This window comes from Medicago sativa, chromosome 5, assembly GCF_051527215.1.
Source record: "Medicago sativa cultivar Bolivia chromosome 5, Bolivia_mono, whole genome shotgun sequence".
Taxonomy (NCBI): domain Eukaryota; kingdom Viridiplantae; phylum Streptophyta; class Magnoliopsida; order Fabales; family Fabaceae; genus Medicago; species Medicago sativa.
The window spans coordinates 30,957,719-31,101,897 of NC_140753.1; the positions used below are offsets into that span (position 1 = coordinate 30,957,719).

The window sequence follows — 144,179 nt, forward strand, 5'->3', positions numbered from 1 at the left end:
AAGTTAGTTCAGAAGCAGTAGTCCATCAGAAGCTCTTTATTGAGGTTCTGAGGAAAACTCGCTTCTGATGATGACGTCAGCATCTGAAGTCCAGAAGCTGGATTTGTTGCTTCTGAATAGTTGAATTAGTGGAAACGTTGGAAGTTACCTTTTAAAAAGTAACTTCTGACCCACTAACTTGGTAGTTACTCTGTGAACTTCTTACGTGGCCTGTATGTGTTGGTGTATAACTAAAAGGGCAATGATGATTTAATAGCTTTGAAAGTACTTTTCACGCGCCCCCAATTTTGTCATTAATGTTATGTTTGTTTGTCTCTTTTGAATTGCAATCGTTTTACTTTTAACACTTTGTCAATTCACACACTACTCACTCACAACAAACACATTTGCTCTCAAACCTCTTGCGAAGTAAGCGCATTCTCTCAACCTTAGAACCCTAAAATCTTCATCTTCTTCAAATCTTCGTCAATCATCAAATGGCATCATCAAGCTCAAAAGTTTCAGAATCTACATCAAACAAGCAAAGCGTATCAGAATCTGGGTCCATCTACAAAGAGAAGACTATGGATATTCCATGGGAATCCTTAATAGTTCAAGTAGAGTCACCGGTGGATTTTGCTTCACTCAAGAAGTATGAAGTAAACATGGAAGGTTTGATAGAAACTCAGATGATGTCTGAGTATTTCAAGATGCTAAATGGGCCAACATATGTGAACTTGGTCAAGGACTTTTGGTTAAAAGCTGAAGTGTACAATGAAAAGTCTGCAAAAGTCGTAAGAAAACAAGCGGGGTCAAAGAAAGGGAAAATGGTCATGGATATGAATCCTACATCATTTGATAGCTTAGAAATAAGGTCTGAAGTGATGGGCATTCCTATAACCATCACTGAGGACGTTATAGCTAAAGCTTGTAGGATGCATGCAGAGGGAAGATTCCAAGAAATAGTCAGGAAGGAAGATGTCCTGCTAAAAGGTTACTACAACTCTCTTCTGGGTGGGAAGAAAGATGCCAAGCCTTCAGAGATGGAGATTCACAACAGAATGTTGGTGAAATTCAGTAATGATTGCTTCTTTCAAAGAGCAGGAGGGTCTGACCAACCCAACAACCAACAGAAGCTAGCAATTTATTTCATGACCAATCTTGAAAAGATAAACTTCCCCAGATATGTAATGGATCATCTCTGCTGGGCCATAAACGAAAGCACTACAAGAGGAAGAAAACAAGTACCCTATGGAAGATTGCTGTCTGAAATCTTTCATCAAGGAAGGGTGCTGGAGTTCTTAAAAAGGACAAGGAGTGCTTCTGATAAATGTTTCGAAGTCTCTACTGCTGAAAGGACTATCAGTAGCAGGAGCTTATGCTCTATGAAGTTCATCAAAGAAGCCCCTAAAGATGAAAAGTGGTTAGAGATGACAACTGCTGAAACTGAGATAATCAGGGACTTTCCTCCCATCTTTAAGGAAAGTGACTCTGATTTCCTAGTTCAATCAGTAGCTGAGTACGTCTTGGAGGAAGATGCGAGGTCTCAGGAGGAAGCTGCTCTTGCTAAAGGGAAAGGCAAGAAGGCCAAGGCAGTTGCTGTGTCAGAAGCTGCTGTTTCTGATGCACCTGAAGGGAAAAGGGCCAGAACTAGTTCTGAATCAGAAGCTGCTCCTACTAAAGGAAAGAAGGCCAGAACTAGTACTGAGTCAGAAGCTGCTAAACCTGTTTCTATCAAGGAAAAAGGAAAGATGCAGAAGGTTGGTGCTGCTTCTATTCCACAGAAGAGGAGAAAAGGTAAGGCAGACTTGGTAATCACTCAAGAGCAGCTGGATGAAGCTCTTGAAGAAATAGAGAAAGAGGAGGTTGATCCCAAGCTGAAGAAGAATAAGGCTCCCCTTCAACTTGTGAGTCCTATGGTTGAGATGACACGAATAAGGAAAAGGATGGCAGATGAACGTGCTTCTGAACTTATTTCAGACAACAAGTATCTAAAAGCACAATACACTCATCAAAGAGATGAAAAGCTCAAGGCCTTGGGTATGGAAGATTGTGATAGGTACTTCAAAGAGAAATTGGCTGAAGTAAGAGCCATTGCTGGTAAGCCTTCTGAAGACAATGAGGAAGACGATATGATGCTCATTTTTGAAAATGCTCCAGAAGAGGGAACTTCAGAAGCAGTTCCTTAATCTGCTGGTCCACAGAAGATCTCTTCTGAAGCTGGCCCTGCAGATCAGGCAATCCAGATTCCAGTCACCTCTATCCCCATTTCACCCTCTTCACCATCAGCACCTGAATCATTAGAAGACACTTCTGTCTTAGACAATCTTGCTCTCCACTACTCAGGTGAGTTACCCATAGACAAATCTACCTCAGAAAAGGCCTCTGAAGCAACTCCAGAAGCAGCTGCTTCTGAAAACGTTGTTTCAGAAAACCCCCATCAACAAACACCTGAACCACATAAACCCACAACACCCCCTCAATCACCAATAGCCACCATTGACCCCCAACTCAACACTCAAACATCAGCTTCACCACAATAACCACCAACTGAAACTGAGTTTCAACCTTTACCTGAACACTCTCCAGAACCAACTCCCATGGATGTTGACATCTCTCTAGTCAATGTTCAAGCCTCAACCTCCACCACACACTTTGCCTCTGACTAGCCTTCATCTTCAAACACACAAACACACTTTACCATTCCAGTTCCTAACCCTGTTCAAGATTTGGAAATCAATGATTCTGATCTTGAAATCCTTGAACAACAACCCACAGACATCCTGGAATCTGGATATATTAATTCTGAGCTTCTGACAATTGAGAGTCAATTGCATAATCTGGTGGATCAAAGAGGGACAATTGATCTCACAGGTGCATATGAAGACTCCTGGGCATCTCTTCAGAACCGGGCAACTGAGCTAATTGAAAGCATAAGGGCTAAGTGCATCAGAAGCAAGGAAGCTACTGTCAGGAAGTTAATGGAGCATCTGAATCAGAGTCTCAGAGTAAGAAGTTCTACACTGCTCCTGGCAAACCAGCCTTTCTTCTTTGAAACGGATTACTTGACCAGAGAAGCAAGGTTGTGTAAGCTTCTGAAGAAACAGATGGCACAGCAGCAGCAAGAAGCTAGAGAAAGGGAACAAGCTCTTCTTCAGAGGCAACAACAACTTGAAGAACTGTTGAAGAAGAAGATTGAAGAAATGGAAGAGATGAAGAAACAACAACAAACCAACCCTTAGTTGCACACCCTTGTGTTTTTCTTTGTTTGTTGTCTGTTTTAAAATTTCTTAGTCCTTGCTTCTGAAACCATCTTGTCTTATTTCTCTTGCTTCTGAATGCTTACTGATTCTGACTGTTTAGCTGCTTCTGACAATTGAATATACATGTTCATATATTTTGCTCTGATTTATTTAGTTCATTGCTTAGTATACTCTCTCATGTTTGAGTTTTTCTCATATCTCTTCGTCTTTTATGCCTATATATTTCAATTTTTTTTTTGATAATGACAAAAGGGGGAGTATATGTGACAAGTATTTAAAGGCTCTGAGCCCCATTAATGGCATTTGAAATTTTTGAAAACCTTCTATCATTTTTTTTACCTTACTGGTATAAGCTATGAACGAACGAAGGAGTATCAAAATTCAAGTAAAATTAATTGAACCATTCTTCTTATCTATAAGTTAATTCTTTCAATGATTCAATTTTGTTTTTAAGCTCTGATAATATTATTGCGCGAAAAATGAATTTAATTAACCTGGATAGAACTTAGGGGGAGCTTACAAACCTCACCTTAAAGACTATCAGACTCAGGGGGAGTTTGAGCTTACAAACCTCAGATTCTGAGCTTACAAACCTCAGAACCCCAAAGTCAACTTGTTAATTAGATTAACAACAATTGATCAATTTTAAATACTTTTGTTTGTCATCATCAAAAAGGGGGAGATTGTTGGAACAAAATGTGTTTAACAATGAACCTTAAAGGGTTTTGATGATAACAAGGTATTAAAAATTGTAAATTGGACTAGCTAATATTTGTTCAAGTGTACAGGACCATAATTATAAAGTTACATCATCATTGGTTCTGAATGAGCAAATAAAGAGCTATGGAAACAACAAAAATTTGAAGCTTGGACGCTCCTGAAGGCAACTTGCTACTGAAGAGAAAAAGCGCTCCTGAAGTCAAGCTGCTCCTGAAGAAATAGCGCTCCTGAAGTAAGCTGCTCCTGAAGAATAGTGCTTCTGAAGACAAGAGGTCCAGAAGCCACATCATCAGAAGCTGCGTCATCAGAAGCTGCAGAAGTCATATCATCAGAAGCTGCATCATCAGAAGCTGCCTCATCAGAAGCCATTTCACCAGAAGCTGAATATCAACTGGATTTGCAAAGAATCAAGAATTGAAGAATTATCAATGCAAAAGCTGTCTATTGGATTCGAAAACACAAACAAAGGATTAGTGGAGTTTGCAACGGTCATTTCAAAGGTGTTTGAAGGCGTGTGTTTGCAATTTGGACGAAAGCGTTGACATTGTACTTTGTACGAATTGTACAACCACGTTCTCCACTACTCTGTTTTGTGTCCGCGCTACAGGACAAGAAAACAGCTCCAGAATACGGTTTCGCCTGCATGGATGTTCCTTTGGATAAGGAATGGATTTCAAACTTGTTCTTCATAGGACAACAGCCAAATCAGGCAAAAGATTATTGGTGAAAGATCAAGCTTCAACAACGACTCTTTGGTGTGCTGGCAATTTCACAACGTCTCTTTCACACCACTATATAAAGGAGTGAAGGCCTAGAGAATTGGTAATGCATGAACTCTGAACGAAAGACTCACAAAGATTTTCACAAGTACCAAACCTCTGCTGAAATTGTTCTGCATTCACTTAGAATTTCTGTGTCTCAAAATCATATCTTAGAAATTCTTAAGTCCATTGAGTCTGTATCTGATTTGTATTGTGAGCACCTCTGATTGTATATCAAGTGTTCAACCTTAAACAATTTTCTGTGTAATTTTGTTTAGTTAGGAAGTCTCTTGCAGTTGTGCTTGAGCAGGAAGTCTCTTGATTGTGTTCTTGAGCAAAGGAAGTCTCTTGCTTGTGTGCTTGAGCATTGGAAGTCTCTTGCTTGTGTGCTTGAGCATTGGAAGTCTCTTGCTTGTGTGCTTGAGCATTTGTAATCAGATATTACTCATAGTGAAATCTCCTTGGAAGTGCAAGGGGGACTGGACTACTTCCGGATTGTGGAAGGAACCAGTATAATTGCTTTGTGTCGTTCTTCTTCTCTCTCTCTCTCTGTTTTATTCCGCTGCATTTAGATTCTGATTATCACTTCAGAAGCTGTCTCGCTTAGCTTCTGATCAGTGTGTTCAGTTTTTAGGAGAAACGAAGAATTTTTCTAAAACACAATTCAACCCCCCTTCTTGTGTTTTTCTCACCTTCACTATGCTCTTAAAACCATTCTTGATTCCAAAGGGACAATATACCGAAAAGGGAGTACATGGTCTTAAGAACACTCTTAATTCCGAAGGGACAGAAAGGAGTAGAAAAAGGAGAAGGACTTGTTAACACAAGTCGAAGGAGGGAGAAGAGAGGAAAGACACAGGAAGCATCAATTGTGAATTTAGGTGTGTAGAATGCACTGTGTGAGCTCTCTATTTATAGAGAAAATTCACAACTAATAAGTGAGAAACTTTGGAAACAAGTAATACATTAATTTGTGATTAAGTACGTGACATATTAGATCTACTACAAAAATATCTCAATTGAGTACCAAAATATATTATATTGAGTACAAAAATATATTATATTATGTACCAAAATATATTTCAGATCAAGTACTAAAATATATTAGATTGTCTACCCAAATATTTCAGATTGTGTTCCAAAATATTCTAGATTGCGTTCCAAAATATTTTAGCAAAACTTGGGGACTAAGAAAGCACTTTCTAATAATGATTAAATTAATTATTTAATTTATCATTTCCAAATAATAATAATATATATATATATATATATATATATATATATATATATATATCAATATATATTTTTTCTCTAGTGCTTACTTCGTTCACATAATTATGTACCCCTATTAAAGGTACACCCCCACTATATAAACACTACTAATGTGTGTGTTCCATCTGATGTGGGATTTCCACTTTTTTCAATTCACACAACACTAGTTCTACTCAACATGGGAATTTATGTTTAGTCTTTTTACTCAATTTCCACACATGTTCCAACAATCTCCCACTTGAATTTAAAAAATGGTTTCAAAAATAACGTAAAAAAACTTCTCCATAAAATTTGCTAGTAAACAAAGGTGTCGCCTACAACTTGAACCTTTGCATAGCGGATAATATTCCGATTTAACAAGAGTTGCTTACAGCATTGAACTCTATCTCAGACATAGAATCCGCACACAAACCTTTTCTACAGTGTATTCTAAAAGCCCGTGCGTTTATGGCCATGCACGTCTATCCCAGTTTTAACGAACGCTCTAGGTATTCTGCAATCTGCCCCGAATTCCATAGGAACCGCCCTTAGTTCCACATTCGTATAGGTGAGTCTATCAAGAGTACTCCTGTAGCTATGTACTCCACTCCACATAGAGTATAGATCTCATTAAGAGTTTCTATTATCTCATCCTTCTGTCACTGCAGGAATCATGCTTTCTTACTTTTCTCATAGCATGTTCTATCACTCATGACTTGTTATTACCCACTGAACCTATTTCTTGGGATCTCCAGTCAGTTAGGTCGGGTTACCATCACTTGTGACCTTTGGGCAGTAGTCCCATCCTATTGGATGTGTTTAGGAATTTCTTTCTAGTAATTCCTTTCGTCAAAGGATTGACTATTCTTTATCTGTACGTACATGATATACTTTAACTGTTCCTTTTGAGAGTAGCTAGCTCTCTAATCCTTTATGTGTTCATGCCTTAATAATCGTCTCTTGCCATTGTAGTAATGATTCTCAATTTTTATAATAGTTGCAGTACTATCACAATGAATTAACACTTCTGGAAACAGTTCTACCCACTAAGGGTTCTCAACTAGCAAGCATCTTATCAACTTGCTTCTTCACTAGTTTTCTCTAGTGTTCTCATCTCAGATTCATTCCATAGTGGACTGAGTCAATATCATTTGTTTCAACAAATAACTCCTCTAGTGATGCTCAATATGCAGTCACTGATCGCTTTAAGACTCATCTGAAGAATGTTCAATTTTGTATCTTGTACCATTTATGTACAATATGATATTTCTCATTTGTATCTTTTACCATTCAAGTACAATATGATACTTCTCATAATTTAATTCTAGAGTCATAATCTTCTTAAGGCACCTCATGAGTCTTTCAATAGCATGGCAATGCTTCTTATCCGTCTTATCCATCTACTAATAAACTTGAACAAAAGTCTCACGACGTGGCCGACGTCAAGTCTAATACATTCAATGGCATATCTAAAGACTGTCAATGATGCTCGCATATTCTATTTGTCTAACACCATCTCAAGTGTTCTTGAAAAGTTTTACACTTGGATCATAAGGTGTGTTTGCAAGTTTACAGTCAAATAATTACATTTCCTTAAGATATTCTCAACTTTGTGAAATTCATCGAAAAAATTCTCTTTTCTGATTTAGTAATCTTGAAACCAAAAATTACTTCAACTTTGTCTAGGTCTTTCTTATCAATGTTGTTGATTAACAATGATTTCACATAATTCATAACATGAATCTTTAAACCAAAAATGAGCAAGTCTTCTTCATATAGAGACATATGATCGTACAAATATTATTTACATATTTGTTGTAAATATATTTGTCACTTTCATTCACTTTATACTCATTCGATAACATTAGAATGTCAAATTTTCCATATGACCTCACAAAGAATTATCTAACTTACAGACCTTGTTTTCTTGTCCATGAATCGCAAAAATTTCAGGCTGTTTCAAATAGATTTCTTCTTCTAGTTCACCATAAAAAAGAAACTTTCACATTCATTTGAAGTACTATCGAATTATAAACAACGACTAAAGGGACTAGTACTCTTATGATTCTAGTGACTATGGTGAATGAATGTCGAAGAAGTTTATTTTTTCTTTGTCTAAAACCTTTGATTACAAGGAGGGCCTTGTATTCATAAACCGTACCATCAGGTTTTAGTTCTTTTTCCCAAAATCCAACTCCAACCGATTACTTTGCAATCATGAGGCAAGTCAACTAAGTGTCATGTTTCATTAGACTTTAGAGAATCCATTTCATCGTTTATTGTTTCTTGCCAAAATTCAACATCCAATGAGGATATATCTTATTTAAGGCTTAATGGATCTTCTTCCAAAGTATAAACCAAGTTCATAATTTATAGCAATTCTAGCTTTCTTACCTCTTCGAGGTTCTATAACATCCCGTACGATGTTCTCATAACTATTTCTGATTACTGAAATATGATCAAATATAGTGCCCCCACTAGTTCTTAATATACAAGGATAATTTAGTTTACCCCACTATTCTTTAATTTACAGGGGTACTTACTTCATAGAAATCGACATCTTGTAATTTTATGACCACTTTAACATTTAGGTCGTAAAACCTATACGCTTCCCTAATTATAGCATACCCAATGAATACATATTCATAGGCTCTACTAGTGAGTTTAACTCTCTTGGGTTTGAAATTCGAATTTATGTCAGATAATCCCAAGTTTAAAATAGGACAAGTTGGATTGTCTTTTCTTCAAAATTTCTTAATTAGAATTTTTGTTCATAGACTTGGGTACTCTAGCATTCAATTTTCTTTAAAGAAATTGAACATATCAAGCATATCAATTTTATTTTTCAAAATTCACAGTCATAAATATGATAAAATATCATTTTATCATTTTAGGTTATGTGTCATCAAGTTCGCACATATCATAATTTATTAAGTTTAGAGATTCAAATTCACTAAACACTGATTTATATGAACTTTTGGTTCATTTATCTTAACTGCAAAAAATAAAATTGTCTAATCATATAACTTTGGAATTAAGTCCAAGTTACTCAAGTTTAAAATTAAACGCTTGTTCACATAATAAGTTTTGATATGTCAAATATTAAAATCACAAAACTTATTAAATATAAGGAGAATTTAATTTTGAACAAATCATCAAAGGCGCAATCTTTTCTCACAAGAATGCATGATACACAAGTCTCTCTTTTAAGTCTGATTCAACTCAGTCTTATTCAGTAGAAATCTGAAATTCAAATTCTTTCTTACTTCATATCTCCAATGCCAACAACTTTAATGGTGTTATAATATTATAACAACACTTTCTTATTTTCAGCAGTAGCATATGTTTTGAACATAGCATAATCATAGCAAATATTGCGTGATGCGCTAATGTTTATCCATCATTCACATAATTCACCAACTGGAATGATTTAACTAGTCATATCAGTGAATTTCTCTTTAGTTATGTTAGGCTACAAAGCAGCACTTGACATGTTCATATAATTGCGGGACATATGACATGGTTTCTCACAATTGCATTAAAAATAAATTGTGAACCAATGTCAATTCTTGATGGTGGCTGCTGATTTTCACTTAGGACCTTTTTGGGGTTCCTATTCTCTTGGCAATTAGAGTTATTTATTCATAATGCGGTTCTGATTTTTAAAAAAAAAAATAAAAAATTCAAACAGATTCAAAGTAGCATAAGTGAATTTTGTTAGTGTTGTTGTTATAACAACAAGCATTTCATCGTTTCAATCGAAAAGATGTATAAGTAATTTCTTCGGTAGACATAGCAGTCGAAACGCCGATCAAGGCCATCCCTGTCCGTTCAGAGAAAGGAGACTTCCTCCAGCTTCCGAGGGTGTGGTCCGAGTCGGAGCTGTGTGACCCTCAGTCGACCCTTTTCTTGGATGATCCTGAGCTGCGAAGATCATCCAGGATCTGGGTCCAGCTGGCCGGAGTAAGGTGATAACTGATGGGGTTATTGCCACTATGAAGACTTTGGAGGTCACTGCTGCCCTGAACAATGCTCCGCTGGAGGGCGAAGTTCGGGTTGATACTCTGGTGCGGGAGAGGGATGCTTTGACCGCCAAGGTTGCCGCTCTTGAGGAGGATCAAAGGAGCAAGAGGTCTGTCGCTGAAGAGCGTGACCACCAACTGGCTTCCTTGAAGGAGCAGTTGTCTGGGGCTCAGACTGCTCTTGAACAAGCAACCGACTCCTCCCGGAAGCTGGCTGAGGAGAAGGCGTCTCTGGAGGAGGCTCTGAAGAAGGCGGACCTTCCTGGGGAGGATGAGGCGGAAGACCTTGCTGTCCTGCGGCGCGCTGGCCTTGTGGACAGGATTGGTAAGCTGGAAGGAAGCTTGGTGGACGTCGTCAAGCTTGGTTTTGAGCTGGCGGTGGCTCAGCTGAAGGTGGTGAACCCGGGTATCGAGCTGAACGTCGAAGGAATTCATCCTCTCAGTGAGGTGGAAGATGGAGTGATCACTCCTCCCCCCGATCCCGCGGAAGCGATGGGCGTGTTGATGAAGCCCAGGCCTGATGAGGCCTTGTAATTAATCTCTTTTTCAACAACCAAATTTGTAATGACATTGTGCGCCCCTAGTGGTTTTAGCACCTTTATAATATAATTGCATTATTCTCAATTACACTTGTATGATTTCCTTTCAAGTATAATGTTTTGAATTTTGAATGCTCGTCGTGCGAGGCTTTTTTATACTGTGTGAAGTATTTGTTGAGAGCTAATTATCTATCTTGTGTGTTTGACAGACTGCAATAATTCGTATGCCCTTAACTGTTCAACTTGCGATGTTGTTTGCTTTTGAATTGCGAAGCTTTTAAGCTGAAGCGTGTTTTGTTGTGGTGGGATGGACTACCCCCCGCAGTCATTATTTCGACGAAGTGACTTAATGACTGGAGAATTTAGCATGCCCGCTTAACTTCTTGCTATTTTGACTTGATGAAATCAAAGCTTTGCTCTTGTCTTCCTAGGTAGTCAGTTACTTTGTTTGGAAAGTTTTACCTTTGCGCAGTTTTGCAAGGAAGAGCTCGGCAGGAAGTTTCTAACTGTTTACGCGGAGTGTTAGTTAGAAGTATCGCACATTCAAGAGATTGTTTATCTGAATGTGTGTCCAAAGTTATGGACGTGTAACAGTGGATGAACGAGAGGATTTTTCTAAGTTCAACTCACTAAGGCGTGAATCACCCATCGCGAGCTGGGGTTCTACCTAACATGTCGGGCAGTGATGTCGCAGCGGTAAGCATACATACTGAGGAGTGAAAGGACTTGTTGTGTAAATTCCTCTCATCCTTTTTCTTTTTGGATTCGGAGTGGCACGACTTTCCTCCTCCGTTTATTTGCTCGTTTTGAGAGCGAAGAGTTCGTTGCATCGAATTGAGTATGTACACTAGAGTGAATTGGCGTTGTTTGCCATCTAAGTGTAATACTTTTTGAGTTTTTCTGCATTCCAAGTCCTTGGAATAGTGTTTTGATGGAGGTCTTCGAGTCCGTAAGCCCCCGTCCCGGTCTTCATCCGGATTCTGAAGGGGTCGTCCCAGTTGGCGGCGAGTTTCCCTTCTTCGGAATCCTTCTGGTTTCGCCGGAGAATGAGGTCGCCTACTTCGAATTCCCTTTTTATGACTTTCTTGCTGTGACGAGCGGCTATTTTTTGTTTTAGCGCTGCTTCTTGCAAGGTCGCTCTGATTCTGACTTCGTCAACGAATTCGAGCTCTTCACGTAGATTCGCCGTGTTGGCTGGGAAGTCAGAGCTGGCATCAGTTCGCCATGTGAGTTCAGTTAGCTCAATGGGTAAAACCGCTTATGTTCCGTACGTGAGTCGAAAAGGTGACTCGCCAGTCGTGGAATGGGGAGTAGTTCTGTAGGCCCAGAGGACCGCGTGTAACTCCTTAGCCCACTGAGTTTTGGCCGTGTCTAGCCTTCTTCGTATCCCCCGTAAAATGACCCTGTTTGCAGCTTCGGCGAGGCCGTTGGCTTGAGGGTGTTCCACGGAGGTGAAGCTTTATTTGATGCCAATATTCCTTAGGTAGTCCTGGAACCTTTGGTTCGTGAACTGTGTACCATTGTCGGATATCACTAATGTTGGTACTCCAAACCTTGCTAGGATGTTCCGTTTGAAGAAGCAGAGTACGTTTTTAGATGTGATCTTGGCCAATGGTTCGGCTTCGATCCATTTGGTTGAATAATCGATTGCGACCACTAGGTACTTTAGTTGTCCATCGGCTTTGGGGAATGGCCCCAAAAGGTCGATGCCCCACCATGCGAAAGGCCAAGGGGAAACCAAGGATGTTAGCTCAGCAGGGGGTTCTAGGTGCATGTCCCCGTGTTGCTGGCACTTATCGCAGAGGTTTACGTAATCTTGGGCGTCTTTTAACATGGTGGGCCTTCAGTGCCTTCAGTGCCTTTCTAGATTCATAATGAATGTCGAACTCGGATAGTTCGAGTGACCATTTCATCATCCGACCGGCTACATCTGGGCGACCCAAGATTTGTCTGATGGGTTGGTCCGTCCGGACTATCGTTGTATGTGCTAGGAAGTACTGCCTCAATCTTCTGGCTGCGGTGAGGAGCGCGAGAGCCACCTTTTCAATTCTCTGGTACCTTGTTTCAGGTCCCAACAATGCTTTGCTGGTGAAGTATACCGGTTTCTGCCCTTCCGTTGTTTCTCAGATGAGGACGGCGCTTACCGCGTCAGAAGAAACAGAGAGGTATAGGTATAGTATTTCACCTTGATCAGGTTGTGACAGCACTGGTGGAGCAGAGAGTCTTTCTCTGAGTTGCTTCAAGGCGGTTTCGCACTCGTCCGTCCATTCGAACTTCGTTTCTTTCCTCAAGAGCTTAAAGAAAGGAACTGCGTGTTGAGCGGATTTGGCCACGAACCTAGAGAGCGCAGTCAGCATTCCGTTGAGCGTTTGGATGCATTTTTTGGAATGGGGTGTTGGAAGCTCAGTAAATGCGCGGCATTTATCTAGGTTCGCTTCAATTCCTCTTTCTGTCAGATAGAAACCAAGGAACTTACCCGCTTGGACCCCAAAGGTGCATTTTTCTGGGTTGAGTCGCATGTTGTACTTCCGAGTTTGTTCGAACACTCTTCTGAGATGGGCGGCATGATCCACCTCTTGTTGGGATTTTACGATCATGTCGTCCATGTAAACTTCGAGAATGTCGCCCAGAAGTGTCTTGTCATAGACTCTGTTCATCATACGTTGATAAGTAGCCCCCGCGTTTCGTAGACCGAAGGGCATTACATTGTAGTAATAGTTCCCTGATTCGGTCATTAAGGCTGTTTCCATTTTATCTTCTTCAGCCATGGATATTTGATTGTACCGAGAATAGTCGTCCATGAAGGATAAAAGTTTATAGCCGGAGGAATTATCTATGAGTTTATCGACGTTAGGAAGAGGATATGCGTCTTTAGGGCAGGCCCTATTGAGATCGGTATAGTCAACACACATACGCCATTTTCCGTTAGATTTCTTGACAAGTACAACATTGGAGAGCGAGGTAGTATATTTGGCCTCGGAAATAAAATTTGCCTCAAGGAGGTCTTTTACATCTTTTTCTGCAGCCTCTGACTTTTCGGGAGACTGCTTCCTACGTCGCTGGGTTACAACTCTAACTCCGAGATCTACTGTCAGCTGGTGACGGGCGACGCTAGGGTCGATTCCGGGCATATCAGTCGCGCTCCATGCGAATAGGTCGGCGTTCTCCCTATGGAAGACGATCAGCTGGCTCTTGACAAGTTCAGGGAGATCCTTGCCAATTTTAAAGTTCTTCGAGGGGTCGCTTCCAAAGGGGACCAGCTCGAATTCACCATCAGGAACACGTCTAAGAAGTTTCGCGTTGAGCGAATCCTTCTTTTCTCGCTTTTGTTCCTTCAGGTCCTCCTTGGTGAACCTGGGGTCAAGCTCGACCAAGTTGGCGTCCAGAGTACTCGCAGCGGCTTTCCCTTTGTCCTCAGCAGGTTTGTTGGAATGGGAAACCGAGTTCTGAGATCTGCTGGCTTGGAGGAAACATCTTCTTGCAGCTTCGATGTCTCCGTTAAGGGAGACGATGATGCCATCTTTCGCATGGTATTTCAACTTCAGATGAGCGGTTGAACATGCGGCCCCCAGCTGGGCAAGCCCAGTTCTCCCTATGATGCAATTGTAGAGAGAAGGGCAGTCAATCACCAAGAATGGGATCTTTATCGTTTTCTTGGCTTCTCCCTCGCCGAAGCTGACCAGTAGCTCTACGCACCCCCATGGTTGAGTAGATGAGCCGTTGAAGCCGTAGAGTTCGTCCCCAACGTAGGGAGAAAGGTTTTTCTCCGTTAGTTGGAGAGTTTTGAACAGCCTGGTGTACATGATGTCGCAGGAGGCCCCTGTGTCTATCAGGACTCGTCGGACATCTGCGTTGGCCATCGATGCCCGTACGAGGGGGCCATTGCATTGACGCTCATGAGCTCTTCAAATTTGTTCTTCATGCTGCCCAAGGAGATGTTCAGTGTTCCTCCGGTGATGATGTTGGCAGTAGGGAACTGCTCCCAGGTGCATGAATAAGGGGTGATTTCCACGTCGTCAGGGAAATCACCGAGGTGTTCCACGGACATTGCGATGGTCCTTCCGTGCTCAGAGCCGTCACCGATGAGCTCGACGGCTCTCTTTTCTGTTTCCAGATTTTTCACGTACTGCTTGAGCCGACCCCTCTGGATGAGGAGTTCATTGGCATCCTTCAGGTGGACGCAGTCATCAGTGGTGTGTCTGTGGCATTTGTGGAACCGACAATATTTTGTTTTGTCGATCCCCTTCCTCTCTTGAGATGGAGCTTTTGGCGGTTTGATGTCGACTTCTGCTAGATCGGCTACAGCGATCTCAGCGAGGATTTTCTCACTTGACATGGCCAATGGAGTGTACTCAGAGAAGTGGCCGCTGGGCCTCTTGCTTTCCCGAGCAGCTGTGCCTTTCTTCCTTTTCTCGTGGAAGGGCTTTTTGGAGGATTCATCCACAGGTTCCTCCTTCCTAACCTTTTTGAGGTTTTCCGCGTACAAGGCCTCCTTATAGGCAATGTAGATCTCGGCAATCGCTAGGAACTCGTTGAGAGTCCTTGGGCGATCTAAGAGGACGGCTTTCTTCACGTCTGTCTCTTCCCGCAGGCCTTTGGCGATGAGGTACAACTTCATTGTCTCGTTGGCACCTCTGACCTGGACAAATTCTTTGTTGAACCTCTCGATGTAGTCTCAGAGGGGTTCGTTCCTTCCTTGGACGATGGCTTCGAGGGAAGCCACCGTTTTTGGCTGCGTCCGTGATACAGTGAATTGGGTTGTGAACTCGTTGCAGAGGTCGTTTCATCAGTCGATGGAGTTTCTCCTCAAGTTCTTGAACCATGTGACCGCTCCTCGTCTCAGCGTGGGGACGAAGAGCTTACATTTGACGGCGCCTCGCACCGACCTGTAAGTGAAAACTGCTTCAATGTTCTCGATGTGCTTATCTGGATCGGTCGTCCCGTCGTATGAGTCCATTTGCGGAGGTTTCTCCAGTCCTCGAGGAATAGGAGCTTCTCGGATGCGTCGCGTGAACGGACCGTAAGCGTTACGATCGTAGCAGGTATCACGAGTGTCCTCAAAATCGGAAGGAGACCAAGAGCCTCGGCCTCGCCTAGGCGGGCATCTTCGCGGGGGAGATCTCCTTGGGGGAGATCGTCTTGGTGGTGATCGCCTTGGAGGAGATCGTCTTGGTGATCTCCTTGATGACCTCCTGGTGTAGCTCGGAGATCTGATGCTTACGAAGCGTCGATGGGATCTAGAGCGGGGCCTGTGAGGGCTCGTTCCCCTTCTGCTAGGTGTTAGGGAAGGAGTTCGCCTGGTGGGCACGATGTGTCGCGCCTGCTCTAGATCCATCAGGCGTCGGTTCTGTTCCTCGATTAACGACGTTTGTCGTTGAACCGTGCGGATCAGGTTGCCGACGAGGATGCTGGTTGGCGTGGCGTCCTCGGGTGTCTCCGTAGGTCACAGGGGACCTTGTAAAGGCCTTTGCTGGAGAGGAATAACATGGGTTGGTTCCTCCCTGTTTGTTTCCACAGGTGAAGGTGAAGACGTCATGCCGTCCTGTGGAAGGACGTGCACTTCACTTCGCAACTGGGAATGAGCACCATTGGTAGTCATGGTAGTTTTTTTATGGAAAGCTTTGGTTTTGAAGGATATAAAAACGGGGAAGCTTATAGATTTCCCACAGACGGCGCCACTGATCGTACCTGACCAGAAGATGACTGTCGGTGCTCTGGGTACGGTGGTAGAATGTACTGGAATGCTTGTTGGAGAGGATGGGGGTGTGTACCTGCAGGCACTCCGACGCTCAAGTCAGTAGAGATTCAGAGAGTGAGGGTTTAAGAGGAAGAAAGAGTTCTACCTTGGGGACTGCATTGAGTCCCCTATTTATAGAGGTGGAGGACTGCAGAGCCGTTGTGGTGGCACACTTGGTCCTGGTGGTTACGAAATCGTGGGAAGTGTAACCGCCAGGGAGTTTATTGCGGGAACGTGCAGAATGTGCAAAGAGACGTTGGAGTTCTTTGAACCGGTCTCGTTTGCTTCGTGCACCCCCTCGCGGTGAGGAGGTATGTTGCGAGCAATGTTTGCCAAACGTAGAGTTTAGGCTTTTGGAGACATTGGACCTAAGTTAATGGGCCAAAAATCTTTTGGGCCGGTCCAGAACACTCTTCAATCTTGTTTAATGATTCTACGTAATTTTATCTTAAGTATGTAAATGTAAACTCAGTTTCAGTAGGTTATGTAAACTAAGTTTACATGAACCTATTTAAACTGAATTTAAGTTAACCTCAACAATGTAAATTAACGTTTAACGCAACCATCAAATAATTATGTCGTTGTACGGTGCATAAAATACCAAACATGAACCTTCCATCAAATCACTTACTTATATGCAATCGAGTATGGATGAAATATGTTTTGATTTACTCTTCAATCTTCTATAAAGATTGATTGAACATCCATGGTTGTTTGTGGGTGAAAGAGGGTGAAAATTTAGAGTGACAATGAATTTTTTTTTTTTTGAAAGGAAAGTGACCATGAATGAAATTAAGGTTTTAAGAATTTTTTATAAAAGGAAAATTTTGGTATTATTGTAAACTTTTAAATAAATTTGGGTGTAACCATAAATGCTTGGGGTGTGAATAGAAAAGCTCATACTATTATTATATAAAATAATTAGTAAATTGTTTTTTTAAATCACTTTCATACAGATATTCTTTTTATTTCCTCTAAAAAAACGAAAATATTCGAAATGCGTTGATTTTCAAAAAATGAGATAATTTTGACTCATATTATCTTTTTTTCCTAGACTTAGGCCTATTTAAAATGGATGAATGATAATTCAAACAAACACATAAATTGGGGAAATACTTAGTTCGCACAACCCTAAATCAAAAATATTTGGATGTGCACACTCAAATGAAAAAATAAAATGTTTTTGCTTGACTTACCCCTATTTAAAATGGATTGAATGATGATCCAAACATACTCATCAATTGGGGAAATAGTTAGTTGGCACAACCCTAAATCAAAAAAAAAAAAAAAATTGGCTTTCGTACCAGTTTCTGACCCACCAAAGGTGAGCGACTAATCCGGCTCGTGCGTAGAGGCATGTGCACTGGCCAAGCGTTGTTTCCCCCAGGAATCGAACCCGGTATTCCCCAGGTACGTCCTTGGAATGAGCTCCTTGCCACTGGAGCCCAAACAATTTGGTTAAATCAAAAATATTTGAATGTGCAAACACAAATGAAAAAATTAAATGCTTTTGCTTGACTTACCCCTATTTATATTGGATAAAATGGATTGAAAGATAATCCAAACAAACTCATCAATCGGGGGAATACTTAGTTGGCAGAACCCAAAATAAAAAATATTTGGATGTGCACACACAAATAAAAAAATTAAAAGAAAATAACTTTTTTTTTCAAATTGCTTAGTGGTTAGAGTCACACACTTCAACCCGTTAAAAAAAATCACACACTTTAAATATGGAGAAGTGATAAATTCAAGATTTCAACTTAAATTCTGCACATAATGTTATTGATAGCTACCAATTGAGATACACTTATGGGAAAGAGAAAAATAATTTATTCACATAATTTAAAATCATTTTTCTTTTAATTTTTTCATTTGTATGTGTGCCCACCCATGCAAGAGTTGCTCCATCAATTCATAAGGATCAAAATCATCTTCTTTTTTTCCTACCTTATTAATGAACCAAGATCATGACATCCTCTTATATGAAACATATTTCGTTTCGATCAAATGCACCACAAATAGATATCCAAATTATATGAAACACATTCCTATCATTCTTCTCTTTGCATACCCTATCAAAGAGTAAAAAATTATCAACCAATTCGCCTCCCCGTTATGTTGTGATCTAACCCATCCAATTAAAAATGTGCTCTCAAATTATTCTTGACTTTAAAGAGCTTGCAAATAAGTGACATGGAGTTTTGATTCCTTTAACACACAAGTTCAAAGTGTCCTCAATAAGCTCACAACACAAAAGGCGCCATCCTCGAGAATGAACACTGAAACAAGTACATGACACCTTCGAGGCAGTAATGACTTAGGGGCAACTGTTCCAAACCGGCATAAAGTCCAATAAAGCCACACAACACTCCTCACACGTAAAAGCACTGCTAAGGTGCATACTAAGCCATGTGCATGTCATTGCACAAGAGGACGTCATAACTAATTTTGAACATTCATATCATCTCTAATGGACATCAGGATTCGCACCGCAAAACTCGAAGATCGTTAACGCTCTCCACGGCTATATAAACGTGACCTAGTGTCATGCCCAAATACCCTTTTTCATTCTCACATTTTCGCACACTTTTTCAACCTCTTTCACATACTGACTTGAGCGTTGGAGTGTCGTTAATGTGTCTGCAGACATCATTCTTTTCCAGTGATCGAAGATTGTTTCACCTTCACCAAAACACCGTGAGCAACCGCAACAACAACCACCGGTCTCGAGCTTCACCACAACATACCATCTAATCTTATAAAGTGTAATTATATATAAAATGTAATTAGGGATATATTGGTAAGAAATAATTAAAATAGTCGAAAATTTGGAAGAATCTTATAGATAGAGACAAAAAATTAAAAATATCTTATACTTTTTTTTTTAAAGAATAAAATATCTTATACTTTTTTTTAACTAAAAAAATATTTTATACTTATGAATGAAGGTAGACGTTAATTACATACAAACCAATAACTTTTATATTAAAAAAAAATGTAAGGCTATTATAAATAGGTACAAAAACAACCTACATGGGATGGGATGATTATATATGTCAAACAAAAAACATGTCAGAGAGCTCTATCTGTCTTAAATTATAAGTCGTTTTACAATACTAATTAAATATTAATGTTAACTTTTCTTATTATAATATTAACTACTTGTTAGTCTCTTCTTTTTAAATATGTTGCTGGTAATTTAAGAAACGATTAGTCACAAAAAGAAAGAAGAGAGAAGACTCGGAAGTGGACCCCTTGAGGGAAACAATTTATAAACAGCACGAAATTTGAAAGATAGAAACTCACACCAACTAATTTTAATTGAAATTTTTTCATGCACATGATTTTTCTTTTATTGTTTAATTATTTCGTAAGTTGCTAAACTACTTGGGAATTTTTAAAAAGATCTCTAACTTAAAAAATTATAATTAGATCCCAAAACTAAAACATTTTTTATAATTAGGAAATTTTATTACATTATTGCTAATCAATCGTTAGTTAAATAACAACGGAATAATTACAAAAAATTGATAAGATGAGAGACTTGATTACAACATTTATAATTTAACCCTTCAAAAAAAAAAAACATTTTGTAGTGAAACTATTAGAATAAGAATAAGAATAAAGAGAGTAGAGAAGGAGAGAGAAAACGAGAGAAGAAAGATGGTTCTATTATTCACTTTTGGTGCACAATATGTTACATGTGGTCTCTATTTATAGAGAAATACAATGATATGATTGAGTTAAGTACTTAAGGGATAAGTACAAATAGGTGTGACTTAAAGGATGGTTTGAACCCCGGACTTTGCATATATTATGCATTGTCCATACCAACTGAGTTAAGCTCACGAGTACCCAAAAATGTGAAATATTACATTAAAAATCTACTCCACATACTTACGACTAAATTATCATTCCTACTATTTTTCTTTCAAAAAAATCATTTTTTTTTTTACTATTTTAGAACCTATATCAACTAAAGGTTAATTTTAGAAATTTATTTATAAACAAACATTTTACATGTGTTTATTACATGTGTTTTTAAAAAATAGAAATTCAAAAAATCGGTCTTTTTCTAGGGAGTTTGGTTGTCCAGTTGAAGCTTGTATTATTTTTTGCAACAAATGAAGCTTGCCTGATTAAAAAGAAGGGAAAAAAAAAGGGCATGAAGCACTCACATTCATATTAAATAGATATAACCATTTAAATCAACGTTCAAATTGAAAAAGCCATGAAGCAGACACCTTCCAATTAAATAAATATACATAACTTTTTTCAAATTAAAAACAAAAACCTTGCCTCCCCTAAAAAAAAACCTTGCCTAACGTGTGAACAGTTTTAAATTTTTATTAATATTTTCTTTAAAGGATATTTGAGAGTTTTATACTCTAGAGTTATATATTTTGTAATAATTAGAATCAACTTTTTGTAAAATCATTAGCTACAAATATTAAAAAGAATATTGAAAATTTATATTAAAAATGTAAATTTCGTATATATCCACTCATTTAAGTAGTTGTTTTAAAAAAATAAAAGATTTGGGCTATTGGTTAAAAGTAACTAAAAGTAACATTTCTAACTCACGGGTTCATATGTGGAAGAATTATCATATATACTATCATGTAAAGAATCCTAAAAATTGTGTCTTCTAATTATTAGAGATTTTTGAAATTTTAATTCAGGTAAGAGAAATGAGAAATCCAATTGAGTTGGTTTAGTGGTTCACTTGGGATCGTAGAGTGTACTCATCTTAAGGTTAGGTTCGATTTTCTCTTGGTACCATTTTCAGTGGACAAGTCCATACAAAACTTTGTTCTAACTTTAAAATGGATGATCCATTTTTTCAAAAAAAAAGGTAAGAGAAATGATAGAAACACTTTATTTCTAACACTCATTTTTTATTGGGTGAAGTTCATGTGGATCTTACCACTTTATATATGATCCATTTTTAAAGTGTGTGACTCACATCGTTTCATCCAATAAGAAAATTTGTCTTAGAAAGTTTGGTTGGATATCTATGAAGTTTGGTTGGTGATCTATCCAGGGACAAAATTAGGATTGACGTGATCTCGATGCCCGTGCTGATGACGATTTGGTACAGTGAATATGGAAGAGCTTTGGTATGCTGGAGGTTATTCGCCAACAATGGGAAGGAACCTGCAAAACAGGTAACTACTCAAACGCCTAAGTCAATAACTGAACTCTCAAGAGAAAAACGTGTAAAAATGCGTGTAAATGTCATCGTGTATAATTGTGGCAGTGGAGCCACGCTTACATAAACGAGTTCAACGTAACTGCTTTCATGAAATCTGACAAAGAACGCATGAGTCAATTAGAGACCGGTTCAACTATTTGGATTAGCCCGATGCGGTGCTCCTTGCAATAGGGCACACATGTAACAAGTTGTTGGATATATACCTCACATCCAACAATGTCATATTTTTGTATTCAAATATAATTAAAAAAAATTGTCTATGAAAAATTGGTATCCAACCAAAATCTATGAATATAACTTATTGAAAATGAAAATTAACATCGTACTCGTGAACTTGAAACGTGTGTATAGGTCAGCAAATGCACATTAGGTGGCACACCTACCTGTTTTTTCTTTTAAAAAAGTATATAGGTGGCATGGCAATTTCACCCATCGATGATTGAACCACAAAGCTTTTTCCCCACTTTTATATAAATCTCACAAATCACCAACTCATATTCCCTCTCACACCCAAAACTCCACTACCCAAAAATCAACACAAACCTTTTTTTCTCTTACAATGGCTGCCACACAAAAAGAACCAGAAGAAGAAACACACATTGAAATCGATGTTTTAGAAGCCATATTCTCCCTCGTACCACTCATCGAACTAGTTCCTGCTTGTCATGTCTCAAAGGTTTGGAACCGTGCTGTTTTCTCCTCACTCACACACCTCAAACAAATCAAACCATATGGCTCATAATTCTCACACAAACCACACGCGCTTCACGCGTGGTTACCGAACATGCTTACGATCCTCGCTCTCATGCATGGCTTCAGATTAAGCACCAACCGTTGATCACCAAATCTGGTGAATTCCCCACCGTTAGATCATCTCATTCGACTTTACTCTACACGTTAACCCCATCGGAGTTCACTTTTTCCATTGATGCACTTCATCTTGAGTGGCACCATGCACCTTCACCGTGCGTGTGGCGCACGGACCCTATAGTAGCGCGCGTTGGAAATCATGTGGTTGTAGCTGGTGGCGCGTGTGAGTTCGAGGATGATCCTCTTGCTGTAGAGATGTATGACATGGAGAGTCGTGATTGGGTCAGATGTCAATCAATGCCGGAAAAGATGAAGAATACTTCAGCATCCACGTGGCAATCGGTTTCAGTCGTCGGAGAAACTATGCTTGTGACGGAGAAAGATTCCGGCGTCACATACTCTTTCAATACTATTGCAATGAAATGGGAAGGACCTTACTATCTTCGTCCTGAACAAAGTGTATTCTACTGTGTCACCGGAACTTTATCGGAGAAGTTGCTGGTGGTTGGATTGGTGGGTGAAGCTGGGAATGTCAGAGAGGTGAAGCTGTGGGAGGTTAAGGATGGATTAGTTTCGGGAATGAAAGAAATCGGTTCGATGCCGAAGGAGATGGTGGAGAAGTTGAAAGGTGATTCAGAGTTTGGTTCAGTTGAAGTGATTTGGGTTGGGGATTTTGTTTACTTGCGGAACACGTTAGTACTAGAGGAGCTTGCTGTATGTGAGGTTATGAATGGAAGTTTGTGTGAGTGGAGGAGTGTGAGAAACGTGGCGGTGGACGGCGGAACGAGGATGGTATTTTACGGCGGTGATGTGTGCATGGAAGATTTGCAGAAAGCTGTGTTGTCGGAGAAACGTAAATTTTGCATGAAATAAGTGTGAATGAATAGGTTGCAATAAATTGAATTTTAGATTATCAGTCATGCAAATAATATTGTTTCATGAACATGTTAATTTTTTGTTATTAATGTAATTAATTGCTTCTTTCTAATTTTATTATCTAATTGATAAGGAAAACTTGTGCATCACTTTTTCAAGTTATTATTTTTTATCTTGCGTTCATATGATCATGGGAATACAGTTAATCAGGATAAATAAGCAAAATCACCACTTATAATTGATAGCTCTATTGACGATGATATATAGAAGTTGGGGTTTGAATTTCAAATTTTGGAATTCTTCATACTTATACCGTGTGAACCTAGCCACATCACACTACTTGATAAAACAAATAATCAATTAATTCCCTCTACTTAACAGAATTAGTTCACATTTGCTTATATATAAATCAAACAAATGTATGCTCTTTTCTTCTTATATTCACATAAAATATACTAATCTAAACCATACTTATGATTTTATTTGTGAAGAGAAAAGAAAGGAAAATTTATTGATAGTAAAGAGAAGTACAAGTCCGAATATACTTATGCTAATATGTCACTTCTTGAAAATTTGAGTTTTTGTATGAGAATTCTTTTGAATTTAGTTTATTTATTTCAAAATAGATTATAAACATAAAAGAAAATTACATTTGAGTGAAAGACAAGAGTAACAAGTTGAATAGCTTCCGAAAAAACAATTTAGGCTTGTTACAAGAAATAATTTAGGCTTGTTTATCTTAAAAAAAAAAAAATTAGGCTTGTTTACAAATCTCATGTTAATATATTCTCAAATGGTTGTTATGAACATGTGACTTTGACGGTACTCATGAATGAAGGTAATCGTTTAAAATAACCATGTATATTAGCACTACTAACATGCCAAAATAATCAAATATTGATTGAATTGAGTTGAAAATTCCACCTATTGATGTTTTTTAAATAAAGGGTAAAATTGGAATAAAAAATTAATAACTCATTCCGTTCCGTTGATTTTCCAAACAATGGAATGGGAAATTAACTCGATTCCGTCGTAAAATATCCAAACAGTGGAATAGAATCTTTATTCCGTTTCGTTTCATTCCGCTCCGTTAGTTTTAAGTTATACAAACAGAGCCTTAGGGTTCATTTTGGTAATTACACTTTCAAAAGTATAATTACATGAATTGACAAATTAAACATAAAACAAACCATTTTTCTATCCGGTTCAATTCTCGTCAGAGCCGAGCCGAAACAAGCACAACACTATTAAATTTTTTTTTTTGACATACGCACAACACTATTAAATTGACTATGATACTAAAGATAACAACGATACATGGGAAAACAACTAGCAAGCAGTGAGTGAATATTGTAAAGATGAAACTAACGTGAATGAATATTGTAATTCAATTTTGAATCTAGTTTTCTTCACAATTCACATGTCAAGTAGCACCAAAAGATGCTTAGTACTATTAGAGAAATGCAAATCCATGAAACACCTCAAACAAGCACATGCACAAGTCTTCACAACAGGTCTTGAAAACAATACCTTTGCTTTAAGCAGAGTTTTAGCTTTCTGTTCATCACACAAACATCATGATGAAAGTCTCACCTATGCATGCAGAGTCTTTGAACAAATTCAGAATCCCACAGTTTGTATATACAACACAATAATCAAAGCTTTTCTACTTAATAATAAGTTCAAAAGTGCACTTCAAGTGTTTGTTAAAATGCTTCAAAGTGAATTGAAACCTGATAACTATACTATACCTTATGTATTGAAGGCTTGTGGAACATTTCATGATTGTTCTTTAGGGAAAATGATTCATGGGTATAGTTCAAAATTGGGTCTTGTGTTTGATATCTATGCGGGTAATAGTTTGATGGCAATGTACTGTGTTTTTGGCGATGTGGTAGCTGCACGGTACGTGTTTGATGAAATTCCTAGCTTAAACGTGGTTTCTTGGAGTGTGATGATTTCGGGTTATGCGAAAGTGGGTGATGTTGATTCGGCTAGATTGTTCTTTGACGAAGCGCCTGAGAAGGATAAGGGGATATGGGGTGCAATGATTTCTGGTTATGTGCAAAATAGTTGCTTTAAGGAAAGTCTTTATTTGTTTCGTTTGATGCAGTTGACTGATATAGTACCGGATGAGTCTATATTTGTGAGCATTCTTTCTGCTTGTGCTCATCTAGGTGCTTTGGATATTGGTGTCTGGATTCATCGATATTTGAATCGATCGAGGCTAGTACCATTGAGTGTTCGTTTGAGTACTAGTTTATTAGATATGTATGCGAAATGTGGAAATTTGGAATTAGCAAAAAGATTATTCGATTCAATGAAAGTGAGAGATGTTGTATGTTGGAATGCCATGATTTCTGGTATGGCAATGCATGGAGATGGGAAAGGTGCATTGAAGCTGTTTTACGATATGGAAAAAGTTGGGGTAAAACCTGATGATATAACATTCATTGCAGTTTTTACTGCTTGTAGTTACTCGGGAATGGCATATGAAGGTCTGAAGTTGTTGGATAAAATGTGTAGCGTTTACAACATTGTGCCAAAAAGCGAACATTATGGTTGTTTGGTTGATTTACTAAGCAGAGCAGGGCTTTTTGAAGAAGCTATGGTAATGATAAGAAAAATAACCAATTCATGGAATGGCTCTGAAGAGACATCGGCTTGGAGAGCATTTCTGAGTGCATGCTGTAATCATGGAGAAACTCAACTAGCTGAACTTGCTGCTGAAAAAGTGTTGCAGTTAGATAATCACATTCACAGTGGAGTATATGTTTTGCTTTCTAATTTGTATGCAGCATCTGGGAAACATAGTGATGCTAGAAGGGTAAGGGATATGATGAAAATCAAAGGGGCAAACAAGGCACCAGGTTGTAGCTCAGTAGAGATTGATGGAGTTGTCAGTGAGTTCATTGCCGGTGAGAAAACTCATCCACAAATGGAGGGGATACACTCAGTTTTGAAGAAAATGCATATGCAGTTAGACTATAATCAATAGATATTTAGGGTTTATCACATGTATTCCAAAAGGAGAGATAACAATAGTGCTTTTTATTTTCCTTGAAACTGTTGAAGCTTAAGTACCTGCATAAGGATATCATATCTCAATTGTTAATAAAATGCAAAAATAGGGAAAGAAAGACTAACAACAAGCCAAAAATTACCAAAGGTTAAGGTTACATACAGATGCGTCAAACTTTTAAGCTCGAATTGCATAATTCAAATAGGTAAGAAAATGAACTGCAAGGAAACAACAGGTAAAAAAATGAACTGCATAATTCAAATAGTATAACCAAGCGATTAATGACATTTAATGTAGAATAATAGAAGTAGTAGAAAAAGCATAATAAAACAAAGCTTAATAACAAAATTATTTATTTCCCCTCAATAATCAAAATTAACTATTTAAGGGCAACCCAATGCACTAGAGCTCCCACATATGCAGGGTCCGGGAAGGGGTCCCACCATTTGATGTATTGTACACAACTTTACCCTGTTTTACACAAGAGGTTGTTTCCAGAACTTGAACCGTGACCTTTCAGTCATATGACAACAACTTTACCAGTTGCGCCAAGGTTACCCCTCAATCAAAGTTAACTATTTATTCATACAAAAATTATACTACTATTGGAAGGGGCCGCGCGAACGCAGGCCCCCGCTGCAACAAATTATGATGTAGACTCCACCACTTGGATAGACCTTAGGCTAACACCCCTCCTAAGTGCAATGGAGGTCACTTGCCTAGGCCATGGGCCTTCATGATCACCCATCGACCCCATCCAGGTAAGTATGTAATTCAATGTCATACCGTTTTATTTTATAGTCTCTTTCCCTCGCTGTTTCAGCAATTCTCTCCGATGTGGGACTTCTAGTATGAAACCTATATACTACACGCATAAAGTCTGCACTCTGCACAAACCATGTGCTACGTTATGTATGGAATCAGAGAGGGCCACCATGGAAGAACAAGTGAAATTATTTGCAACAATTTAAACTCCTGAATCGCATAACAGACACCATTAAACATGTTAACCTTCAAATTTCCAACGAAAATCCTATGAGCATGTTGTGAGAACCCAACATCACTATCATAAGGATGGAAAGCTCTCCATATCAACAATTTCACCCCTTCCTACCTGTCATGCATGTGCCTGTTCTCAGCTTTTCACGCCTTGTGGCTTGAAACTTTGATGTTAGAAATAACGATAAGAAGTGAAGAGTCTACGATGCCCTATTGCTCGTGTCAGGAGAAATCATAATTAGACAAGATTTCATTTTCTCAGAGTATGAATAAACCTTAAACACAATTTTATGTTTGGACCTTATTTATACTCGTTTAAGTTTAGTTAGTTATTTAGTGGTTAAATGTTAGTTTAGTTAGTATGAAATTCCTAGCTTAAGTGCAGTTTCTTGGAGTGTGATGATTTCTGGACATACGAAAGTGGATGATGATGATTCGGCTAGATTGTTCTTCGATGAAGCGCCTGAGAAGGATAAAGGAATATGGGGTTCAATGGTTTCTGGTTATGTGCAAAATAGTTGCTTTAAGGAAAGTCTTTATTTGTTTCATTTGATGCAGTTGACTGATATAGTACCTGATGAGTCTATATTTGTGAGTATTCTTTCTGCTTTATACATCATGATTTTTTTGTATTAGTATTATTACTGAATCACACCTTGTCTATTAGTGTATCTAGTTCTGATTTTTCTTATGAGTATTAACAAGAGGGTATATTCGAAAAAAATAACAAATATATTTAGTAACTTGAAATATGATTAAAAATTACAAGAGTTGTCTCCAAATGGTGCTATATTTAAGGACATAGGTGGTATCATACTTCCTCTATTTTTGAAGTTGAAATCGAGAGTACATAACTATATCTATAATACAATGAACTTCCTCCATACGTGAAAAGCTCATAATAAATAATAAACTTAAAGAACTATTGTTTATTGATGGTGACAAGATAGCTTTGGCAAAAAATGAAACACCTATTTTGGCTATTTCACTGACATAATAACATGAACTATTAGACTTTCTGGAAGGAAAAAAAAAAATTAAGATTGAGTTTCATTAAACAAGGAATTCTGAATCAGAAACTTCAAGCACTTTGTGCAAACCAATTGGATTGACACCAGGCCGGAATGCGTTTCCCTCGATGTACCTGCCAAGACCATATGATATGATTATTCAGTTCAACGAACACAAGATAAATGGTTGATTTACTCGATGGTAGGAGACTCACATTTCTTTCAAAAATGGATGCTTGTAAAAGGGTTCAGGAATTCTCCCGGAAAATTGATTGTGATCCAAGTACCTGAAATAAATATTAGAAATGTTTTATATTGAGAATGCTTCACTAAGATGCCAAACACATTTCTTGCAGGTATTAATATATGTTGGTCTATCTGGCAGAAAGCAAAGAAATCATGGCAAATTTCCATCTCCGTTTTTCACATGATTATGAATAAAAAAATTTAGCTCAAATAATCAGGCATTGAAGCTTATAACATCAAATTAAGACCATTATTTGTCAGTGGGAAATTGATAACAGGTAGTTAAGCATGAGTTTCTAGTTCATATATTGCATTAGAGGATTGAATGCCTGAAAGTTTACAAGTTTTGACAAAAAAGAGGAACCAAAAAATTGCATCGAGTTTTCAGAAATAATACAAATTTTAAAATATATCTGTTACCAAGATATTTTTAAGTAAACATACAAGAAATGCATAAACATCAGGAAGCAAATGTAAAATAATTCAAAACAAGTGTATTCTAGCAAAATACCAAATTTACTCCAATGAAAAAATTAATCAAGAGTTCCTATTTGACGAACAATGTTTTTTATATACATATTTCAATGATCAAACCAACTATTTTATATTCTACCCTAAATATATGCTTCATAACTAGTCCAGCGAACTATCAAATACATAATAGTAATGTTGAACTGCAAACTTACAAGTATGTCAATTTAGGAATATGAGCAACGCTAGATGGTATGACTCCTGACATTTTGTTGTAGGACAGATACCTGTCTCCAACAAACAAACAGCATGTTATGGGAGTTTTCCAGCTCGATAGATCTTGACACAGTAAAATTATGTTTAACAGCACCATTGAAACACACATTAAGACGCGGTAAAGGAGAAATACTCACAAGATTTCAAGACTGGATAAGTTAGCAAGTTGTGCAGGTATTCCTCCAGTAAAATAATTATTGTTTAGATATCTGGTTAGCAGAACAAAATATGTTAATGTTGAGAGAAAACTGCAATGTAGATATTTAAGACCAAATGGAAACTTCTCAAGATAAATAATTGACAAACAAGAACTTACAAATTCCGTAGTGATGGAAAGCAACCTTCAATACGAATGAGTTCCCTTATGGTACCAACTAAATGATTGTTACCAGCATCCCTATAAACATGACAGTAAGATAATGAGACATAATTGGTATGAGAATGAGATATAAATATTCTCTGAAGTAGAAGATTGTGCTAATAGGATTTGAAAATTACAAGTGCCGAAGGTTTTGTAGAGTGCCCAATTCTGGTGGTATTCTTCCGGTCAAACGGTTTTCATGAAGATAAAGGTAACGTAGGTCAGGTAGATCTGCTAGCTCCCTGGGGATTTCACCCTTGAAACTGTTGAAGCTTAAGTACCTGCATAAGGATATCATATCTTAATTGTTAATAAAATGCAAAAATCGGGAAGGAAAGACTAACAAGCCAAAAGTTACCAAGAAGGTTAAGGCTACATACAGATGCGTCAAACTTTTAAGCTCCCCAATTTCTGGAGGAATTGCATCCTGCAGTTTGTTCCACCTCAAATTTCTGCAAGGAAACAACAGGTAAAATAATGAACTGCATAATTCAAATAGTAGAGCCAAGCGATTAATGACAGTTAACATAGAAGTAGTGGAAAAAGCATAATCTTCAAAAATCAACAACTGTTATTAGCATAAAAATCTTGCCAATGGCATTGTACAGCATCACAATGATCACATCAAAATTGAGTATCTGAACCATATACAAAGAAATCAGAATCTAAGAGGGAGTAGAAAATCCGTACAGTATTTTAAGACGCTTCAACCGACCAATTTGAGGAGGAATAGGCCCTGTCAATTTGTTATTATGGAGATCCCTGCCAAAAGTGGACAATACTTCAATTACTAAGAGCTTGGAAGAAAGCGGCAAACTTGAAGTCTTTGAATGTAAAAAAAAAAACAAGATCAAAGGTAGACAAGCAGTAAGCAAGCAGTGTGTCGTCATAACATGTGTCCCTGAATGTTCCATTTATTACTTATAATTGGCAATACAATGCAAAAACAAATCACAGTTATTCACCTTCTTGGATACATTATTTAGTCATTTTAGCTAACACATATCTTCTACCCATGCACAAATGCTATATTGATCTCTACGTTAAATATTTCAAATTTGGGTATGCACATGAAAAGTCATAAGAGTAAACAAAGTTGATAGAACACATAGGTATATTCTAGATGCAAGTGGGCCATGGGGGAGGGAATGGAAGTTAGTTAGTTAGTTAGTGACGTGGAGCTAGATTCGTAGAGGATGAGAATATATTGTAAGTAGAGAGTGGGGAAGGGGTATTAGGAAATATTGTTAAAGTTGGTCTATGCGAGGTTTCTCTCTGGTTAGGAGATTATTCCCTGGAGTAGGAGCTTTGGCTTGGCTCTGGTCTATTTTCATTTTTTTCTGCTGCAAGAGCATCCTTGTTGCGTGTCAGGATCGCCGCAACTAACTGAATATAGAAAAAGGGATTGAAATGCACAAAACTGGAAGTACGGTGTATTATTTCTCAAAGTGTAAGATAACTGCAAAAGGATGAATATCCTAATGCCCATAGGGCAAAGCTCCTACAGGGAACATTCTCTGTCCATACCTAACCAAATGGTTTTCCCAAAAGATACCTTTTCCTTATCCTTCAGTCTCTATATAACAAACTCAACTCGCTCTCTCTATCCTCCCGTAACAAACTATCCCTTCTCTAATTATCCTCTTTGGATGACTGCAAGTATAATTTTCATTCAATAAACATAATAGTCATTGCAATATAATTTGTCGGCTCTGTCAAAAGTTGTTAAATTTCAATCATACATTATACCACTAAATTCACAGTCCACCACAAAACTCTTCAAATATACCCTTGTACACTAGGAACCCAACTTTTCACCACCAATAAGGTACTATAACCAAACCAATTAAAACCCTATAATTTAGCAAAACTACATGAGAAACATACACACACAAACCCTTTCCCCAATTGCCATCCAACGCCAGCACAACCATTAGTATCAAGTATGGTTTTGAAAATAAAAATCTTCGTAAATATTACTCTATATGTGTTGTGTTTATGTTGTCCACTACATATAAGAACTACACACAAGGTTATCCCTTTAAAACGGTGACATGTCAGCATGGTTTTTTATGTCTACATGATCTCAAAAGCGGACGTGATTGAGGCTAAATCAGTCGTCTTTTACCGCAATTCTTCATAATATAAAGGATCGCGATGCAACCAGAATTGCGAATTAAAACTTCCGTATCAAGCAACAATGTGTAATCTTCAAGCAATTACAAGGATCAAAAGATAAGCCAACACAAATTAAGTAAGTAACTTACAGGCGTGTAAGATCCAACAAGCTTGTAGCAGCAGTAGGAAAAGGTCCAACAATCGAAACCGCATACACCTCACTACAAATAACAACAAAACCAATCTCAATTACACTAATATCACACCACAAATATAAAACCAATTTTTTTCTTCCATAAAATAAACAAATACTTACAGTTCAGTTACAACACGATAATCACCGACAGTGGAACAAGTAACACCAGACCAAGGAGGAAGATCACCATCACCGCAAGGATCATCACCAACCCAAGCATAAACTACTCTCCAACCAAGTGAAGCTTTGATCTCATTCAAAGCCTTAACTGCAAATCAAAAACCCATCAAATCAAATCAAAAACCCAATTAACGGAATCAGAGAAAGATTGAAAAAGGGTGTTTGTTTGTTTACCGTCACGTTTAAGGGTCTTGCAGTGTGCAAAGTTGAGAATTGAAAGAGCGAGAATGAAGGTGAAGGAAAGTGAAGTAAAGGGTATTCGCCACATTTTGATTTTGTTTTGTGGTTGTTTTGTGGTGTGTGAATGGGAAAGTGTTGTCGTAGATCTGAAAAAAGTGTTGTTGTTGATGATGTTTTGTTTTTGTTTAGATTTGAGTGAAAGAGGAAGAGAGTGGTTTTTTTTGGTGATTTGATTAAAGAAATGGAAGTTGAGGAGAATGAGCTAACGCGGAAGGAATGAACAAGTTGGAAATCTCACTGCTCACACTAGTCGGTCGGCACTGCTATTTTCAGAGTACTCTTTTAATCATTTACTCCCTCGGGTCCTATTTACAAGAGAAAGTTGACTTTTTAGATACATTGAATAATGTATGTATCTAATCAAAAACCTAAACCAAATACATAAATTATTTAATGTATATAAAAAGTAAATTGTTTCTTGTAAATAGGACGGGAGGGAGTATTATTTTAATAATTAATTTTTAAGAAATTATGAGATTAATTAATCATAAGAAAGTCATAAAATTTAGAATTTAAATGCTTTTGCTCACAATCACTCCGAAATGCAAAAATAAAAATAAATATATATATCTTTAACAAATTCTAATTAACGAATGCTTGGGATTAGGAGTTATGTCCCATTCGATCAAGATCGGGACTTACGAACCAATCGGATTTTAACATGTATTTGAGACAACTCATTTGTACTACATTTTTTCATCATAAGTGACTTATATATTCCGTCTATTTCTCCAAAAGTTCTGTTTTTTTTTTGTTGCAAAAGTGTGTTACAAATCATCAATTAAGGATTGCTAAAGAGTTTCTACACTCTTGTGACGTCAAGGAACAAGTATTGATTCTTTTAACTCGTTTACATTGTTGGTTTTTGTCAACAAGCAATAGAAAGGTCTATAGGGAAATCCGGTCATGGTTAATTTGGCCTCGTCAACAAGCAACAAACGTCTATGGGGAAATCTGATCATGGTGGTGAAAGAAGGTTTCCAATGTTAGTCTTGGGTTGTAAAAAGGGTGGTGTGTGTAGAGGAAACAATAAAAAATTGAAACGAAAAGACACGAGGTCAAGGAAATGTGCATGTCTATTTAAGTTGTGTGGTTATTTGTCAATTTAATGAATGGTCATTGAGTATTATTATTAGGGTGCACAACCATTCGATGGAATCAAAGTTAGAAGATCACCTTTTTGTTGGTAGATTAATTGAGAAAGAGAAGGGGGTTGTTATTGACTAGACAAGGAATATGATGGAACTTGAGATATCCTGATGAATTTGAAAGATAAAAGAAGAGACAATTTGATGAATATAAATCAAGTTTATAATGCATGTCAAAGATAGAAAAAGTCCATCAAATTTGAGAGGTCAGAAATGCAATAATTGTTTAAATGTTTGAAGAATTACAAATATGTTTACAAGTTTAGAATTGTTTGTGAGTCTACAACTCTTCATGATATATTTTGGGCTTATCTTGAATCTGTTAAGGTGTTTAACACTTTTTCTATTGTTTTGTTAATGAATTACAAATATAAAACTAATCAGTATAAGATACAATTGTTTGAGATAATTAAGGTCACTTCATCGAAGTTGACATATTCTAATGGTTTTGCTTTTCTGACTTCTGATTTACTTGGATTCTACAAATGTGTATTATTCTTTTTAAGTTTAAAGACAATATCCTAAAGGGGATTGCAACTGAGAGAGATACTGCATTAAACATTGTTGCCACAAAATAAAGAGTTAAATTATCGTAAAAGTGATTATATGCCAATATTTGGCTTTAAGGCACGTTTTAAATATATCAAAGATGGTTTATACCACACAATAATAGTGGAATCACACTAAAAGAGAAGTGATTAACATTACCAAATATAGGGCACATTATTACAACTTGCTATAATAAAGTTGTAGTTAAGTTGACAAAACTTGAAAATGGTATTTCAGAAACTTTCTTCTCGATTAGAGTTCATCCACCACATAACTCAAATTCGCACAATATGTACATTGGATCAATTCTCGATCATTTAGTTCATGTATTTCTCAAGGATGTGTGTCCATTACTTCGCTCATGTGCAAAAGTGGAAACAATACAATAATGATGAAGCCAAGTCATGGGAAGATTCTTTTGTGGAGAGACGGTTTTTGTTTCAAGAACACGTGTATATTTTAAGAGGAAAGAAAGAAACCACCAAAAAAATAAATAAAGGTAATTCGATTATGGTTGATAATGAATATGAAGAAGCAGTTTCATTTGATAGAATGTCACATGCATAAGATATAATATTATAGTACATCAAAGATTTTTTTTGGGTTTATATATATTTTTTTTTTGGTCGACAATGCACCCATATTTTTTTGTGGTCAATTTCCTAACAATATATAAATGAAAAATGCTGCTTGTCCCGATAAAATGATTCCCGAAATTGTCCCGACCGTTTAAAACACAAATGAACTTATTGCAAATATATGTCTTTTAAGTTTTATATGCCGCACAATTCACCGATAATTTATGTGGATAATATTGCACTACATTTTATATAAATGTGTGCTCTAGTGATTCTACATTTCATTTTATTCTTTCTATCATTTTATTTTTTTTCTTCCCGGGTCTTTTCTCTTGTGCTTACATCATTCCGGTAAGTCATGTCTCAAGTGGAAGCTCATGTTATATGCAAAAATTATGTTAGATATTAATGTTGAAATTCATAAAATTTATGTTTGGTTCTGCCAAATGTGTTTCGAAAACGAATCAAGTCCTAACTCCCGATCAGGCAATAAATAGGGATTAGGACAGATCAGATTTTATCTTCAGATCTTAGACGATCAGGAATTAAGATCCGATGAGAGTTTTTTAGGTCATGTTAACTTGTGTCCCAAGGACACATGTTTAACAACACAAAAATAGAAATATTCTATTAATACTTGTGCATTCAATCAATCAAAAGTTAAAAATTAAATTCAATGCACGTATTACAATAAAAAAATTCTACTTTTCCTTTTAAATATTTATGCATGTGAGAATTTCAACGTCTAAAAGACAACTTTCAATGTCATATCATGGCCTTGTACGCTTCACTAAAAACCTTCCACATCACCCCCACCATCACATACTTCTCATCCATGAATTTTGGCCAAATATCGTCATTGTGAATTATTTCTTACAATGATCCACCGTCATTGTTAGATCGATCCTCCATATTTCATGGATAATATTCATATTCGATCACGATATACTTTCTATCTCCAAACTATGGTTCGCATGGTTTTGAACCAAACTATTATTCACAAATCACTCTATACCCATCATGTTGTTGAACCAACTATATCCCTTGCGTGATGTCACATAATTCAACATTCAAATTAGTAGTGCTTGTGCAACCACAACTTGAATAAACAAACTCTATCCCAATGAAGCTTCAAATCAAATCACCATAACAATTACACATTGGGTTGTCAAAGGAATTACCATCCTCATTTAGCTTAAGACAATTAACCGGGGATAGGTGAACAAAGCTAACTATTTCCTTGTGATGACAACTCTCACAACAGACCTTTCCAAAAATATGCCTTCATGGGATAATTTTCAGCTAGAATATACAAAGAGCAATGTCGTGTTAACAATTTTTTAGGTGTCCAAAAAAATGTTATGCCTTCATCTTTTAATTAGTTGTTTCTTTCCCTCTTTCATAACCACATTATTAATAATATAATAGGTATAAATTGTACATTTTTATACGGTTGTTAAAATAGTTTTTCATTTTTAGATGTTCAAATAATGTTGTTTATATAAAAAACAGTTCGTAGTTAACACTTTAACCAAAAACTGATTTGGTTGACAATTTACTAGAGCATGGTGGACTCGTGTAATGCACCAGTACATAATCATGAAGATTAATGGTGAACTTTCATATAAAAATAGCCGAAAATAGACAAATTGTCAAAAGAAAAGTGGAAGTTGTGTTTGTTTTTTACTCCATTCGTCTCAAATTATAAATTGCTTTGGTCATTTTACATATATTGAAAAAATATAATTATTGAAAAAATATAATTAATTTTGTCAGCGAAGGATAAATTATGAGATATTTTATAAAATTATTTTTAAATAATGGTATGAGAATGATTAATTTGAAAAAAAAAAGTGAGAATAATAAATAGATAAGGGTATAAATTAATGTTTCATTGATCCCCTAAAAAAAACTAATGTTAAGTGACTTTTCTTTTTCTTTTTCTTTCAATAATTTGGGACATAGGAAGAACTTATAATTTCAAAAGTAGTTTATAAGTTCATATGAATAGAAAATACATGTTTGGCAACAATCATTTTTTCAGGAGTTTGTATCGTATTTCGACAATTCTACTAGTTAGCTTGTAGCTTTTTTTTACAGGAAGTTTATAGCGTTTCATGATAAATCATTAACTATATTATTTTTTCTCTCAATTTTTTTTTTGTCAAGTAGCCTAGTGTCATACCCCAATTTTTGACCTAAGAATCCTACATTCACACACCGACACGTGTCTTTTGACCTGATTAACTCTTTGACTTTTTCAGTGAAAATTTGGCAGAGAGGTATTTTAAAATACCTCGTGTCTGATTTCGAGTCGGACCCTTTTCTCTCATTATTTTTATTTTTAATTTCCATCTTTTATTTAAGTTTTAATTAACTTTAATTTTGTCTAATCTTAACTTTTCAATTTTTTCCTTTAAATTAGTCCTCATCATTATTTTCATTTTTTTTTTAATTGTTGTAGGCGTAGTTTGTTTATTCACTTTAAGTTTTTATTTTTCTATTTTTATCTCATTGTTAATTTAATAAAAATCCCAAAAAAATATGCATAGTTATCTTATTACTACTATTATTATTATTATTTAAATTTCTTGTTACTAATTTTAATTCATTTTAGGTTTTAATTAATTTTAATCTTTTTCCTTTATGTTAATCCTTTTCCTTTATGTTAATCTTTATCTCTTTTTAGTCTTATATTTTTTTGTCTAAAGTCCAAAAACCTGTCCAAGTTCAAAGCAAGCTGTCACACGCCTATCTGCACATAACAAACACCTGCAATCCTCCTCCCCAAGCCACAGATTTCTCTACTCTTCTTTAACAAACCTTAGTCTCAATCTGACACTATAAATCCAGCCAGCAAAGTCACAAACGAGGGGGGCAAAAATTTTCAACGACAAATTCATTAGCCGCAATCTTCACAACACAACTTCCGAACCAAAATTCACAGAAGGCCAAAAATTCACAAAACAAAACAGCCGGCAGCAATCAACACTCAATTCATTAACTTGCAAAAACCCAACAACAATTTTTACACAACCCATTTCACGTATCAAACAACACACGGCAAGAACCAAATTTCCATAATACAACTCGGTCTCAAGCCCCAACATTCAACGAACCCTGCATCGTATAACAATAGACCCCAGTCACGGTGCACAACCATTCAACAATTCCAACCAGAATCCAATCCGAAACCTACACGATTTGAAACCGTCGCCATCTCGAATCGTCGTCGTCGAACACCGAACCGAGAAGGAGACAGGAAGAAGAAGTGAAGCCGTTTCTACAATCTGAAGAAAGCGGCGGCCGAAGTTCGCACCACCGCAAACAACCAGCCGTCACCACCAGCTTCAAACTCGAACCAGACTCACAAAAAGGTAGTTTCTTTCGTAAAATTTAAAACTTGTAGATCTAGAGGTTTAGGATTTGTGTCTAGGAATTACGGAACAAGAATTAGGAGAGGAGGTAGTAACCAAAATAATAAAAAAAAATTAAAAAAGAAGGATTAAAAGAGAAGGAGGGGATGAACCGAAAAAAAAGAAGAAGAAACTGTAAAAGAAGAATAGTGAACGAGAGGAAGGAAACAAGGGAAGAGAGAGAAAACATGTTGACAAATGATAAAAAAACCAGCCTCACCTCGTTTTATACTAACCGAACCGGTCCGGTTCTCTTGAACCGAACCGGTCTGAACCCGGTTCATTTCCCTTAAGCCCAACTCACTTTTTTTTTATTCCTGCACCCCATGACTACTGACTGCACCCCCCCCTTTCCTGCATTTTTTTTTTTTTTTTACTCACGTTTTCATGCATATTTAGTCCTATCTTTTTTTAATTATTCCTTTCACATTTTAGTTTAGCTAGGTCTCTTATATTATTTTGCATTGTTCTTTATTCTTATGTAATTTTTTTTTTAGTAAGACTTTAGAGTGTATAATTAGGCTTTAATGTAAAATTGTTCATGCATTTTTTTTTTTTAGCTTAGGTTTATTTTCATGCATATTTACATGCTCATTTTTTTATGTCATTTATTTCTATTGCACATAACTTAGAATGTAAAGTAGGTCTTAATGTAATTTATTTATTTTTTATCGCAGACCGTAGAATGTATTAATAGGTTTTATGTAATAGCTTTAGGTGCATGTGTGCGTGTGTGTGTGTATGCCTTTATCTCGCTTTCTAGTTTAGGTTAAAGGTCCTTGTGGTGGTCCAACGCCACCATAGGGTACCTACGCTTTACTTTTTATGCTCCGTTAGTTCTAGTTCAATTATTTTCAAAACAACAAAAACATGCAAATATCCAAAAAATCACAAAAATATTTTCTTAAATAAACCTTGATCCTAAATCAAGTGACGTCTTTTTTTATTTTCTTTTCTTAATCAAATATCAATCAATTTAAACTTATTTTGAGTCTATTTTCTTTCAAATTAAAAAATACAAACAAATTCATTTTGCCACTTGCCTTTTCATTTTAAAACTTTTTTTCAAACTAATAAAAAACACACAACCAATCAAACGTCTGTTTTTACCCCGAACTACGAGGTTTTGATCCCTCACGGGTACGTAGGCAGAGGACATTCGTCCTTCCAAATCAATAAAATGTAGATAATTAGGTCCTCCTTTTTTTTAATCACTTAAAATTCTTTTTTTTCAAAATAAGCAAGTTATAGCACATTATTTAAATAAAACTAAAAGGTTCCCGTAGTACTCTACGGACATAAAGGGTGCTAACACCTTCCCTTTATGTAACCAACCCCCGGACCCCCAATTTAAATTTTTTTCAAAGTCGTGAAATAAAAGTGAGTCAAAAAGCTAATCAAATAGCCTTGATCTCCGAAAAATGACGCGACAGAAATGGCGACTTCACTGGGGACCCCCCTAAGAGGGTTGAGCCTAACTTGGTTTTACCTAAATTTTTGTGCTATTACTTGCTAAAAAATAAAAATAAAAGATGGAAATACGTGTATGTATATTCTCTCCTTTCTCTTTCTTCCTTCTTCTAACGTGAGTGGTGAGATAAGTCCTACACCCGGACTTGAGAGAAATTTAAGATAGGACGGTGGTATAATCATAGTGCCCTGCCAAGAGTGAATTTTGGTTTGTGACACATGTGATAACCCCACTCAACTGAGGGATCTTGGAAGTATACTATGTTGGCATGAGTATTCGTGTTTGGCATGTTATTTTCAAGTGACTGTCGAAAGTTGAGGACCTTTAGTTACCTTTAACCCCTCTTGGCCTTTCAGGACGTGGTGCGGTGGCTAATCATGAGTAATCTTGGTTTAGTTGACACGCGATACCACACTCAGACGAGACTTTCTTACGAACCTTATTGGAACGGAAGTATTTCCGTAACCTGATAGTGTTCAAAAGTGGTTGATAACTCTGGGAACTTGGTAGAACCCGTGATACAGGTACATTTGAAAACCATAGTCCTTACGAATGACGTTTCTACCCTTGACTCCATCATTATGGGCCTAACCTCACCATGTTTTCACCGTTTGTGTTAGCATAATCATGCATACATGCATTCATTCATAAAAAAGAAAAAACTTTTTTCTCATTAAACATTGAAAGACTTAGATATGTTCTTGTAAACATCTGAGGGACACCAAGAAATACATTTTCAAAAGTTTTAACTAAACCTTAGCTTTTGTTAGGGGCTATTGTCCTTGACTTTGCTTTTGCTCTTAACGAAACTGTTTGTAATATCCCAAATTATCAAATGAAGCAATGTTCCTTATGATGTTTACAATTACTTTAACGAGTCCTTCGATAAAAAAAATGTGTGTCTATTTTTGCATAAGCATCATGCATCATTTTGCATTTCATAGTCTCAATTCCAAGTCTCACAAATTTTTCTTTTCCATAAAAGGGTCAACTCGTTTCACAAAGTTGTCCGACTGTTCTCTTCCAAAGTCGACTCGCACCTACAACACTCGTGCAAACAAAAAAGAGAAGTGTGGACAAGAGATCACAACGCTCCAGGCCGAGTCAAAGCAGCCGCAGTTCCTGATGAGTCATAGATAGTATTAATTATTACCTTATTTAGTTTAGTTTTATTTTAGATTTGATTTAGTTTTATTGCATTTTATTTTATATTAGAATATTTTACTTCAAATTATGTTTTATTTTATTTTAGGAATAAATATATGGTGGAAGGTGCCTTGGAGCAAAAGAAAGAGGACTGGAGCAAATACAGCGCAAGAATACGAAGATACGGGACAAAAATAAGTTCCCCCAAACTCAGAAGCTTGGCACGGCCCGTGCCAACATGTGGCACGGCCGTGCCCGTCCCCAGGATACTCTTTTGCTGCTTTTCTTCAAGCCCAAGTTACCCTGTTGCAGCTTTACCGTTTTATCCTTCTAGTTGCTTAGTTTCTAAGTCAGATGTAAAGCTATAAATAGAGTAGCTCTCCACCATAAACAATCATCCTTTACTTTGTTTATTTCAATTGCAATTTTAATAAAAGTCTTTTATTTCTCTTTTACTTTCTTTGCAATTTATTTTACCGTATTTCTCTCTTCTTCCTCCATGTCTACGATGAACATGAGTGAGTAGACTTCTTAGTCTTAGGATTATTGGGGAGTCTAATGACTCAATCCTAAACAAAACATGTCTAAACCCTAATTTCTATGTAACCCTAATTTCTAATCTAGATTCACCGTCTTAACGTGGATTAACAATTATCAAACTGTGGAAGCGAAAGCGGAGGGTTTGATAATCGTTAATCCATCATCCCAAACATCAATTCATAAAGCGAGAGCGGAGCTTTGATGTTGGAACAAGTGAATCTAGACAATAGTTGCAAAACAGTGAAATAGTCTTTGCAACTATTGAGACAAAGAGTAGTTTCAATCCTCTATGCATCTTCTAGTAATCATGTCAGTGAAATAGGCTTGGTTGCTAGAAGTAAACTCTCACCGGACTTTCATCGGAAAGGTGAGGGGCTAAGGGAAACCGGTCTTTAGAAATTAGTGTGTAAATCATGAAATTAGATGTTTAGGTTTTGTCTAGTGAAGGATTAGTTATTAAGATGAACCAATGATCCTAAGGCCTCTTTATTATTATTGTTTTTACCTTCAGCAATCAAACCCTTTCTAATCAACTTTCTCTCCTCTAATCATTCATTAAAAGTTAATTAAATTGACCAACTCCCTAGCGGAACGATACTCTACTTACTACTATTACTTCGATAGGCCGTGCGCTTGCGGTTTGGCTCTATCAAGTTTTTGGCGCCGCTGCCGGGGAGTTAACTAATTTAATTAGCTTTTTCTTAGTGATTAGAATTCTCTCTTCTTCTTTCTCTTTTCTTTTTATTTTTATTTTTACCTTTTTACTTTTCTGTTATCGTTAACTTCTTGGGTTCTCAACCTTGTATGCGAAGAACTAGAAATCAAGCGGTATTCATACCCGAGATCGAAAGGTTCTTACATAGGAGGAGGAGAGCAGCACAAAATAACACCGCCATGGCCAATCGCACTCTCAAAGAGTATGCAACGCCGTCTACGGCTGAGCCACAAGCTGTTATTGTGTACCCAACGGTTGAGGATGACAACTTTGAGATCAAGCCTGCCCTACTTAACTTGGTGCAGCAAAACCAATTCTCGGGATCCCCCACTGAGGATCCCAATCTTCACATCTCTGTTTTCCTACGAATTAGTGGAACCATGAAGGAGAACCAAGAAGCCGTAAGACTTCATCTCTTTCCCTTTTCCTTAAGGGATAGAGCTAGCGCTTGGTTCCATTCCCTCGAAGTCGGTTCCATTACTTCATGGGATCAGATGAGGCAAGCATTCCTTGCCCGTTTCTTTCCGCCATCTAAAACCGCTAAACTTAGAGACCAAATCACACGGTTCAATCAAAAAGATGGGGAATCTCTCTATGAGGCGTGGGAGCGTTTCAAAGAAATGCTAAGACTTTGTCCCCACCATGGCCTAGAGAAGTGGCTTATAGTCCACACTTTTTATAATGGCTTGTCTTATACCACTAAGATGTCTGTTGATGCAGCTGCAGGTGGAGCGCTTATGAACAAAAACTACACGGAGGCGTATGCCCTAATTGAAGACATGGCTCAAAATCATTACAAATGGACCGACGAGAGAGCCATCTCTAGTTCTTCACCCTCCAAAAAGGAGGCAGGTATACACGAAGTCTCTAACTATGATCACCTTGCTTCTAAAATTGATACACTAACTGAAAAACTTGAAAAATTCAATGTTAGTGCTATCAATTCCGCTTCTACTCCTTCTTGTGAAATATGTGGTATAACTGGTCATGCTGGTGTTGATTGCCAACTAGGTAGTGCTACTAACGGTGTTGAGCAAATGAACTATGCTCAATACAACCAAGGGATGAGACAAAATCAAAATTTTTATAAAAATCAAAATCCCTATGGACAACAAGTAGCACCACCCGGTTATGCAAACAACCAAAGATTCACTCAAAAATCCAATTTGGAAATTTTGTTGGAAAACTCTATTGCCAACCAAAACAAACAACTTCAAGAACTCAAAAACCAAACTGGATTTCTGAATGATTCTCTTTCCAAGCTCAATACCAAGGTTGATTCTATTGCTACTCACTCTAAAATGCTTGAAACACAAATCGCCCAAATAGCCCAACAAGTGGCTACATCTTCCCAAACACCGGGAGTCTTTCCTGGTCAAACCGAAGCCAACCCCAAAGCCCAAGTTAATGTCATATCTTTTAGGGGTAGTAAGTTAGGTGAAACTTCTGCTAAGGTTAAAAACATTGGGAAAGAGAATGTCAAGCCCTTAGGTGATAAAGTTGTGATAGAAGAAGCTAAACCACTTGAAGAAAACAAAACTCCATCCCCCTTAAATCCCGAAAAGCTTAATTTAGAGGGTAAGTTTGAAAAATTTGTTAACATACTTAGGAAGATTTGCATTAAACTTCCCTTTGCTGAAGCTTTGTCTAGGATGCCACTATATGCCAAGTTTTTAAAGGAAATTTTTTCAAAGAAAAGGGCTATAGAGCATAATGAGACAATAGCCTTGGCTAAGGAAACTAATGCAATCGTCCAAGAAGCAACCCCTAAGCTTAGAGATCCAGGTAGCTTTGCCATACCATGTGAAATCGGGAATGAATCCATAAACAAAGCCTTATGTGACTTAGGAGCTAGTGTTAGTTTGCTGCCTTTGTCTCTTCTTAAAAGGATAGGGATAGGAGAGTTGAAACCTACCGAGATGGAATTAAAAATAGCTGATCGTTCTACCATGAAACTTGTAGGATTTGTCGAGGACATACCTGTTAAGATAGAGGGGATATACATCCCCACTGATTTTGTAGTCGTTGACATTGAAGAGGACGATGACGTCCCTATAATCCTAGGTAGACCGTTCCTCGCAACTGCAGGAGCTCTCATTGATGTTAAACTTGGTAGGATCGTCTTTCAAGTGAGTGATAAGATGGTAGGATTTGAGTTGGAAAACGTTATGAAGGGTCCCGCTCTTTACTCTTGTTGCATGCTTAATGATCATGTTGTAAAAGAACGTTTTATAGCGTCATCTACACAATATGATATCTTTGATCCATTCTAAGGACTCTCTCTAACCGTCAAGCTAATGACATTAAAAGAGCGCTTCGTGGGAGGCAACCCACGCATTTAATTGCTTTTGTTTTGTTTTTCTTTGTTTTAAGTTGTTTTGTAGGTAATTGTCCAAGTGTGATTCGAAAAAAATCAAGAAATTGAAAAATTCTGAAGCCCCCAGGTCCAGAAAGGTGGCACGGCCCGTGCTAGGTATGGCACGGCCGTGCCAAGTTTTTAAGTAAAAAAAGGCCATTGAAGTCAGAATGTTGGCACGGCCCGTGCCAAGGGTGGCACGGCCGTGCCCGACCTCTACACCACATATACCCACAAATTTTTCTTTCTTCTTCCTCATTCACAAACAACAACCCTCTTTCATCTTTCAAACTTCTTTCTAAACCTCCATAACCTTCAAACCTTCAAACCTTCATATCTCCTCCAAAACTCAACCAAATCACTCAATTCTTCCACCCAATCAATTCTAAACCTCATTCCAAACACAAACCACCAATCAAAAACATCTTTCACCCACTCAACCACATAATTCACCAAACCCTTATCTCCATTAACCCTATCCCCAAAACCACCAAAACTTATCTAATCTACACATCTAAAACCATAAACTTCACTCAAACATCAACCCCATTCCAAAACTAACCCTTTCCACGCAAATTCTCATCAAAACCCTAACCTTCACCAAAACCCCAAAGTCAAACCAAGGTCAAAGTTCTAATGGCTTCGCGAAGGAGCGGCAAGGAACCGGCAACATCTTCCGGAGGACCACCGTCAAAGAAAAGAGCACCGGCAAAGAATCATGGCATCACCTTCAAGGATAACAACCAAAAAGAAAGGTATAAAATCCTTATCTCTAAACCTTTGCATCCTTGTAGGTACCCTCATCCTCCTACTATGAATACTTTAGGGATTAGGGACAATGCTTTTGAATTGCTGAATAGATTAGGATGGGGTGAGCTGCTCAGTCCTATGCGAGGGTATGAAAATTTTACTTATGAGTTTTTAAGTTCTATACAATTCACGAAAGATAAGTTGAATTTAGATGACCCCGATCATAGAGTCTCCTTCCGGCTTTTGAATATTGATTACGAGATGTCCCTTGAAAACTTTTGCAATGAAATGGGCTTCGCAAATGCGGGGTTCATCCATGACTCTTGGAATCAAGCTCTAAAGCCGGAAGACTATAACCCTGCTAGCTTTTGGACACGCATCACCGGTAGAAACCAATATGTTCCACGATCCAACAAGGCTAGTAACATCCACAACCCAGTCCTTAGGTACCTTCAGAGGGTAATGGCTTGTACCATTTGGGGTAGGAAAGAAGTAGGAACATGTAGGACGGATGAAATCTTTATGCTTTGGGCTATGCTTACTAATAATCCCGTGAATACTTGTTTTTACATACTTGACTACCTCGCATCAATAGGAACTAAGCCTAATCTTGTAGCTGACATAGTGGTGGGAGGTGTTATTACGTTCATTGCTAGGAAGTTTGGAGTGAGCGAGGAGGAGGGGATAAATGAAATTCAGGGCAACAATAAGCTTAACATAGAGACATTAATCTCTATGAAATTTATCACACATCATCCACCCATGCAATATGCCCTTAAACTCAATGTGCCTATTCTATTTTTGCTTCCTAACCCATCTCGGACTAACACCGCGGTGGAGGAGAATTTGTTGTATGTTGATAATGAACAGGTACCTGAGCAACATGATGAAGGAGAAGGTGCTAACTTGCACCATGAGGAGGAGCACCATGACCATAATGCCAGAGAACTTAATAATGATGAAAGATGGGCATGGATGCAAACTGAGGTGGAGAGGATAAGCACCGAGCAACAAAGGCAAGGTGTGGAACTTTTGGGGCTACGAAATGATGTCCAAAGGGGCAACCGCCTGTCGGAAGAAAACAATGAAATGCTCCGAAGGATGATGCACCAATTCAACCTCCAAGGTCCTCCTTATGGACCTCAATAAAATGTGAGCTTTCCTCTTCCCTCTCTTCTTTTCTCTTCACTCTTTCTCCCCCTCTTCTACTCCATCTTCTTCTTACTTCTTCTCCTCCTTTTTAATTTCTTTCTCTTTTGAATCATTGAGGACAATGCTTCCCCTAAGTGTGGGGGGGCCTAATAAAGTGTCTAGAGTCGTAGTGTTCCCAAACTCCCTTGAACTTTATTCTTTTGTTTTGTTTTTATAGCAAGAGGCATGACTAAGTAGCTTGTTTTTAATGTAAATATGGCATGAAAATTTTTGTTTTGTCTCTTCTTTAGGTCGCCTCTTGTACATGAAAATAGTTTCTTGTGTTTCTTGTGTTCTTGCTATACCCACATCTTGTTTTATTGTGAAATTCTCCAATGAGAAAAGCACCCGGTTGCAATCCTTGAGTAAATGTATGAATAGGTATTTTAAGGAACACGTTCTATCTTTAGTGTTAACTTAGACCCTTTAAAGTCTTAAGAGTAAAAGTAGTATAAGTTTGTGTGGGAAAATTAATCAAATTGTTCTTAATTGTTATATTCTTATTAATTTGTTAATGTTAAATGGGGCGGGAGAATGGCACCAACATGTGGGGGAAAGGACAATCCCTAACTTCCTAATTGTGGTGGTGACTCCCTAATTTGAACCTAAAGTGAAACAAATTCATCAATGCTAGGGGGAAAGGACAATTACATCCAAAAAGACTTCCTACGCGGAGATGAAACAAATAATAATTTTGCAGCACTGCTTAGGGTGATTTTGAATCTAGGGGGAAAGGACAATTACATCCGAGAAGACTTCCTACGAGGATAGATAGCCCCTAAGCATCTGCAGCCCCTTGTGCTTAAATGTTAATCTAATTTAATTTAACTTAAATTCCCATCACTCTTATATGAAATGAAGAAAGGACTTTTCTCGGTTACTTTAGCACTAGGGATAGAACCTGTTCCTCATAATATCTGTCTTATACAGGAGCAAGAAAAGGGTTGGACTGCACACACACACTCACTTGAGACTTGATGTTGGGTAGAATAGGTTCATGAGAAGTATTTGAAATTGTAATTAGTGTACTTGAGGCAAAGCCTTCCTTTTGAGACACATTGTTCTTAATATTGCCATAATCAATCTTTTGTTGCTACTATGTTTGCTGCCTTTTGCTTGAGGACAAGCAAAGATTCAAGTGTGGGGGAGTTTGATGAGTCATAGATAGTATTAATTATTACCTTATTTAGTTTAGTTTTATTTTAGATTTGATTTAGTTTTATTGCATTTTATTTTATATTAGAATATTTTACTTCAAATTATGTTTTATTTTATTTTAGGAATAAATATATGGTGGAAGGTGTCTTGGAGCAAAAGAAAGAGGACTGGAGCAAATACAGCGCAAGAATACGAAGATACGGGACAAAAATAAGTTCCCCCAAACTCAGAAGCTTGGCACGGCCCGTGCCAACATGTGGCACGGCCGTGCCCGTCCCCAGGATACTCTTTTGCTGCTTTTCTTCAAGCCCAAGTTACCCTGTTGCAGCTTTACCGTTTTATCCTTCTAGTTGCTTAGTTTCTAAGTCAGATGTAAAGCTATAAATAGAGTAGCTCTCCACCATAAACAATCATCCTTTACTTTGTTTATTTCAATTGCAATTTTAATAAAAGTCTTTTATTTCTCTTTTACTTTCTTTGCAATTTATTTTACCGTATTTCTCTCTTCTTCCTCCATGTCTACGATGAACATGAGTGAGTAGACTTCTTAGTCTTAGGATTATTGGGGAGTCTAATGACTCAATCCTAAACAAAACATGTCTAAACCCTAATTTCTATGTAACCCTAATTTCTAATCTAGATTCACCGTCTTAACGTGGATTAACAATTATCAAACTGTGGAAGCGAAAGCGGAGGGTTTGATAATCGTTAATCCATCATCCCAAACATCAATTCATAAAGCGAGAGCGGAGCTTTGATGTTGGAACAAGTGAATCTAGACAATAGTTGCAAAACAGTGAAATAGTCTTTGCAACTATTGAGACAAAGAGTAGTTTCAATCCTCTATGCATCTTCTAGTAATCATGTCAGTGAAATAGGCTTGGTTGCTAGAAGTAAACTCTCACCGGACTTTCATCGGAAAGGTGAGGGGCTAAGGGAAACCGGTCTTTAGAAATTAGTGTGTAAATCATGAAATTAGATGTTTAGGTTTTGTCTAGTGAAGGATTAGTTATTAAGATGAACCAATGATCCTAAGGCCTCTTTATTATTATTGTTTTTACCTTCAGCAATCAAACCCTTTCTAATCAACTTTCTCTCCTCTAATCATTCATTAAAAGTTAATTAAATTGACCAACTCCCTAGCGGAACGATACTCTACTTACTACTATTACTTCGATAGGCCGTGCGCTTGCGGTTTGGCTCTATCAGTTCCAGCAGGGGCCCGAAAGCCAACATCAACAACAGCCTCGACAACAGGCTCCAAAGATGCAGTTTGACCCAATCCCAATGACGTATGCGGAGCTGCTTCCCATCTTGCTCATGAAGAACCTTGTCAAAACTAGAAAGCCTCCTCGAGTGCCTAACGAGTTACTGGTTGGGTATCAACCTGACCTCTCATGTGCCTTACATCAAGGGGCACCCGGCCATGACATCGAGCACTGTTTATCTTTAAAGAGTGAAGTCCAGAAGCTGATTGAAGCCAATATCTTGCTTCTTGAAGATCAAATTCGGACGTACAAGTTAATCCACTGCCGAATTATATTACCTAGTATTGTGACACATGGAGTGGATAGCCGCAATTGGGTCGCTTTTGATGTTCCTTCTACTACTCATCTGTTCAAATAATGTGTCTGTTTGTTGTTTGCTGCTTTTCAAAAAATCCTTTCGTCCCGCCTGAGATGAAAGTGAAATTGTGTAGGGCATTTTGCTTCTTGCATTGTCATCATTAATAAAAAAGTCGTTTTGATCCCGACTTTGTTTTTATTTTGTGCTTTTTCTGGAAAAAATGGTAATACAAAAAACCAAAAAATAAAATCATTCTCAAATATCTGCATAATCATAACTTATACTTACTTGTCAAAATTAATAATCAAATCATGCATTAATAAACCCGTTGAACACATTGACCATGTACTCTCTTCCAACTTTGAGTTCCTTGTGTCCGAAGCTGAAGAACAGGATGAAGAGATTCCCGACGAGATCTCTCACATATTGGGGCATCTTAGCCATTGAAGCTGTAACAAAATATCAAGGAGATTGTCCAGAAGATGACATTCAATTACAAAGACTGGCTCGGCGTGCTACCATTCGCTTTGCTCAAATATCGTACTTCAGTACACATTTCAACAGGGGCAGCCCCCCCTCCTTCCCCAATATGCAACATAGAGGTCGTTCTTCCCGTGGAGGTCAAAGTCTCATCAATAGGAGTTCTGCTAAAGTCCAAGCTTGATCAAATTTAAACGCATGACGACCTTGTACAAATATATCAAAAGAGGTTTGAAACAAGTTTCTAACAAAAAGGTTCGTCCCCATGAATTTCAAGAATGGAACTTTGTACTACCTTCCAATCGGACTCCAAGGGGCAAGTGGACGACTATGAAGGCTCGTGTGCAATGACTCTTGCAACTATGGATGGTGACAAACTGACACGTCCTATGAACGATGGTGCAGTCAAGAAATACTTTGTCAAAAAAATGAAAGCTCGATGAGTCGCAAACATGAAAAGGCAACTTAGGCAAAAATGAGCGTCTCGGTGGACTGAAAACCCGAAAGGGCGGTCCAGGCAAAAGTTAGAGACATGAACAAAAATGATTATCCTGATAGATTGAAACCCAAAAGGGCGATCTATGCAAAATTAAGGATCATGACAAGTAACTGCATCAGCCAGCACAGTCCTCTTGTGGCACCCAGTCGTCAAAAGAACCTCCGATTCGAAGCATCTGCATATCAAAGACTCGGAACTGGGGCATTCAAAGTTGTCAGGGAGTATAACGGTTATTGTGTTCAATGTACCCTCCCATTATATTTACCATTTTCCAAAGTTTTCAAAGATCCGTGGAGCCATGCCATTGGCTGGTCACCACTCGATTCATCAAATTTGAGCCTGTGCCCATTTATTTGGAATTCTCATTTATTCTATTTTCAAAATTTCTTCTATTTTTGATAACAATACTTGAAGCAAAAATTTTCGAAATACAAAACTTTTTTTTACATCTTTTGAAAACTGTGAACAACAAACACACTCTATCTGAACTTGTGAGTAGTTGAAGCGTACATTAGCATCAGCCTCGAAAACGGTCACATTCCGAAAGAGAAACATGGCTAAGCACAATGAAGAGGACCTTCGCTTCGAGCAAGATGCTTTCACAGTCAAAAAAAACAACAAAAGAAGAAATACAAAAATAAATGCTCGCTAAGTTGAAAACCTGAAAAGGCGGCTTAGGCAATAGAGAGCGTCCCGGTGGGCTGAAAACCCGAAAGGGCGGTCCAGGCAAAAATTAGGGGCACAAAAAAGGAATATATTCCCGGTGGACTGACAACCCGAAAGGGCGGTCCAGGCAAAAGTTAGGGATTTTTCAAACAAAAAAAAAAGCATAAAAAAAAATGACTGTTGAAGCATGACAAGGGAAAAGCATTCCGCGCTGATTTACAAATGGCAACTTCTTCCAGGCTGTTGGTTAAACAATGGGCTTTCTCCCCAAGATTCATCAGTTGCTATCAGTTGCAACCTTGTGCCGGGTTTTACACCGTCAACGGCTTGATATGTTCACAATAACATCATCTCCAAGGAAGTTTGCCGAGTGTTTGTACTGCGATGTCAGTCCGACTCCCATCTTACCTGTCTTGTCTTGTTTCATCGAGTCACCTGTCATATACAGTTCATACAGTCATACAAATTACAATTCATACACTCATACAATCATGCATTCATACATTAATACTTTCACACATTCATACACTCATGCATACGCAACATATACACAACATCAATTCATACATGATTGCATTAGTCACCAAAATCTTGTTTCGATCGTGTCTCTTCAGTTCGGTCTTTACTTATCATTGCGTCAATCAGCAAGTTTCTACACATAAACATCTGACATTTACCTTCTCATCATCAAAAGTGTCATCCCCAGTGTGTCTGGTCAAGAGATGTCACTCGTCAGTTTCAAGTGGCAAGTCCTAAACAACGGACAGCTTGAATCTATCTTTTATCCAGTGTCAAGTGGCAAGTCCTAAAAAACGGACAGCTTGAGTCCATTTTATCTTGTTTCAAGTGGCAAGTCCTAAACAACGGACAGCTTGAATCTATCTTTTATCCAGTGTCAAGTGGCAAGTCCTAAAAAACGGACAGCTTGAGTCCATTTTATCTTGTTTCAAGTGGCAAGTCCTAAACAACGGACAGCTTGAATCTATCTTTTATCTTGTTTCAAGTGGCGAGTCCTAAACAACGGACAGCTTGAGTCTACATTTATCTTGTTTCAAGTGGCAAGTCCTAAACAACGGACAGCTTGAGTCTATTTTTATCATGTTTCAAGTGGCAAGTCCTAAACGACGGACAGCTTGAGTCTATTTTTATCATGTTTCAAGTGGCAAGTCCTAAACGACGGACAGCTTGAGTCTATTTTTATCATGTTTCAAGTGGCAAGTCCTAAACAACGGACAGCTTGAGTCTACATTTTATCTTGTTTCAAGTGGCAAGTCCTAAACGGACAGCTTGAGTCTACCTTGTTTCAAGTGGCAAGTCCTAAACAACGGACAGCTTGAGTCTATTTTTATCTTGTTTCAAGTGGCAAGTCCTAAACAACGGACAGCTTGAGTCTACATTTTATCTTGTTTCAAGTGGCAAGTCCTAAACAACGGACAGCTTGAGTCTATCTTTATCTTCTTTCAAGTGGCAAGTCCTAAACAACGGACAGCTTGAGTCTATCTTTATCTTCTTTCAAGTGGCAAGTCCTAAACAACGGACAGCTTGAGTCTACATTTTATCTTGTTTCAAGTGGCAAGTCCTAAACGGACAGCTTGAGTCTACCTTGTTTCAAGTGGCAAGTCCTAAACAACGGACAGCTTGAGTCTACCTTTATCTTGTTTCAAGTGGCGAGTCCTAAACAACGGACAGCTTGAGTCTATCTTTATCTTATTTCAAGTGGCGAGTCCTAAACAACGGGCAGCTTGAGTCTACCTTTCGTCATGTTTCAGTTTGGAATCACATTTTATTTTCTTCAGTGTCATCCCCAATATAGCTGTTCAAGTAGACAATCTTTCCCCAGTGAAACTACATTCCCCCTAGGGGAGTCGGATCCCATTCTTCAATGAATTTGGGAATCCCGTCGTTGTTTCTCGTCTCAGTCAAGTCAACTTTGTCGTCCTGCATTCATACAAGCATTTCACGAGCATTCATAGCATCTTAGGCCCAAAATTGGTGTACTTTGTATTTAAGTCTCTTCGCTCCGATCGAATTAAAGATTCCATCTTCAAATCTCTGGACGAAGAAACTTAAATAGGGGCATCTGTCATACCCCAATTTTTGACCTAAGAATCCTACATTCACACACCGACACGTGTCTTTTGACCTGATTAACTCTTTGACTTTTTCAGTGAAAATTTGGCAGAGAGGTATTTTAAAATACCTCGTGTCTGATTTCGAGTCGGACCCTTTTCTCTCATTATTTTTATTTTTAATTTCCATCTTTTATTTAAGTTTTAATTAACTTTAATTTTGTCTAATCTTAACTTTTCAATTTTTTCCTTTAAATTAGTCCTCATCATTATTTTCATTTTTTTTTTTAATTGTTGTAGGCGTAGTTTGTTTATTCACTTTAAGTTTTTATTTTTCTATTTTTATCTCATTGTTAATTTAATAAAAATCCCAAAAAAATATGCATAGTTATCTTATTACTACTATTATTATTATTATTTAAATTTCTTGTTACTAATTTTAATTCATTTTAGGTTTTAATTAATTTTAATCTTTTTCCTTTATGTTAATCCTTTTCCTTTATGTTAATCTTTATCTCTTTTTAGTCTTATATTTTTTTGTCTAAAGTCCAAAAACCTGTCCAAGTTCAAAGCAAGCTGTCACACGCCTATCTGCACATAACAAACACCTGCAATCCTCCTCCCCAAGCCACAGATTTCTCTACTCTTCTTTAACAAACCTTAGTCTCAATCTGACACTATAAATCCAGCCAGCAAAGTCACAAACGAGGGGGGCAAAAATTTTCAACGACAAATTCATTAGCCGCAATCTTCACAACACAACTTCCGAACCAAAATTCACAGAAGGCCAAAAATTCACAAAACAAAACAGCCGGCAGCAATCAACACTCAATTCATTAACTTGCAAAAACCCAACAACAATTTTTACACAACCCATTTCACGTATCAAACAACACACGGCAAGAACCAAATTTCCATAATACAACTCGGTCTCAAGCCCCAACATTCAACGAACCCTGCATCGTATAACAATAGACCCCAGTCACGGTGCACAACCATTCAACAATTCCAACCAGAATCCAATCCGAAACCTACACGATTTGAAACCGTCGCCATCTCGAATCGTCGTCGTCGAACACCGAACCGAGAAGGAGACAGGAAGAAGAAGTGAAGCCGTTTCTACAATCTGAAGAAAGCGGCGGCCGAAGTTCGCACCACCGCAAACAACCAGCCGTCACCACCAGCTTCAAACTCGAACCAGACTCACAAAAAGGTAGTTTCTTTCGTAAAATTTAAAACTTGTAGATCTAGAGGTTTAGGATTTGTGTCTAGGAATTACGGAACAAGAATTAGGAGAGGAGGTAGTAACCAAAATAATAAAAAAAAATTAAAAAAGAAGGATTAAAAGAGAAGGAGGGGATGAACCGAAAAAAAAGAAGAAGAAACTGTAAAAGAAGAATAGTGAACGAGAGGAAGGAAACAAGGGAAGAGAGAGAAAACATGTTGACAAATGATAAAAAAACCAGCCTCACCTCGTTTTATACTAACCGAACCGGTCCGGTTCTCTTGAACCGAACCGGTCTGAACCCGGTTCATTTCCCTTAAGCCCAACTCACTTTTTTTTTATTCCTGCACCCCATGACTACTGACTGCACCCCCCCCTTTCCTGCATTTTTTTTTTTTTTTTACTCACGTTTTCATGCATATTTAGTCCTATCTTTTTTTAATTATTCCTTTCACATTTTAGTTTAGCTAGGTCTCTTATATTATTTTGCATTGTTCTTTATTCTTATGTAATTTTTTTTTTAGTAAGACTTTAGAGTGTATAATTAGGCTTTAATGTAAAATTGTTCATGCATTTTTTTTTTTTAGCTTAGGTTTATTTTCATGCATATTTACATGCTCATTTTTTTATGTCATTTATTTCTATTGCACATAACTTAGAATGTAAAGTAGGTCTTAATGTAATTTATTTATTTTTTATCGCAGACCGTAGAATGTATTAATAGGTTTTATGTAATAGCTTTAGGTGCATGTGTGCGTGTGTGTGTGTATGCCTTTATCTCGCTTTCTAGTTTAGGTTAAAGGTCCTTGTGGTGGTCCAACGCCACCATAGGGTACCTACGCTTTACTTTTTATGCTCCGTTAGTTCTAGTTCAATTATTTTCAAAACAACAAAAACATGCAAATATCCAAAAAATCACAAAAATATTTTCTTAAATAAACCTTGATCCTAAATCAAGTGACGTCTTTTTTTATTTTCTTTTCTTAATCAAATATCAATCAATTTAAACTTATTTTGAGTCTATTTTCTTTCAAATTAAAAAATACAAACAAATTCATTTTGCCACTTGCCTTTTCATTTTAAAACTTTTTTTCAAACTAATAAAAAACACACAACCAATCAAACGTCTGTTTTTACCCCGAACTACGAGGTTTTGATCCCTCACGGGTACGTAGGCAGAGGACATTCGTCCTTCCAAATCAATAAAATGTAGATAATTAGGTCCTCCTTTTTTTTAATCACTTAAAATTCTTTTTTTTCAAAATAAGCAAGTTATAGCACATTATTTAAATAAAACTAAAAGGTTCCCGTAGTACTCTACGGACATAAAGGGTGCTAACACCTTCCCTTTATGTAACCAACCCCCGGACCCCCAATTTAAATTTTTTTCAAAGTCGTGAAATAAAAGTGAGTCAAAAAGCTAATCAAATAGCCTTGATCTCCGAAAAATGACGCGACACCTAGTGACTAGAATTCACCTTTTTTAAGGTGAATAAGTGGGGCGTCAGGAGTTCGAACCCCAGCCCCTGTATATAAGAATGCATGTCCCTGCCAACTGAGCTATATTTTCTCTCAATTTTACTCTCGTTATCTTAATTAAAAAAATTAATATCAATTTTTTTTTTTGTGTTAACCCTTCTGTCCTTGTCCCTGGTGGAGGTTAATAAATAGTTGAACTCAATGATTCATTTATACTTTTTTTCTTTCTTTCTACATAACATTAAATTCATGCGTGCATTAACCTAAATTAATCAGCCAACCCTGATTAATTTTGCAAACCCAACTAACTAAAAATGTTAACTTGTTTATATTCAGATATTTTTAGTGCAGAGGCTCCAACTAACCCTAAGTTAATTAGCCAACCCTCACTTATTTTGCGACATTTCATATTCAGATATTCTAGTACACAGGCTCCAACCGTTTCCTACAACCTAACTAAGCATAAATTTGCAACCCCCCTTTCACACCTGAAATTACTCCAATCATGCAAGCATCCCATTTGTTGGAATGAAATTAAATTAGGCACATTTCAATAACAATATATATGCCTTTCAAATCATTATGAATATGATATCTAACTGTATCAACTTGTGTCCAAAAAAATTCTAACTCTATCAAATACAAATAAAGAAAAATAAGCTACTAAAGAGATAACCACAATATGACACATCTAGCATAATAATCCACGCAACAAAACAAGTGGTTGATGCACAATGTGTATAAGTATTGTAAACTCCGAAATACCGACTCTATTCATAATCATCAAAATACTAAAAAAACAAAATAAATACAAAGTCTTATCCATTTATTCCAATACCAATTATACATTTTATAAATGAATACTTAAAAATTTTAAAAAAAATGATAAGTAACCGACAAGTTACCAATGAATCCATTTGACATTTAGCCATAAATAGATACATATACTTGTCCTTTGGTGGTCCATATTAATGAAACTCATGGGGTCCTCCTGACCCCAAACTCCAACCATATTCTCTTCAAAGTTGCCCCAAAAAGGTCCATTTCCATGCTTGTTTTCAGATTCAGCTCTTCCCTTTTACAACATTCTCACACAACACAACTCTATGGTCCTAATAACAAGACAGAAAAACCAAAAACAAGCATGGAAATGGGAATTTACTCAATTCAATTCACCAAGCCTTAATACTATAAGGAAATTATTCTTTAAAATAAAATACAGTATTACAGTATACAAATTTGGTCACAAAAGAAAACAAACGTAGCATATAGAATCTAATGATTTTAAATTGCGGTTGTAGTCACGTTGCAAACTTTTATATTGCAGCATACTAGTACGGAGATCCGACTGAAATCATAATTCCGTTGCGAAGACTTCAAAATCCTTTATGTTGCGCCTTGAATTATAGTTGTGGACCGCACTTTAAAACCATGAGCGAAGTAAAAATAAATCCCGGTTTGTGAGCTTTGATTTGCTATTCCCTCCAAAGATTGTATCATTCTGCATGCCACAGTAGTTCTAGGGCTTCTAGCTATTGTTGAATATATAGATATTCATTCTTGTTGAAGATTGAGAATTCTATAAAAGGGTACACCCAAGAAAGGTGATAAATATAAACTCTGAAGAAAGAATCAAAAGGTTTTGACCTAACAAAGAAAAATGGTGATTTTTGATTGCTTGTGGAATAGGTAGAAGTAGAAACAGAATCAGTTGTGAAGTGGGTTTGGTCCCGTAGGAACTCGCCTCTTCTCAGCACCAAATCTTGGATCAATACCATGATCATGAGAAGGTGAAACTTGTTTATGCAATCTTTGATGGATTCTTTGTAGATTAATGCATAAAGAATGAGTGTTTCTTTTAGAAAAAGAATCACAATAAAGAAGATGATGTTGGTTGTTTTTGTTTTGAGTGTTTCTTGATGAAGGTGAAGATGGTTTTGTTTGTGAATGAAGTCTACAATTACCTAAAGAGAAGAAAAAGAGAAGAAAAAAGAAGATAATAAGGGTTCTACGTGATGAAGATAGAGATCTCTTCATTTCTAAAACAGAGAAAAACAGAGGAATGAGAAGTGAAAAGTGATGTTTATGTTGTTTATGGGATAGAAAATGATGAGAAAAAAGAAGGGTTTGTGAATTGTGTGAAAATGAAGAGGATGATGACGTTTAAAGAAAATGAGAGTATTAATGCAAAGCAAGAGACACATGAAGATGTGTAAAGAAAGGGGGGGCTAGGTCAATTAATTTTAGGGTTTTGGATATGTAGTCACAAATCAAGTACACATCAAAAGAGTCATGGAGTTTATATGTGGATGTTTATGGAGGGTATGGTGTGGATTATTTATATACCTTAAACAATTGTCACTTCCCGGGTAGGCCAAACAAAAAGAAAGTTGGGTTGGAGAGGGAAAATGGTTTTTTTGGGTTGGATGATTTTAATGACTTATTGTGTATGGATGGTTGTGTTTGACTTGTTTGTGTTCATGACATATCCCTAAAATTATTTCTTATTTCTTATCCTTAATCAAGATTGTTTGATTCACAAGAAAAAAAGTGAAAAATTATTTTGGATTTTGAAAGTGTGTCTTGTATTTAACTTTTTTTTTTTTTTGGTACAATCTTGTATTTAATTCTAATCTACTAGTGGTAGGTCATTAGTATACTTTGATAAAGGGATATACTAACAATTGATTAGTTAGTTATTGCTGATTTTGCTACATTTCATTGCCAAAAAATCTACAGATTATTTTTTGTATTTTGATATAAAAAGGTTGATTGTACTGATTATTTTTTGTATTTTAAATACTGATTAATTTTTGTATTTTAATGTGGTAATATAGAAGACATGTTGTCATTGGTATGGGTGAGCGAGACTGGAATGGTTACTTGCTTGCCAAGAAAAAAAAGCTTAATTGTATCTTTCTTTTCATTTTTTAAATCAAGGTATCTCCGCATGCAAAATAACTCAGATCCAATTTTAAGGACAAATATTTCCCAAACATAGCTTTATTCATATGCATCAGCTAAAAATCGAACATCTAATCAAATGGTTAAAAGATCAAGTATCTACCACTTGTGTACAAATGTAGATAATCTACTGTATTTTTGGTCCGATCATTTTGGCGATAATTCACCACATCTAGATATTACAAAAAATGTTCTGAAACATCCATCCTTTATTGCACATTTTCTAAAAGTAGTAGTTTAAATAAACTGAAAAATTCCAAACAGGAAAAAAAAATCTCTATCATTTGTCAAATGCTCTCAAGTAAAACAACGATGAAGTGAAAAATTCAAAAATAAATACAAATCACAACCAGCAAGTGAAAGCACCATAACAAAGAAAGAAAGAACAGCCCCTCAGCCTATCATCTGTTACTTCGCTAGTAATTTGCGTGCACGCTGGTTGGCACCTTTCATTCGATTGTTCAGCTCATCAACATCGTCACCGAGATGATCAAGAGCTTTGTTTTGGCTGCAACATCAGGAATCAATTAAATAGCACTCTCAGCATAACACAACTATAGGGAATGAACTCATTTACAACATTCCGTTCTTTACGGCAAAATTAGCCTCTCAAAAATAAAATCCAATAATGAGCTAATTTCAACCATTTCAAAAGTCGATCTCTTCTAACATATTTTTCTACGCACAACGGTCATGAATCAGATTCCTGACCGCATGCTTAGCGAAATCAAATAGATACAATTCATGTCATAAAATGTTATATTTTATCTTTTATGCTTTGTATAATTTGTTATTAAACAAAATGATCAAACCAAGGTACTTCCTAATGATGTACAATGATTAAAGTATACCAAAAATTGTACCTGTCAAGTTCAGTTCCCATACTAATTGCCATACCCTTCAAATCGCCCAAGATATCGCTGAGTTCTGAGAGTCCATCATCTTGTTTAGCTTTTTCATACTGTTTTATAAACATAACAATGAGTTGAACAAATGAAAATGTTAATTCAATTCAGAGACTAATATTTCATACACATAATAAGTAATTAAGTACAAGAGTAAAAATACAACACATACGTCGATTTTTTGATAGGCACTGTCAGACTCATTAGGAGGCGTGGTAGGAGCAGAACGTCCCTTAGGCAAAGGAGCTAACCCTAGCTTTGCCCTATCTTCCTTACTCATTACATCCTTCTTGGATGTGTTATCTGATCACAAACCAAATTCAATTATAATATTAGTATATACATGATTTGTTATGCAGGTGCATATAATATCAACCATTGATTTGTTTATCCACGGTTAATATTGTTCACTCTAGAGGAACCTAATGCGTATTTGCACATGAAAAATAATCAAAATGTTAAGCCATAATAACTCAAGCATGAAGGTTAGAGGAAAACCTGATGTAATCACAGGGCCTGTGATCGCCTTTCCCTTCTTTGGCTTCCAGGGTTTAGAGAACATGCCACCAAGATTGTTTAGGAGTTTCTCACCCTGCGAGAGTTAGAATGTAAAATTTTGGGATTATATGAGATGAGTTTGATATAATCATGATGCGTTGTTTTAATACATGGTGTGTTTGATATAATCATGATGCGTCATCATAATTTTGACAAAAACCATACTTTGGAGTTTCGACAAAATCACAATGTCATTGTGATGTTATCAAACTCAACGTAATTTCAAATATGCACTAAGCCGATCTACTTGGATAAAAAAGTTATGCTACTTACTGCAAATGAATATCTATTCTCTAGATTTTATGACATCACTAAGAAAAGAAACAAGAAAAACATACCCTACTCAAATCCTTCTCGGTGTCGACAACCATATTATGAGTCCTTGTAATCTGGTCACCCTGCTGGTGCAACATGTCAAGAGTCCTTGAAGCATCACTTCGAATATCCTCAGCAATCCTCAAACAATTATTAACACTGTTTGTTGTCTCCTCAGCCTTGTTCACCGCATAGTTTTCCAACTCCTGAACACTTTGATTCTCTAGTCCACCTTTTGAAGCCGATGACGATGCAGGCTTTCTTCCCCAATCGTCGTCATCATCATCATCGAAATAGTTTCCTTTTGACTTTGGCACTGGTAGGACGGGTTCTGAAGAAGTTCGTCTAGCTGGAGTGATGGCTGTGGTCTTTTCTGGTTCGGTGGTTGGTGGCGCAGCTTTTCGAAATCCAAACATTTTCACGTGTAGGAGAAGAAATAGTTTTCAAGTTATGTACAATCTGGTAAAAACAGAATGTACACCTTAATGAATGAGTCCAACACCATAAAATACTAATATAAAGAACATAATATGTGACAAATAAAAGACCACATAAACCTAAATACATGATTTTATTCAAAAAATAAATAAATACATGAATTTAACATTGTGAATTTAAAGAGTTTATCATGATAGAAAATGTAGTATATGAGAAGATTTGAGACAACTGATATTATCTATAACAAAAACAGCATAGCCTCTAAGTTCCCATCATAGGTCAGTTGTTTAATCTTTTAACATTTCTTAAACCACAAAGAACACTTGTTAAAGGTAAAAATAAATAAATAAAACAAATCAAAATCTGAATACCGAGTCAATTTTCTCAATGATGCCTAAATGGGAGGTAAATAGTCGAACCAGTATAATTTCATGCGTTTTATTTCTATTGGATTCGAGGAAATAATGTCTGCAATTGAATGTGAGATATTGGAAGTACAAAACAAGACAAGTGCAGTCCAAAAACTGGGGAAACATTCCTAAAATAAAATCCTGATTATGATCGCTTAAATGTCTTAGTAAGATAATCGCGGTAGACACCAAAGCCCGAACAGATGGGTCTATTCTAGAGCTAACTATATATGGTCTCGAATTCGATTCCTAACTTGGACATGCAGCAACGTTAAACTTTTAAGGAGAGTTTACTGTCCATTTGGGTCCCACAAAACTCGAACTTGATAAGATACTCGCTATTGATAAGAGTTTGCATTTTCATGAATCAAAATGCTCAATATTTAGAAAAGGTAAAGAAACAAGACAACCAAAGAAACCTAGAATCCAAAATCAAGGATAAAAGAAAATACGGTAACAAGAAAAACAGAAATCAAAATGAAACAAAAAAACCAATAAAAGGGTGGTACCCAAAACCAACCATTGTGATGGGTTACCTGAAATTTGGGACAACAAGAATATGTTGTAGTGGTACACAAAACCAAACTTTGTGATGGGTTTGCCTAAATGGGAGGAAAATAGTTGAAACAATACAATTTCACAGTTTTATCTAACTCGAGGAATTAGTGTATGCACTTGTGTGCGAGATTTTTGATTTATACAAAAACTAGTAAAGTGCAATCTTAAATTTGGGAAGCATTCTTAAAAAAAAAAAAAAAAATACGGGATTATGAATGTATTAAATGGCTTATACAATCATTACTTGCTATAAAAGGTAAATGCAAATGATAAAATTATGCATTTTCCTGAATCAAAATGCTCATATTCTATCATTCCTGGGAAACATTCCTAGAACAAACTCCGGATTATGAATGCATTAAATTTCATATTCAATCATTACTTGCTAAAGAAGGTAAATAGTAATGTTTTTTTTGGCACTTTCATGAATCAAAATGCTAATATTTTTATGAAATAATTAAAAAAAGTAAAAACAAGGTAATCAATGAAACCCAGAAACCAAAATCAAGAACAACAAATAACAACAACAAAAATCTAAACAAACAACAAATTGTGAGATGAGTACCTAAAATTTGGGGACAACACGAAAATGTTGTGTGAAGTACACAAACCCAAAGATTGTGATGGGTTTGTGTACAAGAAAGGGAATAAGAAACAAAAGAAGAATGAGAAATGGATGATAGAAACACGAGAGAGTGAGAATTGTTTATGGTTTGCTAAGAAAATAAGGAATAGATGAAAGGCGAAGCGAAAAAAGAGAGACCCATGTTCTCTTTCAACCATACACCCTTTGACAAATTTAAACCATTGGCTTAAGAAATTACCTCTTTTGAAGAGGGAAAGCTTCCCTATTCATATTTCCATAATACGGTCCCAGATTCCTTATTTAATAGTATAGGACCGTTTAATATAGGATTTTTTTTCCTATTATAATGATTTACTATATATAACGAAAGACAAACTGTGCCACTATGTCTTTTTGGATAGTAAAACAAATTCTCGTAAATATAACATTCATGAATATGTAAGACATTACATTGTCATGTATGATCCTTTGAACTCTAAGTAGAAGGTCAGTAACCTTTGGTGCTAAGAAGCCATTGTCAAACACAAAATGATATAAAAATATGTTGATTGTCAGAACACGTTTTCTCATGTTTGACCATATTTTTTTTAAGCAGCTTTGAGAGCTAAGTTGCGTAATAGTTCGATTAGGAAAACACACAACTTCAATATTTTTGAAAATTCGAACTTGACACTTAGTTTTTTTTTCTTATTCTAAATGGTTCTAAATAGTTTTATGTGGTTACTAATAGTTCAGTTATGGTTTGCGAAATGTTTTTAAAATATTAGTTTGGTTCAGAAACTTCTATAATGATTCAGTTAATTTTAGTTTACTTCGATTCCATTCAGTTTACAGTTCTTTTTGCCCACCCTAATATTCAATGTCATTAAGTAAAACATTACAAATTCATTTTAAATTTTTGTTTTTTGATCGAGTTGTGTAGTGACTAAATTCACACACTTTATCGGTCGAGATGTGGAGATTACGTGGCTAGAAACCCATATGCTCCAATTAAGCAAATCATTAGACCATCTACAATGGGGGTCCTTCCCCTATTTAACACCATGTTAAATAGGCACCCCATTGTAACATCAATAAATATGGTGCTTATAAAGATGAGTGCTTTTATAGGCACCCTCTCTCTCCTACTACTCATGGGTCCCACATGTACAATAAATACTATTTTATTTCATATTCACTTATTGTATTATTTTAATTAAATTAATACTTCAATATTTTAAAATTATAATTAAATTACTTCAATATTTTTAAAATTTATAATTATTTTTTTATTTTTATATAATTTATAATTAAATTTTTCCTCTCCTAATTTAATGTTTGTTTTTTTTTATAATTTATAATTAAATTACTTTAATATTTTAAAATTATATAATTATGAATGAGTATATAAATTATTGTTAAAATTTAATGATATAGAGTTATTGTTGGGACCCAATTAATAATTATTTTGAGGGGCTGGGTTGGAGAGATTGGGCGCTTATCAAATATTAATTATAAAACGGATGACGTATGCAGTCGGGATCCGTTTAAGCACCCAAATGAGGTGCTGCATTGTGGATGGTCTTAGCAATTCAATTTTAAGTTAAAAATATACAACGTTAATTATTACAATTGCCATAATCAATTTACAATCAATGTATTACGGAAATTACTAAGCTTCCATATTTGAATGAAAAAATATTAAATATGGGAAACAAAAGGGTATGAATTGATGTTCCAATGATACAACGATCACATTGCATGATGTCTGATATGTTCGGGCGTAGTTTCGAACCAATAATTAGGGGTGTACGTGGGTGGGTTTGGGTTGGGTTTGGCTAAACCCAAAACCAAACCAAATAGGGTACTCCGGTTTGGGTGAGGTAAAATAACCACCCGTTATATCATTGGGTGGGTTTGGGCAAACCTATTAATTTTTGGGTTGGGTTGGATTGGGTAATGGGTTACCCAGCTTATTTTTCTTGTTTTTTTTAAATATTAAATGACTAAATGACAAGTCCTCATAATTTTTTTAAAATATTACTCTACTTTTTAATTTTCTTAAAAAAAATGTTTAACTTATTTTTACTATAATTTAATGCATCATAGAATATCAAATAATAAACTCTATCATAAAATACTTGCAACAAACTAAAGTTGCATGACATAAAATTGCATTAGTATAAAAATAACCAAAAAGTGCAACATTTTAATTTGTAACTCTAGTATGTTTTGATTTTCAATATATAGGGTACAATGTGTATGTTTTGAAAATATAACTTGGTTTATGACTATCTTAATATATAATACTAAGGTTCACAATGCATGCTCATTGTGAAGCCCTAAACCTAAACCTAATCCTGCCATCTTTGAGTTAAAAAAATTTGTTGAAAATAGTCTCTGCAGGGAGTTGAACTCGCAACCCATCCTAAACCTAATCCTGCCATCTTTGAGTTAAAAAAATTTGTTGAAAATAGTCTCTGCAGGGAGTTGAACTCGCAACCCATAGCTTCCATCCAATCACTTTAACCACTTGACCAATAGCTGTTTTGGTGTTATAATTTTGCTTCCACTACTACATATGTCCTGTTGCCCTAACCCTAATTTAATTTCGGTTCCACTTTAATTCATTTAATTTAATTCTGATTTTTGAACTTCATTCTCCAGTTGCGGTTACAAAGGCATGATTGAAATGTACACAGCCTAGAATTATGAGAGTTAAAATCATTTGAGGAATTTCTTGACAATTAATGACAATTATGATGACCAAAATGAAAGGCATGATTGAAATCGTTGAAAATTTCTTTGGTTTTCTCCATTCTTGCGGTTACAATCATTTGAGGAGTTTTGCTCTCCTTTATAAACAGCACATCAGGATTTATCTTTCCACCATTGCACAGGCATGGCTTTCCACCATAACGACGTGGCAATGCTCTCTTACAACATGTTGATTGGTATGTATGCGCAAACTTTTCTTAAAAATATGATGCTTTCTCTATACAGTTTCCTTATTTTTGCGGTTTGAAGATGATGTTTGGTGTGTCGTTTTTTGCAGCACCGCTTGATCCCAACCCAGTGACCGAAATCGATATGATGATCAACGAGCTACGCCTTAAGTATAGGACATACATGGTTGAAGTTGACGTTGAATATGTGTGTGGTTTTGTTGTGGTCTGTTCTCCTTCCATCTGTTATTCTTTTTTAAAACCCTGACAATGTTATTTGTTTCAACAGGGTGCTGTTCTGTTGCCGATGATGTTTTCCCGTGATTTTGGAGACCAGATCCAACAATATGCTACTCTGGTGGATCCAAAACACAATCAGTTTGAAGTGCTGGTTGAAAGGAATAACCAGGGGATTTATTTAACAAAGGGCTGGCATGCTATCCGTGATTTCTACAAAGTGCAGTTTGGTGCTTGGGTTACAATTGTGTTTATGGGAAATGGAAGGTTTGGTATTAGAATCAAGAACAGGTTTGGTAAGAGAATTCGTTGCCCAACCTTTAACCCACCGATGAATTTTAGGGTTCATCGCAATGCTGTTCCGGTCACCCTTGATTGGTTTGTTCCAAGGCCATTCATGCATGACGAGGTGAACTTTCAACTCACGTATGAGAAGAAGCTTGCTGTTGCTGATGTTGAAAGTGGATTTTTGGTACATGTTAGCTATCATCGTGTTAAAACAATTACAAGTATTTGTTGTGTGTTTTGTGAATAAGGCTGCGACATTTTTTATGTTTTTTCAGGAACTTGCTGATATTGGTTTTGCTCAAATGGCTTTGGATAGAGAAGCTTCGATAATAGATGTGGTGGACGAAAATGGCAACATATGGAACTGCACCCTTAGTTTTTCGATGGATCCTGCTCCAAACTTCAAGATTGGAGGTGGTTGGGAGCTTATGGTCAAGGCTAGAAGGTTCACAGAGGGTGCACGTGTGGTGATTGGTGCTCCTGCAATTGGCCTGAATTTAACCCTCTACTTCTGTGTGATTCGTCGTTGAGTCTAAGACATTTTGTACTAAGCTTTGATGTAATTTTCCATTGTGATGTTTCTGTTCTTTCCATTTTCTGTTTTCATGAATGAGATAATGCAATCCTTATATGGATGAGTTTTTTGCATTGCAGCAAGAGTTTTTGTTATATTTTTTTTTCTGTTTTCTTTGTGCCAATGAAGCTATGTATTAATATACCTATTATGAGAATTGTGAGAACAATTTAGTGATCTATTGTTTGCTTAATTTATTTGTTGACAGAGCTGCATTGCTGCATAGCTCTATTTGATTTGTCAAATTGTTGCTCAACCAATATGTATATACACATAAACAAAATATGCTCCTATAGTGTCCATTAGGTTAAACACGGTTGGTGATGGTCCAGAACTCTATCATTTTATTGTATACATAACATAATTGTATTTGATCATCATTCCATTGTAAGCTTGAAAGTATTTGATCATCATATACCGATGCATGTTCTGCACGTAATGTAAGAGCTATTTGTAAAGATAAAGTACAAGAAGTTGAAAGATATATAGTAAATCCTACTATCATTATACAAAAATCATGCCTTCTTCAAAAAAAAAATTAAAGAAGGGTAACATTGCAATCTAACACTAATAATATAAATCTTTTTTTTATATTAACCCTTAAATGAATTAGCTTTAACTTTTTTTTTTTCTTTTGGTACAATAATTGGCTTAAACTTACCATGAAATACATGGTATGATGATTGTGACCGTTTCCTTTCTATTGCAGATGCTATGTAAGATAATGCAATCCTTATATGGATGAGTTTTTTGCATTTCTCCAAGAGTTTTTGTTATATTCTTTTCTGTTTTCTTTGTGTCAATGAAGCTATGAATTAATATGCCTCTTATGAGAATTGTGAGAACAATTTAGTGATCTATTGTCTACTTAATTTATTTGTTAACAGAGCTGCATTCTTGCATTATAGAATAAAGGTTGTGTTACTAAAATTAACCCATAGCATAGGCGCTTTTGTTTATAGTGGCATGCATATAATAAAAGTTGGTATTTTTAACCTTATGGATTCTTGAATTCATGGAACATAGACTATTACTACCAGGGCCTATGAATTTTAATTATAGTCGATATCTAGGAAATATTTGACACATTATTGCTATAGAGTGTACACCAAAAAAATTATTGCTACTTTAAAGCATATAGTTATTTAAGCACTAGACAGATTTTTCAGCATTGCATTGACACACAAATTTTAATAAAGTCAAGCAGAAGAGTCTTCTTCCCCTTAAAAAATGATTGTTTTTAGTTAAAAAAATTATTTCTTCTATGTGATGTAAAAGTGGATTTTGAAAGTTTGATAAAAGTGGATTTTAGTTGATGAAAGTTTGTTTTTGGTGTTTAACAAAAAAATTAGTATAGACAAAATGATGGTGCATGGATGATGGATAGGGCTGGAAAAATTTGCCCTAGCATTATATATTGTCTTCCGTTAAAAAAAATGTTGGAGCTTTTCACTCAAAATGATGGTGCGTGGTAAAGTTTTTTTTTTAATATTGTTTATATAATTTGGGTAATCATTCATATATTGGTTTCAAGAAAGAAAAAAAACTCCTTATTGTATGTATTGATTGAAGACCGTTATTTTGTGTGAGTTGGAATATGATTGATTGAGACTTTGGCAGTTATTTTGATGGAATATCAATTGCTATAACTACTGTTAATTCTAATTATTGGGACTTTTCACTCTCAATTTTCATGGAATATCTAATTATGGAGACTTTTATGCTTGATTGAGGAAAACCGTTTTTCATTCATGCCAAAGCTGCGCCCAACAGTTAAAAAAAACTGATAGTGCAAGTGACTCTTAGGTTGAGTAGTGAGATTTTAATGAGATACCACAAATTCTGGTGTATATATAGATCATGGATCATCACTCTATTATTCACTAAACATTGAAATCAAAGTTCTAGGTGAAACTCTTCCTTCGTGTGCTTGCTACTGCCATGGCTCCACTCATCACTCCTGTTGCCGCCATTGTTGCTGGAAAGATCAACATCAAACTTCGAGTTCGTATCGTTCATGTTTGGACCGTGTCTGAGTTCAACAATCCAAATGAGGATAACTCTATTCACATGCTATTGCTTGATGACAAGGTTGGTTTTTTGAAATTATATAATGTGGTCTTATATTTTGAAAATTATATTTGGCTCAGGTTGTTTTATATTTCACCTTTGTTTAACTTATAAAAACAGCTTGGAAAGATACAAGCATCTGCTAAAAAACATTTGGTGCCAAAGATAAGGTCAAATGTGGAAGAGGGATCTGCATATGACATTGAGAATGTTTTGGTGACTAAAAATGATCCTAAGTATCAGGTTACCCAACATAGGTTCAAGCTAACCCTTATAGACAGGACAAGGTTCTTTAAAATTGATGCAAGTACCATTCCTTTAAATCATTTTGATTTTATGCCTTTCAATGAAATATTGGAAGCAGAGAGGGAGGAAAAAACTGTCGGTGAGTGTCTAGATTTGGAGTAATATATTGAGCATAATGTTATTTTCGTTTGTGTTTGCGTATGTTTTTTATATTGTAAGCATTTTACTGTAAATCCATTATGCGTAGATGTGATTGGACAAGTCATTGAGAGAGATGAATTGAAAGAGAAGGATGTTAATGGCCGTAGGAGTAAGATATTGGATCTTACCTTGCAGGATTCTGAGTATGTGGTTTAAAAAATTCTCCAAGTTTTATGTTTTCAAATTTTGTTCAGTTATATTAACCAAGTGATATGTGTGTTTCAGAAGTAGGAGAGTTCATTGCACTCTATGGGCTGACTATGCTGAGAGGATGAATTCATTCCTGGCAGCTCATGATCCATCATCGCCTGTTGTGGTTTTGATCCAACAAGGCAAGCTAAAAAAATACCAAGGGGTCATGGGCGTTTCCAATGCTTTTTTTGGAACTAAACTACTGCTGGATGGTGACTTGCCTGAAGCTATTGAATTCAAATCTAAGTAATATAATTTTAATTTGTCGAATTTTGTTTTTTCAGTTTTTGAAGTTATTACTGGGCTTTTGACTTCTAACTGATTTCTGCCCTTGGTTGCTAATCAGAATTGATGGTGGAGATGTGCAAGTGTCCCAATGCATAAGTCAGAATACAGCTTCAACAGTTGTCTCTTTGGTTGATGATATGCTTCAGACTAAGCGAATGACAATTGAGGACTTAATAGAGGCAACTGAGGTGTGCTATGTGACATTGTATGAATTGAAGTTAGATTTGTTAAATGCACCATTTTATCTTTTTTATTGTTTCAGCAATGCCAAGGGATTGTTCTCGCTACAATTTGTGAGATCGAATCAGAATACAGTTGGTATTACCAAGCATGTACAAAGTGCGCAGGGAGGGTGAGGACTGTTGCAGGTCGTTTATATTGTGGAAAGTGTAACACTGGAAGGAACGCAGTGCCAAGGTAATTGAAATCACGAAAGAACCAATTGTCTATAAATATGATTATCAGTTCGTGCTCAATTGTTTGTGATGTGGTTTGTCAATTAATTTGTCAAATGTTGCATATTCTGAAATAGGTTCAAATTGCATGTTCAAGTCATGGATAACACTGGATCAACAAGCTTTATACTGTTTGACCGTAATGTTTCGCAGTATGTGAACAGGACTGTACAGGACATGATTGATGCTCAGGTAGGTTTTTCAGGTAGGACATTTATGTGCATTTTTTATTTCAAATGAGTTATATTAATTATTTGTGTTATGTCAATCAGCCCAACAATTCGTCTGATTATCCGTCAGATCTTGATTCCTTTATTGGCAAGCTAATGTTGTTCAAAGTAGAGGTCAGTGATGGCAATCTACTTCACAATTGGCGTAATTATGCTGTCAAGAGAACAACTGCTGACAAGGATGTGATCAATCAATTTGCTGTTTTCCATAATATAGAGGTATATTAATCAACAACATCTCAGACCTTATTTATTTATGAGTTGAATGATTTCTTTCTTATAGTTTTTGTTTGCACCTATAGCTTCCTGATAATGAAGATGTAGCAGTTGAGACGGCATTGAACGCCGATGAGGTGTGAAATATATTCTTTCCATAGTATTTATTTGATATTCCATGCGACACGATATTGATATAATTTTTTATTACAGAATCTAGAGAACGTTTGTGTTGGTTCATCCAATACTGTGATTAATCTAGAGAAAGAAGTTGATACTACGCCTTGCAGCAAAGTGTCTGGAAAGAGTTCTGCTGGAACAGTTGTTTTGGATTTGACCGAGTCTGCTGATGATGGAGATGTCTCTGCTACTAAGCCTGTCAAGCTCAAATCTGTTGTGTCTGGGAAAAGGTCTGCTGGAACAAGTTTGTTGGATTCGACCCCGTCTGCTGATGCTGGAGATGTCTCTGCTGCAAAGCCTGTCAAGCTCAAGTCTGTTAAGATTGAGCCAAAGAAGTGAAATTTAGAGGATCAAAAATAAGTCAATTCTATGTTATTTTCTGTTTCTGTTTTTATGTTTGTTTAAGTTCAAAACTTTGGTTGTTATTGAGCATGTAGCTCAATGTTTGTTGTGGTCCTTTTTTAGAATTGGTGAATGAAATAATTTGATCCTAATGTGCTCAGAATTGAATGTTTTTTACATAAAAATAAAAATGTAATTTAAACTTATGCAGAAGTCATTGTGATGATTTTAGGTTCACAGGAATTGAATGTTTTTTACATAAAAATAAAAATGTAATTTAAACTTATGCAGAAGTCATTGTGATGACTTTAGGTTCACAGGTCAAATTTTGGATGACTTAATTTGTGCTTGCAGTGTTTTTGCTAACTCGGTATTAGTCCCTCTATGCGTACTCCAATCAGCCATGCTCACTTGGTTCTTTGAATACTTATCAGTTTTCTATGTTAAATGCATGCCTATAAATTGCATAACACATCATTCGCCTACTGGAAGAGAGCTCTTCATTATCGTTTCCACGTCGTCTTTGTTCATCTCAAAGTTTATCACTGCATTTGCGCAATTTTTATTTAACCGCAGTTGCCGCAAAGATCCTTATTTTTTCAAAATGGATTTTCTGCAATCAAGTTTAATTTGCAGCTTGATATAGAGGCAAAACACTATCTGGAAAAATTTCTTCCGATGAAGTTCATACATACCTTGACAACCACACAACCTTCCTAGCGTTTCCCTCTGAATCAAATCTAGCATAACAGCAAGGAGAAGGCCAACAATAATTAATACAAGAAAACAATGAAATAAAACTCAGCAGTTAATGTTAAATGATGACGATTTGAATCCACTAATATAAATGGGAAAGTTGGTGTGCTTCCTGAATCGGTAGAACCTGAGGTTCTTTTGTGAAGAAGAGGGGAAATACAAGTAAACTATGAATATTAAGATAGAATTATCAGCTCCAACAGAAGTTAAGAAAAGGTCTGATAACTCAGCAAATCGTCTGCTATGAAGGTAACACATGTATTTTTTTTTACTCTCTTCCTAAACAAAACTCCGTGCCTTAGTAAAACCTCGCAGAGGAAAGACACTAACATATTCTTCAGCTCCAATGGCATGGTTAATTTGAGTCACCACACTCTGCAATCAAGAACTAAGTAAGAAAAATACACCTAATGGAGTCTAACAAAAAAAGAAGTCTAATGTTAAGATGTCATACTGTTGGACCAGCAATTAAAGATGTTCTTGAGTCAATGACCAAAATAAAATAAAAGTATGTTTGCCAGTTACATTTGCACGCACCATGTAACTTTTTTTTCCCTTTAATTTTATCTCTCTCCCTTTATAGGTTGCTACGTAGGATATAAACTTATAAGAAATTAAATTTGGATTGTGAGACACAGAAAAGTTTCTATGTTAAATGCATGCCTATAAATTGCATCTAAGCAAAAATTGATTGCACACTACTCACACTTTTGCTACCACAGTGTGCCTGTTCATATTTCAGCATTAAATGTGAGCAAAAGAAGAGATTGTTGTTACATAAAATTGTGTATAAATGTTACTTATGTTTACAATTCTGCCTAACTATTAATAAGTTTTCCAATAGTACAGTCATATTCCTTTCTTCATGAATTGATAGAACATAGAAAACTTTTATTTTAATCACCAAACAGAACCAGATCGAGCATGACATCAAGTAGGAAGCGTAAAGTTCATGAAGGAAACGTAGCATCGACTAATATAAACAATGGTAGGCATCTGGATTGTAAACCATTTCTTCAATTTATTATGATGGGCTTGATGATCAGTTCTGTCTCATATTTCAGACGATGGTAGGGTTAAACGCCCCAACAAATCTCCCGGTTCCTGTCTCACCATGATCTCGCCTGTTGGCCACGGTAAATATATTTTGCAGAACTGTATTTGCTCATCTTTCTTGGATGTTTTATAATCCAAAATGTTTGAAGAAAGATAATACTTTATGCGCCAAAATTAAGCTGTTTGATAGTAATGAATGTTTATATGATTGGTTTATATTTATTTAATATTTCAGGTCATCCCACAGACACTAAAATAAACTACACTTTGCTTACATGTCACCTCACCAATGCCCCCCTTTCTAACTAATTTTCTAAGCATTCACCAAATGGCTCTCTCTTTTCTTTTTCCCTATTTTTCATCTATTTATTACTAAACATTTATCAATATGGAGTAGAAGGTGGTGTATTGTACTAATACAAATCAGTTACAGTTTTCCCTCAAAAAACAAATCAGTTACAATCTAATTTTCGTCACATATTTCCATAAGCTTTTAGAAATTTGTCTTATTTTATTTATTGCTACATCTTTAATTGATTTTAGTTACGAATTAAAATTCAAGACAAGGAAGTGTAGGAGTTGTCCAAATTCAATATTTTTTCTCTCATGGATATTGTATTTGCATTCATCTCTTTCACTTGATGTATAAAAAGTCCTGTTCCCGTCAATTTGAAGATCATAACATACCAAATTTGATATTAACTACAGGTAGTCATGATATAATGATATATTGGAAGATATAAATCCAAACATTAGTACTTTCTTCATATTCTAATCACCCTTAAATTGTGCATGCTTATATATCATTATTTTCGGTGCACTCATTTTGGGATAGAATAACTTAAGCATACATACATAGTGCTCACGAATATTATTTTGAAGATCAAAGGTGATCTCTTCTCCTATTTTTCATAATTTTTTTATCCTATTTTTAGAGAGGGATTCCTTTTTCCTTTTTTCTTTTGTGAATTAGAGGAAGTTGTATATTGCATGAAATTTCATCTTAAATTCGGATAAATTATTCTTTTTCTTTCTTGAAACTCACAATGTATGTTTGATTCATGTGTAAAACATGATTACTATTTTTTTAAGGCAATCATGTGTTGGCAAGCCATGCACACGGGTTGTCGAATTTTGACCTTATAAGTTTCAGGTCATCCCACAGACACTAAAATTAATGCATTTGACTCTCAAACAAGCTGTAGAATGCTGGACATTACAATGCATTGCAGCGAGAATGGTGAAAGCGAAGAGGTCCCATGTAATCTTGATGGTTAGTGTATTTAGAAATTTTCAATAAGATGAATTGAAGCCTTATGTGCCCGGCTGAATGTTTTTATTGCTGATATGTGAATTTATTCTAAATATCAGGTAATCTTACTGACCTTGAGGGAAAACACGCAGAGCATACTATAGTCGGTTCTCAAACAAGCTATACAATGCAGGACATTACAATGCGTTGCAGCGAGAATGGTGAAAGCGAAGAGGTCCCGTATAATCTTGATGGTTAGTGTATTTAGAGATTTTCAATAACATGAATTGAAGCCTTATGTTCCCGGCTGAATGATTTTATTGCTGATACTATAGTCAGCTCTCATACAAGCTCTAGAATACAAGACATAACAATGCATTGTAACGAGAATGGTGAAAGCAACGAAGTTCCAGATAATTCTCATGGTTGGTACAATTGTCTCTATAATTGTCTCTTTTGTTGCTTAATGTATTGGTAATGCACGAATTATTGTGCCTTATCTCATTAGTGTATTTTTATGGAACAGTATTCCAAGACGCGGTAATTGAAGTGGAAGATGAAGAAGATCTTGAATTGAAGGGTAGTTTGTTGCCTCTTTTATCAATTTTATACATGCCTTAATAATAACCTTATATCTTAGTTTTGTAACTATTATTATTTATAATCAAAATGCAGAATATCTTGACATTGGCCAGCCAAATATAAAATGTCCCAGTTGCAAGGCATTGATGTGGTACGACGAAAGGGTTTGCAAATCACGGCACACTTCAAATCCTGAATTTTCAATGTGTTGTATGCAAGGGAGGATAGAAATTGCACCATTCAAGCAACCGCCTAAAGCATTATATGATTTGTATCACAAGAAAGACGGAAAAAGCAAATTCTTTCTTGAAAACATTCGATCTTTCAACAGTATGTTTTCATTTACATCTATGGGTGGAAACATAGACAAGACAAATAATAATGGCAACGCTCCACCAATATATATCTTAAACGGAGAAAATTACCATCGAATAGGGAGTTTACTCCCAACGCCTGGTAACGGCCCCAAATTTGCACAGCTCTATATATATGACACAGATAACGAGTTGAGGAACCGGATGGCTGCTGTTGGGTAATATCTTTATGTGATAGCAGTTTTTTCAATTTATAACATGTCTCTCTATTGTTCTCTGAAGTCAAGTGTTCACCAATAATTTTGAAATCTTATTGTTATAATTTGTCTTCTTCTTATTTAGGATGGAGGATGATAGGCACTCGCTAAAGTCGGCTATTGTGGAAGAATTGAGGAACATGTTAGATAGCAGCAATTCGTTTGCCAAATCTTATAGACTGGCTCGAGACAAATTGCTGCAAAACGATGCCCCTGAAATTAAATTGCGCATTTTAGGGAAAAGAAGTTATGATGGGCGCAGATACAACATGCCAACTGCATCCGAAGTTGCGGCATTAGTTGTTGGTGATTATGATTCAGCCGATTTCGAAAGAGATATTGTAGTCGAAGAACAATCTGGTCTCCTAAAACGCATATCTGTGTTTGAAACATCATACTTGCCTTTGCAATATCCGTTGATATTTTCTAGGGGAGAAGATGGCTTCCGAAGGGACATAAAATTCAGTGATACTCATACCAAGTCAGCTATAAAACGACCTTTTGTTTCTATGAAAGAATGGTTTGCTTATAAAATACAGCAAAGAGATCTATAATTTTCACACTTGGTTTTCTGTAGGCGGCTTTTCCAACAGTTTTTGGTTGATGCATACAGTATGATAGAGTCTTGGCGATTGAGATGGTATAGAGATCACCAAAAGGAGGTTAGGGCTGATATGTATAAGGGTTTGTATGAAGCAGTACTCAGGGGGGACACAAGTCCGGCCACTGCAGGTAAAAGAATTGTTCTCCCATCAAGGTTTGTAGGAGGAGCACGCTACATGATACAGAACTATCAAGATGCTATGGCAATTTGTGCATGGGTGGGATATCCTGATCTTTTCATTACATTTACGTGCAATCACAAATGGCCGGAGTTAGTGGATTTTTTGAAAAAACATGGGTTAAAGCCCGAAGATAGACCAGATTTGGTCAGTCGGATATTCAAGATAAAGCTGAACATGTTGATAAAGGATATTAAAAAAGGCAAAATTTTTGGGAAAATTAAGGCAGGTAAGTATTGTTCTATTTTTTTTTTAAATCTAACCATTGTTGGTAGCTCTTTTTTATTGTTGTATTTTTAGTGTCTAATTTTGGATTGTTTTCCATCATTGAATTATATGCAGTAATATATACCATTGAGTTTCAAAAAAGAGGTCTTCCACATGCTCATATACTGGTCTTTCTACAACCAGAATTTCGGTGTTCTCATCCTAACAAGATCGACGAAATTATATGCGCAGAGATACCAGATAAAGACCGTGAGCCTCGACTTTATAATATTGTGTCTTCTCTTATGATCCATGGTCCATGCGGACCGCAAAATGTTGGTTCACCATGTATGCTCAACCGCAAATGCACCAAATACTTTCCCAAGAAGTTTGTGGACCAAACAGTAATTGATCCAGAGGGCTACCCAGTTTATAGAAGAAGAGACAACGGTGTGTTTGTTAAGAAAGGTGAGGCATTAGCTGATAATAGATATGTCGTGCCGTACAACCGACATCTTCTACTAAAGTACAATGCACATATCAACGTTGAATGGTGTAATCAATCAAGGTCCATTAAATATCTATTCAAATATGTCAATAAAGGACACGATCGTGTTACTGCAACTTTTCATAATGTTGACGATCAGACATATGATGAAATCAAAATGTACTATGATTGTCGGTATCTTTCAGCATGCGAAGCTGTTTGGAGAATCTTTTCATTTGATATTAACTACAGGGAACCCTCTGTTGAACGATTAAGTTTCCATTTAGAAGGTGAGGAGCCTATCACGTTTGAAGATCATGAAGAACTTGAAGATGTCATCCAAAAACCGCATATTCGTGATACTAAATTTGCGGCATGGATGGAGGCAAATAGATTATATCCTCAAGCAAAAGATCTTACTTATTCAGAATTCCCTCTAAAATTTGTGTGGAAGGCATCTGATCACAAATGGTCTCCAAGAAAACAAGGTGTAACGATCGGCAGAATTCACTTTGTCCCCCCAGGTTCTGGTGAAAAATTCTATTTGAGAACCTTACTCAACTATGTCAAGGGCCCTTCATCGTACGACGAGATTAAAACTGTGGGAGGTATAAAATACAACAGCTTTAAAGAAGCTTGCTTCGCTTTGGGATTGTTGGAGGATGATAAGGAGTTTATAGATGCAATTAACCAAGCATCTATGTGGGGAACCGCCAGTTACATGCGTAGATTATTTGTTGCTTTACTGGTGACCAGTCAGTTCTCTAGGCCTGAGATTGTTTGGGAGAAGACTTGGCGGAATTTAAGTGACGATGTTTTAAGCACACAAAGAAGGCTGCATCGTGTTCAAGGTAAGATATATTAACCTTTAAAAAACTTTTTTATGTCGTGTACTTTGTTTGTTGTGTGAAAAAGGTCTTGGTACTAAGGTGTGAATTTGGACAATATCAGATTGTCGTGAAACACACGCAATCAATTGTGTCCCTTTTAAATGTGAATTGTATTTAATCCAATACCCTATCTCATGTCCTAACTATAAATATAATATGGAGAAGCCTCAATGAAGACAAAAAGAAGTAAGACAAAACGAAGAGTTTTCATTAAAGAGCTTATTTGGTATGCTCTTTTCACTCTGTTATATTTATTTCACGTTATTTATATGCAAGTTCAATTGGAAGTAATTATTAAAACCCCACCTCTTATTATTTTTCATGCTTTTGTTATATATTTCTCTTTCACATCAATATTAAACTGTATATTTATATTCATATATTGAAAAGTTTACCCCTGTTTTCATTACGGTTATTAATGTTTAGTTTTGCATGTACATACAATTTAAGATAGTATCTTTGACCTTAAATATGTTGTGTTTACCATGCAGATTTAATATTGGATGACCATCAGTTGCAAAGCTATTCTCTCGCAGAGATCGAGAAATTGTTACAAGGGCATGGTCAAAGTATGAAGGATGACTATCCAATGATGCCGCAACCAGATGCTTCAATGATACATCGAGTGCGCAATATGTTGATGTATGATGAGTTGAAATATGACAAAAATATATTAAAAAAAGAACACAAGTCATTAATGTCGACAATGACACAGGAACAAAGGAGTGTATATGACAAAATCATTTCCAGAGTAGATGCAAAAAAGGCTGGTTTATTCTTTGTGTATGGCTATGGTGGAACTGGAAAAACTTTTATATGGAGAGCTTTATCCTGCACTGCGTTCTAGGGGAGATATTGTATTGACCACGACATCAAGTGGAATCGCGGCACTGCTTATACCTGGGGGAAGGACTGCTCATTCAAGGTTCTGTTTTCCAATTATGGTTGATGAGTGTTCTACTTGCGGCATTTTTCCAAAAACAAATTTAGCCGAGCTAATCATCAACGCAAAGCTTATCATTTGGGATGAAGCACCTATGATGCACAAACATTTGTTCGAAGCACTTGATAGAAGTCTAAGAGATTTGATGCGACATCATAACAACGACAGGATGGACATTCCATTCGGTGGAAAAGTGGTTGTACTTGGTGGTGATTTCAGACAAATTCTACCTGTTGTACCCAAAGCAAATAGGCAAGAAGTTGTTAATTCTAGCGTTAATTCATCGGCCATCTGGCGTCATTGTGAAGTGCTAACATTGACAACAAACATGAGGCTCTTGCACGGTTGTTCAAGCGAGGAGGTTGAGGAAAGAAAACAATTCAGCGACTGGGTTTTAGGAATTGGTGATGGGAGCATTGGTGAAGTTGTTGATGATGATATTAGGGTGCAAATTCCGGATGATATACTTATTCATAGCACAGGTGACCATATTGCTGCTATTGTTGATGCTATATATCCATCTCTGGCTATGAATATGCATGACCCTTCTTTTTTCCAAGAAAGAGCCATATTGACACCCAAAAATGTCACTGTTGATGAAATTAATGATTATATGTTGTCTTTGGTCCCTGGTGAAGAAAAAATTTATCTTAGTTGTGATTCACCATCGACTAAGCCATCCATGGCTAACAGGCCTGATGATATTCACACACCAGAATTCTTGAACACAATTAACGCATCTGGTCTTCCAAATCACAAAATAAAGTTGAAGGTCGGAGTGCCTGTTATGTTATTGCGAAACTTGGACATTACTGCAGGCCTTTGCAACGGAACAAGGTTGATAATTACAAAAATGGGTAGATATATTCTTGAAGGAAAGGTAATAACAGGGAGCAATATTGGAGAAAAGGTGTATATCCCCAGATTATCTCTTTCACCATCTGACACAAGAATTCCGTTTAAATTCAATAGAAGACAATTTCCCATCCGTGTATGCTTTGCAATGACTATTAACAAAAGTCAAGGCCAGTCTCTCAAACAAGTTGGAGTATATCTTTCACAACCTGTGTTCTCTCATGGTCAACTTTATGTTGCTGTTTCGCGTGTGACTTCTAGGAGTGGGCTTAAAATACTTTTGACAGACGACGATGGGGCTTGCATCAACAATACTTTAAATGTCGTTTACAAAGAAGTTTTTCGCAATTTATCATGAATTAAATTTTGTTGTGTCCCAATTGTATTAACTCACTTATAAATTATATGTTTCAAGGTTTGATACTTACTATTAAAATTTGCTTTTAGGATTTTTGCATATGCAATTTTTATGACCCATGCGGCAGTACGGGTGCAAGGACTAGTAACCTTTAGTATTCTTCTTCTACCCTATGAAAATAAAGATAAAAAATAGAGAATTACTTTTCTCACCCTATGCCTTTCTCACGCGCCCTGCAAAAATTACTAAATTGCCCTTTGGAAAACATAATCAGGACGATTAACTTATGATCCGGATTACATATTCCGGGCCTATTCGAACTATAAAAGGGCGTTCACCCCCATTTTTACAGTTTCACTTTTCACTTACTCTCTCTTTCTCTCTCCCTCTAATCCCAAAATCCGAACTGCAAAAATCTAACCAAAATCAGTGAAATCTTGCTCAAACGGACCGCATTTGAATCCTTGACAAACATCACATGGAAGGTTAGTTCAATTTCTGTATGCATGCAAGTAATTTGTTCCGTTTTTTTCCTATGAACTGAAACAATCCGGAATTCGTTTTCTGAACTGTATTGTTGCATTCCGGAAAATAAATTTTGGAAACACCCAGTATTGGTCCGTCTGTTTTGTACTGCTCTGTGCTGATTGTGTTGTGTGCATGTTACAGAAGGTTCAACCTCTAATACTCGGCGCGTAAGGGAGGCAGGGCATGTTTCCCGTAGGAGAGAGCGTCGCCAACGGCTGGAGGAGGAAGGTGGTGTTCCTCCGAGGCGTCGGGGTGCTAGAGGACACCGTGCTAATGTCGAGCCTGATGTCGAGCATCAGCCGAAGCAGCAAGAATATATGAACGTGGAGCAAGAATAACCTGATGTGGAATTGCAGCATATGGAGGAGCAGGAGCTTGAGGAGGATCTACAGGCTATGGACGAGGAAATGGAAGATGTTGAGCCACGGCGAAGGCGAAAGAAGAAGGTGGTGGACCCTGAGCCACTAGATGACTATCCCGGTGGCCCACACGAGATTGGCCTGCTGTGGAAGTACCATGTGCACGTGGCCAGGAAGGAGGTTGATGGCGAGGTATTTATTAATGTTAAACTCGCTTACTTTATATTTGAAACTGTCTGTTTATGTGCTGTTAAATCTACATGTATATTTACTGTAAAATCTGTTTGTGAAGTCATGAGTTTAAACTCACTTTATTAATTTTAATTATTTGCAGTTGCGTCCAAAATTAATATGCATCAGCAATGGAAAGAAGATAGATGTGATGCATGATAAAGACACCAAACCTATCATGGTTGCACGGTGGTGGAAAAACAAATTGCATGACAACGGCCTTGGTTGGCTTCAGGATACCAGCTACAGCCTGATTGACCATGGTCTGATTTGTACCTTTGTGGAGAGGTGGCACGAGGAGACTTCCAGCTTCCACCTTCCTATTCGGGAGATGACAGTCACACTTGATGATGTGGCATGTTTGCTGCATCTCCCCATTAACGGCATGCTCCTATCCCACGGGTCCATATCACGGGATGAGGCGGTGGAATGGATGGAGTTGTACTTGGGGTCTGATCCGGGCGATGTTCTTATTGAGGTCGAAAAGACCAAAGGTGCACATTGCCGATTTAGCTACTTGGAGAGGATCTTCAAGGACCGTTTGAAGGAGCAGAGGGATTTGGAAAGCGAGTATGGTGTGACTCCGGAGGTGGAGAGGTTGCGGGACCAGGCTGTACGTATATATTTGATGTACTTGGTGGTGATAACGATATTCAGTGACGAGAGCCAGTGGGCTTTAGATGTTGTGTACCTGAAGTACTTTAGAGACCTTGAGATTGTTTCTGGTTTTTCATGGGGAGCTGCGGCATTAGCTCACTTGTATAAGGAGCTCAACAATGTTGCACGTTTGAACACCAGTCAGGTGGCAGGATACCTGACTTTGTTGCAGGTATAAATTAAAATCTATGTTTTATTTTTTAAAATTTAATTGTATATGGTTTGTATATATAAACTTGTGTTGTCTTTGGTGCAGGCTTGGGTGTTTCACCACTTCCCAGGTATGGGAAGCAAGGATTTCTGGGAAGGATATTTAGAGGATCAGTATCCATGCACGATGATTTTTTAACCACTGTCTGGTTTAGGTACATCAGACAACTACATAACCCATCTGGATGTGTTGGATTTGACGAGGGTTGTCATGGCCCCATTTGGAGAGCACCGTCAGGCACGTCCATTTGATCAGGTCAGCTTTTACTCTGGATGGTTGAGATGCAGAGACCACATGGTAAGATATCTGCCGGAGAGGGTGCTTCGTCAGTTTGGGTGGGTTCAGACCATACCGAGACATCCACTTGAGAGTGCACCTACTGGTGTTAATTTGGCAGAGATCACAAACCGCTTTCGGCATGCACTTGATTATGCGCTGACACCTCAGGAGTTGGGAAAGACTGCAGTTCATTATGTGGAGGTAGTAGATGGATACATTGATTGGTTTTATCGCCATTCTCATCCACGCATGATTCTTCCAGACATGCCGGTACTGGTGCCGAGGCCACCGGAGCGTGAGGTCCTTGATGCGCGAGCTGCTCAGAAGGATGGAGACCTTGCGTACTTATAGCTTAGCAGAAGGATGAGCCGCATCAGAGACCACATCTATGTTGTGATGAGAAGTGGTCTGGTGCTGAAAGGGACTGAGGAATGTCAGCATTTGGTGGATGCGTTGAAAGAGGTGCATGATGGGAAAGTTTACCGTCGTCGGGGAGCTACTGAGGGTGGCAGGGGTGCCAGAGGTGGTGGCAGAGGTGGCGGCAGAGGTGTTGGGGGTGTAGGTATTAGGGGTTGATTGTATTTTATTTAATTTTAATGTTTGAATATTTTGGATAATTATGTTATGTACCATTTGGATAATTATGTTTTATTAAAGTTTGAAAATTATATTGTGTTGTTAATTTTGATGTTATAATTTGATTTTTTGGTTTGCATATGGTCAAAGGCCAAAAAAATTGACTGAATCTGCTCTAAAACAGAGGCTCAGCCAAAACAGATGGCTTCTGCCTCTGTACTCATGCAGTCCGGATTTTATAATCCGGACAGGATTATCACTTTCCGGATTATATAATCCGAAACCTTCATTCACCACCCCCTTTTGTTGACTTTCAACGGGGTGATTTACACTTTTCGGATTATATAATCCGGAAGTTATCTACAATTTTCGGATTATATAATCCGAATCAATATATTCATAACTGGCATCATCATCCATCAGGGTGGATGAAGTGCTAAAATACACGAATAAATCCGGAATTAATATTCCGGAATGGGTTCGGATTATATAATCCGGACTAGGGTTATTTTGGGAAAAAAAAAATAGGGCGCGTGAGGAAAGGCATAGGGTGGGAAAAGTAAATCTCTAAAAAATATTAACATTATTGGGTAAGTGGGTTTTTTGGGTTTAGGTCTGGTTTTACCCGAGACCCATTTATTTTTATGGGTTTTCCATTTTTAGAAACCATATTCACCCAATTACCGAACCCAACCCATTTTTTTGGATTTTTTGGGTGGGTTTGACCGGATTTTCTAAGTTGACCCAACCCATGTACACCCTACCAATAATATCTCACTTTTCAATATTTAGTGCGTGCTAGTTTAGCATATATTATTCACAAAAAGTTTAGCATATATTATTTAAAACCAAAAAAAAGTTATTAATTGATTAATGTCTATTGAAAATAAAAATAAGTTTTTAAAAATATTTAAACAACTACGCCGCTTTCTACTTCCTCACTCCGTCCATATTATAATATTTTATATTTTATATTTCAACAAAACAGATATTCATGACGGTTACACTGTCCGAGGTGCTTATCAAATTTTGACAGCATAGGACTCTCTCATAGTTGATGAAACAAGAGATATCGTCTGGCATAAGCATGTTCCCCTCAAAGTATCTATTGTAGCTTGACGGCTGCTGAAAGACAGGTTACCGACAAGAATGAACCTTCTCCGGCGTGGCATTCTTCAGGCCGAGGAGGGTAGGTGCGTGGCGGAGTGCGATTCCGAGGAGACTACGTCCCATTTATTTCTCCATTGTGAGGTGTTCGGGTCGTTATGGTATCATGTCAGGTCGTGGATTGGTGTGTCTGGTGTTGACCATCACAATATTAGTGAGCATTTCTTTCAATTTACACATTATACAGGTCACTAAAAGGCTCGCCGATCGTTTCTCCAATTTCTTTGGCTTCTTTGTATTTGGTTGCTCTGGAGAGAACGTAATAACAGGATATTCAACAACATAGAAACTCCAATTTTCCAGCTCTTAGATCAGGTTAAATTTCATTCTTTATGGTGGTTTAAGGCTAAGAATGTCACTTGTGTGCACGGTTTTCAGAGATGGTGGTCAGACCCTTTATTATGTTTGGGTCTTGACTGACCTTTTTATCTTGTATATACTTTGTAAGACGGTTTGTCTTTTGGGGTGGTCTCTTTGGTACATCTTATACTAGGGAGCTCTCACCGCCTTTGTTAATATATCCCATTTTGATTTCTTAAAAAAAAAAAAAACAAAACAAAACAGATTCCTATCGATTCCTTATATATGTTTTACAGTGTTCGGTGTTTATTTATAACCCTCTAAAAAAATGTCTATATATAAAATAAACAAAATGGGTTTTAATAATTCATTCAAGATTTTAACGCTAACTTTCTTTCCGCAAATAAACATTAAAACTTTAGAACATTAAAAATTAAATGAATATATTATATTGATGGATATTCATATAAATTATTATAGATGAACATTTGAATGAAATTTATACCTTAATATTGAAAACATATAAATTATTATAGATGAACATTTGAATGATTTGAATGAAATTTATACCTTAATATTGAAACCATATACAATTTCGGTGGGCAAGTCGGCTTTAAATGGGCCCCCGCAAGTGGGGTGGTGTGATTGGTCCCCTCGGTTAGTCGATTCTTGGATCGGATACCGAGTTTTAAAAAAAAATATTGAAACCATATAAATTATTATAGATGAACATTTGAATGAAATTTATACCTTAATATTGAAACTTTTAATTTTCAATTAACTTGTTTTTAGTATATATACCATGTGTAGCACGGATAATACTTACAAAATAATATTATTCAGGCAAAAAGAATACTAATAAACTCTTTCAACAAAAAAAAAAAAGAATACTAACAAATTAAACAAAAACGATAAATATCATTTATTTAATATTCAACTCATCCACGAACCATCAATTACACGTAATGTCACTCTTAATATTGAACTATTATTGATAATTCAAGCTCTTTTTTTTTTCTTTCTAAAAGTCAATAATTCAACACCATATTTTCACATGAAAGTGAATATTAGAACCTAAACATTAAAAGGAAGAAATCTACATAAACTTGAAAATTTTTAAATCATTATTTTCTTTACGAGCGCATTTAGGCCAAAATGCAAGAACCTTAAGACTGAATAGCCATCAATCTTCTAGAGAATTGAGTGGGACGCAATGACAATGGTAAGTAACTCGGAGCAGGGGCATGCAATGGGGGGTATGTTTGAACAACTGGAGGCTCAACAGGGGCAAGAGTAACAGGGACTGGGGACTCAACAGGGGCAAACGTAGCAGGGAGAGGGGACTCAACAGGGGTAGACGTAGCAGGGAAAGAGGGATCAATTGGGGAAGGCGTAACAGGGGAAGGAGGGGTAACAATGATAGGAGCAACAGGGACAGGCATAACAGGGATTTGGATGGAAACTGGATTAGGTGTGAAAGGGCTAGGCTTAACAAGAGCGGGCTTAACAGGAGTTAGTGTAACAGGAGCAGAAGGTGTAACAGGTGCAGGCGTAACAGGAGATGGAGGAGTTATAGGTGCAGGTGTAACAGGGGAAGGAGGGGTATTAGGGGTAGGAGGTGTAACAGGGGTAGGAGGCGTATTAGGGGTAGGAGGTGTAACAGGGGTAGGAGGCGTATTAGGGGTAGGAGGTGTAACAGGGGTAGGAGGCGTAACAGGGGAAGAAGGGGTAACAGGGGTAGGAGGAGAAATAGGGGCAGGCTTAATAGGGGCAGGAGGCGTTAGAGGGACAGAAGGCTTAATGGGGGTAGGAGGCGTAACAGGGACAGGAGGCTTAACAGGGACAAGAGGCTTTATAGGGGCAGGCTTAATGGGGGCAGAACGCTTAAAACCATCAGGTTTGTAAAGAGCGGTTTCAAGCTCTTCCGCAAATGTAGTGAAAAAGGTTAGTTGGAGTAAGAGTAACAACAATGCTAAAATTTTGACCATTTTTTTCTATAAGAGATAGTAACCTTGAAAGAGAGGGAGAGAAAGTGATGTTGGTGTTGTGAGAGTGAGAGTGAGAGTGTGAGTTTAAGGGTTGATTTATTTATAGGAGGTAATGCCCATAATCATTGGAGTTTTTGTTTATGTGTATTAAAACAATTAACAAATTTTCTTAAAGTAGAATTGTTTCTTTTATTTAATTACTACCCAAATTCATTGACGTGCATTATTAAAGGGAAAATAAAATTCAATACCAAAAAAAAAAGGGGAAAATAAAATTAATGTTTATCTATGTGTTTTAGTGCAAGATAAAAATCTATGTGTTTTAGTGCAAGATAATATAAGCAATAATTTGGGAAGGGAAATGTAAAAAAAACTAATATGGACACATATGTCAAGCACATTGCAAAATTCCGTCTGAGTTTTTGTCGATAATTTTTTTAAAACAATTTTTTTTTTAAAACAAATTTGGCTCGTTATTTTTTTTATGGATTGTCTCATTATATGTCTTTCTTTCAAAAAAAAATGTCATTAGATCATTAGTTTATTTTAATCATTTTAAAAATAGAGAATATTGGTGAAAGGATTTAAGAGTTATTTCTTTTCTTGTTTTGTTTTTTTTTTTACAGGATTTGTCTGTAAATACTCTGTTCACTTTGTTGTCTTCTCCTTAGTACACCTTGTGCTAGGAATGACACTTTTTGTTGGTAATATATTCAATTTTAACCTCTTCAAAAAAAATAAAAATAAATAGAGAATATTTTATAAATTATACTAAGTGAAATTCGGTCATTTGATTAATCCTTATTTATTCAACCCAATTTTATCACTATTGTGTGGCAACTGAAAATTGTAGGGAGGCCCTGCTACAATTTCGCATGATATGTATATATACCGAAAATTGATTTCCTTAACAAAAAATACCGAAAATTGTTTCAATACTATTTATAAAGTTATTCCTAAAAAAAAAAAAAAGTTATGGAAAGAGTGATGTTAACTTGTGCCCTAAGGGCACATGTTAAGGAACCCAAAAAAAAAAACTTTGCATTGGAAAACATGATATTTTAATTTTTTAAAAGTTGACTACACGATTTTTGATGCGTATATTTTTATAATAAGTTCTTTAACATGTGCCCTTGAGGGCACAAGTTAACATTTGCCTAATTTTAATTCATCAAATTCGTATTAATTAGTGTTCTTTCAAAAAGAAATCGTATTAATTAGTGTTTTATTGATAATTAATGTAGATTTTAATAACATTTTTTAAACAATAAATATCTTTCTGAATATTGTATATGTCATTAATCAATTTTATTGAGATTAAAAAAATTTGATCATTTGCTTATTGAAATTAATTTTATATATTATTAAAAAAAGAAATTAATTTTATATCATTAATAACTGAAATTAATTTTATATCATTAATAACTAAATAAAAAATAACCTCGTGAAAAAATTGTAAAAATATACACATATGTTATAATTTTTTTTATTACAAAGTATGCTTTTTAAAGAGTTAAAGTAGCCGAATTTCGAATTATCAAAGCCCCTCTTACCTGAAAATCAAAGAGTTAGAAAAGTGCATTTAAAACTGTTTAATTAACTACTAAGGGTCCATTTGGTACAACGGATGGGAGGGGAGATGAGAGATTTTAATGGAAGGGAGGTATAGGGAGGGGAGAAGAGATATTTTAATTAAATACTAGAACGCCGACCCGTGCTGACGCACGGGTCTTATAGAATGTAGTAACTAACAATGTAACCTAAGCTTGTATTAGACTATAGTAGAATGAGTCATAAGTCATATAACAATAAGTCATAAGTCATATAACAATAAGTCATAAATCATACAAAGTACACGATTTAGGATACATTCCAAGTCATAAATATTAAAATAGAAGAACTTTAATTTTGTTCCATCATACAAAGTACACAATATACATTGCGAAAAACTTTGTGATAAACAACATTAGACGTTACATCAGTGTCTTTACCATCATCACAATTTTGTTTGTTTTTCGAGAAACTAATGCTTCTAAGTTGCAAACAAATTGATGGTTCTTATCTTACTATTCTTTTGTTCCCTGTTTGTAAGGTGTTCAACTAATCAAGCTCAAAGCTTGTAAAAGTGAGGTTCATGGTGTTTTGTTAAAACTTGAATATGCAATTAACAATGACGGTCCTTTTTTGGTGGTGTTTTTTTATTAATATTTTGACGGTGATTTATCATAGTAAGTGCAACAGAGTGTGAAATATATATGTTGAAATATATTTCGCTAGCTATTCGCGAGGAGGTGGTTCGCTATATATAGCACCACTCATGTTAGAAACAATAGAAATCTGAAAGTAATCAACGACGTGAATGTGGTAGATAAAAAATCTCATGAGTGTTTATGAGACTTTATAGCAAACCGATTGTAGAATCAAATGATATCATATTGGACTTCCACATTGACTCAAATAGTTAATACATTCATTTTCATGACAGTGTAACTTACAAAAAATAGTTGACTCTAATAACTACAAAATGCGAAATATGATTTGCTGCTATAATGGGAATTAAATAACTAAAAAATCATGTGTAACTCCCAACCTATATAGGAAACTTATGGCAAGATGAATGGAGAATTTATTGGTAGCTGAAAGGTGCTCTTGCAAGAGGATTAAATGTACAATGCTTTACTGTCAAACCAGCATATGAAATTTTTAAATCTCTATGCACACAATATTTGTTTTTTTGACAGAGTTTTATTTCTCTAACCAAATTGAACAGTTTTAATTTATATACCATTGACACGCTAAAATATAACTGTTATATAAACGAAACTTTCTTTTGTTTAGTTATACATAGATAAAACAATTATTTCATAGTTAAGCATGGTTGCAAAACATTTGCTTTTAATAGCAGAAAAAATAATCATATAATAAGGAACGACCAATATTACATTACCAAAACTTAGAACTCATCATATTACCGGATTTGTCTGAATTTTATTGCCCTTTTATATTTTGTAAAACAAAATTTTAAGATGCAAGAACAAATCTCTTTAAAAAATTATAAGCAATTATAACAGATGGTAAAAGTAACAAAAACTTGATAATTATATTAAGCATGAAGACTCGTACATATTGATTGCATACATACTTCAATACTGAAAAGAAATAAAACTAAAAGCACTACATAACAGATCCTTTCAGAATTTAAAACGCAAATTGATATGAAGCAGGGCTGGAGCACCGATATTTATAGTTTCACCCTGCTAAATTCTTCGCGCATCTACCATCCTTTTCCACTGGAAAAAAGGAAAAGCAAGATTATTATGGGAGTAATGGCTATACTAGTGAGGCAATGGTAGGTGAGCAATGCTTGGAGTGGACGATCTCCCATGCTTGAAATATGTATGTTACGAATTTGTTTCGGAGAAATTTGTTTGGAACAATGGCAAATTATGCTGCTCACACAACATGGCTTATATAGTGCAAGCATGGATATGGGAAAGAGAGCCGAACTGTTATGTTTGGAAAATGTAACGAATGATTGAATTGAATTAAATGTCTTAAATGCAATGGAATTTACATGGCTCGGCTGAACTGAAGGGTTGAGGGTGGGAAACTTCAATTTCATAGTGCAATGCTGATTAGAAAAAAACACTTAGTGGGAATTAATGCATATTGACTCAATAGTTAATACTACCTCCGTCCCTAAATATAAGACCCTTTTGAGAATTTTTTTTGTCTCTTATTATAAGACCCTTTTGGTATTTCCAAGTGCATTAATTAATTTTTCACCATCATACCCCTATTTATTTTATATATTTTTCTTCAATCAACATTAAATACTACATTGAAAACATAAATTAATTCTTTTTCTTAAGGATAAAATTGTAAAACCAATAGTAATTACCAACAAATTTATTATCACTATCAATTTTCTTAATTCCCGTTATTTTTCCTAAAGGGCCCTATAATTAGGGACGGAGGTAGTACATTGCTTTTCATGACATTGTAACTTACAAAAAATAGTTGACTCTAATAACTACAAAATGGGAAATATGATTTGCGGCTATAATGGGAATTAAATAAGCAAGAAATTAGTGTTAGGGGAAATTTCAATTTTTCCTTTCCATGACATTGTAATTTACAACAAATAGTTGACTTTAAATAAGCAAGAAATTAGTGTTAGGGGAAATTTCAAAAAATAGGAAAAATTGAGCAAAGGACCTGCAGCAACATGAAGCTTTAAAAAATAGGAAAAGATATTGAAAACAGATGTCATAATTGTCAGAAAAAATAAGCGTATCACCTGTCAAGTAGTGATAGGACAACAAAGTTTCAATACCACGACCTTCCATTGTTAGTATCAATCGTGTGGCCTCTTTTGTTTTTAAAAGAAATTTTCAACCGTGTGGTTTTAGTGCTAATCAATATACAATTGAGTGTGTCTTATTTTATTTCCATTATACAATTTTGTACGTAATTCACGAGTCTAATTTGGGATGACAATTAATACAACAATCGTGTGTTATTCTATTTCAAAAATTTGAATTATATGCAATCATGTTATAAATGACAGTTACTACAACCTGTAATGAAATGACTTTATGGCGTGTATTAAAGGTGAGGAGGTCAAGCGTCGACATAAATGCTTTAGAATGAGCGGGAAAATGCTAGGGTTAGGGTTAGGGTTAGCTTGACCTGACAAGCTTTAGTAAGTAAGATATATGTTTGGTTTAAAAGAGGGGAGTGGAGGGGAGGGGACGAGAGTGATTTTAATTAAAAATGTGTTTGATTCACGAGAAGAGGGGAGGAGAAATTTTAAAATTAATTTATTGTTTTTAAAATTTTGGTTTCATTGTTGAAAAATTTTAGTAATCGAAAATCAAATTTTTATAAGCTAAATAAATATGTTTAATATGTAATTCATGTCATTTAAATAAATTCCTTCAATAATATATTAACTTTATAAGCTAAATAAATATGTTTAATATGTAATTCATGTCATTTAAATAAATTCCTTCAATAATATATTAACATGTGTCAATGTTATTTTGTTGAACCAATCATATTGCATTAATTTCATCTTTTCTAAAAAGTTAAGAAACAATTTTTGTTTGATTTTACTTGGTCAACAAATTAGAGCCACACTATTATCGGTAATATGTATTTTATTACCTTAAATGCATTGTAAATTAACAATTATAATTTGCCACAAATATTTGGTAACCACAATAACATTTTTTTGAAGGAATATTTAAGTGCCCTTATTACTAAGAAATTTCATAGTCGAAAGTGACATTGCCGTAACCGAATAATAATAGGGAAACATTGACACAAATAAATAAAAAGATAATTAGAATGCATTAACATGTGTAATTCATGTCTTCTTCAAAAAGTTCACAACGGACCGGTCAAGTTATTGAAAAACATCGAAGTTAAGAAGGGCTAGAATTTTTTTTTATTATGTTTTCATGCATTGGTTGTTTTGAATTCCATCAGTAAACTTTTCATTTTTTTTATTGCTTTGCTTGGTTGTTTTTGGTCATGCTCCTAATTGAATAATCTTTGGATAATTCTCGTTTGATGTTTAATTTCAATTTGAATACAACTTTATAATTTATGTGGTATGTTTACAAATTATTTCAGCTTATTATCGTGTTGTGATTTCACTTTGAGTCGGACTCACTTCGAGTTATATTAAAGGCATTACTGACCTGTTATTATTTAGGAGTTTTGTTCGATAGCTGGTGAGTCAGCGTTGTTTTATGGTTACAAAATATAACTGATTATTTAACATTGGTTTGTATTCTTTCCTAAACATACACGTGAAGGTATGGCATAATTTTAAATAACTAGTTTGAGACCCGTGCCCTGCACGGGAAATGTTTTTCCAAACATTATTTTGTATATATTAAGTAATATATATTTTTTAAAATATTTCTTGTGGTCCTTATTATAAGAAAATTTTCAAAAAAAAAAATTGTGTTCCTATTTATAAGAAAATGTCACATCTTTTAAGGTATAGTTATTGCTTAAAAGACATTTGTATCCTTAATTTAATGATTCTCTTTTTAATCTTAGTGGGTGTATTTTTTTATGAGGGTATATTAGTAAAAATATCTAAAAAGTTACATTAATTAATAATTATATGGGAAAATTACATCAACCTCCCCTAAAGTTTATGCAAATGTAAGAAACACCCCCTCTATTTTTTCACTATGCACAAACCTCCCTTATTATTTGATAAATCATGTGAGAGACCCCCTTTGCCTAACACCGTTAATTGACTGCCATTGGTTTTTTGAGAAAGAGGATGAAAGATTGCTTTTGATGACCTGGTTCCATATACTCGAGTGTTTATTGATTCACTTCCTTTGGGTTTTCCATTCGAAGAGTGAGGAATACCATTTCCAGAACAACATGTTTAACCATTTCTCTCTAACGGAAGTTGGATGGTTCTTACAGTAAGGGAGGTGAATGATTTTTCGGAAAATAGAGGGGGTGTTTGTTGTATTTACATTAACCTCAGGGGAGGTCAATATAATTATCCCTAATTATATTGGTTTTGATAATTTTTGCTTTTGTTTCTTACATTAAGGACCGGAGGAGGTACATTTTTTTTTTGAGAAAACCGGAGGAGGTACATAAATAATACATTAAATTTCTAGGAAAGAAATGGAACATTACAATTAAAGAAGTCTTGCCATTCAAAAAAAAAAAAAACAATTAAAGAAGTCTTATTTTTATTGTGTCATTTTGTGTTCAGCTAGAAGGTTTAGACATTTTGTCCACATCTTCTTTGTGTTACTATAAAAATAGATCAAACACTCTATTTATTTTTTGACCCAAAAACTCAACCCTCTGATATGTGCATATGAAAGGGAAAATTCAAGCTAACCGAAAATACATTTTTTTTTAAATAATTTGGAAATAAAATCAAATTTTAAATAATTGTAACGGTAACCCATGTCAATTGATAAAAAAGAGGACTATGATTGTAGTCTAGCGAACCCACGTACATTAATCGTGGGTGCAAACCAGCAAACCCGTGTACAAAAATGAAACCATATAGCAAGAAAGGTTACATGTGATTGATTAAAGCATCAACCCGGGTCTAAAAATTGAAAATGATGAACCATGAATTTTGTTAAAAAAAAAAAAATCAAACATGAATTATTTCAGATAGTAAGAAATTAACGTTAGTAGAAAAAAATACAAACAATCAATTATCCCAATAATAAATTGGTTCGATGGTAAGTTTGGTTCATGTCTCTTCTTGAAAATATTTTATTTTGGAGAGGAGAATATGCATCATTAAATTCAAACAATGTAGATCAACTCTACATATATAATACATGCATGCATGCATGCATAACATAACATCTAGTCAATTCAACCCTAATAAGTCCTAACAAATAAATGAAAAATCATTAATCATGGGCACAATCAAATGAACCCGTCTACGATACGAATATTAAACCATATAGCCGAAAAGTTTATGTGTGGCCCATTAAAGCACCAAACCGGGTCTAAAACTGAAAAATGAACCGATCATCAACATAAAAGTGGTCCATATACCATCAACTACTTGAATCAGGTTGAAAATTAAATGTAGAATGAATTTGTTAAGTTAGATTTTTATGAAGCGATAAATAAACTCTTTCTAAAAAAAGGTAATAAGATGCTCCATATAGTGCAATATTGAAGCAACACAATTGCATAGGTGGCTAATGAACAATTTTTACTCCAGTCATGTATTATAAATAATAAAAAGCTATGCTTCCTCCCGTTGCAGAAAAAATGCATAACAGATGTCCTGTTACAACAAAAAAAGTTATGAAATCGTGAAAATAGTGTTTTGACATGAAAAGTGAAAATTTGAGATTATGGAGATTGTTTTGAGAGTCTAAAGATTTATCCCTTTTTTTTTTCATTTTCAAACTTCAATTTTAAAGTAGAAAATGCAAGTTTTCTCATACCACAAACTTATCAGATTTAGTTGATTATTTATATAGTTTATTTTAATAATGCAAGCATATCTTGTCTTTTATTTTAAAAACATGTATTATCATTTTTTCCTAATCAAAATAGAAAGTGTTATTATTAGAGAAAGTCTTGGGGGTTTCGGTGTAAAAAAATTTCTTTGATCTTGGAGCCCTATTTTTTCAGGGAAAAATTGAAAAGAATGAAAACTATTTAGTATTAAAATTCACAAATAAGATTTAGTATGATCTTTTTTTTTTGTGGTGGCTGGGGTTTGAACCCCAGTCTCTTCTAAGTCATCCCAAGTGATCATTGCCTTTTTCTTGAAGGGAGGTTTTCTTTGCACCTTTTTGATGTCAGGACATTCACTTTTGTAGACCTTGCATATTTTATGCATCGTCCCTACCAACTGAGCTAAGCTCACGACGACAGATTTAGTATGATCTGCCAATATATGATGAGATATTAGGTAAATGAATAAAATAAATAAGCTCCTTATGATTTTTTATGGAACAATGAAATAACTTATTTTGTTAATAAAGTGAAATATAATAGCTTATGAGAGATATACATCGTATTAATTTATTTGTTGGAGATACATATATTATTATTGAGTTTTTCAATCATATACAAATTTATTCATGTTAGAAGTTCAAAATCATAAGTTTGTATTTGAACTTATGCATTTCATATTAAATATATAATTATTTAGTAAATAATTTTTGTTTTTCAATAAAAAGTTGCTACTTTTAATTGCTTTGACATGTGAAACATTGCAATTGCAAATATTAAACAAAGCCATTATTAATCAAAGAAAAAATTTAGATAAACAATAATTAACCTTTTATTGCATAATTAAAAGAGAATATGAAAACATTTTGAAGAAAAAGTGATCAACCAAGTTTTATCACCATTTAAAAAAGATTGAGACCGAGGAAACTGTGGTTAGAAAAGTAAGAAGCAATTCTTTTTTCTTGTTAAGAGGAAAAGAAAGAAAATGTTATACTTACATTTTGTTATCATATTGATTTGTAAGAATTATCATTTTCCTAAACGAAATACCGAATAAATAATTAATGTACTTTTGACAACAAAAATACTAAATTTTAAAAAGAGACTAATTTATAAATAAAGGAGCAAAAAAAAAAAAGAAGCAAAAAGCACACCTTAATAGCAAACAAAGGATAAAAAATAGGCAAAAGTGTGTGCTTTTTCACATTAGAGTTTTACATATTTATAGGAAAAATGGACCACTCTCATAGTGCCCCCATTTATTTTTCAAAATAGCATCAATTTCGGAAATAAAAAGCATTTAATTTACCTATAAATGACGATCATCGGTCAATCCTTGCATTAATATATCTTTTAAATTGCATTAACATATGATTATTATTTTTTTGAAGCAACATATGAAATTATGCATGTTGTATATTATTATGTCTCTATACACCATATTTCAAAGTTTCTAAATTACTAATATTAGTTGGTGATATATGATCCTTTGTATTAGTGAATATCTCCATAATTTTTTTTGATAAAATATTAATATTGAAAAAATCACCGATGAATTGATCCGAGTGCTGAGAGATTTGTGTAAGTAAAAATATCGTCTAAGGGAGAACCTATCCTGTGTAATTTATAGATTCTTCGACGAAGATTAGTCACTGTTAAATGACAGTAGAAACTTCCTACCTATAACATGGAAACCAAAAGAAAAATGGTAATTCAAAACCATTAAAAACTTTTTTTATTGATTGCATGTGCTATTGATATATTTCAAGCTCGAATAACATTTTATTTGTTTGTTGGTTTGCACATTATATTTCAACGGATATCTCATACTTAAACTTATAATGAGAATAGCGTGATATGTAATGACATTTTTTTATTTTTAATAGTATGCTTATATTATTTATTATTGATTATTTACATTTATCAAAAAAGTTATTGATTAATTACAAACAACTGTAACTTTTAATTCAAACAACTGCAACCAAAGTTTCTATTTGTTGATAGAATATTGAAGAAAAAAATACATGTGTCAATTAATTCAAACGACTGCAACCAAAGTTCCTATATATGCAACAATTCAAAATAGAATATGAAGAAAAAAAATCAATACATGTGGCAAACCCTATGGAAACACACAAAATAGCTTTTAAGTGAATTGATAAGTAATTCTTATATCAAAAAATTATGGCATATCAAAGTATAAGAATATGATAGCTAGTTTCACTCTTATGCATTGTAAAAGGAGAGAAACCCTTTGCTTCAAAATCCCATACAAAAATAAAAAAAAACTTCTCCATACATGCTGAGTATATTTTGATACTTCTAAAAGCTTGCATCAAATCAAGGATATTAGTATACTTCTGAAAAAGAGACGGAAGAAACGATGTGGTGGAAAGTGCCTGCAAAATTAGCCTATTTGTAGGACAATCAGAGATGTAGTTTTGTTAGGTCAATTTTTTTTTGTAGTAATTAGATTTTAATGAAAATGAATATGCTTTAAAATAAATCATGTGACAATTTCAAGTCAACACAATTCTCTCTCAATAATATAGACTACACAATTTTATAATAATTTTTACTAATATTTTGCTGCTCTTTTTTCTTTAGAGTCATTTTCACCAATATTTTACTACGTGTTTTTCTAATAATTTTTACTAATATTTTTCTACATGTTTTTTGTTAGTCATTTTCACTAATAATTGGATTCATTTTAATTAATATTTCACTAATATTCTCTCCTTAATTTTTTATTGTACATTATTCTTCTACACATTTATTTGTACGGTAATTTTTTTGCTCAAGTGACTCTCATGGATTGCTAACTATTTTTTCAAAGGATTATCAAGCATTCTTATAATTACTATTTTTTGTTTGATCAAATAAAAAAAATTTACAAATTTAAATGACGACAAAGAAAAGCCAAATGGGAAATTTAATCTTGCCAATTAACATTGCCTTATATAATTAGTGTCATGAAAATTGGCAATTTTAATCATCATTTGCCAAGTGGCACAATGCATATGTGGAGAGCCTAATAGAAAAGAAGCATTTAATATAGGTCATGGTAAAACATTTGTAATTGTATAATACTAGTATGGACACCCGTGCCAAGCACGGGCTAGAATTTCGTAATAGGAATTAAAGCTCAATATTGAATAAAAGAGTGTAGGACGTTGAAGAACAAATAAGTAAAAAAATTCATATACTTAAGCCTTAATTTTTGTTTATGAAGATATGGTATCATTATAACTTGTGTGGTTGCTTTTTCTCTAATGTGTCGATCCACATCAATGTTTGATCCTCCATAAGGCTCAATGGTATTATCATATCCTGATTCAACATTGTGGAAGAGAAGAAGCAGTTCTTACTGTGGATCATACACACACAGAGTCTGACACTTGATAGAGAGATATACCAATGTGTCAAATGTGAGTTAAAAGTTCACATTGTATGCAAGAGTAGATATTGAGCAAGATATAAGTGAGATGACCAATATACGAAATGGTTTAAGACTTTTTATGAAGATGTGACGTCAATCTCACTTGTGTGGTTGCCCTTAGTCTAATGTGACGATACAGTTCAATGTAGGCTCCCACAAAAGTTACAACATCATGATGATCTGTTTTGTTAGTTTGGGGGTGTCATTTATTTAATTTTTCATCTTAAATTTTAGGTTTTGGACGTCATTCACTTTCATGCAATTTCTTATTCAAGTTATGTTATTTTCAATCTTTCACCTTTGGTATTTTGTGGGATCTTACAATAGAAACATATAGATGTGTTATGTTGAGGTGATAAAATACATGTTTATTTGACATTTTAAATTGATGTGATATTTTTGAATAACTCTAATATTTTGGCAGCATAACTACCTAGTAGTCTCCAACTCCTTCAACGAATCCATACAATTAGCAGCAACTCACTCTATTCTCTATACTCTCATGGATAAAACACACACTCCTCGTTTTTTCCTTATAATTTCTCTTATGTTCAAATTCCTTTTTCATCTTTTTTTCTTCTTCTAATTTACTTTATCTCTACTCACGAAAGAAAGGAACAAAAACATCCCCCCAAATGAAACCTTCACCAATTCACATTTTTTACCTCATTGGTTTTATATGTGTATCTCACCAGATCACGACACATAATGGCTTACACTTATGGAGAGATTTTAATTGTCATGTGTAAGTTAACCATCTATATTGGATGTAAGAGTATATATTGATAAACATATAAATGAGATGACCTATATATCTAATGTCTTAAGGTTTTTGACGAAGATGTCATGTCAACTTAACTTGTGAGGGTTATCTTAGTCAAATGTGATAACCCAACCCATTATATGATTCCTCAAAACTCCAAACATTATGGTTAACTTTTTTCTTTACTAAACTGTTTTTTTAGTTTTTAGATGTCATTTATTTTTATATTAAGTATAAGTTTTTGGAAGTAGTTCACTTACATGCATTTCTTATCTAACCTCTATTCTTTAAAATACTTTCATTGTTGTTCTTTAGTCAGATCTAACAATGGAAAGGAAAGAAAAATGCATATGTGCTATGATGAGTTGACATATTACATGCTTATTAGATATTTTAAAATGATGTTTTTTTTAATTGAGTCTATTTTTTGGTTAAATAATTACTCACAAATATCTAACTCCTTTTACTAACCCATAAAATTTCTGGTAACTCACTATATTCCCAATACTTCCGTGGACAAAACACACAATGCTTTTTTTCCCTTATCATTTTTCTCATGTTCAAATTCATTTCTCATATACTTTCCTTTTCTAATTTTCCTTTTCTCTTTTTCTTGAAAGATATGAACATAAACCTACATCCATAAAACTACCATAACCCACATTTTTTACCATGTTGCCTCACCTTATATGGCTATGTCACCAGATGACAAATGCAAAGAATCTCACACTTAAGGGAGATATATTAATTTGCCAATTGTGATTTAAAGTTCTACATTGAATGCAAGAGTAGGTGTTGAGAAACATGTAAGCCAAATGACCAATATACCTAATGTCTTAACCTTTTCGATGATGACGTAGTGCCAATCTTACTTGTGTAGTTGCTCTTAGCCTAATGTGGTGATACAATCCATTACTGGCTCCCTAAAAAATTTGAACATTGCAATGGACTGTATTGTTGATTTTTGGATGTCCTTTTTATTTTATTTTCATATCAAATTTAGGTTTTGGGACGTCGTTTTCGTATAATATTTTTCTAACCAATCTATATTATTTCTAATCCATTTCCTTTTAGTCATAAGTGAACATAGAAAAATGAAGATGTGTTATGATGAGTTGATAACTTTAACCATAGATGTGTTATGATGAGTTTATAAATTGTTAAATGTTGTGGCATTTTTTTAATTGAGTCTAATTTTTTGGTAAATTAATTACCAAAAAATATCAAACTTCTTCCACAAACACATAAATCTATCAGCAACTCACTTCATTCCTTTGTGATCCAATTAAATCTAAAAAAAAAAATGAAACCTTAATCTAGAATAAAAATTAATTGAAATTTTTGTCAAAGCAAATTAAAAATTAATTTGAACAGTTCACATATTGGAGTTGTGTAGAAAATGACCTCTTGGAGTTTACCTTAAACTCTTCTATTATTGCACCAATATTGTATGTGTGTAAAAAATTATAAAAAATTATTTTTATATTTTATTTTTTTTGCTAAATTATAGTTTTGGTCTCTCACGTTATTTTTAGGTTTTACTTTGGTTCCTTAAATATTTTTTGATTTCATTTTGGTTCATTATGTTATAAATGTTATCTACTTTGATTCATTAAGTTTGTTCTGTCTCACTTTAGTCCCTTAAAGATACAAATATTAGATATTTTGTTCGCTTAAATTGACCATCTGAAGGCCATAGTTTTCCATCACAACCAAAACCACCATCGAGATATGTTGTTTTTGGGTGTTCCTTTGACCAGATAAGTATCTTGAAAGTATAAGGGTGGTTGTTTCTTCTTCATGAGAGAGGTGGCATTGTATCATGTGCGAGCCAACATCTCTAGTTTAATATAGATTTCCATAATCTGTGCATATTTGAGTAACCTCTAGTCATTCAAGATATGGATTGGTCCATAGGTTGACCTTAATCTTTAATATACATTTTTTTTTTAAAATTTAGTTATTATTATTATTAATATCATAAATAAATTATAATTTATGGTAAAACTATCTTAGACCATTTTTTCAAGATTTATTTAATAATTATAATTGAAAGAGAAATAATTATCATTCATCCATATGAATAAAAAAAAGAGAAAAACGATGTTACAATAGAATAGTAACACACATGAAACTTGCAAAACATGGTTTCGAAAACTTACGTAGTATATAATAATAAAAAAAAGATATATTTGACCATATCTTGACATTATAATCAACTTACTAACTATGGCGTGGATTTAAAATTATAATAATCAATGAGAATTGATTCCCTAAATAAATCTAATGAGAATTGATTTTTTATAATTAAATTTTTATATATGTTATTAGTAACAATTAATGTTTTTATATATTATCAATCACATTTATCGTGTTAATATATCAGAGTTTATTGTAATTTATGTTAATAACTTGGCCCCATAAATAGAATTTTAGATATCATTGTTCGCAAAAAACAAAAGTTATGTTTATGATGTTGATATAAAGATTTATAAATAAAATAATATTTAATAGTATAATTATTACTCCTTGTGAATCCTGCAGAAATAAAAAGTTCATTTGCACATTATTACTAACCGACAAAATAATGATCCTAAGAATAATTCATAATGAAATAAATTGTAATTTGATATCCAGGTAAACGAATACATGAATGACACAATAAAATCTATTAAAAACCCACAGTTCATAAAGAAATTCATAAAAAAATATTATTCTTCAATAATTATATATTAAAAAAATAGCACAGAAATAAAATTCTTCATAAAAAGAGTGAAAACAGGAATCAAACGCACAAACACCGCAAAATCTTAAAAAAAAAAGGCAAAGAGGAATGAGCAGAAATCTTAAAAAAAAAAATTTCAATGGAATATAGAATTGATCGGTACAATAAGTTTGGATGAAAAAACGCCCACAATAGACTTAACAAATTAAACATTCTTAATTTTACTCTTGATACATAAACATTCTTCAAGTTAGGTGATTAGATCTATGTGATAAGTTTTTAGAACTTGAGTATCATAGGATTGATATGAGAAATTGAATACATTTTAAGAATTTGAAGCTACATGTTCTTATTTGAATATCTAAAAAGGTAGACTTAGCAATGAGATACAAATTAAAAAAAAAAATCACTTAAAAAGGTAGACTTAGCAATGAGATACAAATAAAAAAAAAAATCAACCTAATAATCTACTACCATACAAATAAAAACACACAATACATTTTTATCGGAGAACGATGAAAATGATGAAAAACAAATCGTCTATTTATAGGGAAAAACCATGAATTAATTTACAAATGAGTAATGATCCATTTTGAAAACAAATGAGTCATGATACTTTTTTTTATTGGTTGATATAAAATAAATGTGTCATATTTCATTTTGATTGAATCATAAGAAAGCCTTGAATGAGATGAGAAATATGAAGATGACATATGTACTTTTGATTTGAAGGAAAACAAATGTTTATTAAAGAGATATGCAAGTTGAATGTTTTGAAGTCATAAGAATACAAACTCATGCTCTACTATGAAACTCTGAAAAATCAAAGGTGAGAATCAAAACTTTTAGATTGATGAGATGCATAACTTTGTTTTTCTTTCTTTCTATATTAGAGGTATTGTTAGAGTCAAGATCTATCTTTCTCATTTTTCGAGTCAAGGTCTATTTTTTTTTCTTTCAAAAATGACATATCAAAGTTGTACCAACTATGATATGTCATCATCAAATCAAATAAGTACCAAAAGCGAAGCAAGAAATACAAAACAACAAATATATGAACAATATTTGAATAAACGAAAAGAGAAACTTTGAGAAGAATGTTAAAATTTTAGAATGAATATCAAAATAGTGTGAAAATACTGAAAGTTAGAAGATATATTTATAGCAAAAATCAATCAAATCACATCAATGATACGATGATGAAATGTGACACATGTAAGATTATGATTGGCCTACAATTTAATAAGTGACACATGTAATAATCGCATTGGCTTACAAATTAAAGGATGACACACGATAGAATTTGATTGACTAAACAAAAGGTTTATGAGATCAATATTTACATTGAATACATGATTTGTTGCAATTAATTATTTCCTTTTAACATATGTTGCTTTGTGTATCATTAAAAAAATAATTAAGAATAATAAATGAATATTTTGAATTTCAAATGTTTTTTTTAGGAAGAATTTCAAATGTTTTGAACCACTTGAAATAATTATTTATTTAGTGGATCACGAAGTGGACAAAATTTCAATATTCATTTAGAAAATAATGTACGTATGTAAAGTGGCAAGTGTACTATCACACCTCTCAAAAAAAATGTGCTATCACATGCTATTAAAAAAAGTATACTATCACATTTGCATAGGTACTAGTGTAGTGACCCGTGCCAAGCACGGGGAAATAAAAAAAAAAATTGATCAAATGTATAGATTTTATATTATGTTATAAGTGTGGTTATAATTTAAATTTGATATGGAAAAAATATCATCTTAATTTTGTATATATTTTGAAATATCTAAACATTGCACATAATGATTAAAGTATTGGGATTTATAATTATAAAATATAGTTGTAGTTTAAGGGTTGTTCATTGTTAACCTTAGCATATGTAATATTTTTGCAAAAAATACGCCGACGTACTATATATTATTATTTGTTGACATAATGTATTATATTAATCATAAAAACTAAAATATTTGTATTTTTTTATAAAATAGTCAGTGTCAGATGTAGAGATCCAGTATGTGAATGCAAATGTTAGATTTTTTTACGGGTGTGTATAAACTTAGTTTGTGCTACACAAATGTTGATTGTTCTTTGTTTTTATTTTTTACAAAACCAATGGTCTAATATAAATATTGTATTTTAGGGTAACAACGATGTAAAATAAAAAGTCCAATGGTTGTTATACTTGAAAAGTGCATCAATTAAAAGTCAATTGCAGGAGGATCTGCATAGAAATTGCATGTCCTGTAATGACCAGTACGTCTTACAACGAAATAAAAAGAAAATATGACTTACAAACAGTACGCAACTTTTGTTTTCTCAATTATAGAAACAACACAACAATTCTAAAACATAATCAATGATCATACTTTTTGAAAAACTTCACGATACACAACATTTGTGGTCTCCTTACAAACATTATTATCTTCGTCCAATATGAGCAGCTTAAAACCTTTTCTAGAAGTAACTCGAGAGACAACGACATAGAGGTGTCCATGCGTGATCACGGGCCTAAGAAGATAAACTTCCACTCGAGATAAAGATTGACCCTGACTTTTATTTATCGTCATTGCAAAACAAAGCGTCAATGGAAATTGCCTGCGTCTGGATTTGAAGGGTAGTCCTGGATCACTCGGAATAAGATTCATCTTGGGAATGGATATCCTGGTACCTGCCCATTTTCCTGTAATGACGGTAGCAACTATCGTGCTCTTCCCTAGATGAGTAACTGTCAGCCTCGTACCATTACACAGTCCATTAGCCTGATCGATGTTTCTCATCAGCATAACTGGACATCCTACCCTTAGTTTCAACCGGTGATTTAGAATTCCAGGGCTCTTAATACCGTTAAGAAATTCCGTTGTGAACCACTCGCTCTGGACATCAGAATTTTCGCTCGATCGACAAACAGAATCAGAGCTTAAATACTCTTTCTCTTCACCTGGAATCAGTGACATCATATATTAGTTAACATGCTCAACTGAATCAAGCGTTGGTGCGAGTATTCCCCTTTCTTGGAAAAAGAGTGGGTCACCAATTTTATCATTCAAATCGGGATATGCAAAGTCTATTAGTGACATCAACGAATTTGTTGTGTCGGATATGATCAAATCTTCGGGAATTTCTTCCTTCATTTCACCATTCTCATCCGAAGCGTCGTTGCCGTCTCTAATTGAGAGTATCCACTTGCCAAAATTAGCAATTTCTTCCTGCTCTGCAGGTACCGAAGATGCACCCAATCTCATATTAACAGTGAGCCTCAACACATTACAATAAGCACATATCTTTGATGCATTGATTGATGCATCAACAATATCCTGCATCAATCCTTTTCGGACAATAGGCAATGTCTGCCTGAAATCACCACCTAAAACTACCGTCATTCCACCAAAAGGTCTAAACTCGTTAACGGGATCATTCTTGGACATGATATCACGCATCGATTGGTCAACTACATCAAAACACCGTCGGTGCATCATTAGCAGCACGCACCAGGTCTGCCCTATGATTATTCTTATCCATGGTCAGAGATGATGCCTCATTAATCTCAACAGGGACTGTCAGCATTGAGTGTGCGGTTCTTCCACCTGGTAATAGAAGAGCCGCTATACCGCTGGATGAAGCATTCAAAACAATTAACCCCTTCGATCTAACAACAGTCGACAATGTTTTCCATATAAAGGTTTTTCCAGTACCATCGTAACCATATAAGAAAAAGAAACCACCGTTGTCAGAACCAACGGAGTCCATGATCTTGTCATGCACACATCTTTGTTCATCAATCAGCATCAATAACATGTCGGTGTGTGTCTTTGCCAGTTCATCATTGTTGTAATTTAGCTCATCAACGATAAGCTTGTTTGTGAAGGTTGGCATGTCTGCTGCATTTGGACTTGGCATAGATTTGAATTCAGTAAGCGACCGTCCATTTCCTGAAGCAGCATTTCAATTTGAATCAAACACAGGTTCTTTAAGTCATCTTCACTGATACATAGATCTGCATATTAAATGTAAAGTTACAAAATTAATATTAACATCTTTGCATGCATTTGTGTGCACGTTGAAGAGAAAGAAAAAATATTAGCTTTATATGAGAATCCTTTATATTTAAACGTATCATTATGTGTTGAAACATGCCTATTTTCACTTCTGTCTTTGACATAAAAACTAAAAATGATAGGGTAAATTGTAGCCTCTTGTGGGTAGACAGCGTAAGTTCTTAAAATTATATGCAATGCAATGAAAAAAATGATATTGAAGTTACAACTCAACTCTTAATCGATAAAAGCTTCTTTCAGCTTAACTCAAACTAAAAAAATAAGCTCATTTGTAAAGCATTTCCCAAGTCATTAGTTGCTAAATGTACAGAAGAAATAGATATAGGAACTTCTACAAAATGATGTCATGAGTGGAAAGCTATATACCTACTTTCTTAGGTAGCCTGAAATTTATCTCTGTTTTACTTAAGCTTATGTTTTCTTACGTGCATACACTCGTATTTAACTTCTTTCTTTCTATTCTATATATATATATATATATATATATATATATATATATATATATATATATAGTTATATAAACTTATTCTCATCAAATCAAATATATTTAATAGTGTATTTTTTTATTTTTTTTTGAAAGACTATTGGGTTTGTTTATTATTACTACTTAAATAGATAAATATATTTATGGAGATAAGGCATACAATACTTTGAGCATGAGTATGTTAACCATTTTTCTAAACTGTGCCTTTTTAGCCCGAGAAAAAAATGCAAAAATCAGATCTTACACAAAACAAAATGGTACATAGATTTCGAAATAAATATTAACCGGAACATTCAGATGCCTCCTACGTTCAAATAAGATACCATCGGACAGCAACTGCCATGTCACATCCCATACAATATTAAGGCTCATCATTGTGCTAGTGGTTAAGAGATGCACAAACAACCAACGTAGTTGTTGACCCGAACCTAACTCACCATTTTCCGTTATACAATCTATAAACTTTCTGTCTTCATCAGGTAATCCCAAAGCAGAGTATGCTTCCTGAAACGTGCCATAGGTATGTTCATTAACTGTTTTTATGCAACTATATCCCATGCAACCCTTCTAAATGGTCAACATTATCCTCATGTAGTACAGCTCCCCTATACCAGGCGGCGTGCAATGAAGCCTTCCAATGCAAGCCGTATAAACACTCTAAAAACTCTCCTTACATGACCATTTGGATCCCTTCCTAAAATCTTTTCTCCTAATGGTATATCCTGCACTAAGTATTATAAATCCTCCCAAAACTTTACTCTAAGGTTTTCTTCTAACCCTACATGAGGTGCATAAGCACTAATACACTTAAAGGTATCTTATTCCACTACAAAATTTAGGACTATGATCCTATCTCCCAACCTTTTTATATCAATAATATCCTTATTCCACTCTTTACCCACAATAATGCTTTCCCCATTTCTCGTTCCAACTTTGCAGTATACCAAAAGTTAAATTCTGAAATATCTAATTTGTTCTCCTTTCCACACACCCATATATTTTTATGTAGACACATAAAATTATTCATCCTCCTAGCGAGTGTGCACTATTTTCATAATTTTTTTTGTTAAGAGTTTCTATATTCCACGTTTCAAAATGAGAATCCTACTCTCATGAACTAACTTCTGTACCCATGTTCGTTCACGAGGATTTGGCTAAAGAAGTTAGTTCGCGATTATTCTAAAAAATAAATAAAATTTAATTAACATAAATTATAAGGAAATGTTAAAGTGTGCCCTTAGGACATTGGTCAAGAAGATAAAAATAGAAATATTTGCATTGGAAAATGAGTTAAAATATTATTCTTTTAAAAAAAAAGTTAAAAAATTGTTGAATCCAATGCAAACCTACTGCATAACACTCCGTGCCTAGATATTTTGAATGAAGATATAATATTAATCTCACTTGGGATGTTTCTCATATAGTCTAATACGATGATACACCCCAATGTAAGCTCCATGAGAAGTACCAACATTATAATGATTTATTTTGTTATTTTTTGAATGTCATTTGTTTAACTTTTTTTATCTTAAATTTTATATTTTTGATTTATTCACTTTCGTGCAATTTTTTATTATGACAGTATTTTTTTAACATCTATTATTTCAAATTTCTTCGCCTTTTTTAGAGTAAGAGCAAAGAAGAAAGTTAGTTATCAAGTGCCAATCTAGTTGAGACGTCATGCCTTTCTCTTTATGCTTTTGCATTCTATTCATTTATTAAAAAAATCTTCACCGTTGCTCTTTTGCGGGATCTCACAGAAGGAAAACGTAGATGTGTTATACTAAGTTAACAAAATAAATGTTTATTATACATTTTAAATTGATATGGAAATTTTTTAATAAGTGTAATATTCTGGCAGTATAGTTACCCATTAATCTCCAAATCCTTAAACAAACCCATAAAACTAACAGTAAGTTATTATTTTCCCTTATTATTTCTTTATGTTCAAATTTCTTTTTCATTTTTTTTTTGAAGAAGTTAAATTAGCCTACCTAAATTGACTTATTTTTTTTTTCTAATTTACTTTCTCTCTTCTCATAAATGAAATAAAAAAAACACCCCTCTTTGAAACCGCTACCAACCCACCTTTTTTACGATGTTGTGCCTCTGAACTTATTAGACTATCTCACCAAGTGACAAACACAAAGAATCTCACACTGAAAAGGGAGAAATTAATGTGTCATGTGTGAGTTAAACATCTATGTTGGATCATGTACCTAATGTCTTAAGGTTTTGGGTCAGAATATGGTGTTATGTCATTTTTGAGGATTATCTTAACAAAATGTGATGATCCAACTCATTGTATACTCCATCAAAACTCTGAACATTATGATGACTTGCTTTCTTAGCTTTTTTTATGTCATTTGTTTAATTTTTTATATTAATTAAAAAACTTAAATTTTTTATTTTATTTCAAATTCCTTCACTTTTCGTCTTTGGTGGGGAACAAACCATGGAAAAACGCCAATGTGTTATGATTAGTTGACAAAATAAAAATAAAAGCGCCTTTTAATTTTCTCTCTATTTATCTCTTCCTCCCAATATTTTTCGTACAATTTATTATATTCTTCTTCCCAAAAAATTTCGTACTATTTCTTATTATGTGCTTGTATGACACTTCAATTTTTCGTACAATTTATTATATTCTTCTTCCCAAAAAATTTCGTACTATTTCTTATTATGTGCTTGTGTAACACCCATACTAGACGTATCTAGAAAGTCTAGCATGTGCATTAGTTTAGTACTGGATACATTAAAAATTTACAACATAAAAACTTCGAATGAATTTAATATACAACAAAAGCGTTCGTACAATAATATTACAACTCAGCTTTTCTAAAGAATAATAAATGCATCCCTTGAAATCCACATCATCCAGCAGCGGGTACGAACGAACTCTTGTCGCAACATCCATTCGGCTACTAGCTTGCTAAACCATCCTGATATCTGAAACAAATAAGGATTGGGATGAGACATAATGTCTCAGTGAGTTCCACCTAACCCTAGGCTATAGGCAACCTCGGGGGAAACCTACGGTCACCAAGTGTCTACAATACAACCTGACGGTTGATTATACGTGTGTGGGGACTTGCTTTCTTAGACGGGGGTGCTTGCTAGGGCCGTCTTAATATTCTTAACTTGTTATAGGCTTCTCTGCTATACGTGTCATGGCGGTGAAGGGGGAACTAAATCCGCATTACCAAGAGTACACTCTAAGCATCAAGGCTCTCTTATATCTCTATCATGACACGATTCTAAACCGGACGATTAGGGGTAACCTAAGATCGTCGTCGGCATATCTTTATTTACTTGCTTCTACTTGCTTAATATGTTGTATCTACAACATATCATCTCTTATCACCTAAGTGATTCTTGCTATTTTACTACTTCTTGACGAACTACGCCAAGTCTCTACTTGTTCTTGACGATCTACGTCAAGGCTCTATGACATAACATAAACATGTATAATAGATATGCATAGTTAGCTTCATTGATTATGTTAGCGTGTAACAAACAACTTATCTGAGTTCATTTTACGGATTAGTCCCGAGTGGAGTAACCTCGGAAGATAATCCCTTACTACCGGTGATATGCTTAGCAAGAGCGCACCGGACTCCCTTAGTGAACGTGCGGGTCCCTTACGGCTTACCCCATTCCCCTTGGAGAACCTTTTGTACCCAACCTTGGAAGGAATACAAAAGACACGACACCTTAACTTAGTGAAATGCGGCTCCCTTGCGGCTTAACCATTCCCCTTGGGGAACCCCTTGAATCCAATTTGGATAACAAGAGACATGACACTCTTTCTTTCTTAAAAGTCTTAGTCTTATGCATGAAAATTAACTTAAACATGCTAACTCTTTACCTTGGATCCCTAGACGATCCCACTAGAGGTAACTATATGCTTGCTCAACTTACTTCGTGAATGGATATAAAATCGATTCACGTCTTGCCATACTCGTATGGCACTTAACTTCTATGCGAAGATAATAATCTATATCACCTCGCATCTTAACAAGTATAATACTAATGCAAAGCATTCTATTCCTTCTAACTACTCTAGTTCTCGATAACTATATCGAGGCTCTAGTTCTTTCCCTTCCTTAAGGATTAACTTGCTACCCGGTTCATGACCTAATTCTCTCAATTTCCATGCCTTGCTAACTATGCCAAATACTTGCTTCTTATCAAGAAAAACCTTATTTAAAATTAGCTAATAGGATCTTGGTTTGAGGGGTTCATTTCATAAAAGACTGCTCGAAGAAAACTTAAGCCGGAACCTGCCATCATTACGCGAAACAAGCAAACAGTGCAAGTGCACTGTCTACTCGCCTCGCGAGTGAGCTTGCTCGCCATGGCGAGTAACTGCTCGCAGCTGCGAGTTGAAGGCGAGCAGACACCCATGTTCGGACTTCTAGCTCGCCTTGCGAGCAATCTGCTCGCAGTGGCGAGTAATGACAGTCCAGCACCTGCAAAATTGGTATGTTTGACCCAAAAACCTCAAAACCAAGTATCTCTATGCATATTAAGACTCTAGAGGTCATAGAAAACTTGTAAAACATTTGAATGGCAAGTATTTACATATATGGCAAGCATGACATGAAAAGGGGTACTTATACTCTAAGTATAAACCCTATAAATCATTTCTCTACTTACAAGTCATAAACACATGAATCCAAGGTAGGAACACTATCTAAGGAACTCACCTAAACAAGATTTGCACATGTAGCCCAAGCTTCAAGCATCACTTTCACTTCATGCCTCAAAACCCTAGCTTTTGATCCTTTTGTTTTCTTTGTTCAAGCCACCTCATTTTTTTGTTGTTTTCTTGCAATCCCAAGCATCATCATCCTTGCTAGCTCATCTTTATTCCAACTCAAAGCTTCCTCTTTACCAAATAACAAACCCTAGCTTCTTGGTTCAACCAACCACTAAAATTTCTAGTCAATCCATAGTTGATTATTGCTTACTAAGTTGTTAACAATCCATGCTTGGTTCACTCTTAAATTCTTGGAAGAATTGTTCTTTCAAAGGAGAGAGATGGAATAAGCTTCATGAGAAAGAAGAAGAAATTCAACCCAAAACCAAGCTTACACAACCTTGTGGTAATATGGGAGGTAAAGGAGGAAATCTTGTCATGGAAGAAGAAGAATTTTAAGAAAGATTGTTGGAGAAGAGAGGAGAGAATGACGTGAGGGAAGAGAAGAGAGAGAAGGAGGAGAATTCTTCCAACTTAGAGAGAGAAAAGAATAAGGGAAATGAGATATTTTCCACCAAAAACATATAAATAATCTTTTCTGTAAAATTACAATTATGCCCTTGCCTCAAGCGTGTTTAAAACGACTCCGATACTTTTCCCGCGTTATGCTGACATGTCATAAAATATTTCCATCACACTTATCTTCCATGAATTTAATTCCTCTGACACGATCGACTGGTAATATTCCGATACTGACAGGCGGGATATTACATTCTACCCCCCTTAAATAAATTTCGTCCTCGAAATTTAGAAATCCTCTACCAATCATCGTAACTGAGACTTGTCTTCCTAGTTCTCCGTCAAATAATGTCCGATCATTATCATTTAAAAAGGTTGAAGCATACTTTACTTATCAAGACATGTAACTCATCTTCTTCCTTAATCCGCATAAAAACGACTATGATCTCTTCTAACTTATTATCTTTCTCAATCACAGAACTATCTCAGAACATAGTGATTGTTCTTACCTCCGCCACTTGAGAATTGGTTGTCTTGAATTCATAACTTATCTACTGAGCATAACAATGCATCCAGGTAACCTTTCATCATCTAAAACACTCAGGATTTGTCTTTAAACTGTGGTCCTACCGGAATCCAGGTTTGCCCTGCAGTGCTTACTTGTATCTCAACCATCTTATCATGCATACATTCTATCATGCATACATAATCTTTCTTACTATACTTTTAGGATACATGCCTCGTACTTTTGTTACTTATCTTGATGAGTTACGAATATCTTACCTCTTCACAATCTCCTTGCACCCGAATCCATGGGTAACTCGTCTAACTTGGCATGGAGAAGTGAAATCAATTACCCTGATTCACTTGATATTCCCTTAACCAGTTTTGTGAATCGCATTCTCTTAAACTTTCTTCTAAGGCCACTTGCACCTACATTGAACACTATTAGTACATGACCGTGCTTCCCGTATGATATTGATATCACACGAACGTTATCATTTCCTCTTAAAACTTTATCTCCATAGTACTTACATACTTCCAAATACTGCTTCTTGTTAGTTAATAACGATACCCCATCTAATACTTTACTTCAAGAAATTTCTAAACTTTAGTACATAGGTTCTTGGAACGAACATTTACTTGAATAAAGAAAATTTCATTTTGAAACCAAGTTTGTAATGGTACCTCTGAACCACAGGACGAGTCTCTAAATTTTATTAAAAAGGTTTTACGACTCGCCCCAAACTTGTATATAACAAGTTGGTTCTGAAGTCTGTACGTCTTAAGTGAGCTTGCTCACTTACGGCGTACCTCATCGGTTCCATCAATGATTAATATCATACTTTTAAAACAATTTCGTTCCCAAGTTCCTTAATACAATCTTTACTTTAAGAAAATAATACTCAAAACTTAAAATTATTCCATCTAGTATCGTTATCATTTAACAAGTTTGGTATAGGAAGGTATGTACTTCATCAACTTAGCATATACTCTTCTAGACTTTCGACATCATCGATTAGGCAATCCGTTTACTTCATCAGTGGTAATTCTAGTCTTCTTTGTCTTGCTTAAGTGAAGATACATTTCTTATACTTTTAGCTTAATCACCACTGACCGTATAAGCATCAATACTTACTTGTTACATCGAGAATTCCTCGTTCATTCATAGTACTCCTCACTAAAACTGTATTACCGACTCAAATATTCTTCACGAAAATTCTTACTAAAACATTCCATGTTCCATGGTCACCTTCCACAACTTTACTGATAAATTCCGCGGCGCTACTCTGATTCCCACCGGTTGGCTTCAACCAATACTCTAGTCCGTTGGAATGGGTGAACTTCACACTCTGTATTTCATTTCTTTACTATCTTCTAGAACTCTTCCCAAAACTTCCTTTGTTGCAATAAATTCTGCAACCTTGCTCTACCCTTAGCTTGTATAATTAAGTTTCGAGGTAGACTTTTCTCTCGACATATTAATGCCCCACTTACACTTGTTCTCGAGTAATCTCTACTCATAGTATACTTCTCTGCTACTACTACTTACTATTTCCATGATAAACTCATCTTGCATTCGGGCATGACTTCTCATACATCTAATCTTGTACCTTTGTATTCTCGCATGCTATGTTTTGCTCGATAATACTATTACTTGCTCGTTAATTTTCCTCTTAAAGAAAACTTTATAAATTAGCACATGGGTCATTGACGTTGACGATTCTTTACTATTAAAACATATACTAAACCAAGGCCCCATTTGTTACTCTAAAATCACAGAATAAGTTGATAACACTCATGTGTCATCAAATCTTGATTCTAGTGAGTTTAGCTCACTCTACGTGAGTCGCAACAAATCGGCACCTACAAAAATTTAAATTTCGAAAATGTCGACTTCAATCACCCATATGCATATATCTTTCTAAAATCTTATAAACTTTACGTTTTAACATCGTAACGAGCCTTAGCAAGTCAATTAAACAAAACATAGATTCGAGGAATACTCTTAGTTCCACACAACGTGAACCTTGTGATTTCACACCATTTAACATCTTGCTTCAAGCCTTCTCATCTGTGATGTCCATTCCATATACCGGAACCTTTAAACTCTTAGGCTAAGCGCATTCTTGACTCTTGATACATTAACTTCCCAAGTTACCTTAAACTGAACCGACTTCGTTAATGGTTGCCCGTGCCTTTTCCTATGGGAACCTTAGAATGTGATATGCATTTGTTACTTGATGTCATAAAAAGGTTTTCGTTGCATGAAAAATATTATGAAAACAACCCTCCAATAGTCAACGAAACCATGGAGATGAATTAACGGTTTTCATGAAATAGGAAATCTCATTCCAGGTTTGCTATTGGCGAGTTTCTTCAGCTCAATTCTCTAGAAAAATACTTTACATACAATTATCATTTCTCGAGTAATCCAATGCACATCAGTCACTCTTACCTTCATAAAATACTTTATCATCTATGCATGGCAAGCATCAACCTAATTCGATACAATTTTTCAGTACGTTGGAAATTAATGCATTAGTCCTGATGACATAAAATTCTTAGCTTCTTCCGCTACAAGTAGCTTGCCTCGCTACATTGCGACTTAACGCACTTTCAAAACACTAGAACCTTGTCCACTCTGAGCTTACAAGTCCAAAACCTCATCACATAACGCTATCCCTGAGAGTTTCCTAATTCCACCAGCTTACATCATCTTCTTTCTAACTTGTAGCCCTGCGCTGACGTTCTGGAACACAAATCCTTCTTATACAATAAATCTGTTCCAACAACAAATCTTACTGAAGCTTCAGATCATACTTAGACATTTCCAAACTCTTTACTCACGGGTATACGATGTATCTACAACATCTTACCCAACGCTGCCGGAACGTCCCTTCTTAACATTACCTTACATTCCCGAAGAATTCACATTTCTACTACTTAGTTCACCGGCCACCTATTGGCACAATCAAACTTCTTACTAATACTCCTTCCGAGTTCTTACTTTCCAATGCATCTTCATCACATACTTCGTTCCTCCAGGGTCCTATTTAGCTCTCAGGCATCCGTTATAATCGTCGAATGTTAAATTGAGTTGATCAGGCTCAACTAACAACAACAACTAGAACATTTACCCGGAACCCAATGGTCCCACTACTTTTGTTGTAACTTAATGACCCAAGGCACGGTCTGAATTGACCTGCTCTGATACCAAATGTAACACCCATACTAGACGTATCTAGAAAGTCTAGCATGTGCATTAGTTTAGTACTGGATACATTAAAAATTTACAACATAAAAACTTCGAATGAATTTAATATACAACAAAAGCGTTCGTACAATAATATTACAACTCAGCTTTTCTAAAGAATAATAAATGCATCCCTTGAAATCCACATCATCCAGCAGCGGGTACGAACGAACTCTTGTCGCAACATCCATTCGGCTACTAGCTTGCTAAACCATCCTGATATCTGAAACAAATAAGGATTGGGATGAGACATAATGTCTCAGTGAGTTCCACCTAACCCTAGGCTATAGGCAACCTCGGGGGAAACCTACGGTCACCAAGTGTCTACAATACAACCTGACGGTTGATTATACGTGTGTGGGGACTTGCTTTCTTAGACGGGGGTGCTTGCTAGGGCCGTCTTAATATTCTTAACTTGTTATAGGCTTCTCTGCTATACGTGTCATGGCGGTGAAGGGGGAACTAAATCCGCATTACCAAGAGTACCCTCTAAGCATCAAGGCTCTCTTATATCTCTATCATGACACGATTCTAAACCGGACGATTAGGGGTAACCTAAGATCGTCGTCGGCATATCTTTATTTACTTGCTTCTACTTGCTTAATATGTTGTATCTACAACATATCATCTCTTATCACCTAAGTGATTCTTGCTATTTTACTACTTCTTGACGAACTACGCCAAGTCTCTACTTGTTCTTGACGATCTACGTCAAGGCTCTATGACATAACATAAACATGTATAATAGATATGCATAGTTAGCTTCATTGATTATGTTAGCGTGTAACAAACAACTTATCTGAGTTCATTTTACGGATTAGTCCCGAGTGGAGTAACCTCGGAAGATAATCCCTTACTACCGGTGATATGCTTAGCAAGAGCGCACCAGACTCCCTTAGTGAACGTGCGGGTCCCTTACGGCTTACCCCATTCCCCTTGGAGAACCTTTTGTACCCAACCTTGGAAGGAATACAAAAGACACGACACCTTAACTTAGTGAAATGCGGCTCCCTTGCGGCTTAACCATTCCCCTTGGGGAACCCCTTGAATCCAATTTGGATAACAAGAGACATGACACTCTTTCTTTCTTAAAAGTCTTAGTCTTATGCATGAAAATTAACTTAAACATGCTAACTCTTTACCTTGGATCCCTAGACGATCCCACTAGAGGTAACTATATGCTTGCTCAACTTACTTCGTGAATGGATATAAAATCGATTCACGTCTTGCCATACTCGTATGGCACTTAACTTCTATGCGAAGATAATAATCTATATCACCTCGCATCTTAACAAGTATAATACTAATGCAAAGCATTCTATTCTTTCTAACTACTCTAGTTCTCGATAACTATATCGAGGCTCTAGTTCTTTCCCTTCCTTAAGGATTAACTTGCTACCCGGTTCATGACCTAATTCTCTCAATTTCCATGCCTTGCTAACTATGCCAAATACTTGCTTCTTATCAAGAAAAACCTTATTTAAAATTAGCTAATAGGATCTTGGTTTGAGGGGTTCATTTCATAAAAGACTGCTCGAAGAAAACTTAAGCCGGAACCTGCCATCATTACGCGAAACAAGCAAACAGTGCAAGTGCACTGTCTACTCGCCTCGCGAGTGAGCTTGCTCGCCATGGCGAGTAACTGCTCGCAGCTGCGAGTTGAAGGCGAGCAGACACCCATGTTCGGACTTCTAGCTCGCCTTGCGAGCAATCTGCTCGCAGTGGCGAGTAATGACAGTCCAGCACCTGCAAAATTGGTATGTTTGACCCAAAAACCTCAAAACCAAGTATCTCTATGCATATTAAGACTCTAGAGGTCATAGAAAACTTGTAAAACATTTGAATGGCAAGTATTTACATATATGGCAAGCATGACATGAAAAGGGGTACTTATACTCTAAGTATAAACCCTATAAATCATTTCTCTACTTACAAGTCATAAACACATGAATCCAAGGTAGGAACACTATCTAAGGAACTCACCTAAACAAGATTTGCACATGTAGCCCAAGCTTCAAGCATCACTTTCACTTCATGCCTCAAAACCCTAGCTTTTGATCCTTTTGTTTTCTTTGTTCAAGCCACCTCATTTTTTTGTTGTTTTCTTGCAATCCCAAGCATCATCATCCTTGCTAGCTCATCTTTATTCCAACTCAAAGCTTCCTCTTTACCAAATAACAAACCCTAGCTTCTTGGTTCAACCAACCACTAAAATTTCTAGTCAATCCATAGTTGATTATTGCTTACTAAGTTGTTAACAATCCATGCTTGGTTCACTCTTAAATTCTTGGAAGAATTGTTCTTTCAAAGGAGAGAGATGGAATAAGCTTCATGAGAAAGAAGAAGAAATTCAACCCAAAACCAAGCTTACACAACCTTGTGGTAATATGGGAGGTAAAGGAGGAAATCTTGTCATGGAAGAAGAAGAATTTTAAGAAAGATTGTTGGAGAGGAGAGGAGAGAATGACGTGAGGGAAGAGAAGAGAGAGAAGGAGGAGAATTCTTCCAACTTAGAGAGAGAAAAGGATAAGGGAAATGAGATATTTTCCACCAAAAACATATAAATAATCTTTTCTGTAAAATTACAATTATGCCCTTGCCTCAAGCGTGTTTAAAACGACTCCAATACTTTTCCCGCGTTATGCTGACATGTCATAAAATATTTCCATCACACTTATCTTCCATGAATTTAATTCCTCTGACACGATCGACTGGTAATATTCCGATACTGACAGGCGGGATATTACAGCTTGTATGACACTTCAATAACTGAAAATGAAGACAAACATGTGTACTAATCGAATACACGGTGACAATAGATGTCGAGTAAAAATAGATGCTTAGAGCATCCCCAACGGTGAGATCTTCACCATTTAAGATCCGGTAACTAATAGGTATCCCATAGGGAATTTTTTTTTTTTAGGGTCTTCTAATACCGAGAGTCTCACCTGAGACCCCCAATTCATAAGTGGACCCGACAATACTTTTTATTAAAATAATATGTTAGTGTTGAAATATAAATGATGAAGAGTTATTGGTCGGAACCATTTATACTTTTTGTTAGAGGATCTCCATTGGAGTGATTGAGTACTTATTATGTACTTTTACTAAAAAATTATAAAAGAATGATGTGTACATGTGGGACCCGTTTAAAAACTCAAAATTGGGGGTCTCCATTAGGGATGCTCTTATAATTTGATACATCAAAATCAAGCAAAAGACGAACAACTAAACTCTGAGATTAATGGTTTCGGACCCACTAAAAAATGAGAGTAGTATTTTTTATTATTTTTTTACAAATAGTGAGTATTGTTTTTTGAAATAACAATACTCACTATTTGTAAAAAATAGTGAGTATTGTTGAAAACTAAAAAATACAATAAAATTGAAAAGAATTTTGAATTCTTTGGTTCAATATTGGAATTGTGTGAAGAAATGGTGAAATTAGAATCAATATCTAGAAAAAATTCAAGAAAATCACTACATTAACATATGGATCCAAAATTTACTGCAAAAATAATTAATAACTAGCTTGGAAACCCGTGCCAAGCACGGGCTAGAATTACAACTATTATTATTATTTTTATATAAAATCTAATTAAACGGTAAATTCATTATACACAATATATTAATAAAACGCATCGTTATTGTATTTTCGATTGCACGTGTATATATTTATTTGGATTTTCGTATCATTACACAAGAATGATTTAACAGATGTAATGTCGAAAGATTAAGATTTGATGCCGGAATATTTTACACGGATGACTAAAATTAATCACGGAGACGTGAGTTTTTTTTTTTTGATGTCTTGCATATAACTGGGGGTGTTGGAGTCTCGAGGCCTACCACTGCATATACAATTAATTGTCCCTAACCAACGAATCGTCTATACCAGATGCCCTTATATATAGTTTCTTTCAAATTCCATGATTTCTAAGCAGATATTCTTACATATACAAAGTTAATATCGTGCATACACTTGATTCATCTTAACATCCAACACTAATTTGTAATTATTCAATCGTGTAGCAAATAAGTATAACAAACAACGACAAAGACATCAACTATCTATCACATTTTTTAACTAAGCATATTATAAAATAACCCATCAACAAAAACACAACAAAAAAGGCTTGAAAAAGGGACTACAAAATTGTCTTGTGCATGCACATAGACATAGGTGCTCCAAAGAACAAAGAAAAAAAAAGACGGATATATAGCTGATTGTATTAAAAAAATGAAAGCAGAACATATATAGTTGATAATATGGTCACTGAAAGAGTACGGCTTACATTAGGAAAAATGAGAAAGATCAGAAGGATACTGACATTATAAATAAAATTAAACTGAGTATGAGAATATTGGAGTTGCTCTATCATATAATAGAAAAACCGAAGTTTGGGTAGATAAACACATTAATGTATCAGATAGTGTTATTTCGGAGCCGAAGAGAAGACATTCCACCTATTGCAATTAGTCAATGATAATTCAATGCCATAGAAATTCCATTAACATCAGCCTGTGTACAACTGAATGATATCATGTCACCTGAAGCACAAAACCAGCACCTGAAGGTGCATGAGACCAAAAATATTGTAAAAAAGGGATCAAAAATATTACTCCACATAACATATTAGTCCCTATAACAAATTTATCACTTAGCCTGTTCTTTGCACAACAATAAATGTCATTGGATTTTATACAATGAAATAAGAAGTGTGATCTTAATTGTTAGTTGCAGAATTGTAGTTTATCTACATGACCAATCCATTACTCTTTCTTTACACAACTATTAGAATGGTTGCAAGTAGAAACAACCAATTCATATCCAAATAAAATATATATTACAACGAAGTTTAAAAGAGAAAAAAACTCATACTCATCTGCGTCATCAAGAACGACTGGTTAAACATTCTGAAAAACATCACGGTACACAACATTAGTGGTCTCAGTACACACTCGATTTTCTTCATCCAGTATAAGCATTTTCAAACCCTTTTTGGAAGTGACTCTCGACACAGCGACATACAACTGTCCATGAGTAAAAACCGGTTCGGAAAGATAGATTCCAACATGAGACAACGACTGACACTGACTTTTATTTATTGTCATTGCAAAACACAAAGCCAACAGGAACTATATAGTAGTAAATTTGAAAGGCAGTTTAGGATCACTCAGAACTAAGTTCATTCCTGGAATAATTACTTTTTCACAAGTATTTTTTTGGGTAATCACAGTTGCACCGATAAAGCTCTTCCAAAGATTGTCTACAATCAACCTAGTCCCATTTCACAATCCAGTTGCTTGGTTAATGTTCCTAATCAACATAACTGGACATCCAACTTTAAATCTAAACTTGTGGTTTAGAATATCAGAAAACTTGATATTGTTTAAGAATTCGGTGGTAAACCATTCGTTTTATACCTCACTATTCTCGTCTGATTTGCAAACCAAATCAAAACTTTTCGTCTCCTGGAACCAATGATAGGAAGAATTTGTTTATGTGCTTAATTGCGTCCAGTGTGGGAGCAAGTATCCCCCGCTCTTGGAAAAAATCCAATTTCATGTTTTGCAAAAAATCCGGATATACAAAATCAACCAAAGAACGCAACGGATTAGAGGAATTCTTTATCAGCAACTCATCATGAATGAGTACGTTAATTTCTCCACTCACGTTGGCGGATCCTATTCCATCTCCAATTGAAAGTATCCAATCAACAAACTTTCTTATCTCATCTTGCTCGGCACGTACGATTGAAGCACGTAAACACATATTTGTTGTAAGGGTGAAAACCTTACGGTGACTCCACAACTTTGATGAGTTGATGGATGAAGCAAATATGTCTTGTTTGTATCCTTTTCTTATCACTGGAAAAATTTGTCTGAAATCACCGCCCAAAACCACAGAAACACCCCCTAAGGTTTGTGTGTATTATCAACACCATCATAAGACATTATATCGCGCATGGTTCAGTTAAATGCATCAAAACAATAATGATGCATTATCGATGCCTCATCCCATATTATTAATTTTGAACATAGTAGTTTTGTCGATCTCTTTATCAAATCTACAACTTGACGCTTTGTACCTCATTATTCTCGTCTGATTTGCAAACCGAATCAGAACTGATATATTCCTTTTCGTCTCCTGGAACCAATGATAGAAGGAATTCGTTTACGTGCTCAACTGTGTCCAATGTGGGAGAAAGTATCCCCCGCTCTTAAAAAAAATCCAAGATATGAAATGTTTTGCAAAAAATCCGGATATACAAAAAAAAATCAAGGGACTGGAAAAAATCTTAATATTATGGGAAACATTTACTTAATTAACCATTTTTTACAGTAATACTTTGTTTTTGGATGTCATTCACTTTCATTCTATTTTCTTATTCAAACTCTATTTTTTCAAACTCCTTCGCATATGATCTATGATGGGATGTGACAATGGAAAATGTACATGTGTCATGATGAATTTACAAAATACATGTTTATTTAGACATTTTAAAATGATACAACGTTTTTATAATTAAGTCTATTTTTTTTTTTTGTAATAATTACCCAAAAATCTTCAACTCCTTCAACAAAACCACATAATTACCGATAATTCAATCTATTTTTTATACTCTCGCGGACAAAACACACACTACATATTTTTCACCTTAATGTTTCTCCCATGTTCAATTTTTTTCATCTTCATATTTATTTTATTTTTCTATCTAGTTTCCTTTATCTATTCTCATGGATGGAAGGAATATAAACCTCCCTTCATGAAATCACCACCAATCAACCTTTTTGAACATGTTGTGCCTAATTTTGACTTATTTGACTACGTTACATAATTATGGACACAGACAATCACATTATTGATTAGGATATGTTAATGTGTCAAATGTGAGTTAACATTATACATTGGATGAAAAAATAGATTTTGAACAACATATAAGTGAGATGACCAAAATACATAATGTCTTAAGGTTTTATGTAAAGATGTGGTGTCAATCTCACTTGTATGGTTGATAGTGACGTAATACAATCATCCAACCCGGTGAAGATCACCCGAAAATCCCAACATTATGATAATTTATATTGTTAGTTTTCAGTTGTCAATTGTTTATTTTTTATTTTTTTTATCTTAAACTTTAGTTATTGGATGTCATTCTCTTTCATACTATTTTTTTTTTTGTTATTCAACCTCAACTACTTCAAACTCCTTCACTTTTATTCTTTGGTGAAATTTGACAATACTTATAAGAAATTTTAGAACAACATGGCGTTTTTTTAATTAGTCTAATATTTTGGTTAAATATTTACTAAAAAATGTCCAACTCCTGCATCAAACCAGTAAAATTATCACTCTATTCCTTATATGCTCCCATAAAAGCACATGCTCCTTTTTTTTTCCTTATCATTTCTCTCATGTTCAATTTTTTTTTTATTTTCCATCCTTTTCTAATTTATTTCGTAACTTCTCATGAAAGAAAGGAACATAAACCTCCCTCCATGAGATCATCACCAACTTAAATTTTTTACCATGATATGTCTTCATCTAATTTTATTTGGCTTTGTTACCAAATGACATATGTCTGTCTCACACTTAATGGGAGAGATGTCAACATGTCTTATATGAGTTAAAGTTTCAGATTGGATGCAAGAGAATACAATGACAAACATATAAGTGAGATGACCCCTAAATCCAATGTCTTTAGGATTTGGATGAAGATGTGATGTTAATCTCAATTGAGTAATTGCTCTTAGTCTAATGTGATTATCCAACCCAGTTTACGCTCCCACGAAAGTCCTAGCATTATGATCAACTGTTTTCTTCTATTTTGGATTTCATTTGCTTAATTCTTTATTTATCATGAAAGAAAGGGATAAAAACTCTTTGTATAAAGCCACCATCAACCCACCTTTTTTAGCATGTTGCGCATCCGTCTAACTTTATTTTATTATGTCTCTATATCCCAGTCACAAAGAGTCTCAAACTTAACGGAGAGACGAATGTGTCAAGTGTGAGTTAAAGTTCTATAATATTGGATGCTAAAGTAGATGTTACATATAAGTTAGATGACCAATATACATGATGACTTAAGGTTTTGGTTCATTTTGTAGTGGCATTTTTTCAAAATTTTTAAAAAATCCACAAAAAAAAAATTTGAAAAAAAAAAATTCATTTTCTTGTTCAATGCAATTTTCCAACTTAAGGGTTTAATCTAGTAGTAGAAGGACAAACTTTGAATTTCGAGATTTTGAGTTTCAAACTCAGCTAGTATCCTTGGAGATAATTAAACATAAAAATATTTGTGAGTGCTCTTTTATCTCTAAGGCTATCCACAATGGTGAGTGCTTCACCTATTCAGCACCACAATAAATAAGCACCCCCATTGTGGAGCAAATAAATAAGGTGCTTGTAGAGAAGGGTGGCTATAGAAGCACCCTATCTCTCTTCAATTTTGTGAGGGACCCCTAAATAAATTGTATAAAAAAATTGTTGAAAATTCGTAAAATTGAAATTAACAAAATCACTGAGTTATTGCTAACATTTCATTTTGGATATCATTCAAATTTCCTTTTAAATTGTGTTTGTTATTATTATTTCTTTAAAAAAAAGTTCCTTTAGAATATGTCAAAGAGACTTTAGGCCTTAGGGTATGTTTATTTCAAGGTTTGTAATATGATTCTTAGGAACGTGAGATTAGAAATATGCAACATTCTCATGTTTGTTTCAAGTTTTGAAAATTTGTTCCCATGAATATTATATTAAGAGGAATGTTATTTAGTTTTATTCTATTGTTATTCTCATGCTTAAAGATGAGAATCTAAAATTTCCATGGTAATAAATCTGAACTTGCCATAAATTCTCACTACCATTAACATTTATTTCCATTTTTAGTTTTTTAATTAATTAATTTCTAAAATATTCCAGGAAATCTAAATTGTTACCAAACAATTAGGTAAAAATGTCGTTTCAAGAAATGTAATTTCTTGCCTTGAAACAAACACACCCTTAATTTTTCATAAAATAAATTGAAGCTTTTCAAAGACTACTATCATAATCTACAATTTACAATTTTACAAAAATTTGTTTTTTTTATTATAAAAAATTTAGGCGAGTTAGACTCTGGAGGACACATCAAGATCAAGATATGTCTCATGACTCAATGAACACATACCAAGTTACTCCCTAACAAAGAGATCATCACGCTAATAATGGGGATTGAATCCACACCCTTGAGGTTGAGTCAACTCACTATTAGCCGAGGCAACCTTGATTAGGAATGCAATTATTAGTATTGATAGAAAAAATAGTGATTTAAAACATGATACTCCTTCCGGTCCTATTTATAAGAAAAAGTTGGGTCAATAAAAGTTGATGGATTTGGACTAAATTTTTAACCATATACATTAACTTTTGTTGACCAAACTTTCTCATATAAATAGGACCGGAGGGAGTATCATGTAATGGTATCATTTAAATAACATTTTTTTTTCATCTGACCCAATAAATGATACATTTAATAGAATCATTTTAATTTAAATTGTCACATTAATGACTCTTAATTTAATTTATCATGATTAAACTTAATAACATGAAAAAAATCACAAAAAAAAAAAGAAAAAAAATAAATTATTTAAATTATAGTATTCAAAATTTATATGATATACTTTTTATTTGTTGGAATTATATGATTTACTGGGAATACAAATTTAGAAAACAATGGTCCAAACAATAATAAAAAAAAAAAACTAAAACACGGTGTGTATTGAAAAATAAAATAAAATATCAACAATCTATAAAAGTGAACATTCAAGCCTTGGAAAGCGTAGATTAACGTATGAGCATATGCGCATAGTGGCATGATTTTTTTTCATTTTTTTTGAAAGAACAGCGACATGATTTTTTTTTAGGGAAATAGGGACATAATTTTTTTTCTTCTTGAAGTAGGGAATAGTGACATGAATATTGTTATCATAGAACTACCCTCAATCAATATATAAAAATGAGTTAGAATTAAATGACATTAAAATGTCAAAGTTTATTTGATCTCAAATTTTAGTCATTGATTTATTTTAATCCAATGTGATGATATTGATTCAGTTAAGGTGATCACGTGATCACCATGCTACCGTCAAGTCTAGGTTTTGGTCTCTTATAGTGATCTTTCCTCATTTTCTCATTTGCGGCTCAAAGGCATCCTGTCTCCCATCCTCATGAATTAGTGTGTTTTCGATTTGGCTTCCCATTTCCACCGTTACCTTTTTTTTTAGGGAATCTCCACCGTTACCTAAAAAAAAATGAAAGATATAGATTTATTACTTGCTTAGCTTTTTAGGTATTATGTTCCAGCATACATATATATATTGATAGAGGGATCATGGATTCCTCAAGTTCAAGGCATGGTGTTTGAAAAAAGGCAAAAATTTCATGTTATATATGACCTTGATCATAGCTCTGTAACAATAAAATATCAATAATAAATAAAATTGATTAACATCATTTCACAAAAACAAATACTACATAAAAATAAAATTATTTTTCTTAAAAAAAGTTAAAAGACGAATAAAGAAGAAAACAACCCAAGTAATGATTAGAATGATGACATGTATGCTCAAATTTGATTGATTGGTAACTTCAATCATGAATCATGCTCAATTTTTATTGGCTGATAATACAAAACGTATTCATGATGGGCTATTAAAACGTTTATAATTTTCATTTTGGTTTTTAATAAATGAACTGAGATATATCAAATTCGTGTGAGTGATACAAATGACATAAATGGCAATCTGAGTAAATTTGTGGTGATTTGAATATTTGATCAAGTAATAAATGAGATGAAGCAAGAAGGAGTGCCAAGTGTACTCTTCAAAAAAAAAATTAAGGCAAATGTTTATAATAGAGATTTAATGTGTTTAATGAGAAATAAATACGATAAAATATGTCTAAAAAGAGCACCGTGTACAAATTACGCTAATATGAATAAGAATTAAAATACATTAAATTCTTTTGGTTTGTAACTGACATTTGGTGATTCATCACTTTTAGCACACCTTGTGCGGGGTGAATCACTGTGCCTTTGAGCAATTTATTCCATTTTGATTTGTTCAAAAAAAATAATTCTTTATTCCATTACCCTATCTATGATTATGAATGCATTTAAATAGAAATGAGTTTTGAATGTCAGATAGAATTGAGTGTGGTATAAGAAAAAAAAAGCGTATTTTTGAAAATAAAAATATAGAAAATTAGTAATGGCAAAGAAATTTTTTATTTTTACGTTGATTATATTTTTTATTTTTACGTTGATTATATTTATTTGTTATGTTATTTGTATAGTTAGTACCGTTGAGAAAAGAAAAAAATGCTTTCATTTTTCTACTGTAGAAAAAATTTTGTTTTCACTAAAAATTGTAATTTTTTAAATAACCATATTTTGATTTTTTTATTACTTGTTAAAATTCATTTTTTCTGTACATTTTCGAGATTCAATCAGTTAACCAAATTTACATATTAAATGTATCATTAAAATTTCCATCAAGGATGCTTATCATCATGAAAAAAAATGGGGGTTATCATGAGAAACCATATTTTTATTGCTTATAATTTTGAAAATATACAATTAAAAAACATTTAAATATTTATATATTTGAGTACGTATTTTTTTTTACAGTGACCGAGGTTTGAACCCCGGACTGAAAATATACAAAAAATCGCATAGTCATAGTTTATATTACAAAATAGCCATAAAATTCCAGTGGAAGTTAAAAAATGACACAATCCCTAAAAAAATGACAAATACACCTATACCAAATACATTTGTTTTCGAAAACGTGAATTAAAAAAATGATTTTGTTTAAAATAATAGAATAAATATGATTAACGTTACATAAAATACTTAAGGTGTTGAAAAATCAGAAATTAAACTTGTTATACATCAAAATTCTATTATCAAAGAATAAGAAAGTTTGTCTTGTTCATGTCTCTCACAAATCATAGGCGAACGCTCTCACAAATCATAGGTGAACGAATTGAACTATATATTCCATTTTCTTTAAAAGTGGATATATATGAGAACATAATCGTATTTGGTGTCATATGATTGTACAAAGCAACAAACAACAAACAACAACGAAAAACAAAGAAAAAAAGAAGGGACAAAAAAGTGGGAAAGAAATGTGTGACGTGCAATGGTGTTGATCTGGATGTCTAATTTATAGACTTATTTTGTGTGGTAGTTTAGTCATTATGATTTTTATTTTATTTATGGACAAACATTAAAATGAATTTTTTCTATTTGAATGTATTGATGTGTTGACTTACATTTTTTTTTTTGAAGACACAAAATAAAACGCATTTAAATTACATTTTAATGTACAGATTCTCAAATAAGATCAAATTATTGCAATATGATTGGTTCAAGAAAATGACATCGACACATGTTAATGTAATATTGGAAGAATTCTTACAACTGACGTAAATTAAACATATTAATGAATTCCAATTATTTTTTTTATTTTTTCTGTAAACGCATCCCTTGTTTTCTGTTACGGGAATACCACTATAGGCTTAGAATTTTCTTAGTAGTTAAGGCAAATAAATATTCCTTAAAAAAATGGTTATTGTGATCATCAGATATCTTCGTGTCAAATTATAACGGTTAATTTACAATGCATTTAAGATAATAAAATACATATTTTCAATAATAGTATGGCTATGATTTGTTGACCATTTAAAATTAAAGAAAAATCGTTTCAACACTTTTTAGTAAAAGATCAAATTGATGCAATATGATTGGTTCAACAAAATAATATCACATATGTTAATATATTATGGAAGGAATTTGTTCAAATGACGTGAATCACATATTATTTAGATTACAAAGACGTTGCATTCTAATCTTTTTCTTGGATTTTTAGTAAGACCAAAATTTGAAGTTCCAATTAAAAATAAAAAATAAGACGTAACAATACAAAAATGATGTAATAACAAAACAATAATTTCATATGTAAACTTTTGATTGAAATCATGGTGCATTAAATACTCCTATCAAATAGAGATAACATTTTATGTTAATTCACCAAATTATGATTGTTGTTTCTATTATAAACTTTTTCATATTCATTGTGTACATAAAATAAAACATTGGTGCATTAAATACTCCTCTCAAATTCTGACTTTTTGCACACAACATTTTCGGTTAACTCATCTAATTCCAATTCTGTTTTTCTTTTCTATTATAAACTCTTTCATATCTTGTGTGTACATGAGAAATAACATTAAATGAGCCTTTTTCTTCAAAAAAAAAAAACATTAAATGAGTCTTTCACTAATAGGTTGTCACGTGTACTTTTTAAAAAAAATAGTGCAAATATATATAATAGAGATATATTTTATAAAAAAATAGATAAAAAAGTATGAGTAATTTATTTTTATCTCATCACAAATGTTTTTATTTTTTTCATAAATAATATGAACTTAAATAATGTTTTTTATGTACCATTAATTCAATCATTCCTTATATATAAAGAAAAAAATGTTTTTCTTTGACCCTTCTTATCACCCTTGTTTTTTATTTTCTTGCTTCTACAAATAATATGAACTTTTTTATGGAAAGAAATAATATGAACTTAATCAATGCTTTTTATACACCACCAAATCATTCCTTATAGAGAAAAACAAAAATGTTTTGCTTTGAATGATGTTTCCTATGTAAAATATAGACATTGATTCTACTAATTTTTGCTCCCTTATTAAATTATAGCTACTATGTTGGTACATGTAATCCTTCAAAAAAAAAAAATAGTTGGTACATGTTATAGTTGTTTTTTATCTCTTTTTTGCATATCTTGTGCCTAGTTTAGATGCTATCAATATTTTTTAATTTTAATTTTTTTATTTTATAGAGAGAAAAAACATTAATTTTTGCACATAAATTTTTCAAATCACATGAAAAAATACAGATGAAATTTCATATCAATTCTAATGATGCAAAACAAAAAATATGTAAACAATAATTAGTTATGATAGTGCTATGTATAAGAAATTTTTATACTGAGTTGGAAAATGTCAATAAAGTTTAAGGCATTATGCATACATATAAATTTCATCGCAAATTAATTTCATTTCATGTCCATTAAGTGTAAAGTTAATTTGATTAAATGCTATAATATTTTTAAATGAAATTTAAGGTGACAGTAAAGATAATTGGGACAAAGACAATCATTGAAATTAATGGAAAAGATTATGCTTCCTCTTTCTTTGAATTCGGTTTATGTCCATAATTGTTTATTTGGCTAGGTTTATGTTCTTTAATTTTTTTTATTTGTCATTTTTTTCTTAATAAATTTTTAGCCTAAAAAGCTCGTTAAAAAATATGCTTAAAATATCTATAATTTGCTTTTTTTTTTTTACAAATATAATTTGCTATTTTAAATACAAAAACTATCTTGAATACTATTTACAAATGAAAGACATAATATTTTATTCATTATCATAGTTGAAAAGTGATATCTTTAATATACTGAACTGATAAAAAAAAAATCATATAAAACAAATGATTTTTTTAATGACAAATGTTAGTAATCAGTTGCAAAAAGAAACCATTAATTACATTAATTGGAACATTCCTTTAGAGTTAGAAGTCGCGATTATGTGTCTCGAGAAACCATGTCTATTGGTCAATGGCTGATTGAAGCTTTTGATACATTCTATTGAAGAAACTGTGATAAATGAAAAGCTGTCATAGTAAATCATGATGAAGTTAAAATGTGTTCTTATTATAAAAGGTTTGTCCAAATTAGATGATCTGAACCAATTGCATGCAACCATTAGTATGCTGTGTAACATATCGGGAGATGTGTTAAGAATTTATCAAATAAGAGTTCATGTGTAATACAAACTCTAAATAGTTATAGATAAAAGCTAAATCAATATTTTTTTTTTAGGGAAAGCTAAATCAATCTATTGAGATTAGTTTTTTGACAGATCAATACATTAAGTAATATTCAACCAACATAACGTATCTAAACTCTAACATCTTGATTCTATATCAAATACAAAACATTGCTTCGACTTAAAATTATATTGCTGATTTTGAACGCCTTGAAGTCGAAGAATGGAGATACATGCTCTCCAATGGGACCCTGAGAAAGTAGAATTAGCAATTAAAAATTAGATACAAATAAAAATTAAAATCAACCCCATAATCTGCAACAAAGTGATTCAACATTCATGCTTTTTTTTGACAAAAAACTTCCATGCGTTAAAAACATAGAAAATTCTATTTTTTTATGAATTTTTTTATGGGGGGAAGAAATGGGGGAATAGACATATGAAAATAATGGAAAAAAAATTATCTATATATAGGGAAAAAATCATGGAATGATCAATTTTGATTGGTCTATGAAAACTAAATGCGTCATGATTCATTTTGATTGGCTAATAAAAAATAAATGAGTCATGATTCAATTTGATTGGATTATAAGAAAGCATTAAATGAGATGAAGAATGTGATTTACATTTTTTTTTAGGGAAGGTTTAACGTTTATTTTAGCAAGTCCTTAAATACAATCATAAGTTTTCATATTTTTGATATTCTTTGCCAATCACCCATTTATGTGCGGTTGTCCATATTTAAAAATAAACATATCTAAACTTTTTCTTTTACCGAAACTTAAATATGAATTTGAAAAGAAAAAAGTATTTGTTTTTGGAAAAAAATAGTTATTTAATAATTTTAGTTTTATTTTGAATTTTGAGTTTTTAACTGGGATATTTCGAAAATCGTCTGTATTTTTCATTATAATTTTTAACTCGGTTCAAACAAAATAGCGGCATATGTTTCTTTATTTTTTATTACATTTTCTAACTCGGTTTTTAAAAAATAAATAAACATAGGTCATGTAAAAAAACGATATCATGTTAAAATTATTTAAATGCATAATTCTTTGACCAAATCATATCAATAATATTTTAATCAATATGAAATATATATTGCCATTTTCGGTTCATGTCATATTAATAATAGTATTATTTTTGGAAAAACAATGCATCAATTTAGAATATTTCATAAAAAATAAACATAAAATAATAGCAATAAATATCAAATGCATAAGAATGCTTGGTTTAGTTTATGGTGCCACGTGTCATAACCATACTTTGAGGGGTTCATTAGTTTATGATGCCACATGTCATAACCAAAAGAAAAGAAAATAACTTCCATAATGGGACATGAAATAGGTCCTAAATTTATATTATATAGATTAAGAATAAAATAAAATGACCTCAAAAAAGAAAAAAAATTAGTTTGGCCTGATCATATGTAAAAGTGGTATTTTGTTTTTGTTCTAATTTTTATATAATTTAGTTTACGGTGATAAAACAATATGGTTCAATTTAAATCTACATAATACATATAATGTAAAATACGGTTGGATTAAAATGTATATAATACATATTGTTAAGGCAAAATGCACATGTACATAAAACAATACCTGTATATTTGATACCATTTTTTAATCAAATATTTACATAATACATAATTAAGACAACTATCTTGATCAAAGGTCTTATGCATTGTAAAAAAATTGTTTGAGGAGCATTAAATGCTAGAAGCAAAATGAGGCGCCACGTGTACTTATGCTCATAGAATTATCCTTTTGTATTATATAAAGATAGATATAGATATAGATATAGATATAGATATAGATATAGATAGATATAGATTAATAATCTTTATCTTTATATAATTCTTTATTCTTTATATAATACAAAAGTCTACATCTATGAATGATAGTACACGTGACATCTTCTTGCTCTTCATCTCATTTAATGCTTTTCTATCAACCAATCAAAATGGATATTGAATCATTTATTTTTTATTAGCCAATCAAAATAGATCATGACTCATTTATTTTTCATGTGCCAATCAAAATTGATTATGACATGATTTTTTTTCTATATATAGAGACAATTTGTTTTTCATTATTTTCATCTACATCTTCCTCCCATAAAAAATCATTGTTTTCAATCCCATTCTCTTTTCTTTTATTTGTTTATTTCTTATTTTTTAGGCTTAATAGCAGTTTTGGTCCCCTATATTTCAAGAAGTTGCGATTTTGGTCCCCTAACTAAAATAATTCTATTTTGGCCCCCTATATTTTGCCCGCTTTGCACTTTTGGCCCCCTAGACCAATTTTGACCAAGTCAATGCTGATGTGGCGCCACGTGTGTAAATTTTTTTATTTTTTTAATAATTAAAAAAATAAAAAATAAAAAAATTACACACGTGGCGCCACTTCAAAATTGGCCTAGGGGGCCAAAAGTGCAAAAGGGGCAAAACATAGGGGGCCAAAATCGAATTATTTCAATCTTCACTTTTGGTCCCAATTTTTAAGACAAATCATGTGTAGCCTTTGTATTTTTCAATAAAATTATGAAGAAATATGTACAATATTGTAAAATCTCTCCCAAAATAAGTAGATTTTTTTTATAACAAAACATGAATTTTTAATTGCAAAAATTATAAAAATTCATATTTAATTTATATTTTGTTAAAAAATTCTTTTTTTTTGATAAATTCTTATAATATTATAAAATTCTACATGAGTTTATTTTTTTTTTTTGACAAAATTCTCAAGTTAGTCCTTTAAGTTTTGAAAGTTTCAATTAGGTCCTTTTAGTTTGACATAATTCCCAAGTTAATCCCTTAAGTTTCAAATAGGTCTTTTTAGTTAATAAAACATTTCACCGTTACCCCTGCTGTCAGTCTCCGTTTAATTAATGTTGATGTAGCCGTTAAAATGTTGCCTTTTAAAAGCTCGAGGGTGTCAAAACGCTAAGTTTAATGGTCACAAATGATCATTTATAGTGCAAAAGTGACAATTATTTACAACATCAAATGTCTTTCTAGCACTATTAAACGACATTCATAGTGCTAGAATGATCATTTGTGACGATTAAACTTATCATTTTGACACTCTGAAGCTTTTAAAAGGCAATGTTTTGATTCAAGTCACCAACTTAACGACTACATCAGCACCAGTTAATTATTAACTGATTGCAGGGGTAACGGTGAAATGGTTTATCAACTGAAATGAAATATTTGAAACTTTTGAAATTTAAAGGATTAACTTGGAAATTCTGTCAAACTAAAAGGACCAAACATGATATTTGGTTTTTTTTTTTTTGTGGTGGTTGGAATTTTAACATCAGACCTTGCATATATTATACATTGTCCTTACCAACTGAGTTAAGTTAACGAGGACGTTTACTTAAAAAAATTGAATATATTTCAAGATCAAGAACATATTAAAACAAAAAAAAAAAATAAACAACGAAAATAGATTTTCAAAAAGAAAAACCAAATCAACACTTATTTATTTATTAAATAAAAATAAAATAAAGTGTCTTTCACATCACATCGTCTCTCTCTATCTCGTTTCTTTCTTACACTGCTTACTGTGCTTTGACGAGACACCGCTTTCAAACGTTTCATAAAGTTGAAAACCTACGCGTCCCTTCCTTCTCACAATAATCTACGCACAAACCCTAATATCTCTCTCTCTCTCTCTCTCTCTCTCTCTCTCTCTCTCCAGAAAATCCATTTGTTTTCTATGAACTTCCACAAAATCCATTTCTCCATCAGAATCACTTTCAGATTTTCATCTTCAATTATCACTGTGCTTCATACTATATAGTTTTCACTCGTAATCCATGTATGGAAGAGAAAGACAGAGCACCTACCGAAGAGTTCGTTGGCAGCTCAAACTGGACTCTCAACGTTGATGATTCCAGCGATAGGTTCGACCACATCGGCTGGAATCTTGTACCGGAAACCACCAAGGATAAACTGTTGCAACCGGTTCAAACAGGTTCAACTGAAACGGCATCGGTGTCGGCGTCAGCGTCGTCTTACAGGTCAAATAATCAATCAATTTCTTCAAGCTCCAGCGAGGATCTGCCGGAGAAATCCACCGTCTCCGATGAGAAACCGCCGAAAATACCGTGAGTTGATGAATTTTTTCTTACACTGCTTTCAACTTTCTACTATTTTGTGTGGGGTGAGTTCGTAATTAACGTGAAATTGTGAGGACGAAAATGGAAAGAAAATAACTGAATTCCATTTTATATTCATTGGGATCGGTGCAAATCCATGTCCGTACATTTAGGAATCTTCTTCCCAAACAGAACATAATCCGAGATAGATTTTATTTTTCCTCTTTTGTTTTTTGGTATTTTTGGGTCTGTTATACAATTTTTAAAAAGTCAGGGTTAAAAAAAGATATTTTTTTAAGTAAACTTTTTCGGATTTCTGAAGCTTTATCCCACGAGTACCACTGTTATTGTGGCGAGAATAGTGTGTTCTGAACCATCTAAATCTCTTTCTGCTTTATTTTCAGAAAGAGCTATAATTATTTATAATTTGCATTATTTACGCATTATGTTTTAATGTTATCATTACAAAGTTTTGATTACAATTGGGATATTTTAATTAAGGATGAAAGTCAGATATAAAGTGGGATGAAAAGGGATAATAAAGTTTTATTGACCACTACCACAAATTTGAATATGCAATATATTTCATATTCTATACTGTGTGTAAGTTTAGCTGCTAAATTTTGTGACAAAAATTTGTGTAATACTATGAATAGGTGATACAACTCTCAGCTTTCTTATCATTTCCATCTTCACTACCAAATTTCACTTTCCAAGGTTTGATTTGGTGGTGACTTTGAGACTTAGATGTGTGCTCTCTTTAGATCTTACTCCCTCCATTCCTTTTTATTTGATGTTTTAGCTCTTAAGTTTTATTTCAAAATATTTGATGTTTTAGAATTGTTGGTATTGTTTGTCCAATTTTACCCTTGTCACAATTAATTACGTTATGACTTTTAATTTATCACAATTGTCAAAAATTGGAGTACTAATTACCAATTGTCCTTACCTAGGTAGTGCTCTCCCTAAGTCTCATTGTCAAAAAATAAAATAAGGGTATTGTAGTCCAAATCTACAACTATTTTCATTCTTTAATGATTCCTTAATATGTGTGTAATCAGCTAAAACATCAAATAAAAAGGAATGGAGGGAGTAGGTTCTAATACTTTGAGTATCAATAATTTCGGTGTTAGATCAATTGTATAGAGTTTTGTTTTGTCTTTAAATAAACCCTCTTCAATAAACGGTTTTTTTTAATGACAAATATATTATATAAATAAAGGAAAAGGAGAAATCTTCTCTTTAATAAACGGTGAAATGAGCTCATATTATTTAGTCTTTGGGTCGGATATCGAGTTCTCAAATAAACAAAAACCATCAAGTTTATTTTATTATTGAGTAAATGGTCACTTTAGTCTCTGACTTTGGACCTTGCTGTCACAAAGGTCTCTGACTCGAGATTAAATATAAAATAGTTCTTTAATGTGCACTTTCGTTATCAGTTTAGTCTCCGACGTTAAAAACTTATGTTAACTGATGAGGTGACAAATGTCTTGGGCTGACAAGGTGCATGAGGTGTTAGAGGGACTAAAGTGAAAGTAGAAAAATTGTCACTTTAGTCCTTGAACTGAAAAATCAATATCCCAAAATTGAATATCAAATCTCTAAATCCCGAATTCAATCCTCAAATTCCTAAATCTCAAACCCCTAAGATTCAATTTGGGGGTATTGATTTTCGATCTAGGGAGCAAAGTGACCATTTTCTACTTTCATTGTAGTCTCTGTGACACCCTCATGCACCTAGTTAGCACAAAAAATTTGTCGTCTCATCAGTTAACAGAAGTTTTTAATGATAGAGACTAAACTGATATTGAAAGTGCACATTCAAGTACTATAATATACTCCATCCGTTTCAAAATGAGTGTCGTTTTAGGTGTTTACACACATATTAAGAAATGCAATGATTAAGAGAAAGAGAATGGTTATTTTACCAAATTATCCTTATTAACTATTGGTTAGTTTTAAAAGTAATACTTTGGAAGTAGTGTGCAGAGTATTAATTGGAGGGTACAATTGAAAAGAAAAAGTTATTATTGCATTGGAAAATGAAAGCGACACTCATTTTGAAACAATTCGTTTTGGTCCCTTAACTTATTTTTTGGTTTCGTTTTGGTCCCTTAACTCTAATACATTCATCCTAACGTAGAGGACCAAAGTGGTTGACGGAGGAAGAGTTAAGGGACCAAAACGAAACCAAAAATAAGTTAAGGGACCAAAACGAAACCAAAAAATAAGTTAAGTGACCAAAACGAAACTTTTAATAGTTAAGGGACCAAAACGAAACCAAAAAGTAACTTAAGGGACCAAATTGTAACGTTAATAACTTATGGACCAAAATGTAACCAACAAATAACTTAAGGGACCAGATCATTAATTAAGCCACATTTAAATGATTTCTTGACATAGACTACTTACAAATACAGCTTTTTAGTTTTGGACATTAACGTGATGCTAACCACTTGCAGCTTTTTTATTTTTTATTTTTTTATTTTATGGAAACCACTTGCAGTTTAAAGTTCAAAATATATCCTCATTTAGTCATTTTTACACATTAGATTGAATAGCAGAGTTTCTTTCTACTTTCTTGGTACGATGCTTATTCATTTCACTGCCACTGCCACTGCCACAGCCACAGGATAGCACTGTCATTAATTTGCACTTTATGCTCATAATTATTATGTACTAGGCCTAGCTAGTATGCAATACACTACTTTGATTAAAAAAGTTTCATGACCAGACATATTGCTTCTTTTCCTAAAATAATGTTTGCGTGTTTTCATTGTAAGGCTGGGCCTCTCCTTTTATTTTTTTTCAAATAATTTATAAAATATCTTGTGGTCCATATTTTTTGTGCATTAATATCTTATTAACAGAAGATTATGATAATTGATACTCCCTCCGTCCCGGAATAACTGACCCATTTTCTAAAAAAAAGTGTCCCAAAATAACTGACCCATTTCAATTTTCAATACAACTTTCATCATTCCCAATACAATATAACACTAAATAATACTACTTTTATCATTCCCAATACAATATATTCCACTTTCCCCTTCATTTATACACTTTTCTTAATCTGTGTGAAAAACCAAAGTAGGTCAATTATACCGGGACGGAGGAGTACTATGGTCTTTGTTTTTTGTTTTTGATAATATGGTCTTTGTTTTTTGTAAGCATTATGATATACTATGGCTTTATACGATGCAGAAATAATACTGTCTTTTGGCCCAAATATAATGTGGCTCATATTTTTTGAGCTGACACTCGATAAATTGATTTAATAGTTCTAGATTAGCCTAACTAAAATTGAGGCTCTCAGTTGAATTGTCAAGCATTCAATTTAAACTACTATAGCAATTTTATTTTGTCTTAACTTTTAACTCTCCACATATACTTAAGAAGGGGTTTATTAGTCCAAAATTCAATCAAAAAGTAAAGTATAATCCGGTCAATTATTCTTTCAACAAATATTCAAAAGTTTTTTTTTTTTTTTTTGGTAAATAAAAGTTTTATTCTTAAATTGCTTCGGACCAGGATTTCAAACATGTCTTCTAGTCTAAAGTGACATAGAAATTTCCTAAACCTGGTCCTTAAAATCAGATATCACAACTCTCTATTTCAGTTTTTATATAGTGCATGCATGAACAGTGACAAAGACATAACACCTACCGATCCCTCAACCGTCGAAGACGTCGACAACAACTCAAACTGGACTCTCAACGTTGATAATTCTGACGCCAGTTGGAATCTTGTACCGGACCGCGTATTGCAACCGGTTCAAACCGGTTTGATCCAAACGCCCTCGACCTCGGCATTTTCTTACAAGTAAAATAATCAAACAATTTCTTCAAGCTCCAGCGAGGATCTACCGGAGAAGTCCACCGTCTCCGATGAGAAACCGCCGGAGATACCGTGAGTTGATGAACTTTTCTTACACTGTTTCAACTTTCTATTTTCTGTGGGGTGAGTTCGTAATTAACATGAAATTGTGAGGACGAAAATGGAAAGAAAATAACTGAATTCCATATCAATCATATCTAAATCGAATCAAGTTGAGGTTTGTTTGTTTGTTATTTTTGAATTTTATTTTTAATTCCATTTATATTCATCGGGATCGGTGCAAATCAATGTCAAATCTATGTCCGTACAATTACGAATCTTCTTCCCAAACAGAACATAATCATAGATAGATTTTATTTTTAAATTTTTTTAAAAAGTCTTAATGATGGTGAGCTTAACTCAGTTGATAAGGACAATGCATAATATATATATATAGGGTTATGTTACAAGACACCTTCATAAAAAGTAGTGTGGTGTCTTTTATCAAGTCACACCTCAAGGTGTGATTTTCACTTTTTTAGTTATAACTTTGATAAAAGACACCTTCATAAAAAGTAGTTGGTGTCTTTTAACAAATGCTCATAGAGTAACTTGATAAAAGACACCTTCACAAAAGGTGTCTTCTATCATAACCCATATATATATATATATATATATAAGGTCCGGTGTTCAAACTCCGGTTACCATAAAAAAAAAAGTCATGGTTAAAAAAAGGATTATATTTTTTTTCAAGTAACCTTTTCGGATTTCTGAAACTTCAACTCATGAGCACTGCCGTTATTTATGATTTGCATTATTTGCATTATAAAGTTTTCATTTTGATTAAAGTTGGATTATTTAATTAAGGATGAAATCCAGATAAAAAGTAGGATGAGAAAGGATAATGAAATTTAATTGATCACTGCCTCAATTTGAACTTGCAACATTTTTTTTTCTTATACTCTATATGTGTGAGTTTCGCTGCTAAATTTTTTGACAAAAAATTATCTTTCGTTTTTTTTTTTCTTACTTAAAATGACAAATGCATTTGTATGATTGTGGAATATTGTGATAGGTGATAGAACTTTCAACCTTATTTTCACTTGCATATTCACTTCAGATATTAGCTAACAAGTTTCAACACTCAAGATATTAACACTCAAGTTTCAACAAATGCATTTGTATGATTGTGGTAAAAGCTTAAGACTTTGATGTGTACTCTATTTAGATCTATGATTTCAATCATCCAAGGATCAACAATTTCTTTATTAGATCGGTTTATACATAATTTGGTTTGGCTTCGATTGAATCCTCTAATGAATGGTGAAATTGGTTCCAGAGATTTTGTGGTCTTTTTGCAGGATGCCAAGTTTTTTTTATTTTTTTATTTCACTTTTAAATGATTTTTTGACATAAACTTACAAATAAGTCTTTTTAGTTTTTCTTTTTACCAAAAATAAAAGTCTTTTTAGTTTTGGGCATTAAAATGATGCTAACTAACCACTTGCAGCTTTATTATTTTATTTTTTCTTCTGGAAACCACTTGCAGATTAAGTTCAAACTATGTACGCATTTAGTCATTTTTACATTAGATTGAATAGGAGAGAGTTTCTACTTTCTACTTTCTTGGTACACTGCCATTAATATGCACTTTATGCTCATAATTATTATGTACTAGGCCTAGCCTAGCTAGTACTATGCAATACACTAGTACTTTGATTAAAAAAGTTCCATATGACGTATTGCTTCTTTCCCTAAAATAATTTTTTGAGGACCCTAAAATAATGTTTGCGTGTTTTAATTTTAAGGCGGGGCCTCTCCTTCTTTTTTCTTTTTTAATTTATAATTATTATGTACTAGGCCTAGCCTAGCTAGTACTATGCAATACACTAGTACTTTGATTAAAAAAGTTCCATATGACGTATTGCTTCTTTCCCTAAAATAATTTTTTGAAGACCCTAAAATAATGTTTGCGTGTTTTAATTTTAAGGCGGGGCCTCTCCTTCTTTTTTCTTTTTTAATTTATAGGAGTATATAAAATTGTGCGGTCCTTATTTTTATGTTTTTGACATATATTATTTTATGTCCATTAATAACTTATTAACAGAAGATATGATAATTGATATGGTCTTTGTTTTTTTGAAAGCATTATGATATATGGTTTTCAGTATTGCTATATCTCCCGAAGCAATTTATCTCGACGGGATCACGACTAATTTACAAGCATATCATTTTGTTCCTTCCACAATTCAAGGGAGGTGCCACAATACAAGGGAGGGCAGTGTTGTAATTTAGAAAAATACATTCAGTAGAAATCAAGGGTCGTGAAAATTTCGCTAGCTTATCCATCGGGATAACTAGCATTATTCTATGGTTTTAACCGTGCAGAAATAATGTTGAGTCTATTGGCCCAACTATATAATGTGGCTCATATTTTTTAGTTGACACACAATTAATATAAATGATACTAGTATAATCTTAAAGTTCTAGATTATCCTAACTAAAATTGAGGCTCTTAGTTCAATTTCAATTATTATAACAATTTTACTTTGTCTTAACTCTCTTCTAATACTTAAAGAACGGCCCTAAGTAAAATTTGGTCTATAATTCTTTCAACAAATATTCACAAAAGTTAATCTTAAATTGAACCCAATATAGAATATGTACATGCTTCCTTTTGTTTGATATGGACCAGCATTTTCAAACATGTCTTCTAGTCTAGCGTGTAGTACACAGAAATTTCTTAAACTTGGTCCTCATCATGTGTAGTGCATGCATGAACAGTGTATCTTATAGCTGTGTATGCTTGGTGCTTTTATTTTTGACAAATTGTCAGTGACATTTTTTGTAGGAACAAAAGTAAGAAGAAGGGGCAAAAGCGAATACGGCAACCACGGTTTGCATTTATGACCAAGAGTGAAGTTGATCATCTTGAGGATGGCTACAGATGGAGGAAGTATGGTCAGAAGGCAGTTAAAAATAGTTCATTCCCTAGGTTTACACATACTTCTCATCAAATTAACCTTTGATTATTCTTTCATCAATCAAAATTCTTTCCATGATTATGCATGCTACCTACGTAACAAAATATTAGCAAAAGCGTACATCTATTAGGTTAAAATTGTTGTGTGCAAGTGTGAGTTATATGTCTCAAATCGGATAGAAAAGTGGAGTAAGTAAGAGGACCCATAAATTCATTGTCTTAAAGTTTTGGGTAAGAATGTGACCTCTCTCTCTCTCGCTTGTTTGGCTGCTCGGCCTGGATGTGGGTGGTCCCCTAAGCTCCCCCTCATGATGACCCAACACAAATTTGAACGAAATACATGTAGTGTTTTTTTACTTGTATTTAGGGTTTTTTTTCACTTGGTTTTGGTGTAGCAGCTATATTTCGATTCATTCTCTTTTTTCAAGGGTTTCATAATTGGACATTAAACCCATTTCATATGATGGGAGTTGCTGGTGTATTGGGCGTTGAACTACTATGCGCTATTCATGGTGCTAGTGTAGAAAATAGGTTATTTGAAGATGGTGACGGCGCAAATACATTCCGCGCTGTTAACCCAACTCAAGCGGAAAAAACTTATTCAATGGTCACCGCCGCTTTTGGTCCCAAATCTTTGGGGTTGCTTTTTCCAATAAACTTTGGTTACATTTTTTTATTTTATTTGTAGCAGTAACTGATTTATGGATGAGTGCCCTTGTACCAGTAACTTGCCCTAATTATATATTCTGATGGATATATTAATTTGTCTTGTTGCAGGAGCTACTATAGGTGCACAAATAGTAAATGCACGGTGAAGAAAAGGGTTGAACGCTCTCATGAGGACCCAACAATTGTTATAACTACATATGAAGGCCAACATTGTCATCACACAGTTGGATTTCCTCGAAGTGGAATCATTAGTCATGAATCTTCTTTTACTGGCCAGTTTGCTCCTACAATGCCTCAATTCTATTATCCTGTTCAATTACCTGCAGAGTTAAACACTTGCACCACCACTGTTTCTCAGGCATGTCAAACACATCATCCTCATGAGGCCGCTGGAGGATCGAGCAGCGCTACAATGCCGGCTGATGCATCACCGCCGCTGGATCTAGCCGATGAAGGACTACTTGGAGATATTGTACCCCGTGGAATGCGCAACAGGGATGAGAGAAATATTTGATGGTACATAAATATACTGAATGATTTATCTATTTTGATTTTTGAATGAATTTAAACTCCTTTAGAACAAGTTATTTATATTTACTAAAGATGAAAAATTATAGTTATAAATTGAGATATTGGTAATATATAAACATTTATATAACAAAATGTAATCACCACATGAAAATTGACTTAAAATTAACAATCTTCTAAATTTAATTTTGATATTGAAAATCCTTTAGCACATAAGTCTCGTTAGTATGACTCATATATACTAGACACCCCAGAAGGCAAGGGACAGAGGCGGTAGCCTCCCACGGTACGGTTCAGGGGTAATAATGCAAATTGAATCGTAGTAATTGTAATATATATATATATATATATATATATATATATATATATAGTAACATTGAAACCCTAAATCATCACCGTAATACAAACGAAACTTTGGTTGGTCTATAGTCACAGAGGTAGACACCATTGACCGAATTATGTTAATAAAAATTGTGTGTTCATTGTTTTTTATTTTCGTTTCTTATTATTCTTCTTCTGTTACTAGTTGCTGTTCTAACAAGTCTATTAAGAGGAAATATCAATTTAGTCTTCACTATGTTTTAATGGACTAATATTATCTACCATTTTGAATTTCAGAGGTTTGTGGATATGATGAATCATTTTGTACTATCCATGCAATTTGCAAAGAACTTAAATTAGTGATCCACTCATATATATAGAAAATTATGTGCATATGCGTGTTTTTTGTTTTTAACCAAAGGAAATTATGCATGTGTGTAAAAATAGATATATTTAGGTGAGATCAACTTAGGCTAGCTAGGCTGGTATACTATTTGGATATTGTTACACCATAGAAAATCTTTTTACCACACATATGTATTAATTACAATAAAGATTAGTAGACACCTTTAATATGTATACCCATTTGTATCACTTTGAAAAATTTCAAACAATCAAATATATATTCTGTTTGACCACATTTTTTCAGTTGCGTGACCATTATTTAGAAGCTGAAAAAATGTGGTCGCGCAACTAAATAAATTCTGAAAAAATAGTGGTCACGCGACTAAAAAAATGTGGTCACTCACACATACCATATATTTGCTTAATTGAAATTTTTCAGAGTGGTACAAAGGGATGTACACATTAAGGATATCTACCTATCATTGCTGTTAATTACAAAGCTTACGGTTGGATTAAACAAGTGATTAAATTCAAATGATTAATGGGTTCTCTTAAAGATGAGAGGTTCAAAAAACTTGAGTTTGATTTTTGAATGGAACAATTTTTGATGAGGTTTTACTTATTTTTCGATTGAATTCCAAATTACTATGATTCCATTCCCATAGAAATCAAAGGATTAGCTAAAAAAAACTTATAGTTGAATTTGAATGTCTGTATTATATATAATCTCTAAATGTATTACATATATTATTAATTCTTATTTCTTGGTAATGGTTACCTTCCATTATAAAAGAAATAGCCTTGTTGATGGTGAGGGAATCTTGCCTCGTATTTTAATTTGATAACTTCTAAAACCTACGAGGAACTAAGTACCTTCAGATATTATACTCTATGTCACAATAAGAAAAAAATAATAGAGATGCTGATCAAGACAAATGGTAGAGAATACAACATTGTATAGGGTCATCTAATATGCACCACTCCCATAATACGAGGTTTAGAAGTTATCAAATTCATAATAAGTACTTTGATATGTATATTGTATAGGATCCCTAGAAATAGAATACATTTTTGTACACCAAATTCATAATAAGTACTTTGATATGTATATTGTATATTACAATAAGCAAAGTAATGGAGATGCTGATGGCAGAGAAAACAACATAATTTATTAATAGGTTCCCAAAAGAATACAATTTGAGCATCAAATTATTAGTTTGTGCACTACTATAAATTCTAAAGTAAATTCTAAAAAAAAATGAAGAAATTAATTGAAGGATGTACTATACCTTTCATTAAAAAGAAATCTTTGAACTTGTCCTTGATTAATTACTGATACTCTTGTCCAAGTTTCAGAGATTGGAGACTAAATTTTCCTTTGACTTGAACACAAAGTCTTAGATTAAAAAAGTCGACATATTTACTTTTTATGACATATTCCATCACTAGGGAAGTTAAACCTTTAATAGCTCCATATTTATAAGTGGGTCGGCGTATATTTTTCTCCTTTAAGATTTGTTTGTCTGGTTGGGTCGTAAATGAGCTCATATTCCATCATTACTTGAGCATCATATACAATGCATATCTATATATGGATGTGGCCGGCTACGAATTTCTATGGCAGCACCTTATCTTGACTGAATGCTCCCCACTTCATCATGCTCAGCACTTGGACATCTTCGATCTTTCACTATGTTAAAAACTGCAATTGCTTTTAGATTTCGATCTTTCACTATGTTAAAAACTGCAATTGCTTTTAGATTAATTACAAACAATGATACTGTTGTTTCCTCATAAAACAAAATTATTAAAAGGGAAATGCTAACAAGTGCCCTAAGGGCACTTGTTAAGAAGACCAAAGAAGAAATTTTGTCTTGAAAATGGTGCATTCAATGCATGGAAACTTTAAAAAGTAACTTTTTCTACTTTAAATTTATCAATTATTTCTATTTTTGCATCCTTAACAAATGCCCTTAGGGTACTTGTTAGCAAGACCCTTATTAAAAGCAACTCTTTTTATGAATGTCTATATTAGACAAACAACTACAACTATATATTTGTTTCTCCATGACTCGTAATTTTTGTGTGGAAATGCTTCATGATATGTCAGTAAAACCTAGCTACATACATATTCTACAAATTGATCGTTAAATTGAAATTTTATATCACACAATAATTTTTTTTACATGAATTTAGAATTATTTAATAGTTTGTTATGGATCAAAATTACTAGTTTGATAAAAATACCTTTTTTTTTATGGATAGTTTGATAAAAATAGTTAAGACGTTAAATGCATCACATCATAATATCATATTAAATGATTGTTCATTGACGTTAAAATAAAGTCTCATTAATGAGACTTTATTTTAAAAATTGATATTTTCTTCTTCTCTCCTCAATTAACTACTCCCTCCGGTCCTATTTATAAGAAAAAGTTGACTTTTTAGATTCATTGTGTAATTAATGTATGTTGTCTATAATATAGACCAAATACATTATTTATACAATAAATCAAAAAAGTCAAATATTTCTTCTCAATTAACTACTCCCTCCGGT

At 34.4% G+C, this 144,179-nt stretch overlaps 8 protein-coding genes, 1 long non-coding RNA gene, 2 other non-coding genes and 4 pseudogenes across 14 annotated transcripts; 8 read left to right on the plus strand and 7 right to left on the minus strand.

The window, feature by feature from the left end:
- Nucleotides 1-9,969: 9,969 nt before the first annotated feature.
- On the plus strand, nt 9,970-10,530 carry LOC146921731 (uncharacterized). Its single transcript, XM_085711372.1, has one exon. It carries the CDS (start codon nt 9,970-9,972, stop codon nt 10,528-10,530), a length of 561 nt encoding a protein of 186 aa, XP_085567498.1.
- Nucleotides 10,531-12,658: 2,128 nt separating this feature from the next.
- Nucleotides 12,659-14,338, minus strand: LOC146921732 (uncharacterized). The gene is made up of 2 exons (XM_085711373.1): nt 13,569-14,338; nt 12,659-13,418 (listed from the first exon to the last, which is right to left on the minus strand). Exons 1-2 carry the CDS (start codon nt 14,336-14,338, stop codon nt 12,659-12,661), a joined length of 1,530 nt encoding a protein of 509 aa, XP_085567499.1.
- A 7,598-nt stretch (nt 14,339-21,936) lies between these two features.
- On the plus strand, nt 21,937-23,288 carry LOC146921733 (F-box/kelch-repeat protein At1g23390 pseudogene; annotated as a pseudogene).
- A 1,132-nt stretch (nt 23,289-24,420) lies between these two features.
- On the plus strand, nt 24,421-26,316 carry LOC146921734 (pentatricopeptide repeat-containing protein At5g66520 pseudogene; annotated as a pseudogene). Its single transcript, XR_015012225.1, has one exon. The product of XR_015012225.1 is annotated as a pentatricopeptide repeat-containing protein At5g66520 pseudogene (transcript).
- Nucleotides 26,317-26,806: 490 nt separating this feature from the next.
- LOC146921735 (U1 spliceosomal RNA) lies at nt 26,807-26,967 on the minus strand. The gene has a single exon (XR_015012960.1). It is a non-coding gene; the product is annotated as a U1 spliceosomal RNA (small nuclear RNA).
- Nucleotides 26,968-27,910: 943 nt separating this feature from the next.
- Nucleotides 27,911-32,546, minus strand: LOC146921736 (Leucine-rich repeat (LRR) family protein). The gene is made up of 11 exons (XM_085715035.1): nt 32,230-32,546; nt 31,996-32,143; nt 31,829-31,900; nt 30,252-30,323; nt 29,942-30,013; nt 29,699-29,842; nt 29,517-29,597; nt 29,338-29,409; nt 29,140-29,211; nt 28,423-28,494; nt 27,911-28,341 (listed from the first exon to the last, which is right to left on the minus strand). The coding sequence occupies exons 1-11, from the start codon at nt 32,321-32,323 to the stop codon at nt 28,251-28,253; spliced, it is 990 nt and encodes a 329-aa protein (XP_085571161.1). The 5' UTR covers nt 32,324-32,546; the 3' UTR covers nt 27,911-28,250.
- A 4,215-nt stretch (nt 32,547-36,761) lies between these two features.
- On the plus strand, nt 36,762-41,058 carry LOC146921737 (uncharacterized). The gene is made up of 2 exons (XR_015012226.1): nt 36,762-37,947; nt 40,443-41,058. It is a non-coding gene; the product is annotated as an uncharacterized LOC146921737 (long non-coding RNA).
- Nucleotides 41,059-42,400: 1,342 nt separating this feature from the next.
- Nucleotides 42,401-42,507, minus strand: LOC146921738 (small nucleolar RNA R71). Its single transcript, XR_015012931.1, has one exon. It is a non-coding gene; the product is annotated as a small nucleolar RNA R71 (small nucleolar RNA).
- A 10,558-nt stretch (nt 42,508-53,065) lies between these two features.
- LOC146921739 (CLAVATA3/ESR (CLE)-related protein 10-like) lies at nt 53,066-57,875 on the minus strand. The gene has a single exon (XM_085715036.1). The coding sequence runs from the start codon at nt 57,332-57,334 to the stop codon at nt 57,005-57,007; it is 330 nt and encodes a 109-aa protein (XP_085571162.1). The 5' UTR covers nt 57,335-57,875; the 3' UTR covers nt 53,066-57,004.
- Nucleotides 57,876-58,284: 409 nt separating this feature from the next.
- Nucleotides 58,285-62,145, minus strand: LOC146921740 (putative SNAP25 homologous protein SNAP30). The gene is made up of 6 exons (XM_085715037.1): nt 62,011-62,145; nt 60,063-60,498; nt 59,665-59,758; nt 59,339-59,469; nt 59,125-59,222; nt 58,285-58,769 (listed from the first exon to the last, which is right to left on the minus strand). The coding sequence occupies exons 2-6, from the start codon at nt 60,453-60,455 to the stop codon at nt 58,670-58,672; spliced, it is 816 nt and encodes a 271-aa protein (XP_085571163.1). The 5' UTR covers nt 60,456-60,498; nt 62,011-62,145; the 3' UTR covers nt 58,285-58,669.
- A 2,318-nt stretch (nt 62,146-64,463) lies between these two features.
- On the plus strand, nt 64,464-66,137 carry LOC146921741 (uncharacterized). Its single transcript, XM_085715034.1, has 4 exons — nt 64,464-64,964; nt 65,066-65,163; nt 65,245-65,664; nt 65,756-66,137. The coding sequence occupies exons 1-4, from the start codon at nt 64,913-64,915 to the stop codon at nt 66,008-66,010; spliced, it is 825 nt and encodes a 274-aa protein (XP_085571160.1). The 5' UTR covers nt 64,464-64,912; the 3' UTR covers nt 66,011-66,137.
- Nucleotides 66,138-67,995: 1,858 nt separating this feature from the next.
- On the plus strand, nt 67,996-70,557 carry LOC146921742 (replication protein A 70 kDa DNA-binding subunit A-like). The gene is made up of 10 exons (XM_085715033.1): nt 67,996-68,145; nt 68,245-68,509; nt 68,618-68,714; nt 68,797-69,009; nt 69,110-69,239; nt 69,314-69,468; nt 69,584-69,698; nt 69,779-69,955; nt 70,039-70,089; nt 70,166-70,557. Exons 1-10 carry the CDS (start codon nt 67,996-67,998, stop codon nt 70,469-70,471), a joined length of 1,659 nt encoding a protein of 552 aa, XP_085571159.1. The 3' UTR covers nt 70,472-70,557.
- Nucleotides 70,558-73,507: 2,950 nt separating this feature from the next.
- LOC146921743 (uncharacterized) lies at nt 73,508-79,276 on the plus strand (annotated as a pseudogene).
- A 39,394-nt stretch (nt 79,277-118,670) lies between these two features.
- LOC146921744 (uncharacterized) lies at nt 118,671-130,472 on the minus strand (annotated as a pseudogene).
- Nucleotides 130,473-132,489: 2,017 nt separating this feature from the next.
- Nucleotides 132,490-142,139, plus strand: LOC146921745 (putative WRKY transcription factor 57). 3 transcript variants are annotated; one of them, XM_085715038.1, is made up of 4 exons: nt 132,490-132,966; nt 139,613-139,771; nt 140,537-140,944; nt 141,575-142,139. In XM_085715038.1, exons 1-3 carry the CDS (start codon nt 132,680-132,682, stop codon nt 140,940-140,942), a joined length of 852 nt encoding a protein of 283 aa, XP_085571164.1. In that variant the 5' UTR covers nt 132,490-132,679; the 3' UTR covers nt 140,943-140,944; nt 141,575-142,139. The 3 variants fall into 3 exon arrangements, with proteins under 3 accessions (XP_085571164.1, XP_085571165.1, XP_085571166.1); XM_085715039.1 differs by having other exon boundaries at nt 139,628-139,771; XM_085715040.1 differs by lacking the exon at nt 139,613-139,771.
- The last annotated feature ends 2,040 nt before the right edge of the window (nt 142,140-144,179 follow it).

Coding starts and splice junctions, on each gene's coding strand:
- LOC146921731 (XM_085711372.1), top strand. CDS start 9,970: ATGAAGACTTTGGAGGTCACTGCTGCCCTGAACAATGCTCCGCTGGAG.
- LOC146921732 (XM_085711373.1), bottom strand. CDS start 14,338: ATGTACACCAGGCTGTTCAAAACTCTCCAACTAACGGAGAAAAACCTT. Junction 13,419..13,568: donor AGGAAGCAGTCTCCCGAAAA/GTCAGAGGCTGC, acceptor CGATCTCAATAG/GGCCTGCCCTAAAGACGCAT.
- LOC146921736 (XM_085715035.1), bottom strand. CDS start 32,323: ATGTGGCGAATACCCTTTACTTCACTTTCCTTCACCTTCATTCTCGCT. Junction 30,014..30,251: donor TTGAAGCGTCTTAAAATACT/GTACGGATTTTC, acceptor GTTTCCTTGCAG/AAATTTGAGGTGGAACAAAC. Junction 29,843..29,941: donor CTTAAAAGTTTGACGCATCT/GTATGTAGCCTT, acceptor ATCCTTATGCAG/GTACTTAAGCTTCAACAGTT.
- LOC146921739 (XM_085715036.1), bottom strand. CDS start 57,334: ATGAAGAGATCTCTATCTTCATCACGTAGAACCCTTATTATCTTCTTT.
- LOC146921740 (XM_085715037.1), bottom strand. CDS start 60,455: ATGTTTGGATTTCGAAAAGCTGCGCCACCAACCACCGAACCAGAAAAG. Junction 59,759..60,062: donor CCGAGAAGGATTTGAGTAGG/GTATGTTTTTCT, acceptor TAACTCTCGCAG/GGTGAGAAACTCCTAAACAA. Junction 59,470..59,664: donor AGGCCCTGTGATTACATCAG/GTTTTCCTCTAA, acceptor GTTTGTGATCAG/ATAACACATCCAAGAAGGAT.
- LOC146921741 (XM_085715034.1), top strand. CDS start 64,913: ATGGCTTTCCACCATAACGACGTGGCAATGCTCTCTTACAACATGTTG. Junction 64,965..65,065: donor CTCTTACAACATGTTGATTG/GTATGTATGCGC, acceptor CGTTTTTTGCAG/CACCGCTTGATCCCAACCCA. Junction 65,665..65,755: donor ATGTTGAAAGTGGATTTTTG/GTACATGTTAGC, acceptor ATGTTTTTTCAG/GAACTTGCTGATATTGGTTT.
- LOC146921742 (XM_085715033.1), top strand. CDS start 67,996: ATGGCTCCACTCATCACTCCTGTTGCCGCCATTGTTGCTGGAAAGATC. Junction 68,146..68,244: donor TGCTATTGCTTGATGACAAG/GTTGGTTTTTTG, acceptor TTATAAAAACAG/CTTGGAAAGATACAAGCATC. Junction 70,090..70,165: donor CGGCATTGAACGCCGATGAG/GTGTGAAATATA, acceptor TTTTTATTACAG/AATCTAGAGAACGTTTGTGT.
- LOC146921745 (XM_085715038.1), top strand. CDS start 132,680: ATGGAAGAGAAAGACAGAGCACCTACCGAAGAGTTCGTTGGCAGCTCA. Junction 132,967..139,612: donor GAGAAACCGCCGAAAATACC/GTGAGTTGATGA, acceptor ACAAATTGTCAG/TGACATTTTTTGTAGGAACA. Junction 139,772..140,536: donor AAAAATAGTTCATTCCCTAG/GTTTACACATAC, acceptor GTCTTGTTGCAG/GAGCTACTATAGGTGCACAA.